The 144,179-nt window shown below is 42.8% G+C and overlaps 2 protein-coding genes across 5 annotated transcripts; one reads left to right on the top strand and one right to left on the bottom strand.

Annotated features, from left to right (window-relative positions):
* Nucleotides 1–70,752: 70,752 nt before the first annotated feature.
* LOC110533502 (galactosylgalactosylxylosylprotein 3-beta-glucuronosyltransferase 1) lies at nt 70,753–123,388 on the top strand. Of its 4 annotated transcripts, none has more exons than XM_021617769.2 (7): nt 70,757–71,192; nt 98,622–98,859; nt 118,220–118,362; nt 119,270–119,790; nt 120,132–120,428; nt 121,199–121,302; nt 122,090–123,388. In XM_021617769.2, the coding sequence occupies exons 3-6, from the start codon at nt 118,251–118,253 to the stop codon at nt 121,283–121,285; spliced, it is 1,017 nt and encodes a 338-aa protein (XP_021473444.1). In that variant the 5' UTR covers nt 70,757–71,192; nt 98,622–98,859; nt 118,220–118,250; the 3' UTR covers nt 121,286–121,302; nt 122,090–123,388. The 4 variants fall into 4 exon arrangements, with proteins under 4 accessions (XP_036845794.1, XP_021473444.1, XP_021473443.1 ...); XM_021617768.2 differs by having other exon boundaries at nt 122,021–123,388; XM_036989899.1 differs by having other exon boundaries at nt 70,753–71,192; nt 120,321–120,428; nt 121,199–123,388.
* A 69-nt stretch (nt 123,389–123,457) lies between these two features.
* On the bottom strand, nt 123,458–133,098 carry LOC110533501 (beta-galactosidase-1-like protein 2). Its single transcript, XM_021617767.2, has 19 exons — nt 132,804–133,098; nt 132,186–132,371; nt 131,422–131,490; nt 130,768–130,863; nt 130,159–130,267; nt 129,944–130,036; nt 129,670–129,751; nt 129,477–129,541; nt 129,216–129,300; nt 128,749–128,886; nt 128,469–128,549; nt 128,165–128,271; nt 127,768–127,914; nt 127,504–127,575; nt 127,296–127,374; nt 127,105–127,192; nt 126,759–126,870; nt 123,781–123,897; nt 123,458–123,588 (listed from the first exon to the last, which is right to left on the bottom strand). The coding sequence occupies exons 1-19, from the start codon at nt 132,893–132,895 to the stop codon at nt 123,502–123,504; spliced, it is 1,905 nt and encodes a 634-aa protein (XP_021473442.1). The 5' UTR covers nt 132,896–133,098; the 3' UTR covers nt 123,458–123,501.
* Nucleotides 133,099–144,179: the final 11,081 nt, after the last annotated feature.

Genomic DNA, 144,179 nt, shown 5'->3' with positions numbered 1-144,179 from the left:
ATTATGTTAGGTGAGTGCCTCGTCACAGAAAAACACAGCCATTTTTCCAGCCAAAGAGAGGAGTCACAAAAAGCAGAAATAGAGATAAACTAATCACTAACCTTTGATGATCTTCATCAGATGACACTCATAGGACTTCATGTTACACAATACATGTATGTTTTGTTCGATAAAGTTCGTATTTATATATTTATATATAAATCTCAGTATACATTGGCGTGTTATGTTCAGTAGTTCCAAAACATCCGGTGATTTTGCAGAGAGCCACATCAATTTACAGAAATACTCATAATAAACATTGATGAAAGATACAACTGTTATTCATGAAATTATAGATCCACTTCTCCTTAATGCAACCGCTGTGTGAGATTTCAAAAAAGTTTTACCCCAAAAGCACCCCATGCAATAATCTGAGTACAGCGCTCAGAGACCAAAACAACCCAAACAGATATCTGCCATGTTGTGTTTAGTCCAGTAATCCAAATTCATGACACTCGATCACTAGGTGCAGACGAAAAGTCAAAAAGTTCCGTTACAGTCCGTAGAAACATGTCAAACGATGTATAGAATCAATCTTTAGGATGTTTTTAACATAAATCTTCAATAATTTTCCAACCGGAGAATTCCTATGTCTGTAGAATTGCAATGGAACGCAAGCTAACTATCACGTGAATATGCGTGGTCAGCTCATACCTTAGATTTCCCACTTCCTGGTTGGATTTCTTCTCAGGTTTTTGCCTGCCATATGAGTTATGTTATACTCACAGACATCATTCAAACAGTTTTAGAAACTTCGGTGTGTTTTCTATCCAAATCTACTAATAATATGCGTATATTAGCAACTGGGCCTGAGTAGCAGACAGTTCTACTCTGGGCACCTTATTCATCCAAGCTACTCAATACTGCCCCCAGCCATAACAAGTTTAAGAGGCATTAGAAGAAGACAAACATGCATGTTACCAATTGAACGACACCTATTGCAGGATAAATCAATGTTAAAGTTTACATAGCTAGCCATATATGGATGTAAAATTTTACTTTATTGGTTGGTTGTGAAGGCTTCTTCTAACCCATTGCTTTTTACTATATACAGTGCCTTGCGAAAGTATTCGGCCCCCTTGAACTTTGCGACCTTTTGCCACATTTCAGGCTTCAAACATAAAGATATAAAACGGTAGTTTTTTGTGAAGAATCAACAACAAGTGGGACACAATCATGAAGTGGAACGACATTTATTGGATATTTCAAACTTTTTTAACAAATCAAAAACTGAAAAATTGGGCGTGCAAAATTATTCAGCCCCCTTAAATTAATACTTTGTAGTGCCACCTTTTGCTGCGATTACAGCTGTAAGTCGCTTGGGGTATGTCTCTATCAGTTTTGCACATCGAGAGACTGACATTTTTTCCCATTCCTCCTTGCAAAACAGCTCGAGCTCAGTGAGGTTGGATGGAGAGCATTTGTGAACAGCAGTTTTCAGTTCTTTCCACAGATTCTCGATTGGATTCAGGTCTGACTTTGACTTGGCCATTCTAACACCTGGATATGTTTATTTTTGAACCATTCCATTGTAGATTTTGCTTTATGTTTTGGATCATTGTCTTGTTGGAAGACAAATCTCCGTCCCAGTCTCAGGTCTTTTGCAGACTCCATCAGGTTTTCTTCCAGAATGGTCCTGTATTTGGCTCCATCCATCTTCCCATCAATTTTAACCATCTTCCCTGTCCCTGCTGAAGAAAAGCAGGCCCAAACCATGATGCTGCCACCACCATGTTGGGTGGTGGGGATGGTGTGTTCAGCTGTGTTGCTTTTACCCAAACATAACGTTTTGCATTGTTGCCAAAAAGTTCAATTTTGGTTTCATCTGACCAGAGCACCTTCTTCCACATGTTTGGTGTGCCCCAGGTGGCTTGTGGCAAACTTTAAACAACACTTTTTATGGATATCTTTAAGAAATGGCTTTCTTCTTGCCACTCTTCCATAAAGGCCAGATTTGTGCAATATACGACTGATTGTTGTCCTATGGACAGAGTCTCCCACCTCAGCTGTAGATCTCTGCAGTTCATCCAGAGTGATCATGGGCCTCTTGACTGCATCTCTGATCAGTCTTCTCCTTGTATGAGCTGAAAGTTTAGAGGGACGGCCAGGTCTTGGTAGATTTGCAGTGGTCTGATACTCCTTCCATTTCAATATTATCGCTTGCACAGTGCTCCTTGGGATGTTTAAAGCTTGGGAAATCTTTTTGTATCCAAATCCAGCTTTAAACTTCTTCACAACAGTATCTCAGACCTGCCTGGTGTGTTCCTTGTTCTTCATGATCCCCCTATCTGCATCGATGGGACAGCAGTGGAGAAGGTGGAAAGTTTTAAGTTCCTCTGGGTACACATCACAGACAAACTGAAATGGTCTACCCAAACAGACAGTGTGGTGAAGAAGGCGCAACAGCACCTCTTCAACCTCAGGAGGCTGAAGAAATTTGTCTTGTCACCTAAAACCCTCACAAACTTTTACAGATGCACAATTGAGAGCATACTGTCGGGCTGTATCACCGCCTGGTATGGCAACTGCACTGCCCACAACCACAAGGCTCTCCAGAGGGTGGTGCGGTCTGCACAATGCATCACCGGGGGCAAACTACCTGACCTCCAGGACATCTACAGCACCCGATGTCACAGGAAGGCCAAAAAGACCATCAAGGACAAAAACCAACCGAGCCATTGCCTGTTCACCCCGCTACAATCCAGAAGGCAAGGTCAGTACAGGTGCATCAAAGCTGGGACCGAGAGACTGAAAAACAGCTTCTATCTCAAGGCCATCAAACTGTCAAACAGCCATCACTAACACAGAGAGGCTGCTGACTACATACAGACTCGAAATCATTGGCCACTTTAATAAATGGATCACTAGTCACTTTAATAATGTTTACATATCTTACATACTCATCTCATATGTCTATACTATATTTTATATTATCTATTGCATCTTGCCTATGCCGCTCGGTCATCGCTCAGCCATATATTTATATGTATATATTCTTATTCCATCCCTTTAGATTTGTGTATATTAGGTAGTTGTTGCCGGAATTGTTTGAGTACTTGTTAGATAATACTGCACTGTCGGAACTAGAAGCACAAGCATTTCGCTACACTCGCATTAACGTCTGCTAACCATGTGTATTTGACCAATACAATATGATTTGGTTTTGAATAATATGATTCAATTCTATCTTTACATTATAAACCAAAGTCTATCTGAATTCCAGACATTGCAATAAATGTTATAGACCTTGGTCTTCAAGAATAGGACTTGGAAATATGCAAGTAGAGATTAGCCAAATTGTTTTACCTGAGCAAGACCACAAAACTAATGACTTATTAGCGAGCCCTATACTGTTGTTTATGATTTTGTTGTCATGGAAAACTGACTGGGCTCATTTATTCGACTTGAAAAATAAATGCTGCTCTCATGGAATGGCATGCTTTGAGCACTCCTGAAAAGTCCTATTTACATGTGAAAAATGAATGCCATATGCTGCATTTGCTATAGGCCTATTATTGACCTTTTTTGTTGGTGACACTTTGATAACTGTGGATTTGATAACCAAATCCACAGATGAAACAATAACAAAATGGACACCCTGCCTCTGTTTTGGTAAAAAGCTGTGGGATGGGCCAGAAGAAATGTACCACTCTCAGATTAATAGACAGAGCAATGGATGCAAGGACTGACCATCCATGATATAAAAATGATTGTTTTAACCATGTCATGAGGCTGTGTTTGTTTACATTTACAATGTTTAAAAAACATTGGAGTAAAACAAGTTCATATTTTGGGTTCTCATGGAGTGTGACAGTTGAACTAGAATCAATATATATAGATATATATCATTTATAAGTCCAAAAACTGATGTAGCAACTGGAGATTGCACCTTTTAAGTCTATCAAAAGTGTGCAAGTTTGTGTCCATTAGGCTTATGGATTTTATTTTATCATCATGAATTAGATTGAGCAATTAAAGCCCCACTTTTATTCCATAGTCTGGGATCCGCACTATGCAGCTATTGCAAGAGCGCATTTTTCACTGTATGTTCACAGGTTTCAAAAACAATGATTGATAGGCAGCTTAAACTTCTTGAATTCAACCAGTATTGGGTTGAAATACACATTTAGATTTGTGAGCAGCCAACCACAACAACCAACAATCCGTAAGGTGCAAATAACTAAATGAGAGAGCAGCAGTGTTATTCACATCAATGCGCTATGTAGATATCAATAATAAGTTATATTCATATCGCCATAGACTACACCACTGCTGTCATCCTGACCTCAAGCGTTTATTCAAATTGGATAATCTTTGCAAACATCCTTTCTGAATTTAAATGTAATCCTCAAAGTAATCATCTAGTTTTTCAAAAGTATCTGTCGACTGAATACAATACTTTAGCTGGTAACGTAATGGATTACAGTTAACGTTTTTGTAATCCCTTACATGTAATGGATTACATGTAATCTGTTACTCCCCAACCCTGCACACAGCCATATAGGCTACTATAAATATTTATATATTTTCATGTGTTGTAGCCTGGACTGGTCTACTTCTCTTGAATTAAAGTATTTGTGTAGCCAATGTGGAAGAGGAAGCTAGTTAGCTGTGCTAGTAGCGTCCATAGGTGACATCTGAATACTTTCCGACTGCACCATATATTTACCTCTACCACTAGGGGGAGACATTCGCAGCGCTACAACAAAAGGGGTTGTGAACTATCTTCCTCATACAAAGAAGCCATTCAAAAGCAGCTAAGTCTCAGTTGTCTTCATTTATCGTGTTTTCAGGTAGAATTATCATTGGTTATCCGTCTCTGGGTGGTAAAACGAAAGATGAGAAACAGGACATTTAGGTTCAATGTGTCATTTTGCCATACCTGTATACTGTAAGCCTGTACAGTGTAGCCTCGCGAGCCAGCCTGATCTCGCGAACTTACATAAATGGTTCACTACCACAAACCATTCATGTTAGCACACAAGATCAGGCTGGCTCGCGGGGCTAATGCAATGGACCTTCATACAGTTTTCAAAGGCAGCAAGCATGTTACACTCAGGGAGGAGGATATGGTGACCATTAAAATAGTCTGCATTGTTCAGTGTTTGTTATACATTTCTCTGTAGCTGACAATTACTTATGCACATTGTAATCTTGATTTTTCCATTAAATCTGCTACCAAGGCTACTGCTAGCAAGCTAGCTAGGCCATGGCCAAGTGTAATCATTTATATGTATAACAGCTTGTTCAAAATCCACACTTCCTCCCCACCATGGACCAGCTTGCCCCTTATTGGTAACCACACACCACAGTCAACACCATCAACCAAATCAAAACCACCTAGAAAAAGGCAGGACTATCCCTTTAAATGCCTCACACCTGCACTCATGAGCTCTCTTCCCACCAACCCAAACCATTATTAACAGAATCCAACAGATGTGTTTATTGACTGTGAGTATTGTATGAGTGTGGTGTGTGGCGGCCCAAAAAATGTAAATACAAAAAAATGTAATAATAAGAGACATTGGATGATATGATCACCTGCAGTAGGCTACATATTATACATTAAGTGCGAAACATTACATGAAGATTATACAGAGATGCAATCAATATGATGTGAGAGGAGATTCCCCATATAATCAATAAAGGGTTGCCAAATTCTGTAGAATTTCTCTCACTTATTTCTCATGCAGTAAGTAATTTTCTCCAGTGGGATACAACTATTAACTTCAGATAGCCACATGGCAATTGGCAGGGGATTTCCATTTCAAGGCAATACATTTCTTTAAAATCGCTAGCTAGCAACATTTCTGTTAGCTTTATAGTGTGTCTGTCTTTGCCTAAGATTGGAATTAGTAAAGTTACCCAGTAGACAGACCTCCGGGTCTACAGGGAATGCAGCCCCATGAATTGAGGATATGGTATTGCATACTCCTTGCCAGAAACGGTGTAGTTTTGAACACTGCCAAGTGGAATGTAGGAATGTTCCTTCATCTGAGCCACATCAGATGGCTCATTCATCACAAAACCAACTGATATTTCCAACTACTTTAATGATTTTTTCATTGGCAAGATTAGCAAATTTAGGCATGACATGCCAGCAACAAATGCTGACACTACACATCCAAGTATATTTGACCAAATTATGAAAGACAAGCATTGTAATTTTGAATTCCATAAAGTGAGTGTGGAAGAAAAAAATATTGTTGTCTATCAACAATGACAAGCCAACGGGGTCTGATAACTTGGATGGAAAATTACTGAGGATAATTGTGGATGATATTGTCACTCTGTCACGTTCTGACCTTTATTTCCTTTGTTTTGTATTTATTTAGTATGGTCAGGGTGTGAGTTGGGTGGGCAGTCTATGTTTGTTTTTCTAGGTTTTGGGTATTTCTATGTTTCGGCCTAGTATGGTTCTCAATCAGAGGCAAGTGTCATTAGTTGTCTCTGATTGAGAATCATACTTAGGTAGCCTGGGTTTCACTGTGTGTTTGTGGGTGATTGTTCGTGTCTCCGTGTTTGCACCAGATAGGGCTGTTTTAGGTTTTCACGTTTCTTGTTTTTGTTAGTTTATTCATGTGTAGTTCCTTTATTAAAGAACATGAATAACCACCACGCTGCATTTTGGTCCGCCTCTCCTTCACCACAAGAAGACCGTTACACACTCTTATTTGCCATATTTTCAATTTAAGCCTACTAGAATGTGTGTGCCCCCAGGCTTGGAGGGAAGCAAACGTCCCCTTTACTGGCTCAAATAGCCAACCAACCAGCCTGTTACCAACACTTAGCAAACTTTTGGAAAAAATTGTGTTTGACCAGATACAACGCTATATTACAGTAAACAAATTGACAACAAACTTTCAGCATGCTTATAGGGAAGGACATCAACAAGCACAGCATTTACACAAATGACTGATGATTGGCTGAGAGAAATTTATGATAAAAAGATTGTGGGGGCTGTTTTGTTAGACTTCAGTGTGGCTTTTGACATTATCGATCATAGTCTGATGCTGGAAAAAGTTATGTGTTATTGCTTTACACCCCCTGCTATATTATGGATAAAGAGTTACTTGTCGAACAACCTGTCCATCTTTACTAATGACATTGAGTAAAGCCAGAGTGTCTATGTATGTGGATGACTCAACACTATACATTTCAGCTACTACAGTGACTGAAATGACTGCAACACTTAACAAAGAGTTGCAGTTAGTTTTAGAGTGGGTGGCAAGGAATAAGTTAGTCCTAAATATTTCTAAAACTGAAAGCATTGTATTTGGGGTGTCAGGTAGCCTAGTGGTTAGAGTGTTGGACCAGTAACTGAAAGGTTGCAAGATTTAATCCCCGCGCTGACAAGGTAGAAATCTGTCATTCTGCCCCTGAACAAGGCAGTTAACCCACTGTTCTGAGGCTGTCATTGAAAATAAAATGTGTTCTTAACTGACATGCCGAGTTAAATAAAGGTAAAAAATAAATAAGATACTTTGGGTCACTCCATAGTTCCTCATCAAGACTAATACCCACATCTTTTCCCCATTAACTCAGGCAGTGGTAATCCTGACATAAGAGCATCATAAATATGAGAAATGGTCTTGATTAGTGGTTGGTCTGCATGGCAGAGTTGTTCAATAGGTGACATTTTAGGAAGGTTTCATTGGCCATTGAGATTCACCCTAATAAAATGTCGTAGTTGAAGGTAACTAAGGAAGTCCTTGTTAGAAAAGTGGTATTTATTTTTCAGCTGTTCAACGGACATCAGCATTCCCTCCTCAAATCAATTTTTCCAGAAGAGTGATACCCTTGTCAGACCATGGTCTAAAGTTACCATTCTGGAAAAACATAGGAATCAATCTATTGTTCCATAAAGGGGTTTTAGGGAAAATAAATCCCTCTCATCTGAACAGCTCATGCAGTTTGCACCATGCCAGGACAGAATGTATAGTTAAAGGGTTGTCTGTGATGGTTTTATAGATTTTATAGATGTCCCATTTATATAACAAATCTGCCCCAGTTTCCTCATATACCTCAAACTTTTCAATGTTCAACCATGAGGGGGAAGGACCATTGACAAACCAGGTTTAGGCCCCTTGACCAGTTTGTCCAAACTAACCCTAGGAGTTTTGCCGTGCCAGATAAACCGTCTGGTCAGCTTGTCGAGGGAGGAAAATAATGCCCCGACCCAGTAGAGTGACAGGCAAGTCCATTCATTTACACAGGTCACCCTCTACCTTTTGCAACAAACCGGACAGATTGAGTTTATAAAGGTTCTTCAGGATACCATCCACCATTATGCCCAAATCTGTGAAGCCCATAGGCAACCATCTAAAAGGAAACTTATGCTTGATGGTATGATGGTCAAAGACAGAGTATGATAAGATCCCACTTTTATCAAAATTGACCTTATATCAAGAGAAATAACTATAATGCTGTAATAGGTTCTGTAAGTGAGAGAGGGAATGTTCTGGGTTTATTAGAAATAAGATAAGGTAATCTGCAAAAAGTGATAATTTAGGAGTATCCCGGGGGCCCACCTGAAAGCCATGTATGTCAGGGCACGTTCTAATGGCCTCAGCCAACGGTTTGATGACGAGGGCTAAGAGGTGGGGGCTAATATGGCAATGCGGTCTGTTCCCCCTATAGAGAGGGAAAGAGGAGTAAGTAATCCTGTTGGTAGCAATCCTAGCTTTAGGACATTTGAAGGGTGATTTTCGCAAGTTTACAAATACGGTGTCAAACTTTTCCAAAACTTGAAAGAGATATGGCCATTCGACCCTATCAAAGGCCTTTTCAGCATCAAGGGAGACTGTGATACTAGGTAATTTATTTTTGTTAACAGGGTGAATTATATCAAAGAACCGTTTAAGATTATTGGAGGACAACCTATTAGTTGTGAAGCTGGTCTGATCTGGGTTGACCAGCAGAGGGAGCAATGACTCCAGTCTTTTAGATAGCATCATGGCGATCCGTTTACAGTCTGTATTAAGGAGATTGAGTGGTCTATAGGAGGTGCACTTTAGCAGGTTCTTCCCTTTCTTGTGAATTACTGTAATCACAGCTTTTGAGAGATACTCTGGAAAGCAGTTGTCCTCCCCAGCTTTTTTAAAGTACTTCCATAAGGTAGGGTACCAACAGGTCCTTTAAATTCTTTATAGAACTCTGGGGGGGAAGGCATCCTTCTCAGGAGATTTATTAGCAGGTAAAGATTTAATGGCCTCCAACAATTCAGGGACTGAGAATTGGTTGCTCCGGTGCTCTGTCTTCCTCTGACAGGCATGAGAGGTTGAGAGAGGAGAGAAAAGAGTCGATCTCTGATAGAGCATCGCTTGATTGGGAAGTTTAGAGGTCCTCATAGTATTTCTTAAAAGCATCATTCATTTCAGTACAGTCAAACTATATCTCATAAGTAAGAGTTTCTATAGCCTTAATTATCCTCTTATTTTCCTCTGCTTTCAGTTGCCATGCCAATACTTTGTGTGCTTTCTCTCCAAGTTTGTAATAACACTGTTTTGATCTAATAATGGCCCTCTCAGCTTGATAGAAAGCCTCTGGTAAGTTTTCTCTAGCTCAAAGATTTCAGATTCAAGGACATTCAGTTCAGCACCGTGTGGGTGTTAATGAAAAGAGTAGTCTCTATCCTGTGGGTGCATCTGTTTCCAGACGTCTAGTAAATTGAGATCCTTCATGAATGACATGGTGACCTTGGCGGCTTTGGTAAGAGGGGAGATTTTATCAGAGAACCGATCAAGAACTGTATCTAAACAGCTAATAGCCATCCTGGTGGTGCCTGAGCAACCTGAAGGAAGATATTATGAATAAACATACTGTATGGACATCGAAGTTAGGAGCATACATATTCAATACGGTCCAAGACTCCGAATACATATGCCCCTGCACCAACAAACAAACCTGCCTGAGGGATCAGATATGGTGTTGCTGATAAAAAAGGAGTTGTGTCTATTTATCAAAATTGCAGTTCCTCTTGCATTGGAGTTCAAAGACAACGGAAAAAGTTTTCCCACCCATTCCCTCTTTAATTTATTGTGTTCACTGGCTGTAAGATGTGTTTCTGGTACGAACACAATGTCAGCCTTTAATTTCTTAAGGTATGTATAGACTCTTTTCCTCTGAACCGGGCTGTTACGGCCTTTAATGTTGAATGTGACATATTTTAGTGGATTAAGCATGGGTTCGGTTTCAAATATATAACCGAATGGTAATTACTCATATGTAAATAGTCAGTTAATGTTTCAACTTTAGTTTGGACACTGAAGTGACCTACTGTACAGTGCATTTGAAAAGTATTCAAACCCCTTAACTTTTTCCAAATTTTGTTACATAACAGCCTTATTCTAAAATTGATTAAACCATGAGAAACAAGATTCTCTGGTCTGATGAAACCAAGATTGTACTCTTTGGCCTGAATGCCAAGCATCACTTCTGGTGGAAACCTGGAACCATCCCTAAGGTGAGCATGGTGGTGGCAGCATCATGCTGTGGGGAGGTTTTCAGGGGCAGGGACTGGGAGACTAATCAGGATCAAGGGAAAGATGAACGGAGAAAGTACAGAGAGATCCTTAATGAAAACCTGCTCCAGAGCGCTCAGGACCTCAGACTGGGGCGAAGGTTCAACTTCCAACAGAACAATGACCCTAAGCACACAGCCAAGACAACGCAGGAGTGGCTTTGGGACAAGTCTCTGAATGTCATCGAGTGGCCCAGCCAGAGGCCGGACCTGAACTTGATTGAAAATCTCTGAAGAGACCTGAAAATAGCTGTGCAGTGACACTCCGTTTATGTATTTTTTTAACCTGTTTTTGCTTAGTCATTATGAGGTATTGTGTGTAGATTGATGAGGGATATTTGTTAAAATTCAATTTTAGAATAAGGCTGTAATGTTCCAAAATGTGGAGGGGGGGGGGGGGGGGGGGGGGTACTGTCATGCCCTGACCATAGAGAGCCTTTTTATTCTCTATTTTGGTTAGGTTGGGGTGTGACTAGGGTCGGTAATCTAGGGTGTGTTACGGTGCGTGAATGAGGACCCAAAAGCGAATTAACTTAAACAGAGCTTCTTTAATTACCAAACATAGGTAGGCTCAGACGGACCGGCAGATTCCGACAGGACAAGACAAGGTTACAGCAAACATGACGACAGTCTGGTTCAGGCATGAAACACAACAAACAAGAATCCGACAAGGACAGGAACAAAAACAGAGAGAGATATAGGGGACTAATCAGAGGGAAAAGGGGAACAGGTGGGAGAAGGGGTGACGAGGTAGTCAAGAGGAGACAAGGAACAGCTGGGGGAAAGCGGGGGAGAAAAGGTAACCTAACAACGACCAGCAGAGGGAGACAGGGTGAAGGGAAAGTACAGAGACAAGACACAACATGACAGTACATGACAGTACCCCCCCACTCACCGAGCGCCTCCTGGCGCACTCGAGGAGGAAACCTGGCGGCAACGGAGGAAATCCTCGATCAGCGCACGGTCCAGCACGTCCCGAGAGGGAACCCAACTCCTCTCCTCAGGACCGTACCCCTCCCAATCTACGAGGTACTGGTGACCACGGCCCCGAGGACGCATGTCCAAAATTCTACGGACCCTGTAGATGGGTGCGCCCTCGACAAGGATGGGGGGGGGGGGGGAAGACGAGCGGGGGCGCGAAGGACGGGCTTGATGCAGGAGACATGGAAGACCGGGTGGACGCGACGAAGGTATCGCGGAAGAAGAAGTCGAACTGCGACAGGATTAATGACCCGAGAAATACGGAACGGGCCAATGAACCGCGGGGTCAACTTGCGAGAAGCCGTCTTAAGGGGAAGGTTCTGAGTGGAGAGCCAAACTCTCTGACCGCGACAATATCTAGGACTCTTAGTTCTACGCTTATTAGCAGCCCTCACAGTCTGCGTTCTATAACGGCAAAGTGCAGACCTGACCCTCTTCCAGGTGCGCTCGCAACGTTGGACAAAAGCCTGAGCGGAGGGGACGCTGGACTCGGCGAACTGAGATGAGAACAGCGGAGGCTGGTACCCGAGGCTACTCTGAAAAGGAGATAGCCCGGTCGCAGACGAAGGAAGCGAGTTGTGGGCGTATTCTGCCCAGGGGAGCTGTTCTGACCAAGACGCAGGGTTGCGAAAAGAAAGACTGCGTAAGATGCGACCAATAGTCTGATTGGCCCGTTCTGCTTGACCGTTAGACTGGGGGTGAAAGCCGGAAGAGAGACTGACGGAAGCCCCAATCAAACGGCAAAACTCCCTCCAAAATTGAGACGTGAATTGCGGACCTCTGTCCGAAACGACGTCTGACGGAAGGCCATGAATTCTGAAAACATTCTCGATGATGATTTGTGCCGTCTCTTTAGCAGAAGGAAGCTTAGCAAGGGGAATGAAATGAGCCGCCTTAGAGAACCTATCGACAACCGTAAGAATAACAGTCTTCCCCGCTGACGAAGGCAGTCCGGTGACAAAATCTAAGGCGATGTGAGACCACGGTCGAGAGGGAATAGGAAGCGGCCTGAGACGGCCGGCAGGAGGAGAGTTACCGGACTTAGTCTGCGCGCAGACCGAACAAGCAGCCACGAAACGACGCGTGTCATGCTCCCGGGTGGGCCACCAAAAACGCTGGCGAATGGAAGCAAGCGTACCCCGAACGCCAGGGTGGCCGGCTAACTTGGCAGAGTGAGCCCACTGAAGAACGGCCAGATGAGTAGGAACGGGAACGAAAAGAAGGTTCCTAGGACAAGCGCGCGGCGACGGAGTGTGAGTGAGCGCTTGTTTTACCTGCCTCTCAATTCCCCAGACAGTCAACCCGACAACACGCCCCTCAGGGAGAATCCCCTCGGGGTCAGTGGAGGCTACTGAAGAACTGAAGAGACGAGACAAAGCATCAGGCTTGGTGTTCTTAGAGCCCGGACGATAAGAAATCACGAACTCGAAACGAGCGAAAAACAGCGCCCAACGCGCCTGACGCGCATTAAGTCGTTTGGCAGAACGGATGTACTCAAGGTTCCTATGGTCAGTCCAAACGACAAAAGGAACGGTCGCCCCCTCCAACCACTGTCGCCATTCGCCTAGGGCTAACCGGATGGCGAGCAGTTCGCGGTTACCCACATCATAGTTACGTTCCGACGGCGACAGGCGATGAGAAAAATACGCGCATGGGTGGACCTTGTCGTCAGAGAGGGAGCGCTGAGAAAGAATGGCTCCCACGCCCACCTCTGACGCGTCAACCTCGACAACGAACTGTCTAGAGACGTCAGGTGTAACAAGGATAGGAGCGGATGTAAAACGATTCTTGAGGAGATCAAAAGCTCCCTGGGCGGAAACGGACCACTTAAAGCACGTCTTGACAGAAGTAAGGGCTGTGAGAGGAGCTGCCACCTGACCGAAATTACGGATGAAACGACGATAGAAGTTCGCGAAGCCGAGAAAGCGCTGCAGCTCGACGCGTGACTTAGGGACGGGCCAATCAATGACAGCTTGGACCTTAGCGGGATCCATCTTAATGCCTTCAGCGGAAATAACAGAACCGAGAAATGTGACGGAGGAGGCATGAAAAGTGCACTTCTCAGCCTTCACAAAAAGACAATTCTCTAAAAGGCGCTGGAGGACACGTCGAACGTGCTGAAGATGAATCTGGAGTGACGGTGAAAAAATCAGGATATCGTCAAGGTAAACGAAAACAAAGATGTTCAGCATGTCTCTCAGGACATCATTGACTAATGCCTGAAAGACAGCTGGAGCGTTAGCGAGGCCGAAAGGAAGAACCCGGTATTCAAAGTTCCCTAACGGAGTGTTAAACGCCGTCTTCCACTCGTCCCCCTCCCTGATGCGCACGAGATGGTAAGCGTTACGAAGGTCCAACTTAGTGAAAAACCTGGCTCCCTGCAGGATCTCGAAGGCTGAAGACATAAGAGGAAGCGGATAACGATTCTTCACTGTTATGTCATTCAGCCCTCGATAATCTATGCAGGGGCGCAGAGACCCGTCCTTCTTCTTGACAAAAAAAAACCCCGCTCCGGCGGGAGAGGAGGAGGGAACTATGGTACCGGCGTCAAGAGCTACAGACAAATAATCTTCGAGAGCCTTACGTTCGGGAGCCGACAGAGAGTATAGTCTACCCCGGGGGGGGGGTGGTTCCCGGAAGGAGATCAATACTACAATCATACGACCGGTGTGGAGGAAGAGAGGTGGCCCTGGACCGACTGAACACCGTGCGCAGATCGTGATATTCCTCCGGCACCCCTGTCAAATCACCAGGCTCCTCCTGTGAAGAAGAGACAGAGGAAACAGGAGGGATAGCAGACATTAAACATTTCACATGACAAGAGACGTTCCAGGAGAGGATAGAATTACTAGACCAATTAATGGAAGGATTATGACAAACTAGCCAGGGATGGCCCAAAACAACAGGTGTAAAAGGTGAACGAAAAATTAAAAAAGAAATGGTTTCACTATGATTACCAGAAACAGTGAGGGTTAAAGGTAGCGTCTCACGCTGAATCCTGGGGAGAGGACTACCATCCAGGGCGAACAAGGCCGTGGGCTCCTTTAACTGTCTGAGAGGAATGTCATGTTCCCGAGCCCAGGTCTCGTCCATAAAACAGCCCTCCGCCCCAGAGTCTATTAAGGCACTGCAGGAAGCTGACGAACCGGTCCAGCGTAGATGGACCGACAAGGTAGTGCAGGATCTTGAAGGAGAGACAGGAGTAGTAGCGCTCACCAGTAGCCCTCCGCTTACTGACGAGCTCTGGCCTTTTACTGGACATGAAGTGACAAAATGACCAGCGGATCCGCAATAGAGACAGAGGCGGTTGGTGATTCTCCGTTCCCTCTCCTTAGTCGAGATGCGGATACCTCCCAGCTGCATGGGCTCAGCACCCGAGCCGGCAGAGGAAGATGGTAGTGATGCGGAGAGGGGGGCGACGGAGAGCGCGAGCTCCTTTCCACGAGCTCGGTGACGAAGATCAACCCGTCGCTCAATGCGAATAGCAAGTTCAATCAAGGAATCCACGCTGGAAGGAACCTCCCGGGAGAGAATCTCATCCTTTACCTCTGCGCGGAGACCCTCCAGAAGACGAGCGAGCAAGGCCGGCTCGTTCCAGCCACTGGAGACAGCAAGAGTGCGAAACTCAATAGAGTAGTCTGTTATGGATCGATTGCCTTGACATAGGGAAGACAGGGCCCTGGAAGCCTCCTCCCCAAAAACAGATCGATCAAAAACCCGTATCATCTCCTCCTTAAAGTCCTGATACTGGTTAGTACACTCAGCCCTTGCCTCCCAGATTGCCGTGCCCCACTCACGAGCCCGTCCAATAAGGAGAGATATGACGTAGGCGACACGAGCAGTGCTCCTGGAGTAAGTGTTGGGCTGGAGAGAAAACACAATATCACACTGGGTGAGGAACGAGCGGCATTCAGTGGGCTCCCCAGAGTAACACGGCGGGTTATTGATTCTGGGCTCCGGAGATTCGAAAGCCCTGGAAGTGGCCGGTGGATCGAGGCGGAGATGGTGAACCTGTTCTGTGAGGTTGGAGACTTGGGTGGCCAGGGTCTCAACGGCATGTCGAGCAGCAGACACTTCCTGCTCGTGTCTGCCTAGCATCGCTCCCTGGATCCCGACGGCTGAGTGGAGAGGATCCGAAGTCGCTGGGTCCATTCTTGGTCGGATTCTTCTGTTACGGTGCGTGAATGAGGACCCAAAAGCAAATTAACTTAAACAGAGCTTCTTTAATTACCAAACATAGGTAGGCTCAGACGGACCGGCAGATTCCGACAGGACAAGACAAGGTTACAGCAAACATGACGACAGTCTGGTTCAGGCATGAAACACAACAAACAAGAATCCGACAAGGACAGGAACAAAAACAGAGAGAGATATAGGGGACTAATCAGAGGGAAAAGGGGAACAGGTGGGAGAAGGGGTGACGAGGTAGTCAAGAGGAGACAAGGAACAGCTGGGGGAAAGCGGGGGAGAAAAGGTAACCTAACAACGACCAGCAGAGGGAGACAGGGTGAAGGGAAAGGACAGAGACAAGACACAACATGACAGTACATGACAGGGTGTTTATTTCTATGTTGGCCTGGTATGGTTCCCAATCAGAGGTAGCTGTTTATCGTTGTCTCGTTGTCTCTGATTGGGGATCCTATTTAGGAAGCCATTCCCCCACTGTGTGTTGTGGGATCTTGTTTAAGTGTAGTTGCCTGTGAGCACTTCATTTTCTTCACGTTTCGTTCGTTCTTTATTGTTTTTGTGCGTTTCACTCGAAAAACATGTGGAACCAATGTCACGCTGCGCTTTGGTCCGAATGTTATTACGAAGATTGTGACAAGAAGAAAAAAAAAAAACATGAACCCCACCCACCCTGATTGTCAGACTAAAATCACAATCTCCAACAATCATACATGAAAACACTTGTAGAGACACATTGTTGCTGGCTCTCCATTTTGCTCTTACTAGCTAAAGTTTGGAATAAGCTAAAACCAAAACCTACAAAAAAAAAAAACTAAAATCTCTATATTGAAAACAAATGTTGTGAATAGACCTTTATGGCTGAACATTTTATTGTCAACAATAAGGGCTGATTGAGTCTCTTTTCAGGAGAAGAAGAGAAACATAAATGGGGGGAAAAGCAATGGGCCTGCTAATTTTCTTTGCCTAATGGATATTGTCAAAACCAAAACATACTCTCCTGTAAATGTAATAGAACTCACCACAGGAAAAATAACTGTTAGTTGAAAATGTCCAAATTATTTGTAGCGGTAAACAGATCCAAATTCCAAATGTTACCTTAGATTGTAAACTGTCATGGTCAAAACATATAGATTCAATGGTTGTAAAGATGGGGAGAGGTCTGTCTGTAATAACGAGAAGCTCTGCTTTGTTGACACCACACTCCAAAAAGCAAATCCTGCAGAATATATTTTTGTCTTATATTGATTATTGTCCAGTCGTGTGGTCGGGTGCTGCAAGGAAAGACCTAGTTTATCTGCAACTGGCCCAGAACAGAGCTGCATGTCTTGCTCTTCGTTGTAATCAGAGGGTTGATATAAATAAGTGTTTAGGAGAAACTGACTGCATCACTTCTTATTTTTGTAAGAAACATTAATGTGTTGAAAATCCCAAATTGTTTGCACAGTCAACTTACTCACAGCTCTGACACACACACTTACCCCACCAGACATGCCACCAAAACCCAGTATCTTTCCCTGTCCTGGAAACAGAAGAACCTGGTCAGGAAGTCCCGTGGGGGATTATCTGGTGTGGTTTTCGTGGTTAAGGTTCTGTGGGCATGTTCGATTTCCAATGGCTTTGTAAAGTTGGTTATGCCCAGAACATCAGGGATCCATTGATTGAAGAAAAGGACGGGATCACCGCCCTCGCTGTCCTCCTTCAATCCGACCACACGCTTATTGCTACATCTGCTCTGGTTCTCCATCTGGTCCAACTTGTTTGTGAGATAGGCATTGTCTTTTTGCAGCTGTTTGATAACCTGGTCATGTCAGTTGATGGTATCTTCAACCGTGTTAAATCACAAGTCAGCCTCAGAGGTTCTCAAAAGGAAGGCATTCAGGGAGGATTTCATTCCGTCAATGGAAGAATGTTCAACCAATTTCTTGTCAATTTCTTTGTTAACATCTTGAATCTCCCAGAGGAGAGTAGCAAGCATGCCAGAAGACTCGGAAGAGGCTGCTGAGAGGAACAGTGAGGCACTGTCATCTGAGTTATCTGGACTAATGCTAATCTTGCTAGCTGTGGAGTTATTATTATCTTGGGATTCAACTATGTTTTGGTCAACCTTCTTGCCTCTCGGCCGGAGGTCCATGGCTCTTTGAGAAGGTAAGTACTTAACAATTTATCAGCCGATGTTAGAATATTGTTTCAACATTTTTATTAAGGTAATACTAGGATAACTTTGAAGAGTTAAGTTTGTTAAAACTTCTTATGGATGCAGGGGCACTATTGAGTAGCTTGGATGAAAGGTGCCCACAGATGCCCAGAGTAAACGTTCTGCTTCTCAGTCTCAGTTGCTAATATATGCATATTATTATTAGTATTGGATAGAAAACACTCTGAAGTTTCTAAAAATGTTTGAATGATGTCTGTGAGTATAACATAACTCACATGGCAGGCAAAAACCTGAGAAGAAATCCAAACAGGAAGTGAGAAATCTGAGGTTGGTATATTTTCAACCCATTCTCTATTGAAATCAAATCAAATTTATTTATTTAGCCCTTCTTACATCAGCTGATATCGCAAAGTGCTGTACAGAAACCCAGCCTAAAACCCCAAACAGCAAGCAATGCAGGTGTAGAAGCACGGTGGCTAGGAAAAACTCCCTAGAAAGGCCAAAACCTAGGAAGAAACCTAGAGAGGAACCAGGCTATGAGGGGTGGCCAGTCCTCTTCTGGCTGTGCCGGGTGGAGATTATAACAGAACATGGCCAAGATGTTCAAATGTTCATACATGACCAGCATGGTCAAATAACAATAATCACAGTAGTTGTCGAGGGAGCAGCAAGTCAGCACCTCAAGAGTAAATGTCAGTTGGCAAATCCCATTGGGATATGAATGAAGATTCACTTTCTAGGGCTTCCACTAGATGTCAACCGTCTATAGAAATTTGAATGAGGCTTCTACAGTGTTGTGGGACTGAATAAGAGGGGAATGAGTCAGACAACTGGCAGTCAGCCATTTCCCGCTCACGCACATACCACAAGACACAAAGGAACTCTCCGGTTGGAACTTTATTTAAGATTTATTATAAAAACATCCTAATGATTGATTCTGTACTTAGTTTGAAATGTTTCTTCGACCTGTAATATAACCTTTTGAAGTTTTTGTCCGAAGATATGGTTGACCAGCACCAGCGTTTGGATAGGTGTACCAAACACACTAACAAAAGTAGCTAATTGGACATAAATAACAGACATTATCGAATAAATCAAGCATTTATTGTGGACCTGGGATTCCTGGGAGTGCATTCTGATGAAGATCATCAAAGGTACGGGAATATTTATCATGTAATTTTGGGTTTCTGTTGACTCCAACATGGCGGCTAATTTGACTGTTGTTCTGAGCGCCGTCTCAGATTATTGCATGGTTTGCTTTTTCTGTAAAGTTTTTTTGAAATCTGACACATTAAGGAGAGGTATATCTATAATTCCATGTGTATAACTTGTATTATCATCTACATTTATGATGAGTATTTCTGTTGAATCGATGTGGCTATGTAAAATCACTGGATGTTTTTGGAACTAGTGAACGTAACGCGCCAATGTAAACTCCCATTTTTTTTATATAAATATGAACTTTATCAAACAAAACATACATGTATTGTGTAACATGAAGTCCTATGAGTGTCATCTGATGAAGATCATCAAAGGTTAGTGATTCATTTTTATCTCTTTGTGCTTTTTGTGACTCCTATCTTTGACTGGAAAAATTGCTGTTTTTTTTCTGTGGCTTGGTGGTGACCTAACATAGTTTGTGGTGCTTTCGCTGAAAAGCATATTTGAAATCGGACACTGTGGTGGGATTGACAACAAGATTACCTTTAAAACGGTATAAGATACATGTATGTTTGATGTATTTCTGCTGTTTTGAATTTGGCGCCCTGCACTTTCACTGGCTGTTGTCATATCATCCCGTTAACGGGATTGCAGCCCAAAGAGATTTTACGCCTGCTCAACTCCTCGGCATCTACATCCATGTTAGTGAGCATTTCTCCTTTGCCAAGATAATCCGATTAAACAGCGTTACACCAGTGCATCTTGTGCTGAGGACAATAAAGGGCCACTCTAAAATGTGCAGTTTTGTTACACAACACAATGCCACAGATGTCTCAAGTTTTGAGGGAGCGTGCAATTGGCATGCTGACTGCAGAGATGTCCATCAGAGAATTGAATGTTAATTTTTCTACCAAGGCCATTTTAGAGAATAGGTCAGTACGACCAATCGGCCTCTGAACCGCAGTCCACGTGTAACCACACCAGCCCAGAACCTCCACATCCGGCTTCTTCACCTGCGGGATCGTCTGCGATCAGCCACCCGGAGAGCTGATGAAACTGAGGAGTATTTCTGTCTGCAGCAAAGCTCTTTTTGGGGTAAAAACTCATTCGGATTGCCTGGGCCTGGCTCCCCAGTGGCTGGCCCAGTCGTGAAATCCATAGATTAGGGCCTAATCAATTAATTTCAAATGACTGATTTCCTTATATGAACTGTAACTCAGTAAAATCATAGAAATTGTTGCAAGTTGCATTTATATTTTTGTTCAGTATAGATATACAGTATATAGTTTGCATGTAGCTAAGATTGTTTATTCAAATTGTAATTAATAACATTTTAAGCCTGTGTGTATTGCAACCACCTCAGTGTTATTGGACATTCATGTTCTAGTTGGAAGTGGGAAGTCCGACATGATTGTGTTCAAGTGCTTTTGAAGTCAGAGCAATTCTTCAACCAATGTGAGATTTTAACTAGCTAGATAAGCTAGCTATGAATAATTCCCTGCTACCTTTAGATTCCAGCTCAGCACCGGAGTCAGCGGTCACATACAGATACTACTTTACATCTTAATACTCTTCTGGCTACCTTAGCAATAAAGTGTTAACAGTGAATCACCGGCTTGCAGTGTCTTACTAACAGATGACACAGGGGCTAGATTTGTACTCCCAGCACATAATGCACATGCACTGGGAGTGCAATTCTAGCCCCTGTGTCTCACTGGCGTGATGTATGACACAAAAATAGAGGTCCTTGGCCACACACACCAGCAGTGTGGGTTTGGCCTTCAAAAGAACAATGCATATGTGTAAAAATAACTCGTCCCTGCTGTAAAATATGGTGGTGGATCTTTGATGTTAAGGGCCTATTTTACTTCCACTGGTCCTGGGCCCCTTGTTAAAGGTCAACAGCATAAACCTTACAAAGTACCAGGACATTTAAGCCAAAAACCTGGTTGCCTCTGCCAGGGAGGCTGAAACTTGGCCGCAAGTGACTCTTCCCACGAGACAATAACCCCAAGCACACATCAAAATTAACAAAGAAATGGTTAATTGACCAAAAAATGTACATTTTGCTATGGCCATCTCAGTCTCCCAATTGAAAACAAGTGGTTTGAATTGAAGAGGATATAAAGGATATCAAGGATCTAGAAAGATTCTGCATGAATTGTCTAAGATCCCTTCCATTGTGTTCTTCAATCTCATAAAACATTTTAGAAAAAGGCTGTGTTGTTATCATCGCAAGGGGAGGCTGCTGGAGTATTGAAAACCAGGGATACAATATATCTCTTTCTCTGAGCAATTGCATTAGTATAAATTAAGATGTATGAATTATTTGAGCGTACAATATAGCTTAGTATTTGTATTAGTTATTTATTTTTGCTCATCTTTATCAAGGGAGCCAATAATTGTGGACCCCGTGTATATTTCATGACGCCAAAACCCAGGAAGGTAGGTGGATGGTAGCCGGCTAAACGGCTACCCCTGCCAAACTGGCCAATCCAGCTGCTACCCCAGCCAATTTAGCAGCTACTCCAGCCAACGTGTCCAAGACAGCGGCTACCCCGGCCAATCAAGTGGCTAACCTGGCCAACCCGGCCAATCCAGTGGCTACCCAGTATCATGACGTTGGCCTCTTTGGGTATAGCAAGCCCATCCCCCTCTTCCTGCCTCCCCCTTGCCTCCTTCAACTAGGCTGCTGTGGTCAGAGGTCGTAAATTCCTGAGAAGACCTCATGGACACACAGTTATAGAGAGTAGTTTTTCATGGAGACAAAGGAAATCCTTCCACCTCACAGAACTTGAGGTACGAACAAATTTCATGTTCCGGAGAAAGTGTAAAAGATTGGTGAAAAATCCAGCTACGAACTGGTCTGTTTGTCACAACTTGGGAAGCTCATGGGAGGCGGTGTGGCCACATTATCATAACGTTGTTTTTATAATAGCCCCAGATATAAGGTTTACATCTAATTGTTGTATAAGATGAATGAGTGAGTATGATACTGTTTACACAATTTTACAATGTGATTTTGGACTGTTTAATGAAGGAAAACTCAAAAAGAGAATTGGATTTGAACTAAATCAGAGGACCGCCCCTGAGCCCAGTTAGGGTCAGACTTCCTGGGACAGCCCTTTTCTGCCATTCCGAATAAAACCCAACTTTGAGAAATTATCACCAGACCAAGCTTACCTCAATTACGAGATGGCTAAAGGTGTAGACCATTGCTGAATCCTTTTAACCATACCACGTGGTTAAACTCTTAGACTATCGATACCGACAGAATAAGAACAAGTCTTTGATATTGATTACTAGTCTGCAGCTAGGAATTCGGCATCATTGAACGCAAAGAACTACAACCACCGAAACATCCATTCAATAACGAATGTCACTCTGAACAATCCCCTCTAACCACAACCCGAGAGAGAGGGAGAGAGACGGACAATTCTACAAAAGAAATGAACTTTTCACCAGTGATCAAGACGACACACTGAGCGTAAATATATATATTGATTGCAATTGTTCCCGACTGAGTGAGTGTTCAGGTGTAAGGATTAGCATTTCAATTGTTATAGTTATCTTGTAGTGACTTCTTAGTCGACCCCCACTCCCCCTCTTGTCTAACAAGCCACCATGCCGGTTCAGCCCACTAGGACACATTCTCCTATCATTTCATGTAACCACATTTACCATGTTTGTTTGTTTGTTTATGCATTTCTGTGAATTACTTAGTTAGTAATAAATAAATGATTTAAGACAGTTGATGTATGGATGACTCATAGTGAAGACGGGGTTTGTGCAGATAACCAACAATTTATGACGTTTGGAATGAGACTAACGTGAGGTACAGTAAATAATTAATTAATTCGAAGACTAATTGATCAGATAAAATATCTGAAAAGTTATTTTAGGATATGATAACTCTTTAATCGTAATATTTTTCCTTGGTGCCCAGACTTCCTAGTTAATTAGTTGCGTGATTAATCAGTTGATCGCGCAGTAACTAATTACAGAGAATCTTTGATAAAAACTATCAGTCTTCAGTTAATGATAGTAAAGACACAACATTAGGCACCAGCTTAATAATTATGGCTGGGGGGCAGTATTGAGTAGCTTGGATGAATAAGGTGCCCAAAGTAAACGGCCTGCTCCTCAGTCTCAGTTGCTAATATATGCACATTATTAGTATTGGACAGAAAACCCTCTGAAGTTTCTAAAACTGTTTGAACGATATGTGAGTATAACAGAACTCATATGGCAGGCAAAAACCTGAGGAGAAATCAAAACAGGAAGTGAGAAATCTGAGGTTGGTATGTACTCAACACAGTTCCCATTGAATTCCCTTGAAATATTAATGATGTTGCACTTCCTAGGGCTTCCTCTAGATGTCAACCGTGTATAGACATTTGAATGAGGCTTCTACTGTGTTGTGGGACTGAATGACAGCAGAATGAATCAGGTATCTGGCAGTCAGCCATTTTCTGGTCATGCGCATTGCACATGATAGCGACCTGCATTCCATGGCTCCAGAAGACACAAAGGAATACTCCGGTTGGAACTTTATTGAAGATTAACGATAAAAACGTCCTAATGATTGATTCTGTACTTAGTTTGAAATGTTTCTTCGACCTGTAATATAACTTTTTGAAGTTTTTGTCCGACGTAACGCTGACCAGAGCAAGCGTTTGGATATGTATACCAAACACGCTAACACAAGTAGGTAATTGGACATAAATAACGGACATTATCGAACAAATCAAGCATTTTGTCACGCCCTGGTCTTAGTATTTTGTGTTTTCTTTCTTTATTTGGTCAGGCCAGGGTGTGACATGGGTTTTGTATGTGGTATGTTTTGTCTTATGGTTTTTCATACGTATTGGGATTGTGGCTTAGTGGGGTTTTCTAGGTAAGTCTATGGCTGTCTGGAGTGGTTCTCAATCAGAGGCAGGTGTTTATCGTTGTCTCTGATTGGGAACCATATTTAGGCAGCCATATTCTTTGAGTGTTTCGTGGGTGATTGTTCCTGTCTCTGTGTTTGTTGTCACCAGATAGGCTGTATAGGTTTTCACGTTACGGTTGTTGTTTTGTACTGTTCGTGGTTCATCATTATTAAACATGTATCAAGAATACTACGCTGCATTTTGGTCCGACTCTCTTTCACCCGAAGAAAACCGTAACACATTTATTGTGGACCTGTGATTCCATGGAGTGCATTGTGATGAAGATCATCAAAGGTAAGGGAATATTTAGCATGTCATTTATGGTTTATGTTGACTACAACCGAGGCTATTTTGACTTGATTGTTCTTAGCGCGGTCTCAGATCATTGCATTGTTTGCTTTTTCCGTAAGTTTTTTTGAAATCTGACACAGCAGTTGCATTAAGGACAGGTATATCTATAATTCCATGTGTATAACTTGTATTATCATCTACATTTATGATGTATTTCTGTTGAATCGATGTGGCTATGCAAAATCACTGGATGTTTTTGGAACTAGTGAACGTAACGCGCCAATGTAAACTCCCATTTTTTTTATATAAATATGAACTTTATAAAACAAAACATACATGTATTGTGTAACATGAAGTCCTATGAGTGTCATCTGATGAAGATCATCAAAGGTTAGTGATTCATTTTTATCTCTATTTGTGCTTTTTGTGACTCCTCTCTTTGGGCTGGGAAAATGGCTGTGTTTTTCTGTGGCTTGGTGGTGACCAAACATAATCGTTTGTGGTGCTTTCGCCGTAAATCCTATTTGAAATCGGACACTGTGGTGGGATTAACAACAAGACTACCTTTAAAACGGTATAAGATACATATATGTTTGAGGAATATTAATGATGAGATTTCTGTTTTGAATTTGGCGCCCTGCACTTTCACTGGCTGTTGTCATATCATCCCATTAATGGGATTGCAGCCCAAAGAGGTTTTAACCAGACTCCCTCAGTGACATGAGACAACAATTAATCCAAGAAACACCCACATCAAACCAATCCCCCAGACACAAACTTTGTCTTCTCAGTTGCCTTTCTTTATGAGGAGAAAAACCGAGGTGATATCAGTCAGTTCAGCACCACTTTAATTTAGAAAATTAAAACAAATGGCATTGGCAAAATTGTTGGAACCACGGAGCTAGTACTTGATTGCATAGCCTTTGGCCAAGATAGCTGCCGATAAACGCTTCTTGTAGCCATCAATGAGCTTGCTGCATTTTTCTACTGGCAATTTGGCCCACTCTTCAGCTGCAAACTGCTCCAATTCTTCAATGTTTGAGGGGTATCTTCCACAAACTGCAGTTTTCAGATCTCGCCTTAGGTTTTTAGATCTGGACTCATCACTGGCCACTCCAGAGCAGTCCCACAATTCCTTTTGAACCATTGGGTGATTTTTGATGCATTTGGGGTTGTTGTCTGGCTGGACAGCCCACAATCTTCAATGGACACAGTTTTTTTTTAACACTGGGTTAAACATTGCACTCCAAAACACTTGCACACATTCAAGGCCCCCAGTACCAAAGGCAGCCAAGCAACCCCACATAATTATTGTATCCTTCTCCGTGTTTGATTCTAGGAAGGGTGTTATTTTCTTTGAATGCTTAATTTGGTCATTGGTAAACATAGGAAGACCCCACTGCTGAAAGAGACACAAGAAAGCCTGACTGAACTTCCTGAAAACAAACCTAAATCCTGGGGGTGTGGACTGATTAAACAAAATTAGACCTCTTTGGAAATACAGATCAGCACTATGTTTATCGATGGCCAAATTAAGCATTTCAAAGAAAAGGACATCCCCTGAGCCATGAACTTATTTACTTAATCCTTGTAATTATTAAGTGAAACCTAAACCTTCCACGAGAGAGCGCCACTGCTGCCAATCTTCAGCCTGTTTGGGGATGGTTTTCCATGACAGGCCACAATTCTTCATCTCCTTCTGTACATCAATCATCAACATCAACATCAATGATTAGCTGATACCCCACCCTCTAGATCTTTTCCCGATGTCAAACATGTCTTTAGGAGGAAATGTAACTAGTTTGGTTACAATTTGTGATGAGTGAGTGTATTGCAGAAATAAATAGGCATATGCTAAACATTTTTTTTGTTTTTTTTCAAGGGGGGTGCCCTTTTTTCATTGTGAGCACCTGCCCCCTGAAACGTCTGTGCCTGTTAAAATGAATTAATAATGTTGTGAAACAGAGAACGATGTGACATGTGTACTTAGTACAAGGAGAGTTACTATACGGCACACAATCTCTCCAGTGAGTGTTTATAATGCAGTTGATCAGGTCTCTCTGACTTGAATGTCTGGTTTTCTGCATGGGTGGAATTAAGGTCAAAATAGGTCATAAGTCTCTTTTTCTCAGAATTAAATAGCGTGGTCATGAAAATAGTTTTCATCATGGAGCTGCTTTATTAGACATGTAGACGTTATTGGTGTCCTATATACTATTAAAATCACAAATGTGTGGGGAGGAAAATCTTGTCCATCTTGCTGTAGGTCTATTGTCTCTCAGTCTCATTTACTGTACCTAGATGTTTAAATACATGCTCAATAAATCATTTAACTAATGGTCTCCACATACTGTACTTTCTTTATGCAAGGTCCCCCTCACAACTCTATCAAGTTTTGTAGGACAATAGCAATGTCAGGAACCACATGAAACTGAAGGAATCAATGGGGTCTGGTCTGTGGCTGTATCATCACTTCTCTTCCTTCTTGACGAGTGTCACTTAGGCCTATCTAGATCCCAAAAATATTTTTAACACGCAAACATTAAATAGAAGAAAGTTATCTGCATGTTTGAATAAATGTAATTTTCATGTCAATTTGCTTTGGAAATCATAAAACACAAATTGATATTTCCTTTTTATGTCCCAATCGTTTTTTGTTTATTTTACACTAGTGTTTGTGAACTACCTTCGTCTGTTGACAAGTTAGCCCAACAAAAGAAACAGCAAAGGAAGGGTAGAAAGAAGGAACACATTCAACAGGTGATGTTTGTTATTATAAACTGGGTGATTCAAGCCCTGAATGTTGATTGCCTGACAGCCATGGTATATCAGACCATATACCACAGGTATGACAAAACCCTTATTTTTACTGCTCTAATTACATTGGTGACCAGTTCATAATAGCAATAAGGCCCAAGGAGGTGTGGAATATGGCCAATATATTATGGCTAAGGCCTGTGTCCAGGCACTCCGCGTTGCGTCGTGCATAAGAACATCCCTTGGCCTTGGTATCTTGGTCATATACCACACCTCCTCGAGCCTTATTGCTTAAACAGACACCATGATTGAGACATGGTCGTGCCCTTGTTCTCTTCTGCCTCTATCTGCCTAGACTAAGTAAAGGTCAGTTTTTAAAATAATACTATGCTATTTTATACCCTTCAGGTTGACAAGCATTGGTAGATCATTAAAGTGAATTAATATAGATTTCTCCCAACATAAGAAATAAGCAAACTGATTATTTACTGTACTGTCTGAAATTCTCAGTAAAGCTTGTTAGGAATGGTCATGTTTAGGTGACAGAACAGAACTTAATGAAATGTATTATTTTGGTCAGCAAGATACCATGTTGACTGTATATCAACCTGCACATATCAGAGCTAGAATTGGAGCCTCTGTAACTTTACACTGCCAATTCAACTACACTGGAAAAGGACCTGAAGCTATATTTAAGAAATTCAGCACCAACCAGGAAGGATGTCAATGGAACTGAAGATATCATCTGTGCAGATGCTGTTTCAGCAAAATACTTGCTAGTCTGTACAAACTCCCATACCATTAAGAGACTCTGACCCAAGCACAACCAGGTGTATTGTCATGTTGAAATGCCAAACCCTGTCAGGACAACCAGAATTCAAGGAAACGGAACCATGTTTCCCCCTACTGTAAGTAAAAATGAGAAGAGAAATAAGCCTAATGTCATGTATTTTAATCCAATGTGTTTCTGTTTTGTTCTCGTGCTTCTACACCTGCATTGCTTGCTGTTTGGGGTTTTAGGCTGGGTTTCTGTACAGCACTTTGAGATATCAGCTGATGTACGAAGGGCTATATAAATAGATTTGATTTGAGTTCCAGGAGTGAGATGGGAACTTGTCTGCACCACCTCCGGGTTCAACCCCGGAGACATACACATTCTCTGGTCCTGAGGTTATCACCATGTACCACCAGACAATGTTGCCACCAGCATAAACAGCAGTACAGACGGAACCTTCTCTCTGAACAGCCAACTCGGGTCCATCCCTGTGGCAGTGAACCAGGTCATTGAGTGCACCAGTGTGGTTTCTCATCTGCTCTGGCCACACAAGAAAAGTGCAAGCTACACAAATGGATGTGATTCTATACCAAAAAAGGAATGTGACTAGATCCCAGAAACAGTTTCAAATAGCAACAATCTAAGTTGAGATTGATGTATAGTACTGATATCATGCTGAAAAGAGCATCACGCTCAATATAAAATGTGAGTCTATGCCATTCCCTTGCAGATGGACCCAGCACTGTGACTGTGCGGAACCACTATGGGGCTGTGATACAGGGCTCCCTGTGCATGGCTATGGGATCGTCCCTGACTCTCCACTGAACTGCAGATTGGCGTCCCAGGCCACAGATATGGTGGCAGTGGGAAGGCAGTAGCAGCCACAACATCAGCCAGATTCTCCACAACCCTGCAATTCACTTACAGTCCAGTGGACAGTAGTGATCAAGCAGGCAGACAATAGGTAATATGCTATTGATATATTATTATATATGTTGTGTCTTTACTATCATTAAGTTAAGACTTTTAGTTTTTATCAAAGATTCTCTGTAATTAGCATTTTGTGATTACCTAATCAGGCAAATGTAATTAACTAGGAAGTCGGGGCACCAAGGAAAATATTCAGATTACAAAGTTATAATTTTCCTAATACAACGTTTCAGATATTTTAATATCTGATCAATTAGTCTTATTAATTAATGAATTATTTATTTTACCTCACGTTAGTCTCATTCCAAACGTCGTAAATTGTTGGTCATCTGCACAAACCCAGTCTTCACTATGAGTCATTCATACATCAATTGTATTAAATCATTTATTTACTAACTAAGTAATTCACAGAAATGCATAAACAAACAGTAGATAGTTACAAGGAAATGATAACGGAGTTTCCCTAGTGGGATAAACCGGTAACGCGGCTTGGTGGACTAAAAGGGAAGTGGGGGTCAACTGAGATGAGACACTACAAAGTTGATAATTATAACAATTTAAATGCTAATCCTTTGCACATGAACGCTCACTCATTTGGGAATAATTGCAATCAATATATATATTTACGCTCAGTGTGTCGTCGGGATCTCTGTTGAAAAGTTAGTTTCTGTTGGAGAGTCTGTCCGCCCTCTCTCTGTCGTGGTTAGAATGGTTAGTTCAGAGTGACATTCATTCGTCGTTATGGATAGATGTTTCGGCGGTTCTCGGTCTTCGCGTTCAACGATACCGAATTCCTAGCTGCAGACTAGTAATTAATATCAAAGACTTGTTCTTATTCTGTCGGTATCGATAGTCTAAGAGTTTAACCACGTGGGATGGTTAAAAGATTCAGCAGTCTGGTCTCAAACCTTGGCCCTCTTGTTATCGAGGTATGCTGGTCTGCAACCTTTGTCCTCTCGTCATTGAGAGAAACATGGTCTGTTGAGAAATTCTCAAGCTGGGTGTTTTATTCGGAAGAGCAGAAAATGGCCTGTCCCATGATGCCCGACCATAACTGTGCTCATGGGTGGTCCTCTGATTTAGTTAAACTCCAAAGGGAATTGTAGTTTCCTTCATTAAACAGTCCAAAATCACATTACACAATTTCACAAACAGTATCACCATCACTCATTCATCTTATACAACACTCATAACTGATGCTATTATATAAACAGTGTTATGGTAATGTGGCCGTATTCGCTCCCATGAGTTTCACAAAATTGTACCAAACGGAGTTCGTAGCTGGATTCTTCACCTATCTTTTATACCTTCTCCAGAACATAAATGTTGTTTGGACCTCAAGTTCTGTGAGGTGGAAGAAATTCCTTTGTTCTCTCTATGAAAACTCACTCTCTATATATACTGTGGCCATGAGGAGATAATCTCGTCCAGGAATTTACGACATGAGGTCACAGCAGCCTGAGTGTAGGAGACAGAGAGAGGGGGATGGTGCTCGCTGTACCCAAAGAGGGGAACGTCATGACATATAAGAATAATATTCTGTTATTATTATACTAATATCATATTATTATGGCAAATTTACACTAAGGACTTACCAAAAAGGCTCAGGCATTTTTGTTTCCACCTCCATGCCCCGGCCTCCGTGTCTAACAGGGCCATGGCCTCAGTGGACCTGCTATGACTTGCGGCCAAGGCATAGTCACTGGTACTTTTCATCTAGCATTTACCTAACAATGACTAACTGTGAACATAGGTTAACATCTTCCACGCTTCACACCTCAGAAAGCAACTGTCTTGATGATGTAGAGCTTGTTGATTCTGCTCTTCACAAATTCCCCCAAACTAACACTAAAGATACATTAACATAATCACTGGCGACACATTGGTGCTTTAATGGAAAATCCTATTAGTACATTATAACATCTGCATGCCATGATGTTCAGGTCCTGATAGGCCATGTCTCAAACTACTAGAGAGTAATCACTGTCTAACCACCAGTGTTATACGACTGATGATACCCACCAGTCTGTCATAGACCTAGGGCATACCTGTATGAGTCATTAAGTTTAACAATGGGTACCAGGACAGTTTTGTTATTGCCTAAACATTTTTGGATTCTTCTATTATTATAATTTCTAGGAGAGACACCAGGGGCCATACTGGTGTATTGCAAAGAATCCGTTTGGACAGACCAACAGCAGCATCATGCTACTGCTAACTGAAGAGGAAAAACCAAGAGGTGATTTTACTGATAATTTTGTTTGCCTGTTGGACAGGATACATGTAGAATGGCTCAGGGGTGACTGTAACTGAAAATGTGTGAGATACACATTAACCTCTCTGGGATCGTTCGGGACGCTAGCGTCCCACCTCGCCAACAGCCAGTGAAATTGCAGGGCGCCAAATTCAAAACAGAAATCTCATAATTAAAATTCCTGAATCATACAAGTCTTTTACACCATTTTAAAGATGCACTTCTCGTTAATCCAACCACAGTGTCCGATTTCAAAAAGGCTTTTCTGCGAAAGCAAAACATAGGTCAGCAACTAGTCACAGAAAGCATTCAGCCATTTTACAACCAAAGAGAGGTGTCTCACAAATCAGAAATATAGATAAAATGAATCACTAACCTTTGACGATCTTCATCCGATGACACTCCCAGAAATCAATGTTACACAATACATGTATGTTTTGTTCGATCAAGTTCATATTTATATCCAAAAACCTCAGTTTACATTGGCGCCATTATTCAGAAATGCCTCGATCATCCGGAGAAATTGCAGAGAGCCACATCAAATAACAGAAATACTCATCATAAACTTTGATGAAAGATACATGTTTAACATAGAATTAAAGATAAACTTGTTCATAATGCAACCGCTGTGTCAGATTTCAAAAAAGCTTTACGGCAAAAGCACAATATTCAATAATCTGAGAACAGCTTTCAGACACAAAAGCAAGCCATACAGTTACCCGCCAAATTGTGGAGTCAACAAAAGTCATAAAAGCATTAAATCTTCACTTAACTTTGCTGATCTTCGTCGGAATGCACTCCCAGGACTCTCAATTCCATAAGAAATTTTAGTTTTGTTCGATTACGTCCATATTTATGTCAAAATACCTCCGTTTTGTTTGCATTTAGTTCACTATTCCAAAGGCACAATGAGCAAGCGCAAAATCCAGACAAAGTCAAAAGAGTTCCATTACAGTTTGTAGAAACATGTCAAACGATGTTTACAATCAATCCTTAGGGTCTTTTTATGATAAATCTTGAATAATATTCCAACCGGACAATAGCGTGTTCATTACAGAGGAAAAAGAAGTAACAGCGCACCCGCGAGACTGCGCAGTAAACAACTGATTGGCCTCAGCCTAGTTCACTTGTTGAAACAGCTCTTATTCGACACCCTTCCACAATAGAAGCCTCAAACAACTTTCTAAAGACTGTTGACATCTGCTGGAAGCCTTGGGACGTGCAATCTGCCCCCATAGACACAGCATATTGGATAGGCAATCACTTAAATGAAACAACAAACCTCAGATTTCCCACTTCCTGGTTGGATTTGTCTCAGGTTTTCGCCTGCCATATGAGTTCTGTTATACTCACAGACATCATTCAAACAGTTTTAGAAACTTCAGAGTTCTCTATCCAATACTACTAATAATATGCATATATTAGCATCTGGGACAGAGTAGCAGGCAGTTTACTCTGGGCACCTTATTCATCCAAGCTCTACTGCCCCCCCCCCCTGTCACCAAGAAGTCAATGGAGTACGTTACCACTTTTTAACCTCATGTTAATTTTATCTAACACCATACCAGTGTCTCCGTAAAAATTTACATTTGCTATATTCTGTAGGTGTCCTGGAGTGCCGGTAGTTTTCCCCCGGTGATGCATTGTGCAGACCTCACTACCCTCTGGAGAGCCTTACAGTTGTCATACCAGGTGGTGATAGAGCCCGACAGGATGCTCTCAATTGTGCATCTCTAAAAGTTTGAGTGTTTTTGGTGACAAGCCAAATTTCTTCAGCCTCCTGAGGTTGAAGAGGCGCTGCTATGCCTTCTTCACCACGCTGTCTGTGTGCGTGTACCATTTCAGTTTGTCCGTGATGTGTACGCCTAGGAACTTAAAACTTTCCAACTTCTCCACTACTGTCCCATCAATGTGGATAGGGGGGTGCTCCCTCTGCTGTTTCCTGAAGTCCACGATCGTCTCTTTTGTTTTGTTGACATTGAGTGTGAGATTATTTTCCTGACACCACACTCTGAGGGCCCTCACCTCCTACCTGTAGGCCGGTCGTTGTTGGTAATCAAGCCTACCACTGCAGTGTCGTCTGCAAACTTGATGATTGAGTTGGAGGCGTGCATGGCCACGCAGTCATGGGTGAACGGGGAGTACAGGAGAGGGCTGAGAATGCACCATTTTGGGTCCCCAGTGTTGAGGATCAGCGGGCTGGAGATGTTGTTTCCTACCCTCACTACCTAGGGGCGGCCCGGCAGGAAGTCCAGGACCCAGTTGCACAGGGCGGGGTCGAGACCCAGGGTCTCGAGCTTAATGATGAATTTGAAGGGTACGATGGTGTTAAATGCTGAGCTGTAGTCGATGAACAGCATTCTTACATAGGTATTCCTCTTGTCCAGATGGGTTAGGGCAGTGTGCAGTGTGATTGCGATTGCGTCGTCTGTGGACCTATTGGGGCGGTAAGCAAATTGGAGTGGATCAGGTAGGGTGGAGGTGGTATGGTCTTTGACTAGTCTCTCAAAGCACTTCATGATGACGGAAGTGAGTGCTACGGGGCAATAGTCATTTAGCTCAGTTACCTTAGCTTTCTTGGGAACAGGAACAATGGGGGCCCTCTTGAAGCATGTGGGAACAGCAGACTGGGAAAAGGATTGATTGAATATGTCCGTAAACACACCAGCCAGCTGGTCTGCGCATGCTCTGAGGATGCAGCTAGGGATGTCGTCTGGGCCGGCAACCTTGTGAGGGTTAACACATTTAAATGTTTTACTCACGTTGACTGCAGTGAAGGAGAGCCCGCAGGTTTTGGTAGCGGGTCATGTCGGTGGCACTGTATTGTCTTCAAAGCGAGCAAAGAAGTTGTTTAGTTTGTCTGCGAGCAAGACATCGTGGTCCACGACGGGGCTGGTCTTCTTTTTGTAGTCCGTGATTGACTGTAGACCCTGCCATATACTTCTCGTGTCTGTGCCGTTGAATTGCGACTCAACTTTGTCTCTATACTGACGCTTAGCTTGTTTGATTGCCCTGCGAAGGGAATAGCTACTGTTTGTATTCGGTCATGTTTCTGGTCGCCTTGCCCTGATTAAAAGCAGTGGTTCAAGCTTTCAGTTTTGCGCAAATCAATCCACAGTTTCTGTTTGGGGAAGGTTTTAATTGTCGCTGTGGGTACAACATCACCAATGCCCTTGCTAATAAACTGGCGTTTCCTGTTTTAGTTTCTGTCTATAGGCTGGGAGCAACAAAATGGAGTGGTCAGATTTTCCGAAAGGAGGGCAGGGGAGGGCTTTGTATGCGTTGCGGAAGTTAGAGTAACAATGATCCAGGGTTTTGCCAGCCCGAGTCGCGCATTCGATATGATAATAAAATGTAGGTATCCTTGTTTTCTGTAGCCATCGTTGTTCTGATGGTGATATTTGTCTGCCTTATCAAGAAGAAGTTGTCAGTGCCAAAACCTGAATCTATTGAAAATGGGCATGAAGAACAACACTGTGGTACGCTAGTACTTTTTATTGATTCACACAATTGATTTGATGTTGAAGCTGCCCATAGTTTCAAGTAATGATTGTAGTTTTAATTACACTTGAAAATCAAATAAAACCAGTATGTGAATTTGATGAGCGTATTTGTCTCCCAGGAGACAGCAGCAAAGATGCAGGAGGATGGCATAATGGTTTCTGGCTCGGTACCTGTGTCTGCGGTGAACTGACGGGAGAAGGTGTCAGGCTTGGTATTCTTAGATCTGGAGCCAAAAAGGTTATACAACCTGCTACTGGGGAGGGGAGCTCCAGGCTGAAGGTCAATAGCACAGTCGTACAAGGGAGGAGGCGGCAGAGACTGGGTGGAGTGCTTACTGAACACAGGAGCTAAATTGTGATACTCTGGAGGAACAGAAGACAGGTCTGGGGGTTCTGGAATGGACTGGGGTACAGACAAGGCAGGTGGAAAGACAGAATGTAGACAATTGGAATGACAGAATGTACTCCAAGTAGTAACCCTGCTGCTGGTCCAGTCAATCTGTGGGTTGTGTAGTTTTAACCATGGATGGGGAAGATGGGCAGGCGATTTGACCCAATAGTATTTTCCCCATATCGCCCGAGCTTCTTACTGGACGCAGGGAACAAGTGGAAACCAGGTGACGAACCTGGCCACAGTATAGACAGCTCCTAGTATCGACACGCCGCTGCCTCTCCTCTGGAGATGAGCTGCATGGGTTCAGATTCAGAACATACCTGGGGTTGGGATACAATCTAAGGAAAAGAACAAGGCACTGAAGCAGATGTTAAAGAACTTGCAACCTACCCTCTCCCTCCGCCGCTCCCGGAGACGGTTGTCAATGCGGATAGTGAGAGAAATTAGTTCATCAAGATCATCAGGTTCCTTTCTGGACACCAACTCGTCCTTTAGTGTCTCAGTGAGTGCGTTCCGGAATGCTCCCTGAAGAGCCTCCTCCTCCCAGCCTCTCTCTGCGACGAGGGAGCGGAACTCACATGCCAGTTCAGCAACACTCTGGGAGCCTTGACAGAGGGACAGGAGTCATTTAGCAGCGTCCTTTCTGCAAACCGGGTGGTCAAAAACCTTCCCCATCTCCTCCGTGAGTCTACTATAGGAGAAGCAAATGGGACACTGTCTCTCCCACACAGCAGTGGCTCAGGAAAGCGCTGCTCCACAGAGGCAACCGATCAAAAACGAAATCTTGGCTCGTTCACTAGCATACGAGTAGGGCTGTTGCTCAAATACTAATGAACATTGTACCAAAAAGGCTCTGCAGTTTCCGAGATTACCATCGTAGCGCTCTGGAGTCGGAACAAATGGCGCCCGGGCAGAGAGGAGGGACTTGGGACAGGTTGTGAGCTTTGGGCAAATGTTTGACTCTGTAGGACAGACAGGTTCTGTGAAAACTCATTGATAGTCTCCAGAAGGGTTTTAAGAGGTTGGTCATGTTGATTGAGCAGGGAGCCTTGACCAATGAGCATTTGGTGGAAAGTATCCAAGGCTGCTGGGTTCATATCTTGGCCAGATCGTACTGTCATGTGGAGCAGCACAGGGGAACCCAAGAGCAGACTCAGACAAGGAAATGGAGATGAATGAACCAAGGTATTTATTGTAACACAGGGAGATATGGAGTGACAGCGACAAAAGGTGGAGACAGCTTGAACATCATTTCAGGGTCAGCTATGAGAAGTGGAAGGCTCTGGTAAATGAGGCAAAACTGTCACTGACAGGCTGTTGCTCTGAAGACCTACTACAAGACCTCCTAAACAAGTTAAGCCATACCTCTACAGATCTAAACCTTTGCCTATGAAAATTTGCATCAAATCGACATTCATGGCAATGATATACGCCACAGAGTTGATATTTGCGAAGCAGTTATAAGGTCTATTATAAAGACTGTAAGGTGTCATTTAGAAAGCAGGGAAGAAGGTCATGTATATACAGGGGGAAGATATGTATATACTGTACTCGATACCATCTACTGCATCTTGCCTATGCCGTTCTGTACCATCACTCATTCATATATCTTTATGTACATTTTCTTTATCCCTTTACACTTGTGTGTATAAAGTAGTAGTTTTGGAATTGTTAGGTTAGATTACCTGTTGGTTATTACTGCATTGTCGGAACTAGAAGCACAAGCATTTCGCTACACTCGCATTAACATCTGCTAACCATGTGTATGTGACAAATACATTTGATCTGATTTGATTTGACAATCATTCCAGTATGGGTGTCAACCACAAGTGAGCCAGATCATGTTCTCATGTATGCACTTCTTGACACCCAGAGCAAGACCACTTTTATCTTTGAAGAGACAACGAAATCTTTCAATACAAGTAAGGAGCCAGTACAACTGAAACTCTACAATGGCTTCAAGGTTTGCAGGTTAGAGGGTTTTATTTGGAGAAGAAAATCTCTCTGCCAATGACCTACTCGAGAGAGTTTATTCCTGCAAACAGAGATCCCACTCCAGAGACTGCAAGAGCATGGTCTCATCTTGAACACATTGCAGAGGAGATTTCTCCTCAACAGAGCTGTGATGTCAGCCTCTTAATTGGCTACAACTACTTCCAGGCTCTCCTCCCAAGAGAAATTGTCTGGTAAGGGAAGTCAGCCTTTTGCTCAGTGAACAGACCTTGGCTGGAGCATAGTTTGCTATGGAAACCCACGTATCGACAATGGCAACACTATTGGAGTGAGTCATCGGGTTATCATTAGACAGGTGATGCCAAGGCTTCAATCCTCTTCCAACCTCACAAATCAAGTACACTATTTTTGTAGAACACACGTAAAATAGGTAATCACAGCACTGGACATTATCAAGACACTTGAATCCGACTTCAACGAGAGAGCCGCAGAAGAGGACCTCATATCTCAAGAGGATATCCGGTTCCTGACAAAAATGAAAGCAGGCATCAGATGCAAGGACGATGGACATTACGAGATGCAGCTGCCATTTAACCTCTCAGCTAGGGGGCACTATTTTTATTTTTGGAAAAATAACGTTCCCAATGTAAACAGCCTATTTCTCAGGCCCATCTGCTAGAATTTGCATATAATTGACAGATTAGGACAGAAAACACTCTAAAGTTTCCAAAACTGTCAAAATATTGTCTGTGTATAACATAACTGATATTGCAGGCGAAACCTGAGGAAAATCAAACCAGGAAGTGGTTTCTATTTTGAAAGCTCCATGTTCCATAGTCTGCCTTCGCTCCATTTAAAGGGATATCAACTAGATTCCTTTTCCTATCGCTTCCTCAAGGTGTCAACAGTCTTTAGACATAGTTTCAGGCTTTTATTTTGAAAAATGAGCAAGAAAGATTGCGTCGGTGGATAGCTGGGTGTTCGCATGAGTTTTGCTTGCATAACACAGTGGGGCAGCCATTGACTCTCGCTCTCCTACTGAAAAAGAGACAGTGGCGGTTGCTATATTATCGATTATATATTTAAAAACAACCTGAGGATTGATTATAAAAAACATTTGACATGTTTCTGTGGACATTACGGATACTATTTGGAATTTTCGTCCGCGTTGTCGTGACCGCTCGAGCCTGTGGATTTCTGAACATAACGCTCCAAACAAACGGAGGTATTTTGGATATAAAAATAATCTTTATGGAACAAAAGGAACATTTATTGTGTAACTGGGAGTCTCGTGAGTGAAAAAATCCGAAGATCATCAAAGGTAAGCGATTCATTTAATTTTTTTTTCTGATTTTCATGACCAAGCTACTTTGATGCTAGGTGTTCATAATGTTTTGTCTAGTGATCGATAAACTTTCACAAACGCTTGGATTGCTTTCACTGTAAAGCATATTTTCAAAATCTGACACGACAGGTGGATTACCAAAATGCTAAGCTGTGTTTTGCTATATTGCATTTGTGATTTCATGAATATAAATCTTTTTAGTAATAATATTTGAATGTGGCGCTATGCAATTCAGCGGTTGTTGATGACAATTATCCCGCAAAAGGGATGGGTTGCGTCAAGAAGTTAAGGAAGAAAGATCCAACCTACTGAACAATAAGACATGTGCAGTTCACTGTCTCAAGTGCCTAGAAAGGAGGCTAAGGAGAGACAAGCAGTACTACAAGGACTAAACAGCCTTCATGGAAGAGACCATAGCTCGTGGAGATGCTGAAAAGGTCTCAGAGGAGGAAATGAACAAGCATCCAGCATGGTACATCCCGTATCATGGGGTTTATCCCCCACAAAAGCCTGGGAAGATACGAGTTGTCTTTGACTGCTCAGTGAAGTTTTGAGAGACGTCCTTGAATGACCATCTCCTTACCGGTCCAGAGTTGACAAACACATTGCTGGGTGTCCTTTGCCGTTTCCGTAAGGGTCCAGTCGCAATCATGTGTGACGTAGAGCGCATGTTCCACCAGTTTCAAGTGAAAGCAGAAGACCAAGATTATCTGCAGTTCCTTTGGTGGGAGAGCAAAGATCTAGAGTCTCAACCCTCAGTGTATTGTATGAAGGTCTACTTGTTTGGTGCAGCTTCATCTCCTGGTTGCGCCAACTATGGTCTCAAACATCTTGCTGCCGAATGACGCCGAAGCTTCAGCAAGGAGTCTATCCAGTTCATAGAAAGGAACTTTTATGTTGATGGGTTGATGAGCGTATCGTCTGAAGCTGAAGCGGCCCAGCTGGTGAAAGAAGCAAGGGAGCTTTGCAGCATTGGCAAACTTCGGTTTATCTCCAACAGCTAGGAAGTTATTGCCACAATTCCCAAGGAAGAATGTGCCGAGGGTGTCAAAGACAAAAAAAATACATCAAGACCAGAAAGACATCAAGACCAAAGATAAAGCAAGCAAGTTGCATAAATTGAGTCAATTTCTGGATGAGCAAAGTATCCTCAGGGTGGGAGGTCACTTGGCTCATGCAACTCTTCATTCCCATGTGAAGCATCCTACAATCATGCCAAGAAATAGCTACTTGTCAGTGATGCTCATCAAGCACCATCATGAAAGAGTACAACACCAAGGATGTGGAATGACGACCAATGAGCTGCGATCCAACCGAATATGGATCCTAGGATTCAGCAATGCAGTCTCCTCTCACATCTACAAATGTGTAAAATGCAGGAAATTCAGAAGATGTTGTCACAGGCCGGCTCATAGCCTGTGGCAAAAATGAGGGGACGCTAAAAACAACAGGTACTGGCCAATTAAAAAATGTTCTTTATTGTAAACAAAACTATTAACTTTAAACTAAGAAAATAGTTTGAGTATCATAATGTAAGGTGTATGTAAAGTGCATGGATGTGTGAATCTGTGTGTGTGAATGACTGAGTGAAAACTATGCAAAACTACAAAAGAACAAACAAAACAGGTTCATACCTGGAGGAGCGGAGAGAGAAAGAGAGGTGATTAGTGACAGTTTAAATACTTTGAGCCCAGGTGACTTCAATCACTAACGACCCTCCTCTGCCTGCAGGAGGAACCGCCCCTGCACTGTAGAGGAGGAGCCGTGACAATGTACAGAAGAGCCTCCCTTCACATATTGCGGGATGGACTGCTTTGGACCTTTCTATGCCAAGGACGGAAGAAGAGAGTTAAAGCGTTATGGGCTCCTACTCACTTGCATGGGTTCTCGAGCAGTTCACATTGAAATGTTTGACTTAGCCACCGATGTCTTTTATCAATGCCCTGCGTTCATTCATTGCCATACGTGGTAATGTTCGACAAATCAGATGTGATCAAGGCAGCAACTTCATTGGCGCAAGACATGACTTTGACGCCCTGAAAGAAACGGATCAAGTATGACTGAAGGAACTTGGATGCAAGTTTATCATGAATACCCCATCTTGAAGTCACATGGGTAGTGTTTGAGAAAGGCAAATCTGCACATCTACGAAGTGTCTTAACGTCCATTCTTGATCAGTCAGATGGAAGACTCGACAGAGCTTCTCTGCCTACTTTTCTCTATGAAGTCATGGCGATTATAATTTGTAGGCCCCTAACTTCTAAAATATCTGAATGATCCATTAGATCCAGTACCTCTCACACCAAATCACATCTTGACAATGAATTATCCAACCACCACATGGACAGTTCATCAAGGAAGATCTCTATCTCCGCAAGAGATGGCGCAGAGTACAATTCTTGGCCAACGAATTCTGGACAAGGTGCAAGAAAGAGTACCTCCTAAGCCTCCAACAGAGACAGAAATGGAATAAAGAAAGAAGCAACGCAAGTATTAATGACATTGTCATTTTGCAAGATGATACTGCACCACGCTGGCAAAGATTACAGAACTGTACCCGGGACAGGATGGCCGGGTGAGAAGATTCAAGTTACTGATCAGCAACTCAACCCTGGATGAGAGAAGTAAACACATCACCAAACCCACCTATCTGGAGAGGCCCATCCATAAGACAGTCACCCTCCTGAAAGCCGATCAAGAAAACTGCAAACCCCCTTCATAGAAATCACAGGTGATTGGTGGGTGTAACCAACAATTAACCTGTCAGTGGCTAAGAACTGTTGTAACGGGGATTATTATCATAGCAACACACTTTTGGAGTGAAGGCAGTCCCACGCTGTGTTAGCTAGGTTTTTCGTGTCTTCGGGTGTAGTTCGTAACGGTTGAAAGGTGTATGTTAGGATGGTAACGTTATAATAATTAAGGATGAAGCGTGAATTCTTGCTAGAAATAAGAAGTGTGAAGTTTTGGATTTCCTCCCTTCTGTAATAAGCAGCCAATGAGGTATTTTTCCTTTATTCATGTGTTTAATCTGATACTTTTTTATGTACAGTTGAAGTCGGAAGTTTACATACACCTTCGCCAAATACATTTCAACTCAGTTTTTACAGTTCCTGATATTTAATCTGAGTAAAAATGCCCTGTTTAGGCCAGTTAAAATAAAGTGGTGATCCTAAGAATGTGAAATGTCAGAATAATAGTAGAGAAGGATTTATTTCAGCTTTCATTTCTTTCATCACATTCCCAATGGGTCAGAAGTTTACATACACTCAATTAGTATTTGGTAGCAGTGCCTTTAATTTGTTTAATTTGGCTCAAACGTTTCGGGTAGCCTTCCACAAGCTTCCCACAATAAGTTGGGTGAATTTTGGCCCATTCCACCTGACAGAGCTGGTGGAACTGAGTCAGGTTTGCATGTACACACATTTTCAATTCTGCCCACAAAAGTTCTATAGGATTGAGGTCAGGGCTTTGTGATGGCCACTCCAATACCTTGACTTTGTGGTCCATAGGCCATTTTGCCACAACTTTGGAAGTATGCTTGGGGTCATTGTCCATTTGGAAGACCCATTTGCGACCAAGCTTTAACTTCCTGACTGATGTCTTGAGATGTTGCTTCAATATATCCAGTCCCTCTTGCAGCAAAGCACCCCCACAACATGATGCAGCCACCCCCCTGCTTCACGGTTGGGATGGTGTTCTTCGGCTTGCAAGCCACCCCCTTTTTCCTCCAAAAATAACGATGGTCATTATGGCCAAACAGTTCTATTTTTGTTTATTTAGACCAGTGGACATTTCTCTAAAAAGTACGATCTTTGTCCAGATGTGCAGTTGCAAACCTTAGTCTGGCTGTTTTATATCAGTTTTGGAGCAGTGTCTTCTTTCTTGCTGAACGGCCTGATACAGTGAATTATAAGTGAAGTAATCTGTCTGTAAACAATTGTTGGAAAAATGACTTGTGTCATGCACTGACCAACTTGCCAAAACTTTAGTTTGTCAACAAGACATTTTTGGAGTCATGGAAAATGAGTTTTAATGACTCCAACCTAAGAGTATGTAAACTTCCGACTTCAACTGTATGTAAAAGTTATATCAAGCTAATAAGTCACTCATAAGACAAGAAAGTTGTAAGAGTGTGCTTAACTGTATTTTCATTTACTTTACTGTATTTTCATTTATTTTCATTTACTGAGCCGTATAGGCCCTGGTCAAAAGTTGTCCAGTAGGGGAATAGGGTGCCATTTGGGATTTAGCCTAACAGGGCGTGCCCTTTTGCTTAGTTTGCTGGATACATTGTAAGAATAACCTCTATTGCAGACCCAAATCCAAACATGATGGTAGTCGAGGTACAGCTGTAAAGCTTGTTTCCGTTGACAGTTGTTCATAGCTTCTAGTGACTGGTTGAGAGAATGCCAAGAGTGTACAAAGCTGTCATCAAGGCAAAGGATGGCTACTTTGAAGAAACTCAAATCTAAAATATATTTTGATTTGTTTAACACTTTTTTGGTTACCTCATGATTCCATATGTGTTATTTCATAGTTTTGATGCCTTCACTATTATTCTCCAATGTAGAAAATAAAGAACTCCTTGAAGAGTAGGTTTGTCCAAATTCTTGACTGGTACGGTACATAAAGTGTTTTCATTTCTAAATGATAAAACAGATATGTATTAAAATTGAAATACACTCACATAAAAGCTTACATTCTGACAAATGAAAAATGCTGTAGTAAAGACATAAATTAAATAATTTAGCTTCATTTTCCAAATGCATTTGGAGGGGTGTGTCTAAGCAACACACCACAGTTCCCTGCAATTGAGGTAAACAATGACAAAGGGGTTTCTGAGATCACTGGATACTCGAGATTAGTTGTGTTTGTATCCTGTATTTTCTTTTTCATGTTGTTATCATTATGCAGAACAGCACCTTTAAACAAAATGCTGTAACTTGAGAAACATTTACACAGGTGTAAAATAATCTACATTGCCATAAACAAAATGTTGAATGAAGGCTGAAAAAGAAGATTGATAAAGCAAATGAAAAGATTTTACAGATGGGCTATGCATTCTTGCCCCCTTCTGAATATGCAGCGCTATATCACCAGATTTCTAATAACAGTGTAACTGTCACTCAAGAAGACTAGGATGGAAGCAATGAAATGCTTTGAATGCAGTTGTCTAAAGAATTTTAAGCGGCCTACTCTTAGCTTGACAGGATCAACTGCGTTAGTAGGGGTGAAGGACAGACAAACTTCAGTGATGTTCAGTGAGTGCGCAGATGTGTTTATGACCGAAAGTTATTTTTCCTCTCGAACCTTCTCAGATTGTAGGGTGGGGGATTTCCTCCCCTTTGGTGCACTGCTTCATCCTCCATTGGGTTGGTTGTGGCGTTGGTCCGGTGGCTTGGCCAAAAAACGCTGAGCATTTTCTTTCAACATTTTTCTGTTATTATGTGAGAGGGGGAAAAGAACCTCACATTTCCACCAATAGAGATTTGATTGAATCCGCAGGAAAAATAGAGAAAAATGTGTTGCAACACTGTCCATTTGATGAAGTCTCTGATAAGGTACTGTATGTAGGCTAATGCAGTCCTTGCAATGCCAGACCCGGGATTCAACCCACATTGAACAACACAACTGCAAAGCATAAAGCAGCATCCGTAAAGTTGGCTTATAAAAGTGAAGGCATCTACAGTATGTGTCTAAGGAGACAGTCTCAAGAGGGTGAAGTCAGGTCAAATGAAAATAAAGAAATCAACACTCCAAAGCTAGTTTATTGGTGGGTAGGCCTATAGTCCAAAATTTTACTGCCCATATACTCCAGCAGTCTATCAATACATTTTTGGCATATGGGTGTTAAAAATCAGGCACACGCTGTTGTCATGTCAGGTATCAAATTGTTCATTATTTCTCCTTCTCTCATCTCTAGCTCCCACCATGCATCTATAATAGCACTTGGCTCTCTAAGGATAGGCTAATTAAAATGGGACGACAACATTGCTAGCAGGTTGTGATCTGCTTTCTGTTAGCACCCAATCTGAAGTGCTGACTAATTGCGTCTGTCTTGATGTGAGGAGCTGAGGCGAGATTACTGCCAACTCTCATTATACCCCTGCTCACACACACTCTATAGCATGGCTGTATAGCATTACTACTACACTGAATAGCCTACTACTACACAGCTGATAGAATAGGGATATACAGTTGAAGTAGGAAGTTTACATACACCTTAGCGAAATACAGTTCAACTCAGTTTTTTCACAATTCCTGACATTTAATCTGTGTAAATGTCCCTGTTTTAGGTCAGTTAGTATCACCACTTTATTTTAAGAATGTGAAATGTCAGAATAATAGCATAGAGAATGATTTATTTCAGCTTTTATTTCTTTCATCACATTCCCAGTGGGTCAGAAGTTTACGTACACTCAATTAGTATTTGGTAGCATTGCCTTTAAATGGTTGAACTTGGGTCAAACTTTTCAGATAGCCTTCCATAAACTTCCCATAATAAGTTGGGTGAATTTAGGCCCATTCCTCCTGACAGCTGGTGTAACTGAGTCAGGTTTGTAGGCCTCTTGCTCGCACATGCTTTTTCAGTTCTGCCCACAAATGTTCTATAGGATTGAGGTCAGGGCTTTGTGATGGCCACTCCAATACCTTGACTTTGTGGTCCATTTTGCCACAACTTTGGAAGTATGCTTTAGGTAATTGTCCATTTGGAAGACCCATTTGCGACCAAGCTTTAACTTCCTGACTGATGTCTTGAGATGTAGCTTCAACATATCCACATAATCTTACTTCCTCATGATGCCATCTATTTAGTGAAGTGCACTAGTCCCTCTTGCAGCAAAGCACCCCCACAACATGATGCTGCCAACCTTGTGCTTCATGGTTTGGATGGTGTTCTTCGGCTTGCAAGCCGCCTCCTTTTTCCTCCAAACATTACAATGGTCATTATGGCCAAAAAGTGCTATTTTTGTTTCATCAGACCAGAGGACATTTCTCCAAAAAGGACAATCTTTGTCCCCATGTAAGTTGCAAACCGTAGTCTGGCTTTTTAATGGCGGTTTTGGAGAAGTGGCTTTTCCTTGCTAAGTGGCTTTTTCAGGTTATGTCGATATAGGACTCGTTTTACTGTGGACATAGATACTTTTGTACCGGTTTCCTCCAGCAACTTCACAAGGTCCTTGCTGTTGTTGTGGGATTGATTTGCACTATTCGCACAAAAATACGTTAATCTCTAGGAGACAGAACGTGTCTCCTTTCTGAGCGGTATGATGGCTGCGTGGTTCCATGGTGTTTATACTTGCATACTATTGTTTGTACAGATGAATGTGGTACCTTCAGGCATTTGGAAATTGCTCCAAGGAGGAACCAGACTTGTGGAGGTCTACAATTTTTTTTCTGAGGTCTTGACTGACGTCTTTTGAGTTTCCCTTGATATCAAGCAAAGAGGTAATGAGTTTGAAGATAGGCCATGGAATACAACCACAGGTACACCTCCAATTCACTCAAATTAAGTCAATTAGCCTATCAGAAGCTTCTAAAGCCATGACATCGTTTTCTTGAATTTTCCAAGCTGTTTAAAGGCACAGTCAACTTAGTGTACTGTATGTAAACTTCTGATCCACTGGAATTGTGATACCCTGAATTATAAGTGAATTAATCTGTCTGTAAACAATTGTTGGAAAAATTACTTGTGTCATGCACAAAGTAGATGTCCTAACCGACTTGCCAAAACCATAGTTTGTTTAACAAGAAATTTGTGGAGTGGTTGAAAAACGAGTTTTAATGACTCCAACCTAAGTGTATGTAAACTTCCGACTTCTACTATACATGTAAGCCTCTTGTCCAGGACATACTGTATTAACATCTAAAAGCATATACACTGCTCAAAAAAATAAAGGGAATACTAAAATAACACATCCTAGATCTGAATGAATGAAATATTAATTTTAAATACTTTTTTCTTTACATAGTTGAATGTGCTGACAACAAAATCACAGAAAAAATTATCAATGGAAATCAAATATATCAACCCATGGAGGTCTGGATTTGGAGTCACACTCAAAATTAAAGTGGAAAACCACACTACAGGCTGATCCAACTTTGATGTAATGTCCTTAAAACAAGTCAAAATGAGGCTCAGTAGTGTGTGTGGTCTCCACGTGCCTGTATGACCTCTCTACAACGCCTGGGCATGCTCCTGATGAGGTGGCGGATGGTCTGCTGAGGGATCTCCTCCCAGACCTGGACTAAAGCATCCTGGAGCGATGGAGCGAGACATGATGTCCCAGATGTGCTCAATTAGATTCAGGTCTGGGGAACGGGCGGGCCAGTCCATAGCATCAATGCCTTCCTCTTGCAGGAACTGCTGACACACTCCAGCCACATGAGGTCTAGCATTGTCTTGCATTAGGAGGAACCCAGGGCCAACCGCACCAGCATATGGTCTCACAAGGGGTCTGAGGATCTCATCTCGGTACCTAATGGCAGTCAGGCTACCTCTGGCGAGCACATGGAGGGCTGTGCGGCCCCCCAAAGAAATGCCACCCCACACCATGACTGACCCACCGTCAAACCGGTCATGCTGGAGGATGTTGCAGGCAGCAGAACGTTCTCCACGGCGTCTCCAGACTCTGTCACGTCTGTCACATGTGCTCAGTGTGAACCTGCTTTAATCTGTGAAGAGCACAGGGCGCCAGCGGCGAATTTGCCAAACGTCCTGCACGGTGTTGGGCTGTAAGCACAACCCCCACCTGTGGACGTCGGGCCCTCATACCACCCTCATGGAGTCTGTTTCTGACCGTTTGAGCAGACACATGCACATTTGTGGCCTGCTGGAGGTCATTTTGCAGGGCTCTGGCAGTGCTCCTCCTTGCACAAAGGCTGAGGTAGCGGTCCTACTGCTGGGTTGTTGACCTCCTACGGCCTCCTCCACGTCTCCTGATGTACTGGCCTGTCTCCTGGTAGCACCTCCATGCTCTGGACACTTACGCTGACAGACACAGCAAACCTCCTTGCCACAGCTCGCATTGATGTGCCATCCTGGATGAGCTGCACTACCTGAGTCACTTGTGTGGGTTGTAGACTCCGTCTCATGCTACCACTAGAGTGAAAGCACCGCCAGCATTCAAAGTGACCAAAACATCAGCCAGGAAGCATAGGAACTGAGAAGTGGTCTGTGGTCAACACCTGCAGAACCACTCCTTTATTGGGAGTGTCTTGCTAATTGCCTACAATTTCCACCTATTGTCTATTCCATTTGCACAACAGCATGTGACATTTATTGTCAATCAGTTTTGTTTCCTAAGTGGACAATTTGATTTCACAGAAGTGTGATTGACTTGGAGTTACATTGTGTTGTTTATGTGTTCCCTTTATTTTTTTGAGCAGTGTATATACTGTAGATCATTTAGTGCTGAAATGTGAATGTGGAGTTTAAGTTTAATAATACATTGATTCAAGCTTATTCTCAATCATATATTATTGTTGTACCTACAGTACATCACATACTGTACAAAAACCTGTGTAGATGTTCATGACAAGATATACTCTAGGCTAATGCAAGTTGCATTATCTGTGTAGGGTTGAAGTATCCATGCGTATATAGTTGTATAACTGACATACAGTTGGCTTAGTGGGCATATGACACCTGTCGTGAACGTCACCGACAGCTTGAATCGGTTTCCACGGATTTAACATGATTGTGTCACACGTGGTTAGTCAACCACCCCTTACAAGAGCCAGAATAAACCATCTGTTGAACAGAAAAGAGCCATGTCTAATTGTTCTACGTTAGAAATGTATACTGTTCAGTGTCTCCACGAGTTCACTTCTCAAGAGCCCTGACAGACATGGGCATGGATGGATAAAAGTGTACGAAATGGCGAAATATCTCTGCATCCTAGGGCCAGAGACATCTATCACAACCTCATTTGTCACTTGAGTGTGAGAATAATTCAACAAGATACCCTCTTAACGTCACTAAAGATAATTACAATTTAGTAGACAGCATCCGTGAAACTTACTCAGCAGGCAAAGGATGGAACATGACATCTTACGGTTACTGCAAGCTTCACTCCGTTGATCTACATGCGTGCGCATGGTTGGAATGTGATTTTTGGAGCAGTGGACACCTTTTGGTAACATGATATCCTCACTGGTCCCAATCCCATTCACAAGGGTGCTATAGCAATGTTTTTTTTGTCTTTTTATTTGGCGAAAGTAAGGAAGTGTCACCTTCCCTCGCTTGTAGTGTCTAGCTGTCAGCCTGGCTAACTGGCTTTAGCCTGGCTTAAAACATAGCAAGCTAGCCTTTTTAGCTTCCCACATCCCCATGTGAAATAATCTGATTTACAGTGCCTTCGGAAAGTATTCAGATCCCTTGACTTTTCCCACATTTTGTTACGTTACTTGTTCCCTTATTCTAAAATGTATTAAATAATTTTTTCTCCCTCAATCTACAAATAAAAACTTTTTCGTGATAATTTATTAAAAATAAAAACTTGAATATCACATTTACATAAGTATTCAGACCCTGTACTCAGTACCTTGTTGAAGCACCTTTGGCAGCGCTTACAACATTGAGTCTTTTTGGATATGACGCTACAAGCATTGCACACCTGTATTTGGGGAGTTTCTCTCATTCTTCTCTGCAGATCCTCTCAAGCTCGGTCAGGTTGGAAGGGGAGCGTTGCTGCACAGCTATTTTCAGGTCTCTCCAGAGATGTTTGATTGGGTTCAAGTCCAGGCTCTGGCTGGGACACTCAAGGACATTCAGAGACTTGTTCCGAAGCCACTCAGACATTGTTTTGGCTGTGCGGCAGGTCGTTGTCATGTTGGAAGGTGAACTTTCACCTCAGCCTGAAGGCCTGAGAGCTCTGGAGCAGGTTTTCATCAGGGATCTCTCTCTGCACTTTGCTCCATTCATCGTTGTCTCGATCCTGAATAGTCTCCTAGTCCCTGCCGCTGAAAAACATCTCTACAGCATGATGCTGCCACCATCATGCTCCACCATAGGGATGGTGCCAGGTTTCCTCCAGATGTGGAGTTGGTATTCAGGCCAAAGAGTTCAATCTTGGTTTCATCAGACCAGAGAACTTGTTTCTCATGGTCTGAGAGTCTTTCGGTGCCTTTTGGCAAACTCCAAGCGGGCTTTCATGTGCCTTTTACTGAGGAGTGGCTTCCGTCTGGCCAGTTGTTGAAGGAATTTAATTCCTCTGTTTTAATTCCCAATCAAAATTAAACACTCTGTCAATTCATAAGGATTTGTATGACCCTTATTTTATAGGAATGGACAGAGTCCCAGTCTTTATTCAAGAGAGTACTGAGTTCATACACATTTTACCACAGGTTATAAACTGAAAATGATGTCAGCGTTTTCTAAATGTTCCGTCTCTTCTTGACACTGGTAGAAAGGCCCTATAGCTCTCAAGCCTTCCCTCCTCGCCTAGAGCCAAGGTCAGTCAGTGTAGATATGCATTCTAGACAGTCTGGAGATAGTTCATTCATTTGTACCAAGGAACAGACGTCATTGTTCTAAACTCTTGACTACATCCACTACATTATCTTTATTCAATACTGGGATCAAGAGAGAAAATTCATACATGTACAGTAGCATAATAGTATTCTGATTAGTACATCCTGATTGAAATGTATACATAATTAGTCATTATAGACAAAAATTCCCTTAACACCAGTCTACCATAAAGGCATGATTGGTGGAGTGCTGCAGAGATGGTTGTCTCTCTGGAAAGTTCTCCCATCTCCACAGAGGAACTCTAGAGCTATGTCAGAGTGACCAACGGGTTCTTGGTCACCTCCCTGACCAAGGCCTTTAGCCCCAGATTGCTCAGTTTGGCCGTGTGGCCAGCTCTAGGAAGAGTCTTGGTGGTTCCAAACTTCTTCCATTTTAGAATGATTGAGGCCACCGTGTGCTTGGGGACCTTCAATGCTGCAGAAATACTTTGGTACCTTTCCCCAGATCTGCGCCTCGACACAATCCTGTCTCAGAGCTCTACAGAGCTCTAATTCCTTCGACCTCATGGCTTGGTTTTTGCTCTGACATGCACAGTCAACTGTGGGACCTTATAAAGACAGGTGTGTACCTTTCTAAATCATGTCCAATCAATTGAATTTACCACAGATGGACTCCAATCAAGTTGTAGAACCATCTCAAGGATGACCAATGGAAACAGGATGCACCTGAGCTCAATTTCGAGTCTCATAGCAAAGAGTCTGAATAATTATGTAAATAAGGGATTTCTGTTTTTTATTTTTAATAGATTTATTTATTTTCTTGTTTTTAAAAACGTTTTTCGCTATGTCATTATGGGGTATTGTGTGTAGATTTTTAAAATGTGTTTAATTCAATTTTCGAATAAGGCTGTAACATAACAAAATGTGGAAAAAGTCTAGGGGTCAGAATCTCTGGATTTGCATCCTTTCCGAATGCACTGTATAGAAGAAGAAAAAATATGCTCTGGCAAATATTCTTATAACTTATAACTTGCCTTTTAAATATAACTTGCCTTTGTAACCTAAAACATTATCACAGTTTGATTTGCTGCTTCTTGTATATTAATTCCCATATCAGCTAAAAATAGAATGTTAAGAGATAGATGGGACGGGTTGAATGGGTGGGACTAATAATAAAAATATAACCAATGTAAAACATACAGGGTCTGTAAAATGTATATAGGTTCAGAAATGTTGCAAAATTGTCACGATCGTTGGAATAAATGGACCAAGACGCAGCATGCGTAGAGTTCCACATGTTTATTAAATGAAACTCACAAAAACAATAAAGAGTAACGAAACGTGAAGCACAGGCACTACACAAAACAAGATCACACAAAAACCCAGTGGGAAAAGGCTGCCTAAATATGATCCCCTATAAGAGACAACGATAAACACCTGCCTCTGATTGGGAACCATACCAGGCCAACATAGACATATAATAACCTAGCTAACCCACCCTTGCCACACCCCGACCTAACAAACATAGAGAGTAAAAGGCTCTCTATGGTCAGGGCGTGACAGCTGGACTGGACGCCGTGCTCGGACTGGGCATCGGTGCAGAGGAAGGCTCCTGCCATGGAACAGGACTGGATGCCGTGCCTGGGCTGGGCATCGGCGCAGAGAAGTGCTCCTGCCATGGAGCTGGACTGGACACCGTGCTCGGACTGGGCATCGGCACAGAGGAAGGCTCCTGCCCTGGAGCTGGAGATTCCTGACAGTGGACCGTCGCAGGAGGTTCCGGACAGTGGACCGTCGCAGGAGATTGCGGACCGTGGACCGTCTCAGGAGGTTCTGGACTGTGAAACATCACCGGAAGCTCTGGACTGTGAAACGTCGCCGGAAGCTCTGGACTGGGAACTGTCGTCGGACCTCTGGACTGGGAACTGTAGCCAGAAGCTCTGGACTGGGAACTGTCGCCAGAAGCTCTGGACTGGGAACTGTCGCCGGAAGCTCTGGACTGGGAACTGTCGCCGGAAGCTCTGAACTGGGGATCGTCGCAGGAAGCCTGGTGCGTGGGGCCGGTACAGGTGGGTGCAGGGAGAAGGCATAGGACGGACCTGACTGGGAAGGCGCACTTGAAGGAGAGTGCGAGGAGCAGGCACAGGATGTACCTGACTGGGAACACACATTTCAGGGAGAGTGAGAAGAGGAGGCACAGGACGTACTGGGCCGTGGAGGCGCACTTGAGGGAGAGTGCGAGGAGCAGGCACAGGACGTACCAGACTGGGAACCGTCGCTGGAGGCTCCGGACTGGGAACCCTTGCTGGAGGCTCCGGACTGGGAACCCTTGCTGGAGGCTCAGGACTAGGAACCGTCGCTGGAGGCTCTGGACTGCAGACCGTCGCTGGAGGCTCTGGACTGCAGACCGTCGCTGGAGGCCTGGTGTGTGGAGCTGGCACGTGGCGTACCGGGCTGTGGAGGCGCCCTGGAGGTCTGGAGCGTAGAGCTGGCACAATGTGTCCTGGACAGATGACAACCTTCGCACTGCAAGTGCGGGGGGCTGGCACAGGACGCACTGGGCTGTGGAGATGCATTGGAGACACGGTGCGTAGAACCGGCACAGGACGTACTGGGCCGTGGAGGCGCACTGGAGGTCTGGAGCATAGAGCTGGCACATCGTGTCCTGGACAGATGACAACCTTCGCACGGCAAGTGCGGGGAGCTGGCACAGGACGTACCGGGCTGTGGAGGCGCACTGGAGACACGGTGCGTAGAACCGGCACACATTGTACCGGAACAATGACATTCTCCTCAAACGAGTGCGGAGAGCTGGCACAGGTAGCATTGGACGGCTAACACACGCCTCAGGGCGACTGTCTTACCTCTCCAGCCAAACCAACAGCTCTTCCGCTTCACTCTCTTCATATTTCGCCAACCACTCCTCGAAGGTCTCTATCTCACCCCTCCATTCACTCTCTCTCAATCTATCCAAAGCCTCCTCCATGGTCTCTGACTCACCCCTCAGCGTCGCCGACCACCCCGTGTGCCCCTCCCAAAACATATTTTGAGGCTGCTTCTTGGGCTTACGTTGTGGCCGTGAACCCCGGTGTCGTCGCTGTCCCTCTTTCGCTGCTTCCGCCTGCTTCCATGGCAGGCTTTTGTCTCCTGCCATTATTTCGTCCCAAGTCCAGGATGTCCTCCACTCCTGGCTTTCCTCCCAGGCCCAGGATCCCTGCTCCTCCTGGGTATGCTGCTTGGTCCGTGGGTGGTGGGATCTTCTGTCACGATCGTTGGAATAAATGTACCAAGGCGCAGCATGCGTAGAGTTCCACATGTTTATTAAATGAAACTCACAAACACAATAAAGAGTAACAAAACGTCACGCAAATGCAGTGCTCACAGGCACTGATCCCACAAAAGCACAGTGGGAAAAGGCTGCCTAAATATGATCCCCAATCAGAGACAATGATAAACAGCTTCCTCTGATTGGGAACCATACCAGGCCAACATAGACATATAATAACCTAGATAACCCACCCTAGTCACACCCCGACCTAACCAACTGTCCTTGTTTTTGAAAGAAAATCACATTTTTTGTCCATTAAAATGACATCAAATTGATCAGAAATACAGTGTAGACATTGTTAATGTTGTAAATGAGTATTGTAGCTGGAAACTGCACATTTTTTATGAAATATCTTCATAGGCGTACAGAGGCCCATTATCAGCAACCATCACTCCTGTGTTCCAATGGCATGTTGTGTTAGCTAATCCAAGTTTATCATTGTAAAAGGCTAATTGATCATTAGAAAACTATTATGTTAGCAACAGCTGAAAACTGTTGTTCTGATTAAAGAAGCAATAAAACTGTCCACCTTTAGACTAGTTGAGTATCTCGAGCGTCAGCATTTGTGGGTTTGATTACAGGCTCAAAATGGCCAGAAACAAATAAGTTTCTTCTGAAACTTGTCAGTCTGTTCTTGTTCTGAGAAATGAAGGCAATTCCATGCGAGAAATTGCGAAGAAACTGAAGATCTGGTATAATGCTGTGTACTACCCCCCTCACAGAACAGAGTAAACTGGCTCTAACCAGAATAGAAAGAGGAGTAATAGAAAACATTATAAATATAATGCAAATATTTAAATGTTGGCTAGCTAGTTGGCTACAGCAGGTTCTACCATTTCACAATAGCTTGGAATCACTAGTTATTTGTCACGGCCGTCAAAAGAAGTGGACCAAAGTGCAGCGTGGTGAGCGCACATTTTCCTTTTTTATTTAAAAATGTCGCCAACAAAACAACAAACAAAAGAAACAATTGTGAAGCTTACAGGGCATTAGTGCCACAACGAAAGGAGGGAAAAAGGGCTACCTAAGTATGGTTCCCAATCAGAGACAACGATAGACAGCTGTCCCTGAACAGCCAAAACATAGAAACACAAAATCATAGAAAACAAAACATAGAATGCCCACCCCAAATCGCACCCTGACCAAACCAAATAAAGGCATAAAAAGGCTCTCTAAGGTCAGGGCGTGACATTATTACTTCTAAACAAAAAAAAACATTTTTGGGTGGATTCTTGTTGCTTGGTTGACTCTTTGAGCAATCGCTGAAATTATAATTTGGTTTTAAATGCAAAATAGGTTACTTTGATGAATAGCCTATAGATCAGATCAAGGAACCAAGCGACAACACTGCTCCCATGGCTGCGGAAGGATGAGACAAGATAGTAGCTATTAAAAACAATTGGATACCATGAAATTGGTGCTTCTCAATTTTTTTATGAAAACAACATTGCAACTCTGTGTCTCCGTAGCGCTTCTAGTAAGCTTAAACCCTTATATTGTGTTCAAAAAGTCTATACACGGTTGATGTTCTGGGTATAATTTGACCCATAGAGTAAGTTAAGGAAAATTGTAAATACATATTTTAATTACATAATTTCTTGTTTGTAAACAGATTTTTTTTCTGGTTGGGAAGATGTCAAACCACTGGTCTCTGTTACAGTACAGTCACGTAACAACTTATTTTTCATGACAAAATCAAGACGTCATGGTAAAGGAGACATATTTTGGTTGTTATCTGCAACCAGATTAATAAGATGTATTTTTCTTCGATAAAGTAAAAAAAAAAAAAAAAAAACATCCTTACAACCAGTATACAACCTGTCCATGTTGTTATAAAATACAGCGCAGTGGTTAAGGGTGCTGTACTGCAGCGCCAGCTGTGCCATCAGAGACTCTGGATTCGCGCCCAGGCTCTGTCGTAACCGGCCACGACCGGGACGACGCACAATTGGCCTAGCATCGTCCGGGTTAGGGAGGGCTTGGCCGGTAGGGATGTCCTTGTCTCATCGCGCACCAGCGACTCCTGTGGCGGGCCGGGCGCAGTGCGCGCTAACCAAGGATGCCAAGTGAACGGTGTTTCCTCCGACACATTGGTGCGGCTGGCTTCCGGGTTGGATGCGTGCTGTGTTAAGAAGCAGTGCGGCTTGGTTGGGTTGTGTATCGGAGGACGCATGACTTTCAACCTTCGTCTCTCTCGAGCCCGTACGGGAGTTGTAGCGATGAGACAAGATAGTAGCTACTAAAAACAATTGGATACCATGAAATTGTGGAGAAAAAGGGGTAAAAAAAATAAAAATAATAATAATAATAAATGATGTTGAGGCAACCAATTTTTGTCTGCTGGGGTGGTGAGCCTGGTTTTGTAAATACCTCAACACTAATGAGACAAAAAATTGTTTCTCCTGAGAGGTGTTTTATATCCATCCGCATGATTCTTGAGTCGTGTTGCCAGGTAACCCGGTACTGCACAGCGGAGTGGTGGTGCAGTGGTTGGGAAGGAGCAGTGTGGTAGGTAGATAATTACCTATTACCTACTGCAACCTCCCTTCCCCTCTAACTGCTGTTTCACCATTGCCTGCCCCCATCAACTGACTGAGGTGATTATTGAGTTAACACTGGCAATTGTGACATGACATTATTAATAGCCTGCGGTCCTGTTAGTGTTTGTTGATCATGGTCATGCCTAAGAATGTATGTTGGGTTTGATAATGATAGTGGAGTTGGCTACAGCATACTGCATTAGACCAAGCTATGGTAATACAACTTGATGTTGCAATTAAAGACATGCTCTGACTGGAACTTAGTATATATTTTTTAACTCCTGCTTTGGGCTGGTTATGTCAATGTGTAGTTCATACATGCATAATCAATAAGCAGAATTACTGTCTTACCTCAATTAGCCACAAAATCCCTACTTTTTAAGTGACTGTTTCTCTGGAAGCTGTGCTACGCCATTTTTCCTACATTTTCCCCCACGTGGGCCAGCCCCGTAGCAATTAGAGTTCAACCAATGAGCTTCAGCCCCTCACCATATGAGTGACAGCTAGCAAGATGCACATGATGAACCCACAGCAGAGTGAGAGAGAGAGCAGATTCGTGGCTCACATATCTGCACATAGGCAATTTTCATGGGACACTTTTGGCTCGTGAGTGCTACTTTCAGAACTACTGGCTAAAAAGAATACAAATGTACTGTAGAATCTACTTACAAGTTCGAGCAAAACTGATGCTGCAAAGGTTTTATCAATGCGAAGAAAGAAGGAAATTAGTTGTCTGCTCCTGTAATGATAATGTGACTATATGCACGTGGTACCAGCATCGAGTCGATGTGCAGGGGTATTAGGTAATTGAGGTAGATAGTGCGTTCGGAAGTGTTCAGACCACTTCCCCTTTTCCAAATTTTGTTAGGTTACAGTCTTATTAAAAAATGTATTACATTTTTTTTTAAATCCTCATCGATCTACACACAATACCCCATAATGACAAAGCAAAATCAGGTTTTTAGACATTTTATTCAAAATAAAAAAAACAGAAATACCTTATTTACATACATTTTCAGACTCTTTGCTATGAGACTCAAAATTGAGCTCAGGTGAATCCTGCTCAGGTGCATTGATCATCCTTGAGATGTTTCTACGACTTGATTGGAGTCCACCTGTGGTAAATTCAATAGATTGGACATGATTTGGAAAGGCCCACACCTGTCTATATAAGGTCCCACAGTTGACCATGTATGTAAGAGCAAAAACAAAGCGATGAGGTTGAAGGAATTGTCCATAGAGCTTTGAGACAGGATTGTGTCTAGGCACAGATCTGATTTCTGCAGCATTGATGGTCCCCAAGAACACAATGGCCTCCATCATTCTTAAATGAACAAGATTCTCTGATCTGATGAAACCAAGATGAAGCTCTTCGGCCTGAATACCAAGAGTCACATCTGGAGGAAACCTGGCACCATCCCTACGGTGAAGCATGGTCAAATTAAAAAGCATGGTCAAATTAAATCAAATCAAATTGTATTTCTCACATGCGCCGAATACAACAGGTGGAGACCTTTCCGTGAAATGCTTACTTACAAGCCCTTAACCAACAATGCAGTTCAAGAAATAGATTTAAGAACATATTCACTAAATAAACTAAATTAAAAAAGGAATAAATAAGTACAATCTAAAAGTAACACAAGAACATTACATAACAATAACAAGGCTATATACAGGGGGTACCAGTACAGAGTCAATGTGCTGGGCTACAGGTTAGTCAAGGTCATTTGTAACGTGACTATGCATAGATAATAAACAGGGAGTAGCAGCAGTGTAAAAACAAAGGGGGGTGGGGGGTTCAATGTAAATTGTCGGGGGGCCATTTGATTAATTGTTCAGCAGTCTAATAGCTTGGGAGTGGAAGATGTTAAGGAGTCTTTTTTATTCTAGACTTGGCACTCCAGTACCACTTGCACTGCGGTAGCAGCGAGAACAGTCTATGACTTAGGTGATTGGAGTCTTTGACAACTTTTTGGACGTTCCTCTGACACTGCCTAGTATGTAGGTCCTGGATGTCAGGAAGCTTGGCCGTACGCACTACGCTCTGTAGCGCCTTAAGGTCAGATGATGAGCAGTTGCCATACCAAGTGATGATGCAACCGGTCAGGATGCTCTCGATGGTTCAGCTGTAAAACTTTTTGGGGGATTTGGGGACCCATGCCAAATCTTTTCAGTCTCCCGAGGGGGAGAAGGTCTTGTCGTGCCCTCTTCACAACTGTCTTGGTGTGTTTGGACCATGATAGTTTGTTGGTGATGTGGGCACCAAGGAACTTGAAACTCTCGACCTGCTTCACTTCAGCCCTGTTGATGTTAATGGGGTCCTGTTCGGCCCACCTTTTCCTATAGTCCACGATCAGCTCCTATGTCTTGCTCACATTGAGAGAGAGGTTGTTGTCCTGGCACCACATTGCCAGGTCTCTGACCTCCTCCCTATAGGCTGTCTCATCAATTGTCAGTGATCAGGCCTACCACTGTTGTGTTGTCAGCAAACTGAATGATGGTGTTGGAGTCGTGTTTGGCCACGCAGTAGTGGGTGAACAGGGAGTACATGAGGGGACTAAGCACACAGCCCTGAGGGGCCCCTGTGTTGAGGATCAGCGTGGATGAGGATCAGATGTGTTGTTGCCTACCCTTACCACCTGGGGGTGGCCCGTCAGGAAGTCCAGGATCCAGTTGCAGATGGCGGTGTTCAGTCCCAGGGTCCTTAGCTTAGTGATGTGCTTTGTGGGCACTATGGTGTTGAACGTTGAGCTGTAGTCAATGAACAGCATTCTTACATAGGTGTTCCTTTTGTCCAGGTTGAAAAGGGCAGTCTGGAGTGCGATTGAGATTCCATCATCTGTGGATTTGTTGGGGTGGTATGTGAATTGGAGTGGTTCAAGGGTTTCCAGCATGATGGTGAGCCATGACCAGCCTTTCAAAGCACTTCATGGCTACCGACGTGAGTGCTACGGGCCGGTAATCATTTAGGCAGGTTACCTTCGCCTTCTTAGGCAAAGGGACTACGGGGATCTGTTTGAAACATGTAGGTATTACAGACTCTGTCAGGGAGACATGTCAGTGAAGATGATTGCCATTTGGTCCGCGCATGCTTTGAGTACATGTCCTGGCAATCTGTCTGGCACTGCGGCTTTGTGAATATCGACCTGTTTAAAGATCTTGCTCTCATCAGCTACGGATAGCGTGATCACACAGTCGTAATCTCATGCATGCTTCAGTGTTCCTTGCCTCGAAGCGATCATTGTCACGCCCTGACCTTAGAGAGCCTTATGTCTCTATTTTGGTTTGGTCAGGGTGTGATTTGGGTGGGCATTCTATGTTTTCTTTATTTCTATGTGTTGGCCACGTATGGTTCTCAGTCAGCTGTCTATCGTTCTCTCTGATTGGGAATCATACTTAGGTAGCCCTTTTTCCCTCCTTTCAGTGTGGGTAGTTATCTTTGTTAGTGGCACTTAGCCCTGTAAGCTTCACGGTAGTATTGTATTGTTTATTGGTTTTGTTGGCGACATTCAAATAAAAAGGAAAATGTACGCTCACCACGCTGCGCTTTGGTCCACTTATTCCTTCCAGGAAGACGGTCGTGACAGAACTACCCACCACCAAAGGACCAAGCAGCGTGGCCAGGAGAGGCAGCCCCCCAAAAATGTGTGGGGGGGAGCCACACTGGAAGGTCGGAGCCGAGGATGGAACCAGAGCCAGTCGGGGTGAACTTGGAGGGGAGCGAAGGGAGCGAAGTAGAGACAGTGAAGGAGTTGATGGGGAGATTGGAGGAAAGAGCTATGAGAGATCTGCTGTGTTGGTGCATGAGGCACGACATTCGCCCTACGGAGGGTGTCCTCGGTTTGATGTCACTTGAGTCAGCTCTCCATACTCGTCCTGAGGTGCGTGCTAGCCATCTGGTGAAGACTGTGCCAGCCCCACACCAGGCCTCCTGTGCACCTCCCCAGCCCTACACGCCAGTGCGCATCCACAGCCCGGTGAGTCCTGCGCCGACTCTACGCACGGTTTCCCCAGTTCGCCAGGAGAACCCAGTGCGGCCTGTTCCAGCTCCCCGCACATGCCGGGCTAAAGTGGGCATGCAGCCAAGAGGAGCGGTGCAATTGCTAAGCACCAGAGCTCCAGTGCTCTCCCACAGCCCGGTTCGACCTGTGCCTGCGCTCTTAATTTGGGAAATAGAAACTCAATAAAAACTAGTTTTCCCATGGTGCCCCAGGTTAATGAGTTAATAATTGCTTGATTCAGTTAATCACGCAATTAGAAACTTTAATCATTCGATGAACAACAGTCGTCACATTAACTAATGCAACGTCACGACATTCTATAGCGTAGAGTGTTTGCCTTTCACGCCAGTGACGCGGGGATGCTTCCCTGCCGTGTAACGTAAGTGGGATGGAGGCCTTGAGGCATTTGGAATAAATTGCCAGCACAGCTCAGATGTGTTTGGGGGCTGATTTGGTCAATGCACAGGGACATGCCTTCTCGTTTGGCAGTGTAGCAATCCTCGCTAATATAAGCCACGTAAAAATTCTCACCAAGGGGATTAACCCTATTGGCACGATGCATAGTTGTTATTCTTTCACACCAGAGACCTAGGTTTGCTTCCCTGCCCTGTTGTTCACTTCAATACCATTTCAGTACAGGCCTGTATACAGTGCCTTGCGAAAGTATTCGGCCCCCTTGAACTTTGCGACCTTTTGCCACATTTCAGGCTTCAAACATAAAGATATAAAACGGTAGTTTTTTGTGAAGAATCAACAACAAGTGGGACACAATCATGAAGTGGAACAACATTCATTGGATATTTCAAACTTTTTTAACAAATCAAAAACTGAAAAATTGGGCGTGCAAAATTATTCAGCCCCCTTAAGTTAATACTTTGTAGTGCCACCTTTTGCTGTGATTACAGCTGTAAGTCGCTTGGGGTATGTCTCTATCAGTTTTGTACATCGAGAGACTGACATTTTTTTCCCATTCCTCCTTGCAAAACAGTTCAAGCTCAGTGAGGTTGGACGGAGAGCATTTGTGAACAGCAGTTTTCAGTTCTTTCCACAGATTCTCGATTGGATTCAGGTCTGGACTTTGACTTGGCCATTCTAACACCTGGATATGTTTATTTTTGAACCATTCCATGTCTTGTTGGAAGACAAATCTCCGTCCCAGTCTCAGGTCTTTTGCAGACTCCATCAGGTTTTCTTCCAGAATGGTCCTGTATTTGGCTCCATCCATCTTCCCATCAATTTTAACCATCTTCCCTGTCCCTGCTGAAGAAAAGCGGCCCAAACCATGATGCTGCCACCACCATGTTTGACAGTGGGGATGGTGTGTTCAGCTGTGTTGCTTTTACGCCAAACATAACGTTTTGCATTGTTGCCAAAAAGTTCAATTTTGGTTTCATCTGACCAGAGCACCTTCTTCCACATGTTTGGTGTGTCTCCCAGGTGGCCTGTGGCAAACTTTAAACAACACTTTTTATGGATATCTTTAAGAAATGGCTTTCTTCTTGCGACTCTTCCATAAAGGCCAGATTTGTGCAATATACGACTGATTGTTGTCCTATGGACAGAGTCTCCCACCTCAGCTGTAGATCTCTGCAGTTCATCCAGAGTGATCATGGGCCTCTTGGCTGCATCTCTGATCAGTCTTCTCCTTGTATGAGCTGAAAGTTTAGAGGGACGGCCAGGTCTTGGTAGATTTGGAGTGGTCTGATACTCCTTCCATTTCAATATTATCGCTTGCACAGTGCTCATTGGGATGTTTAAAGCTTGGGAAATCTTTTTGTATCCAAATCCGGCTTTAAACTTCTTCACAACAGTATCTCGGACCTGCCTGGTGTGTTCCTTGTTCTTCATGATGCTCTCTGCGCTTTTAACGGACCTCTGAGACTATCACAGTGCAGGTGCATTTATACGGAGACTTGATTACACACAGGTGGATTGTATTTATCATCATTAGTCATTTAGGTCAACATTGGATCATTCAGAGATCCTCACTGAACTTCTGGAGAGAGTTTGCTGCACTGAAAGTAAAGGGGCTGAATAATTTTGCACGCACAATTTTTCAGTTTTTGATTTGTTAAAAAAGTTTGAAATATCCAATAAATGTCGTTCCACTTCATGATTGTGTCCCACTTGTTTTTGATTCTTCACAAAAAAATACAGTTTTATATCTTTATGTTTGAAGCCTGAAATGTGGCAAAAGGTCGCAAAGTTCAAGGGGGACAATACTTTCGCAAGGCACTGTATATTAGCCCTCTGATTACAGTGAAGAGCAAGACGTTCCTCTCTGTTCTGGGCCAGCTGTAGTTCTTCTACGTCCTTCTTTGCAGCACTTGACCATATGACTGGGCAATAATCAAAATAAGATAAAAGGCTGCAGGACTTGCTTTGTGGAGTGTGGTGTCAAAAAAGCAAAGCCTCTCTTTATCACGGACAGATTTCTCCCCATCTTTACAAACATGAATATGCTTTGACCGTGACAGTTTACAATCCAAGTTAACACCAAGTAATTTAGTCTCCTCAACTTGCTCAGCCATATTATTCATTATCAGATATAGCTGAAGTCTAGAATTTAGGGAATGATTTGTACCAAATACAATGCTCTTAGTTTTAGAGATGTTCAGAACTAGTTTATTAGTGGCCACCCATTCTAAAACTGACTGTAACTCCTTGTTTAGAGTTGCAGTGATTTCACTAGTTGTGGTTGCTGACCCATATTGGGTTGAATCATCAGCATAGACACACAGGCTTTGTAGGAGGTCATTAGTCAAATTCTAAAATAGTACAGGGCCAAGAGAGCTGTGGTACACCACACTTTACATGTTTAGCATTAGAGAAGCTTCCACTTATTTAACTAGGCAAGTCTGTTAAGAACAAATTCTTATGTTCATTGACTACCTAGGAACAGTGGATTAACTGCCTTGTTCAGGGGCAGAACAACAGATGTTTACCTTGTCACCTCAGGTACTCGATCTTGCTACCTTTGGTTACGAGTCCAACGCTCTAACCACTAGGCTACCTGCCACCCCATTCTAGAAACCCCTCTGTGTTCTATTAAATAGATAGGTCTGAATATACGTCATGGCAGAGTTTGAAAAGCCATAACACATACGTTTTTTCAACAACAGGTTATTATCTTGAGATTCAGTATTTTATCATAACAGAAGTGCCGCAATGCCGGCTGAGTAGATGATGCTTGCACCAATTTCCTGCGATTACATTACATACATCTGTGTGTGTGTGTGTGCGTGTGTTGATTCTGTAGCCATGCAATGCTTTGAAAGGCTGGTCATGACACACATCTAAGCCATCATCCCACACACCGGACCCACTCCAATTCACATACCACCCAAAAAGAGCCACAGATGACGCATCCTGTAGCACAAACTCAAACAAGTTCTGGGACACTGTAAAGTCCATGGAGAATAAGAGCACCTTCTCCCAGCTGCCCACTGCACTGAGGCTAGGAAACACTGTCACCACTGATAAATTGAGAATTTCAATAAGCATTTTTTGAAGCTTGTCTGGAGTGGCACTCCAGCAGGTATATCTCACTGGTCACCCCCAAAGCCAATTCCTCCTTTGGCCGCCTTTCCTTCCAGTTCTCTGCTGCCAATGACTGGAACAAACTGCAAAAAGCACTGAAGCTGGAGACTCATATCTCCCTCACTACCTGTAAGCACCAGCTGTCAGAGCAGCTCATAGTTCACTTCACTTGAACATAACCCATCTGTAAACAGCCCATCCAACTACCTTATCCCCTTACTGTATTTATTTATTTATCTTGCTCCTTTGCACCCCAGTATCTCTACTTGCACATTCATCTTCTGCACATCAATCACTCCAGTGTTGAATTGGTATATTGTAATTACTTTGCCACTATGGCCTATTTATTGCCTTTCCTCCCTTATCTTACCTCATTTGCACACACTGTATATATACTTTTTGTACTGTATTAGTGACTGTATGTTTGTTTATTCCATGTGTAACTCTGTGTTGTTGCTTGTGTCGTTCTGCTTTGCTTTATCTTGGCCAGGTTGCAGTTGTAAATGAGAACTTGTTCTCAACTAGCCTACCTGGTTAAATAAAGGTGGAAAAAAATAATACTAATTCCAGGTGGTGTCAGAGGAAAGCCCTAAAAATTGCTGAGGACTCCAGCCACCCAAGTTATAGACGGTCCTCTCTGCTACAACATGACAGGCAGTACCTCATATGTGTGCTCGTTGTTCTCACAAGGGTCTTGACTTGACTGCAGTTCGGCGTTACATCCAACTTCAGTGGGAAAACGCTCACTTTCAATGGTCATTGGCACGCTGGAGAAGTGTGCTCTTCACAGATGAATCCCGGTTTCAACTTTTCCATGGCAGATGGAAAATTTGAATGCACAGAGATACCGTGATGAGATCCTGAGGCCCATTGTCGTGCCATTCATCTGCCACCATCACCCCATGTTTCAGCATGATAATGCATGGCCCCATGTTGCAAGGGCCTGTACACAATTCCTGGAAGCTGAAAATGTCCCAGGCCTGCATACTCATTAGAAATGTCACCCATTGAACATGTTTGGGATGCTCTGGATGGACGTGTATGACAGCATGTTTCCTTATATGGAACTGTAACTCAGAAAAATCTTTAAAATTGTTGCATATTGCGTTTATATTTTTGTTCAGTGTAGTTCGTTAAATAGTGAACCAAATAGCTACCAGGACTATCTGCATTGACCCTTTTTTGACCCATCACATACGCTGCTGCTTCTGTTTATTATCTGTCACTTTATTTGGAGTTATATGTACATACAGTGAGCTCCAAAAGTATTGGGACAGTGACACCTATTTTTTTTAGCTCTGTACTCCAACACTTTGGATTTGAAATGATACAACTATGAGGTTAATGTGAAGACTGTCAGCTTTAATTTAAGGGTATTTTCATCCATATCCAGTGAACCATTTAGAAATTACAGCACTTTTTGTACACACAGTGCATTTTGTTACAATACCCCATAATGACAAACCAATGTTTAGGGTCGTTGTCCTGTTGGTGATACCAATACTCAAGGAGAAAAAGGTAGATTCCTAGATTCACGCGCAGAGCGTGACAGATGTTTATTGAGCCTACGCAGAAGGCAGGAATCGTGGTCACAGGCAGGCAATGGTTAAACACAGGTAGGCAGTCAAAAACAAACAATACCTCACAACCATTCAAATAGAAATAACTAAATAGGGAGTTGATGAGACCAGGTGAGAAACGACCACAGGTGAAATCATGTGTATTTAGCCACGTTATTGTTACTCATTGTGTATTTATTATTACATGTATTATTATGTGTTTTACTTATGTTATTTCTCTATTTTCTTTCTAGCTGCATTGTTGGGAAAGGCCCGTAAGTAAGCATTTCACTGTTAGTCTCCACCTGTTGTTTACGAAGCATGAATACAATTTGATTCGATTGTATGTGTGTGTTCAAGTTCTCTCTTGTCCATTTTTACGACAAATAAGGCTGGAGAGTCACCCTCTGAGAATACCAATTGAGCTGGAAAAGCAATTTGTTGGCTGTCAGGGAGAGCCTTCCTTCAAGGCCTTTTGTGAAGGGTGAATTAACACAAACTTTAGGCTGCCCCCTGAGACACTCAGAGACAAAATACCGTAGCATTCAGCTTGGCTGAGCTTCTTATCCCTCTCATTGCAACGTACCCTGCCTTGATCTCTCTTCTATTCCTTTTCACTAACACTATTTTCACCAATCCTATGGTAACTGGGGAATGATATGGTATATGGTGGGTATCCAAAAGGAACATCGCTGAATTTGGACATGCTTTCGCATTGCAAAAACACTACCTGAAATACACAGTGGATACACAAATGAAAAGAATACACAACTCCCACCATAACTTCTGCTTTTTAGCCATTTGCTGATCGTAATCAAAGTTATAGGATTGAGAAGCCATTCTACCCTCACAATCCTGAGCTACTGTCCTGTACATTTCACAACCGTCGACAACAGCTATCAATAGTTGTTTACATGGTAGTTAGGTATTATCGCCCAAACCTAGTATTGTGTTTAATGTATGGTCCTGATTTTTGCTTTGCTGTCCAAGATAAAGATGTATTTTCTTCTGGACAATCTCACCGGGATGTCTAGCAAGGGAGAAAGGTTGAGTAAAAGTGAAACAAATAAAGCATCGCTAAAAGAGATGCCCTTATATACTGTAGTTGGTTCACATTTGATTTGGCCTGTGTGTTATAATAACTTCAGATGGAGACAGATATAATTTTGCACGCCCAATTTTTCAGTTTTTGATTTGTTAAAAAAGTTTGAAATATCCAATAAATGTCGTTCCACTTCATGATTGTGTCCCACTTGTTGTTGATTCTGCACAAAAAAATACAGTTTTATATCTTTATGTTTGAAGCCTGAAATGTGGCAAAAGGTCGCAAAGTTCAAGGGGGCCGAATACTTTCGCAAGGCACTGTAGTTTTGTGGCAACAAAAAAAAGGTTTAAATATGTGTCCAAAACACTTAAATATTTCCTGAACTTTCTTTTATCTCCCATTTTTAGGACAGACACTTCAAAACCTTATTCCTTATGATTTATTTGTTGATTTTTTTTGTTGCCATTTATGAATGGGCTATTCAATGCGTTTGTATGGGCTATAGTAGTAAAGGTAAGTAATCAGTAATCAATAGCAATGTAATACTAAAAATAATATAAGGTAGAACAAAAACACACAAGAAATACAAATAAGAAATAATACGAACAAGAGAAAGTAAGTAAGCATACTATATACAGGGTCAGTCAGTTCTAGTACCAAATGTACAATCTGCAGGGATACTGGAGTGATAGAAGTAGATATGTATAGAGATAAGGTGACCAGGCAACAGGATATATGATAAACAGAGTAGCAGCAGGGTATATGATGATTATATGTGAGTGGGTGTGCGTGTGTGTAGTCAGTATGAATGTATGTGCATATGTGTGTGTGAGCAAATTGTGAAGTGAGTGTCAGTGTGTGTGAGTGTGTAGGGCCCTGTGAGTTTGCATAAAATGCAAATAAAGGGGTAACTCAGATAGTCCTTGTAGCAATTTTGTTAGTTATATATATATAGTTAGCTGTTAAGCCATCTTATGTCTCTGGGATAGAAATGCTTCAGGAGGCTGTTGGTGTCAGACTTGATGCACCGGTACCGCTTGTCGTGCGGAAGCAGAGAGAACACTATGGCTTGGGTGACTATATCCCACCGCCTCATGTAGAGGGATGGCAGGGAGCCCGCGCCCCAGTGATGTACTGGGCTATCCGCACCACCCTCTGTAGTGCCATGTGATCGAGGGCGGTGCTATTGCCATACCAAGCAGTGATGCAGCCAGTCAAGATGCTCTTAATATTGACTCCCTTTATAAATACAGGTTAAATAAATACAAATAAGTGAAATGTAGAGCATGTTCATAGAACTTCAAATCAGCTTAAAACGGAAAAACACCCTGCCATCATCTGTGAAGCTCAAAATGTGAGAGATTTTAGATTAGACCATCACACAAGCTCAATATTTGAATACCTTGAACCAGTTTCCAATTCATATGAGTCTCTTGATGTATGGCCACTGCGCAGTATTTGTAAAGGTTAGGTTTGAATTTGTTAGACATTGTATTTCTTCTAAATGTCACCCCTGTCAAAAGTGGGCAGACAAATAAATAGGCTGTACATGAATGATTTTAAATGTGTGATATTTCAAAGGATAACTCAATGCTATACATGAAATAAATGCTTCACTTGCTGTATTGCTGTACGATATACTATAAGAACATAGAGTACAATGCAGAGCAGTATTAACCTAATCATAATACAGTTGAAGTCGGAAGATTGCATACACTTAGGTTGGAGTCTTTAAAATTCGTTTTTCAACCATTCCACAAATTTCTTGTTAAAACTATAGTTTAGGCAAGTCGGTTAGGACATCTACAGTGGGGCAAATTTTTTTATTTAGTCAGCCACCAATTGTGCAAGTTCTCCCACTTAAAAAGATGAGAGAGGCCTGTAATTTTCATCATAGGTACACATCAACTATGACAGACAAAATGAGAAAAAAATCCAGAAAATCACATTGTAGGATTTTTTATGAATTTATTTGCAAATTATGGTGGAAAATAAGTATTTCGTCAATAACAAAAGTTTCATTATTATTATTGGATAGAAAACCCTCTGAAGTTTCGAAAACTGGTTGAATGATGTCTGTGAGTATAACAGAACTCATATGGCAGGCAAAAACCTGAGAAAAAAATCCAAACAGGAAGTGGGAAATCTGAGGTTTGTAGTTTTTTAACTCAGCCCCTATCGAATTCACAGTAGGATATGGGTTATTTTGCACTTCCTAAGGCTTCCACTAGATGTCAACTGTGTTTCAGGCTTCTACAGCGAAGGGGGGCCGGATGAGAGCTGTTTGACTAAGCGGTCTGGCAGCAGCCTCGTTCTCAGTCACTCGCATTTCACATGAGAGGTAGCTCTCGTTCCATTGCTTTTCTACAGACAATGGAATTCTCCGGTTGGAACATTGAACATTTATGATAAAAACATCCTAAAGATTGATTCTATACTTAGTTTGACAAGTTTCTTCGACCTGTAATATAACTTTTTAACTTTTCGTCCTACTGGACCTGAACACGCTTTTGGATATGTTTACTAAACGCGCAAACAAAAGGAGGTGTTTGGACATAAATCATTAACTTTATCGAACAAATCAAACATTTATTGTGGAACTGGGATTCCTGGGAATGCATTCTGATGAAGATCATCAAAGGTAAGTGAATATTTATAATGCCATTTTTGACTAATGTTGACTGCGCAACATGGCAGATATTTCTTTTGGCCGGTTTGGGCTCTGAGCGCCGTACTCAGATTATGCTTTTTCCATAACGTTTTTTTGAAATCTGACACAGTGGTTGCATTAAGGAGAAGTGTATCTAAAGTTCCATGCATAACACTTGAATTTTCATCAACATTTATAATGAGTATTTCTGTGAATTCATGTGGCTCTCTGCACAATCACCGCATGTTTTAGAACTACTGAACGTAATGCACCAATGTAAAATGAGATTTTTTGATAGAAATATGAACTTTATAAAACAAAACATACATGTATTGTGTAACATTAAGTCCTATGAGTGTCATCTGATGAAGATCATCAAAGGTTAGTGATTCATTTTATCTCTATTTGTGCTTTTTGTGACTCCTATCTTTGGCTGGAGAAATGGCTGTGTTTTTCTGTGACTTGGTGGTGACCTAACATAATCGTTTGTGGAGCTTTCATTGTAAAGCATTTTTAAAATCAGACACTGTGGCTGGATGAGAATGTTATCTTTAAAATTGTGTAAAATACTTGTATGTTTGAGAAATTACATTTATGAGCTTTTTGTTGATTTGTATTTGGCGCCCTGCAATTTCATTGGCTGTTGGCGAGCGGAACGCCAGTCCTAGACAGGTTAAAGCTTGATCAGAAATGGGTCTTCCAAATGGACACTGACCCCAAGCATACTTCCAAAGTTGTGGCAAAATGGCTTAAGGACAACAAAGTCAAGTCAAGATATTGGAGTGACCATCACAAAGCCCTGACCGCAATCCCATAATGTGTAGGGAGAACTGAAAAAGCGTGTGCGAGCAAGGAGGCCTACAAACCCAACTCAGTTACACCAGCTCTGCCAGGAGGAATGGGCCAAAATTCAATCAACTTATTGTGGGAAGCTTGTGGAAGGCTACCCGAAACGTTTGAGCCAAATTAAACAATTTAAAGGCAATGCTACCAAATACCAATTGAGTGTATGTACACTTCTGACCCACTGGGAATGTGGTGAAAGAAATAAAAGCTGAAATAAATAATTCTCTCTACTATTATTCTGACATTTCACATCCTTAAAATAAAGTAGTGATCCTAACTGACCTAAGACAATGTTTACTAGGATTAAATGTCAGGAATTGTGAAAAACTGAGTTGAAATGTATTTAGCTAAGGTGTTTGTAAACTTCCGACTTCAATTGTATTGTGGCGAAATCCTGCACGGAGCCTTCACCGTGCGCTGCCACTTTAAGAGCACATCAGCAGTAAGGAAGGAGGAAATAAAGACAGCTCTTTCAGCTCTTTGCGGAGGAGCTCTTGGTTGGCGCGGCAGTTTGATTGTGTGTGCTATGCTGCAGATGCCCTTGTTTATTTTCAGCGTGTGTAGTTTATAAAGTATTTAACTCAATCATCGGTGTGACCGCTCTAGGTCGTGGTTGTTATCGTTTGGGACCACACCGGTTATGGATCGCATGGATTAGTAGCAACATTGATGCGAAGCTTTGACATACAAACCAACAAAACATCAGATGGTCAGACAGTACACCGGCAAGCCCCCTTTGTTGTCTGTGAACACCACCCACATTTATACCCTCTGCACTCCTCCACTGGAAGATAATTCAGATTATTGCAAATCCCCTGACTGGGTTCTTTCTTGTAAATTGTTTCTATGAAGTTGCTGTTCAATTGCGCTGCCATTATTATTATTATTATTATTATTATTATTATTATATTATTATAATAATAATATGAGGTATTCTGGTGGGGTTACCCCTGTGCTGTGATGTGGGTTTTATAGGGTGTGTAATTCCTTTTTCTCTCCACTGGCTATCTAGTAAACAGGCTACACTCTGGGCAGTCTCTTCTGCTAATGTGTGTGGGTCTGGTAGTGGTACTCCGCCTATTCTACTCTTTTCCTTTCGGCATAGTTAATGGCCTGGCGCCTGAACAAAATCTTTATCTTTACCCCTCTCTAATAAATACCGCTACAGTATATTATGTCTGTTTTAACACATTTTAAAACAGACACATATTACACAAGTGCTTCTGAAATTATTATTGAAACAAAAACCTGATGTCTGAGAGTCAAGAGAAACCTTATCTTTTTTATTTTTTTATTTCTCTTTTTTGCCAGGCCATCCAGCCACTTTGTGCGCCAGTAGTACATGCAATCAGCTAACTCATTTCTACAAGGTGTGGGGGGTGGTCTTTGCCTGGAAAGAGATACTCCGTTAGTCCCTTATAAACACACTCACAAATGTCTCACTCCAAGGTGTCTGCCTCTCTCTCTCTCTCTCCCTCTGCCAGATTCAGCTAAGCACCAGCACTAAGAGAGAAAGAGAGCGGGAGAGATGGACAGAGGGGAGAGAGCAAGCGAGAGAGAGACAGAGAGCTCCGAGAGAGCTGAGAGAGCAAGCAAGAGAGGGAAAGAGCTGAGAGAGAGCAAGCTAGAAAGGGAGAGAGCTGAGAGAGAGGAAAAGAGAGTAAGCAAGAGAGTGCGTACTGTATACTACAGGATGTGCTGCCTTATCTATTCCCATGTCTGTATGCGTGAACCGAAGCAAGGAGTGAGCATTGGGAGTATTTTCTGCTTCTCCTTTCAGCCAGAGTGAGCATTGGCAGTATTTTCTGCTTCTCCTTTCAGCCAGGTGTTTTTCGGGGTTGAACATTTCAATAGGAATGTCAGCTACAGTGTTGGCATGAAATGAAATGTGAAAAGGCTTTGAGTCTGTCTTGGAAGTGGAACAGAGCTTGGAAACATAGGAGAGTGAACTTGATTTCATGGACTGAATTGGATTCTACGCAGCAAGGGGAACGCTGTCAGACTGGAGTTACAATTAAGACTTAAAGTAAGTTCTAATCGTCTCTCTTTCTTCATTGATGCCTCCTTTGTCCAAGTCCTTTATCACTTGGAGATGCTAGAGGTTAATCTAGTCAGTCTTTCAGTCTTGTGTTCATTGAAGGGAGTGAACCATGTACAGGTGCTGAACTCCTCCATGTCTTCTGTGTTGTTTTGTTGCCGTCACCAAAGGACATGTTGAAGACAAAAATATTATGTGTCATGGGTCTACAGTTAGCATCCTGAGTGTCATGTTCTAAACAGAAGAAACTATTTCCCTACTGAAAATGTAGATTTTTTTCCTTCTAAATATTGTGTTCCTTTGTAATAACAATGCAAACACATTTAGAGCTAAACTTGTTTAAAATGCATTTTCAGTTTCAGCAAGTTTATTGCAAATAGATTGAAAATATAGATTGTGTTTTTAACAAACTCAGCAAAAAAAAGAAATGTCCTTTTTTTCAGGACCGTGTCTTTCAAAGACACAATTCGTAAAAATCAAATAACTTCACAGATCTTCATTTTAAAGGGTTTAAACACTGTTTCCCATACAATTAATGAACATGCACCTGTGGAACTGTCTTTAAGACACTAACAGTGTCCCAGACGTGCTCAATGGGGTAAGCAATTAAGGTCACAGTAAAGAAAACATAGGACACTAAAGAGGCCTTTCTACTGGCTCTGAAAAACACCAAAAGAAAGATGGCCAGGGTCCCTGCTCATCTGTGTGAACGCGCCTTAGGCATGCTGCAAGGAAGCATGAGGCCTGCAGATGTGGCCAGGGCAATAAATTGCAATGTCCGTACTGTGAGACACCTAAGACAGCGCTACGGACAGCTGATCGTCCTCGCTGTGGCAAACCACATGTAACAACACCTGCACAGGATTGGTACATCCGAACAACACACCTGCGGGACATGTGCAAGAAGACAACTGCCCGAGTTACACCAGGAACGCACAATCCCTCCGTCAGTGCTCAGACCTTCCGGAAAAAGGCTGAAAGAGGCTGGACTGAGGGCTTGTAGGCCTGTTGTAAGGCAGGTCCTCACCAGACATCACAGGCAACAACGTCGCCTATGGACCAGACAGGACTGGCAAAAAGTGCTCTTCACTGATGAGAGGTGGTTTTGTCTCACCACGGGTGATGGTTGGATTCATGTTTATCGACGAAGGATTGAGCGTTACACCGAGGCCTGTACTCTGGAGCGGAATCGATTTGGAGGTGGAGGGCCCGTCATAGTCTGGGGCGGTGTGTCACAGCATCATCGGACTGAGCTTGTTGTCATTGCAGGCAATCTCAATGCTGTACGTTACCGGGAAGACATCCTCCTCCCTCACGTGGTACCCTTCCTGCAGGCTCATCCTGACATGACCCTCCAGCATGACAATGCCACCCGCTATACTGCTCGGTCTGTGCGTGATTTCCTGCAAGACAGGAATGTCAGTGTTCTGCCATTGCCAGCGAAGAGCCCAGATCTCAATCCCATTGAGCACGTCTGGGACCTGAGGGCTAGGGCCGCCCCCCACCCCCCACCCCCCCAGAAATGTCTGGGAACTTGCAGGTGCCTTGGTGGAAGAGTGGGGTAACATCTCACAGCAAGAACTGGCAAATGGTGGCCACACCAGATACCGACTGTTACTTTTGATTTGGACCCCCCCCCCCCCCCTTTGTTCAGGGACACATTATTCCATTTCTGTTAGTCACATGTCTGTGGAACTTGTTCAGTTTGTCTCAGTTGTTGAATCTGGTTGTGTTCATACAAATATTTACACGTTAACTTTGCTAAAAATAAATGCAGTTGACAGTGAGAGGACATTTCTTTTTTTGCTGAGTTTATTAGAATTAATCTTTTGAAAGTATTTTTGTACAAAGTGTACCGACATTGTAGGATAGATTTGAAACCATATCAGCCTTCATTAAACCTGATTTCATGTTACTTTGATCAATATATTTACTGCTTGATAAGAGCTATGCGGAAACAGATTAGGATTAATGAGTTGTAGTAGCTGTGTAGACTGTAGTCAACAGAACGTATTTGCTTTGCTCAGGTGTAATTAATCATGTTGTTCTCGGTTATCTTGACATTCTAACCTGTAAGTCTACTCCAGGGAATGAATCTATAGTTATTACCAGAGCTAACTTGCTCTCATCAAGAGTTACAGCTAGCAATGCTTGGTGACTACTGGACAACAACCCCCTATAGTCAATTACTAGCATAATAAAAAAATCCCCATAAAAAAAATCTGTCTGTTTAGGCGAGAGATATATGCATGTTTTTTTTTATTGACTCTGCCGAAGTCAGCCTTCCGCCTCTGCGATGGAAGGTGGCAGAGCTACCGTGGAGTTTGTCAGACCGGGAGGCATCCCAGAAATCTGTCTTCTCACGAAAACATTTGTAGCGTCCGATTTAGGTTACAAACTCATATGAACCCACCATCGAAAGGTGGTACCAGTTTAAAAAAATATAGAATTTTATATGAAAGTATATTCGTTTTTAAAAAAGTGCTAAATATAAACTGTACCAGTCAAAAGATCGGACACAACTACTTATTCAAGGGTTTTTCTTTATTTGTACTATTTTCTACATTGTAGAATAATAGTGAAGACATCAAAACTATGCAATAACACATATGGAATCACGTAGTAACCAAAAAAGTGTTAAACAAATCCAAATATATTTTATATTTGAGGTTCTTCAAAGTAGCCATCTTTTGCCTTGATGACAGCTTTGCACACTCTTGGCATTCTCTAAACCAGCTTCACTTGGAATGCTTTTACAAAAGTCTTGAAGGAGTTCCCACATATGCTGAGCACTTGTTGGCTGCTTTTTCTTCACTCTGCAGTCCAACTCATCCCAAACCATCTCAATTGGGTTGACGTTGGGTGATTGTGGAGGCCAGGTCATCTGATGCAGCACTTCATCTCTCTCCTTCTTGGTCAAATATCTCTTACAGCCTGGAAGTGTGTTGAGTCATTGTCCTGATGAAACACAAATGATAGTCCCACTAAATGCAATCCAGATGGATGGCGTATCAGTGCAGAATGCTGTGGTAGCCATGCTTGTTAAGTGTGCCTTGAATTCTAACTACATTGCTGACAGTGTCACCATTAAAGCACCATCACACCTCCTCCAAGCTTCACTGTGGGAACCACACATGCAGATATCATTCGTTCACCTACTCTGCGTCTCACAGACACAGCAGTTGGAACCAAAAATCGCAAATTTGGAATCATCAGACCAAAGGACAGATTTCCACCAGTCTAATGTCCGTTGCTCATGTTTCTTGGCCCAAGCAAGTCTCTTCTTTTTATTGATGTCCTTTAGTAGTGGTTTCTTCGCCGCAATTTGACCATGAAGGCCTGATTCACGCAGTCTTCTCTGAACAGATGTGAGATATGTCTGTTACTTGAACTGTGTGAAGCATTTATTTGTGCTGCAGTCTGAGGTGCAGTTAACTCTAATGAACATATCCTCGCAGGCAGAGGTAACTCTGGGTCTTCCTTTCCAATGGCGGTCCTCATGAGAGCCAGTTTCATCATAGCGCTTGATGTTTTTTGCAACCTCACTTGAAGAAACATTCAAAGTTATTTAAATTTTCCCCATTGACTGACCTTCATGTCTTAAAGTAATGATGGACTGTTGTTTTTCTTTGCTTAATTGAGCTGTTCTTGTCATAATTTGAACTTGGTCATTTATCAAATAGGGCTATCTTCTGTATACCACCCATAACCTGTCACAACACAACGGAATTGCCCGCGCCTCGTGAGTTTCGATTTGTTTACTAAACGCGCAAACAAAAGGAGGTGTTTGGACATAAATTATGAACTTTATTCGAACAAATCAAACATTTATTGTGGAACTGGGATTCCTGGGAGTGCATTCTGATGAAGATCATCAAAGGTAAGTTAATATTTATAATGCTATTTCTGACTAATATTGACTCCAACATGGCGTATATCTGTTTGGCTTGATTTGTCGTCTGAGTGCCGTACTCAGATTATGCTTTTTCCGTAAAGTTTTTTTGAAATCTGACACAGCGGTTGCATTAAGGAGAAGTTTATCTAAAGTTCCTTGTATAATAGTTGTATCTATTATCAATGTTTATTATGAGTATTTCTGTGAATTCATGTGGCTCTCTGCAAAACCACTGCATGTTTTGGAACTACTGAACATAACACGCCAATGTAAAATGAGGTTTTTGGATATAAATATTCACTTTATCGAACAAAACATACATGTATTGTGTAACATGAAGTCCTATGTGTGTCATCTGATGAAGATCATCAAAGGTTAGTGATTCATTTTATCTATATTTCTGCTTTTTGTGACAACTCTCTTTGGCTGGAAATGTCGCTGTGTTTTTCTGTGACTTGGTGGTGACCTAACATAATCGTTTGTGGAGCTTTCGCTGTAAAGCCTTTTTGAAATCAGACACTGTGGCTGGATTAACGAGAATGATATCTTTAAAATTGTGCCTAATACTTGTATGTTTGAGAAATTTGATTTATGAGATTTCTGTTTTGAATTTGGCGCCCTGCAATTTCATTGGCTGTTGGCGAGGGATTCCACTCCCAGACAGATTAATTGAAATGCATTCCAGGTGACTACCTCATGAAGCTGGTTGCGAGCACGCCATGAGTGTGCAAAGCTTTCATCAAGGCAAGTGGTGGCTACTTTGAAGAATTTAAAATATAAATTACATTTTTATTTGTTTTAAAACTTTTTTGGTTACTACATGATTCCATATGTGTTTTTTCATATGTTAGCTTCGTAGAAACCCAGCCCGGGCCCTTAGTCAGTTAATAAGGTCTATCAGTTTATTTAAGTTCCTAACTTCTGATGGAACGGAATTGTTATGTTTTTCCTTCCCCAGTCAATTTTAAACTTTCTGTGGACCTTTTGTTAAGATGGATGAACATTATTTAAACCGAGCATCCATTTTTGTAAGGAACATCATAAGCCCTACAATCCTATATGCAAACGGAATGGTCTGTCTTGTTCAGGTGTTCCAGAAGCAGTTATCAGAATTTTGTATTGATGTCAATCCTCTGTAAAACTCTGCCTACTACACTCTTTGTAAAAAAGTTGCTAAGTAGAACCATATTGGGTTCTTCAGCTTGTCTCCATAGGGGAACCCTTTTTGGTGCTAGGTAGAACACTTTGCAGGTTGAACCTTTTTATAGTCACTTGTTTTGTAAATAAGAATATAATGTTTCTGAACAATTCTACATTAAAGTGGATGCTACCATGATTAGAGATAATCATAAATGAATTACGAGTTAGAAAGTTAGAGGCACAAAGATCGTACCCCTGTTACCAATAACAGGGAAGTAACATTGGGGGGTATGATATGTATGCCTCTAACTTTCTCACTCATCATTATTCACAATTCATTCATGATTATCCGTAATCATGGTAGCAATAACAAATACAATTAAAAAGCTTATTCAGATTCAGAAGGGATCTATGTAGAATCCTTCTTGCCTTCCAAAGAATCATCAAAGACCACTTTCTATCAAACTGTTCTTAGGATGAAAAAGCCTCTAGGTAGAACCTTTTGCCTTCAGATGAAAACGGTTCTTGGTAGAAACCTATCCCTCCGCAAGAATCTCCATTGAAAGTGCTTTTTAGTCCAGGACTAGGCTTAATCTGTGTCCAGGAAACCTCCCCATAGTGTTTTTGTCCCAGGCCTAACTAATGTATAGGCCAACATGCCATTGCACCAATGCTGGAGGGGTCTCAGAGTAATAGACTTGATAATGATATGCATTATCTGGTGTTCATTTGCAATGTCAACAAAAAGCAAAGCCAACAGATAATACATCATAAAGGGCTATTGGTAATGTAGCCGCAGGTAGTCCCTTTTTAAATCAACATAATTTACTGACAGCCAGCACAGTCACATTAAGATCATCAGATATGTGCATATGCAAACAGCTATGATCTAATATTTAAATATGCATTGACCTTAATCAGAGCCGAAGTTTGATGAACAGAAACTCTATTCTTTCCCACAAACACGTGTTCCCATATCTCCTCGTGCAAAAACTGTGTTTTAATGGAAGGTAAAATACTTTTGGAGGATAAGAAACTAGAACTTGGTTACACTATTGCTTTAGATTAGAAGCATCATGGACTTTCTAAACTCCTTCTCTCCAGGCTAGTGTAAGGCTACTGTACAATGAGCTATTGATGTGTGTTCAAAACAAGTGCTTTTGATTCTGTTCTACTGAGGTAGTGCTGCCTGAAATTCAAAGCCATCTTTCTGAGGATGATCAGAGAGGTATCTCCAGCCTTAAGCAGAGGGAATTCTGCATAAGCAATACACAGAGCAAGGGTTGTGCTTAGCTACTTTTGTCATACTACCACAGTAGCAAGTAGACTCTTAAATCTCTCTTTCTCTCACTCTCGCTCTCTCACCATCTTTCTCTGTGTAGTTTTTCACAGCCAAAACACAAATGGAATCCAACTGCATAAATCTATATTTAATTTGTGTTATCTACGTTAACCTGCCTTAAAACCACTGAGCAAATGTATAAGAAGTGACTACTATAAGTAAGGAAGTGCTCCTTATTTAGTCCTTCTCTCTTGTATTGGTTTTATTTTCCCAGTTAAAACACATTAAGTCTAGTCTTGGATTGAAACACCCTAAACAGTTATCCTTCAATGTCAGAAAGAAACATTCAACTGCAGGGGCTTCTGAACACAATGTAATCCCCTGTTAGAGACTGACAGGTTCCATGCTATGTTTACATTTATTGGAACTCTCCTGTGACTGGACTCTTTACACAGCAAGAGAGAGGCAGTACTGCATGCTGTGGATTAAAAACATGGGCTATGAAATGTCTACATACTCTTTATGTAGACAAATCAACCAGCCCCAGAATTTCCACTTCCTGTTTGGAAGTTTGCCTGCCCTATGAGTTCTGTTATACTCACAGACATAATTCAAACAGTTGTAGAAACTTCAGAGTGTTTTCTATCCAATAGTAATGATAATATGCATATATTAGCATCTGGGACAGAGTAGGAGGCAGTTCACTATGGGCACGCAATTCATCCAAAGTGAAAATGCTGCCCCCTATCCCTAAAAGGTTATTAATTGAAAGCAAATACATGGAATGAGTTTGACACTCCTGATATAAATCAACAGTCAGAACCTTGAAAGTTGCGGGGTGACCGGTAGCCTAGTGGTTGGAGCGTTGGACTAGTAACCAAAAGGGTTGCAAGTTCAAATCCCTGAGCTGACAAGGTAAAAATCTGTTGTTCTGAACAAGGCAGTTAATCCACTGTTCCTAGGCTGTCATTGAAAATAAGATTTATTTTCTTAACTGACTTGCCTAGTTAAATCAAAGGTGCATGGAGGTGTGGTTTGGAGCTTTGCTTCTCTTTTGAGAGAAAGGAGCAGAGACGCCCTTTCACTTTGACTCCGACTTTGAGGTCTAAGATTTGATGTTTTCATTGAAAATGTGGCTTTTGAAACTCTCCGACAGCTCAATTACAGAGTTGAAAATCCATATCTAATAATATCTTCCATGATGAACTCAAATTGTACTGAGATAATTAAATTCCCTGAGTTTATTTACTGTTTTAGTGACTAGTTCAATAATACATTATGATATGATTAGAAATGCATGATATCTGCCATAAACTCATGGTATTACACACCATTGTAGAGGTGAGGTGAGCTGTCATACTGCTCAAGCTTGACAATAATCAAATGTCTATGTGCTGTCATCTTCCTGCCTGGGTTTGCTGGCTCTTTTGTATGCTCCAAACCAAGTTAAACATGACTGATTTTAGTACAATTGCACACACTTCACTATCAATTTCAGGGGTATGTCAAGGCTGCACTGTTTTGACTTATTCATTCAGAATCCATCTGCCCAGGTGCTTATGTTTCTGAGCATCGGTGAAACACCGCTAATCCGCCACGCTGATCTGCTCATGAGAAAGAAAATGTTTGCTCAGATTGCACAAACACAATCATCCTATCTGCAGCCCTTTGCAGCTCCACCAATGTGGAATGTGGAAAATTTGTAGAATTAAAACAAGATATTTTCTCAACTCTGTGTAATTATTGTATTTTTTGGTTTTGGTGTTATGGATGGAATTGTGTTTGTTTTACTTTGGAAATTATTGTTCAATGACCTGTCCTGAGTCTGAAATGTACTATTTTGCTTTGTCTGTTATAAAGTGAAATAAGTAGGAGAGCGAAACACACATTAAAAATTATGCTAAACTGGTCCAGCTTGTTATCTACACATTTATTTTTTTCCTTATTTATCAAGCATAAACAGTAAGAGTAACAATAATAGTAACAGTAATAGTACAAACGGACATTATCACAGTTTTTGGAGTGGGTATAGGATTCAATGGTGATTGGCAGGGGAAATCGTTGTCTCCTGAATTGACGCTTTGTCACACACCTGAAGAATTATTCCAATCTTTTACATACTGTTGTTCAGGTTAGTTATCATTGTTTTAGTTTACAATGGAGCCCCTAGTTCCACTCTTCATACCCCTGATACCTCCTTTGTCCCACCTCCCACATATGCGGTGACCTCACCCATTACAACCAGCATGTCCAGAGATACACCTCTCTTATCATCACCCAGTGCCTGGGCTTACCTCCGCTGTACCCGCACCCCACCATACCTCTGTCTGCACATTATACCCTGAATATATTCTACCATGCCCAGAAATCTGCTCCTTTTATTCTTTGTCCCCAACGCTCTAGGCGACCAGTTTTGATAGCCTTTAGCCGCACCCTTATACTACTCCTCCTCTGTTCCGCGGGTGATGTGGAGGTAAACCCAGGCCCTGCATGTCTCCAGGCACCCTCATTTGTTGACTTCTGTGATCGAAAAAGCCTTGGTTTCATGCATGTCAACATCAGATGCCTCCTCCCTAAGTTTGTTTTACTCACTGCTTTAGCACACTCTGCTAACCCTGATGTCCTTGCCGTGTCTGAATCCTGGCTCAGGAAGGCCACCAAAAATTCTGGGATTTCCATAACCAACTATAACATTTTCCGTCAAGATAGAACTGCCAAAGGGGGAGGAGTTGCAGTCTACTGCAGAGATAGCCTGCAAAGTAATGTCATACTTTCCAGGTCCATACCCAAACAGTTCGAACTACTAATTTTAAAAATGACTCTCTCCAGAAATAAGTCGCTCACTGTTGCCGCCTGTTACCGACCCCCCTCAGCTCCCAGCTGTGCCCTGGACACCATTTGTGAATTGATCGCCCCCCATCTAGTTCCGGGGTTTGTTCTGTTAGGTGACCTAAACTGGGATATGCTTAACACCCCGGCAGTCCTACAATCTAAGCTAGATGCCCTCAATCTCACACAAATCATCAAGGAACCCACCAGGTACAACCCTAAATCTGTAAACAAGGGCACCCTCAGACATTATCCTGACCAACTGGCCCTCCAAATACACCTCCGCTGTCTTCAACCAGGATCTCAGCGATCACTGCCTCATTGCCTGTATCCGCTACGGATCCACAGTCAAACGACCACCCCTCATCACTGTCAAACGCTCCCTAAAACACTTCTGCGAGCAGGCCTTTCTAATAGACCTGGCCCGGGTATCCTGGAAGGATATTGACCTCATCCCGTCAGTTGAGGATGCCTGGTCATTCTTTAAAAGTAACTTTCTCACCATTTTAGATAAGCATGCTCCGTTCAAAAAATGCAGAACTAAGAACAGATATAGCCCTTGGTTCACTCCAGACCTGACTGCCCTCGACCAACACAAAAACATCCTGTGGCGGACTGCAATAGCATCGAATAGTCCCCGCGATATGCAACTGTTCAGGGAAGTCAGGAACCAATACACGCAGTCAGTCAGGAAAGCAAAGGCCAGCTTCTTCAGGCAGAAATTTGCATCCTGTAGCTCTAACTCCAAAAAGTTCTGGGACACTGTAAAGTCCATGGAGAACAAGAGCACCTCCTCCCAGCTGCCCACTGCACTGAGGCTAGGTAACACGGTCACCACCGATAAATCCATGATTATCAAAAACTTCAACAAGCATTTCTCAACGGCTGGCAATGCCTTCCTACTGGCTACTCCAACCTCGGCCAACAGTTCCGCCCCCCCCGCAGCTACTCGCCCAAGCCTCTCCAGGTTCTCCTTTACCCAAATCCAGATAGCAGATGTTCTGAAAGAGCTGCAAAACCTGGACCCGTACAAATCAGCTGGGCTTGACAATCTGGACCCTCTATTTCTGAAACTATCCGCCGCCATTGTCGCAACCCCTATTACCAGCCTTTTCAACCTCTCTTTCATATCGTCTGAGATCCCCAAGGATTGGAAAGCTGCCGCAGTCATCCCCCTCTTCAAAGGGGGAGACACTCTGGACCCAAACTGTTACAGACCTATATCCATCCTGCCCTGCCTATCTAAGGTCTTCGAAAGCCAAGTCAACAAACAGGTCACTGACCATCTCGAATCCCACCGTACCTTCTCCGCTGTGCAATCTGGCTTCCGAGCCGGTCATGGGTGCACCTCAGCCACGCTCAAGGTACTAAACGATATCGTAACCACCATCGATAAAAGACAGTACTGTGCAGCCGTCTTCATCGACCTTGCCAAGGCTTTCGACTCTGTCAATCACCATATTCTTATCGGCAGACTCAGTAGCCTCGGTTTTTCTAATGACTGCCTTGCCTGGTTCACCAACTACTTTGCAGACAGAGTTCAGTGTGTCAAATCAGAGGGCATGCTGTCCGGTCCTCTGGCAGTCTCTATGGGGGTGCCACAGGGTTCAATTCTCGGGCCGACTCTTTTCTCTGTATATATCAATGATGTTGCTCTTGCTGCGGGCGATTCCCTGATCCACCTCTACGCAGACGACACCATTCTGTATACTTCCGGCCCGTCCTTGGACACTGTGCTATCTAACCTCCAAACAAGCTTCAATGCCATACAACACTCCTTCCGTGGCCTCCAACTGCTCTTAAATGCTAGTAAAACCAAATGCATGCTTTTCAACCGTTCGCTGCCTGCACCCGCGCGCCCGACTAGCATCACCACCCTGGATGGTTCCGACCTAGAATATGTGGACATCTATAAGTACCTAGGTGTCTGGCTAGACTGTAAACTCTCCTTCCAGAGTCATATCAAACATCTCCAATCTAAAATCAAATCTAGAGTCGGCTTTCTAATCCGCAACAAAGCCTCCTTCACTCACACCGCCAAACTTACCCTAGTAAAACTGACTATCCTACCGATCCTCGACTTCGGCGTTGTCATCTACAAAATAGCTTCCAATACTCTACTTAGCAAACTGGATGCAGTTTATCACAGTGCCATCCGTTTTGTTACTAAAGCACCTTATACCACCCACCACTGCGACCAGTATGCTCTAGTCGGCTGGCCCTCGCTATATATTCATCGCCAGACCCACTGGCTCCAGGTCATCTACAAGTCCATGCCAGGTAAGGCTCCGCCTTATTTCAGTTCACTGGTCACGATGGCAACACCCACCCATAGCACGCGCTCCAGCAGGTGTATCTCACTGATCATCCCTAAAGCCAACACCTCATTTGGCCGCCTTTCGCTCCAGTTCTCTGCTGCCTGTGACTGGAACGAATTGCAAAAATCGCTGAAGTTGGAGACTTTTATCTCCCTCACCAACTTCAAACACCTGCTATCTGAGCAGCTAACCAATCCCTGCAGCTGTACATAGTCTATCGGTAAATAGCCCACCCAATTTTACCTACCTCATCCCCATACTGTTTATATTTATTTACTTTTCTGCTCTTTTGCACACCAGTATCTCTACCTGTACATGACCATCTGATCATTTATCACTCCAGTGTTAATCTGAAAAAAATTGTAATTATTCGCCTACCTCCTCATGCCTTTTGCACACAATGTATATAGACTCTTTTTTTTCTCCTGTGTTATTGACTTGTTAATTGTTTACCCCATGTGTAACTCTGTGTTGTCTGCTCACACTGCTATGCTTTATCTTGGCCAGGTCGCAGTTGCAAATGAGAACTTGTTCTCAACTAGCCTACTTGGTTAAATAAAGGTGAAATAAATCAAATAAATAAATAACACCCCTGGGCCAGACTACACTCAATCATAGGACCTACTGAATAAATACTTAAATGTCGAGACTGAGTCTACGTCTCGCACATGGATAGGCAGACCATTCCATAAAAATGGAGCTCTATAGGAGAAAGCCCTGCCTCCAGCTGTTTGTTTAGAAATTCTAGGGGCAATAAGGAGGCCTGCGTCTTGTGACAGAAGCGTACGTGTAGGTATGTACGGCAGGACCAACTCAGAAAGATAGGCGCAAGCCCATGTAATGCTTTGTAGGTTAGCAGTAAAACCTTGAAATCAAACCTAGCCTTAACAGGAAGCCAGTGTAGAGAGGCTAGCACTGGAGTAATATGATAAAAAAATTGGTTCTATTCAAGATTCTAGCAGCCATGTTTAGCACTAACTAAAGTTTATTTAGTGCTTTATACGGGTAGCCGGAAAGTAGAGCATTGCAGTAGTCTAATCTGGAAGTGACAAAAGCATGGATTCAAAACCAAGAACACGACACTAACATAAGACAGAACACCAATACACAGGAACAATACCAACTGGTGAGTGACCCTGGGAGAGTGACATATAAAAGGGAGGAAATTATGAAGGTAATGGAGTCCAGGTGTGAATCATAGGTGCGGGTAATGATGAGTGCCAGGAATGGTGGTTAGTAATCTGGCGACGTCGCACGCCGGAGGGGAGGAGCAGGAGCAGACGTGACAGACATCCCCAAGAGGTAAAATATATAGTGAAAACAAAACGGAACCTTGAGGAACACCGAAATTTACAGTTGATTTGTCAGAGGACAAAACATCCACAGAGACAAACTGATTTCTTTCCAACAGATAAGATCAAAACTAGGCCAGAACTTGTCCGTGTAGACCAATTTGGGTTTCCAATCTCTCCAAAGGAATGTGGTGATCGATGGTATCAAAAGCAGCACTAAGGTCTAGGAGCACGAGGACAGATGTAGAGCCTTGGTATGACGCCATTAAAATGTTATTTACCACCTTCACGAGTGGAGTCTCAGTGCTATGATGGGGTCTAAAACCAGACTGAAGTGTTTCGTATACATTGTTTGTCTTCAGGAAGGCAGTGAGTTGCTGTGCAATAGCTTTTTCTAAAAATGTTGACAGGAATGAGAGATTTGATATCGGCCGATAGTTTTTTATATTTTCTGGGTCAAGGTTTGGCTTTTTCAAGAGCGGCGTTTTTATTGCCACTTTTAGTGAGTTTGGTACACATCCGGTGGATAGAGAGGCTTTTATTATGTTCAACATAGGAGGGCCAAGTACAGGAAGCAGCTCTTTCAGTAGTTTAGTTGGAATAGGGTCCAGTATGCAGCTTGAAGATTTAGAAGCCATGACTATTTTCATCAATGTGTCAAGAGATATAGTATTAAAGAACTTGAGTGTCTCCCTTGATCCTAGGTCCAGACAGTGTTGTGCAGACTCAGGACAACTAAGCTTTGGAGAAATACGCAGATTTAAAGATGAGTCCGTAATTTGCTGTCTAATGATCATAATCTTTTCGTCAAAGAAGTTAATGAATTTCACTGCTGAAGTGTAAGCCATCCTCTCTTGGGGAATGCTGCTTTTTAGTTAGCTTTGCAGCAATATCAAAAATATATTTTGGATTGTTCTTATTCTCCTCAATTAAGTTGGAAAAATAGGATGATCAAGCTCTTCGATACTACACTGTACTGTCTTTCCAAGCTAGTCGGAAGACCTCCAGTTTGGTGAAGCACCATTTCCATTCCAGTTTTCTGGAAGCTTGCTTCAGGGCTCGGGTATTTTCTGTATACAAGGGAGCTAGTTTGTTATAACAAATGTTTTTTGTTTTTAGGGGTGCGGCTGCATCTGGAATATTATGCAAGTTTAAATTGAGTTCCTCAGTTAGGTGGTTATCTGATTGTTGTACTCTGACGTCCTTGGGTAGGTGGAGGGAGTCTTGAAGGGCATCTAGAAATCTTTGGGTTGTCTGAGAATTTATAGCACAGCTTTTGATGATCCTTGGATGAGGTCTGAGCAGATTATTTGTTGCAATTGCAAACGTAATAAAATGGTGGTCGGATAGTCCAGGATAATGAGGAAAAACTTTTAGATCCACAACATTTATTCAATGGGACAAAACTAGGTCCAGAGTATGACTGTGACAGTGAGTAGGTCCAGAGACATGTTGGACAAAACCCACTGAGTCGATGATGGTTCTAAAAGCCCTTTGGAGTGGGTCTGTGGACTTTTCCATGTGAATATTAAAGTCACCAAAAATTTGAATATTATCTGCCATGAATACGAGGTCCGATAGGAATTCAAGGAACTCGGTGAGGAACGCTGTATACGTCCCAGGAGACCAGTAAACAGTAGCTGTAAAAAGTGATTGAATAAGCTGCATAGATTTCTTGACTAGAAGCTCAATAGACGAAAAGTCTTTTTTTTCTTCTTTTTTTTTGTAAATTGAGTTCTTGATTCTTTTTAAGTCTAATACTGCGGTTAATGGAGTCGCCAATTACTAGAGTATTCAATTTGTCAGAGCTAATGGTGGGAAGCTTCAGCGTCTCAGACCCCATAACGGGTGGAGGAGAGACCAGAGAAGCCTCGGCCTCTGACTAGTTGCTTAATGGGGAGAACCGGTTGAAAGTTTCTGTCGGCTGAATGAGTGACACCGGTTGAGCATTCCTACAGCATTTCCTTCAAGAAGCCATGAGAAAGTTGTCCGGCTACGGGGACTGTGCGAGGGGATTTCTACTACTATCTGTACTTGTTTGTGGCACAGATGCCGTTTCATCCTTTCCTACACTTAAATTACCCTTGCCTAACGATTGCGTCTGAAGCTGGGCTTGTAGCATGGCTATAGGTGATCTTTCTCCTGTATATTATTGTAATGAGTATGATGGGAGACAGAGTGCTGGTTTCAAGCGCAGGGCGCAGCAGGTGATTATTAGTAAAATACCACAGGAGGAGGCAGGTAGCTGGGTCCAGGGACAGGGACAGGCAGAAGGTCATACATAGGGACTCCAAAAAGGTAACAGTACAGGCAGGGAAAAGGCTAATAATGTAGTCCAGGAGATCAGGCAAGAGGTTGACGACAGGAAATCTGATAGGCAAAAGTACTGGCAGGTAATAGGCAAAAAGGCGTCGTTAGTGAGGATGGCCAAAAACTACGATACATGGGAGGACTACTACTGAAATAAACAGCGCTCTGAATAGACCATGTATCAAAACAAATGGAACAATGGAATAGTCCCAAAAGTAAAAACCCCACACCCATCGTTCACTCCAGGCATGGTCAATCAAACAGTCAAAGTATTTGAAAGAAAACAAATAGGCTACTATTTGAACCCATGTGTGATCACAAATCAGACGTTACTTTTGAAACACAAAGGGAGGAGGAGCAGCAGGAGTTGGGAGCAGAGAGGAACACAACAAGCCGGTACCCAGAACCCCCACTCATTGCCTGGACCTGTGGTGCCTTTGTTGCCATAGCAACTGTCATTAAGTGTAATAGTGTGGTTTGTATTGGAGTCACAAGGGGGGTTTCAATCGACAAAGACAAGTCGGCTCCTTTGTCTGTCTGTGGCCTCTATCAATTCTTTGTCCTTCAATATACAGTGCTGTAATTAAGTACAGCAAGTTGGTATAAACATCCTCTGTGTCTGTGACTAAAACACTAACTCCTGAAGCATGATGTACGGAAAAAGGCACTTATTATTCATAAGTCAATGAAAAGGGCACATTCCTATCACGCCTCCAATAATAAGGACATCAGTTTGATTAATCATCACGTGGGTTTAGTTTTGCTTGATTTGATATTTTGAAAGACATACTGTATAATATACTGTGTACTATCCAGAGGGGTACAGAACAATCATGTTAATATGGGTTCGGGGACAACACATGCAGTTCATGTAAAGTCTGCTTCCAACTCGCACTCTCAAACATGTAGATCCCCTGAACGCAGCTCACTTTCCAGCTCACACTCTGAAACACATAGATCCCCTGACAGCAGCTCACTCTCCAGATTCCAATCACCTGAATTCTGATCACCTGTTCATACACCTGTATGTCATTATCACACACTATTTAGTTCAGTTCTTTGCAAGGTATTATTTGCTTGGTGACACACTTCTAGTCAGAGCTCTTTTGCCTGTAATTTAATCCTCCCGTATATGATAGTTTTTGCCTGCCCCACTAACAACACCTTTTGCCTATTCCCTGCCTGTACCTTAACCTATTGGATTTCCTGTAATCAACCGATTGCCTGATCTTCCAGATGATGTTACTAGCCTTTTCCCTGCCTGTACTGTGCCTTTTTGGACCCCCTGTGTATGAACTTCTGCCTGCCCCTGGACCCAGCTACCTGCCTCCTCCTGTGTATGAACTTCTGCCTGCCCCTGGACCCAGCTACCTGCCTCCTCCTGTGGTCCTTTACAAATAAACACCTGCTGCATCCTGCGCTTGAAACCAGCTCTCTGTCTCCCATCGTGTTGATTACAGTTTTGTGTTAATGCAACTTGTTACATCTGCACCAATTACTTGTGGAGTCCATTCCTAGGACCATGTAAATGTCCTCTGTTGAATCAACTTCTACTCGCCTCCCTCTGGTTCTCGGCTGCATCGTGACATCGTTTTATATCACTTCACTGCAGCGTTACATCAAAGGGGCAGTCCTTAGAAAGACATTTATCCAACTCGAATGCTTCATGGGACAGATATGGCAAAGCAATCACTGAATTTGTCTTGATCAGGAGGATCAATCGATTTTACTGTGTAAAAGTATTTGCCCCTATCTAATTTTCTTTACTTTTACATATTTTTCATACTGAATGTTATCAGATCTTCAACCAAAACTAATATTAGATAAAGGGAACCTGAGTGAAAAAATAACACAACAATTACGTACTAATTTAATTTATTTCATAAACAAAGTTATGAAACACCCAATACCCCTGTGTAAAAAAGTAATTGCCCTTAATAACTGGTTGTGCCACCTTTAGCTGCAATGACTCCAACCAAACACTTGCAGTTGTTGAGTATCTCACGTCACTGTGGAGGCAGCAAAGCATCCCTAAACCATCACCAAAATGCTTGACCGTTGGTATTAGGTTCTTACTGTGGAATGCAGTGATGGTTTTCGCCAAGCATAACTTATTTATTATTTAACAAGTCAGTTCAGAACAAATTCTTATTTACAATGACTGCCTACCCCAGCCAAACCCTAACGAGGACGATGCTGGGCGTATTGTCCGCCACGCTGTGGGACTCACAATCATGGCCGGTTGTGATATAGCCTGGAATCGAACCAGTGTCTGTAGTGACGCATTTAGCACTGAAATGCAGTACATTAGACCGCTGCGCCACTCGGGAGCACAAATATGGGACCCATGTCATCCAAAAAGTTATCCTTTTGACTAATCTGACCACAGAACATTCATAAAAGATTCTGGATGATCATCCAGATGCTTCCAGGAGTTTTTTTGGCAATCTTTAATCACTTTTTGGTTGAAAATGGTCCCATTATGTCTGGTGAAAACCTAACACTGTATTCCACTGTAAGAGCTATTCCATGCGAGAAATTGCCAGGAAACTGAAGATCGCGTACAACACTGTGTACTTTTCCCTTCACAGAACAGCGCAAACTGGCCCTAACCAGAATAGAAAGAGGAGTGTGAGGCCCCGGTGCACAACTGAGCAAGAGGACAAGTCATTTAGAGTGTCTGGTTTGAGAAACAGATTCCTCACAAGTTCTCAAGTGGAAGCTTCATTAACATAATTGCAAAAAGGTTTTCCAGTGATCAATTAGCCTTTTAAAATGATTGACTTGGATTAGCTAACACAACGTGCCATTGGAACACAGGAGTGATGGTTGCTGCTCGCCTATGCACGTAGATATTCCATAAAAAAATCTGCCGTTTCAAGCTACAGTAGTCATTTACAATGTCTACACTGTATTTCTGATCACTTTAATGTTATTTTCATAGACAAAAAATGTGCTTTTCTTTCAAAAACAAGGAAATTACCCCAAACTTTTGAACGGAAATGTATCTGCAAGGTCCCCGAGTTCAGCAGTGGATTTCAAACACAGACTCAACCACGAAGACCAGGGAGGTTATCCAAAGCCTTGCAAAGAAGGGCACCTACGGGTAGATGGGTAAAAATATTTTAAAAAGCAGACATTGAATATCCTTTTGAGCATGGTGAAGTTATTAATTACACTTTGGATGCAATACATCCAGTCACTACAAAGATGCAGGTGTCCTTCCTAACTCAGTTGCCGGAGAGGAAGGAAACAGTTCAGGGAATTCACCATGAGGCCAGTTATAGAGTTTAATGGCTGTGATAGGAGAGAAATTAGGATGGATCAACAACATTGTAGTTACTCCACAATATTAAACTTAATTGACAGAGTGAAAGGAAGAAAACCTGCACACAATATATATTCCAATGTATGCATCCTGTTTGCAACAAAGCACAAAAGTAATACCACAAAACATTTGGTAAATCCAATACAACACATTACTACAAAAAAAAATCTATGTCTGAAACACATGCTTCTAGCGAGGGCATTTTTGGGGCTTCACCATGTTTCATTGAAATGTACAGCTCTGTGTCATCCGCATAGCAGTGAAAGTTAACATTGTGTTTTCGAATGACATCCCCAAGAGGTAAAATATATAGTGAAAACAATAGGTGTCCTAAAACGGAACCTTGAGGAACACCGAAATGTACAGTTGATTTGTCAGAGGACATAGCTACACTGTTTTTATTCGGTCATGTTTCCGGGTCACCTTGCCCTGGTTAAAATCAATGGTTTGCACTTTCAGTTTCACGCGAATGCTGCCATCAATCCACGGTTTCTGGTTTGGGAATGTTTTAATCGTTGCTATGGGTACGTCATCGTCAATGCACTTTCTAATGAACTCGCTCACCGAATCAACGTATTTGTCAATGTTGTTGTTGTTGGACGCAATACGGAACATATCCCAATACACGTGATCGAAGCAGTTTTGAAGCGTGGAATCAGATTGGTCGGACCAGCGTTGAACAGACCTGAGCGCGAGAGCTTCTTGTTTTAGTTTCTGTCTGTAGGCAGAATCTCTCGAGTGAGCATCTCTCGAGTGAGCCATGTTTCCGTGAAGCAAAGAAAGTTACAGTCTCTGATGTCTTTCTGGAATGCTACCCATGCTCGGATTTCATCAACCTTGTTGTCAAGAGACCGGACATTGGCGAGTCATCAACTGTTCTGCCTGTGATTATTATTTTTTGACCATGCTGGTCATTAATGAACATTTGAACATCTTGGCCATGTTCTGTTATAATTTCCACCCGGCACAGCCAGAAGAGGACTGGCCACCCCACGTAGCCTGGTTCCTCTCTAGGTTTCTTCCTAGGTTTTGGCCTTTCTAGGGAGTTTTTCCTAGCCACCGTGCTTCTACACCTGCATTGCTTGCTGTTTGGGGTTTTAGGCTGGGTTTCTGTACAGCACTTTGAGATATCAGCTGATGTACAAAGGGCTATATAAATACATTTGATTTGATTTGACTACAGCTCTGCATTTAACACCATAGTACCCTCCAAACTCGTTATCAAGCTTGAGACCCTGGGTCTTGACCCCGCCCTGTGCAACTGGGTACTGGACTTCCTGACGGGCTGCCCCCAGGTGGTGAGGGTAGGTAACAACATCTCCACCCCATGGATCCTCAACACTGGGGCCCCACAAGGGTGTGTTCTGAGCCCTCTCCTGTACTCCCTGTCCACCCACGACTATGTGGCCATGCACGCCTCCAACTCAATCATCAAGTTTGCGGACGACACTACAGTAGTAGGCTTGATTACCAACAACGACGAGACGGCCTACGGGGAGGAGGTGAGGGCCCTCGGAGTGTGGTGTCAGGAAAATAACCTCACACTCAATGTCAACAAAACAAAGGAGATGATTGTGGACTTCAGGAAACAGTAGTGGGACAGTAGTGGAGAGGGTAGTAAGTTTTAAGTTCCTCTGCGTACACATCACGGACAAACTGAATTGGTCCACCCACACAGACAGCGTCGTGAAGAAGGCGCAGCAGCGCCTCTTCAACCTCAGGAGGCTGAAGAAATTTGGCTTGTCACCAAAAGCACTCACAAACGTTTACAGATGCACAATCGAGAGCATCCTGTCGGGCTGTATCACCGCCTGGTACGGCAACTGCTCCGCCCACAACCGGAAGGCTCTCCAGAGGGTAGTGAGGTCTGCACAACGCATCACCGGGGGCAAACTACCTGCCCTCCAGGACACCTACACCACCCGATGTCACAGGAAGGCCATAAAGATCATCAAGGACAACAACCACCCCAGCCACTGCCTGTTCACCCCGCTATCATCCAGAAGGCGAGGTCAGTACAGGTGCATCAAAGCAGGGACCGAGAGACTGAAAAACAGCTTCTATGTCAAGGCCATCAGACTGTTAAACAGCCACCACTAACATTGAGTGGCTGCTGCCAACACACTGACTCAACTACAGCCACTTTAATGATGGAAATTGATGTAAAATATATCATTAGCCACTTTAAACAATGCTACTTAATATAATGTTTACATACCCTACATTACTCATCTCATATGTTTATAATGTACTCGATACCATCTACTGCATCTTGCCTATGCCGTTCTGTACCATCACTCATTCATATCTTTATGTACATATTCTTTATCCCTTTACACTTTACCATCCTGAGACAAGGATATAGCCCACACAGATCTCCGCCACAGCACAACCCAAGGGGGGTGGCGCCAACCCAGACAGGAAGACCACGTCAGTGACTCACCCCTCCTAGGGACGGTCTAATGTCCATTGCTCGTGTTTCTAAACCCAATCAAGTCTCTTATTTTTATTGGTGTCCTTTAATAGTGGTTTCTTTGCAGCAATTCAACCATAAAGACCTGATTCACGCAGTCTCCTCTGAACAGTTGATGTTGAGATGTGTCTGTTACTTGAACTCTGAAGCATTTATTTGGGCTAAAAATTCTGAGGCTGGTAACTCTAATGAACTTAACCTCTGCAGCAGAGGTAACTCTGGGTCTTCTTTTCCTGTGGCGGTCCTCATGAGAGCCAATTTCATCATGGGGCTTGATGGTTTTTGCGACTGCGCTTGAAGAAACTTTAAAAGTTCTTAACATTTCAAGATTGACTGACGATGTCTTAAAGTAATGATGGACAGCTTATTTGAGCTGTTCTTACCATAATATGGACTTGGTCTTTTACCAAATAGCCCCACCACCACCTTGTCATAGTACCACTGATTGGCTCAAATGTACTAAGGAGGAAAGAAATTCCACAAATGAACTTTTAACAAGGCGAACCTGTTAATTGAAATGCATTCGAGGTGATTACCTCATGAAGTTGGTTGAGAGAATGCCAAGGGTTTGCAAAGCGGTGGTGGCTATTTTGAAGAATCTCAAATATAAAATATATACACTTCTCTCATATATATATATATATATACATATACATATACATATACATATATATATATATATACATATATATATATATATATATATGTATATATATATATATATATATATATATATATACACATATATATACATACACACACTTGTATGGTTACTACATGATTTGTGTTATTTCATAGTTTTGATGTCTTCACTGTTCCATTCTACAATGTAAAAATGAAGGAAAACCGTTGAATGAGTAGGTGTGTGTGTGTGTGTACATACATACATACATACATACATACATACATACATACATACATACACATATATATATATATATATATATATACAGTGCCTTGCGAAAGTATTCGGCCCCCTTGAACTTTGCGACCTTTTGCCACATTTCAGGCTTCAAACATAAAGATATAAAACTGTATTTTTTTGTGAAGAATCAACAACAAGTGGGACACAATCATGAAGTGGAACGACATTTATTGGATATTTCAAACTTTTTTAACAAATCAAAAATGGAAAAATTGGGCGTGCAAAATTATTCAGCCCCTTTACTTTCAGTGCAGTAAACTCTCTCCAGAAGTTCAGTGAGGATCTCTGAATGATCCAATGTTGACCTAAATGACTAATGATGATAAATACAATCCACCTGTGTGTAATCAAGTCTCCGTATAAATGCACCTGCACTGTGATAGTCTCAGAGGTCCGTTAAAAGTGCAGAGAGCATCATGAAGAACAAGGAACACACCAGGCAGGTCCAAGATACTGTTGTGAAGGAGTTTAAAGCCGGATTTGGATACAAAAAGATTTCCCAAGCTTTAAACATCCCAAGGAGCACTGTGCAAGCGATAATATTGAAATGGAAGGAGTATCAGACCACTGCAAATCTACCAAGACCTGGCCGTCCCTCTAAACTTTCAGCTCATACAAGGAGAAGACTGATCAGAGATGCAGCCAAGAGGCCCATGATCACTCTGGATGAACTGCAGAGATCTACAGCTGAGGTGGGAGACTCTGTCCATAGGACAACAATCAGTCGTATATTGCACAAATCTGGCCTTTATGGAAGAGTGGCAAGAAGAAAGCCATTTCTTAAAGACATCGTTTAAAGTTTGCCACAAGCCACCTGGGAGACACACCAAACATGTGGAAGAAGGTGCTCTGGTTAGATGAAACCAAAATTGAACTTTTTGGCAACAATGCAAAACGTTATGTTTGGCGTAAAAGCAACACAGCTGAACACACCATCCCCACTGTCAAACATGGTGGTGGCAGCATCATGGTTTGGGCCTGCTTTTCTTCAGCAGGGACAGGGAAGATGGTTAAAATTGATGGGAAGATGGATGGAGCCAAATACAGCACCATTCTGGAAGAAAACCTGATGGAGTCTGCAAAAGACCTGAGACTGGGACGGAGATTTGTTCTCCAACAAGACAATGATCCAAAACATAAAGCAAAATCTACAATGGAATGGTTCAAAAATAAACATATCCAGGTGTTAGAATGGCCAAGTCAAAGTCCAGACCTGAATCCAATCGAGAATCTGTGGAAAGAACTGAAAACTGCTGTTCACAAATGCTCTCCATCCAACCTCACTGAGCTCGAGCTGTTTTGCAAGGAGGAATGGGGGAAAAATTCAGTCTCTCGATGTGCAAAACTGATAGAGACATACCCCAAGCGACTTACAGCTGTAATCGCAGCAAAAGGTGGCACTACAAAGTATTAACTTAAGGGGGCTGAAAAATTTTGCACGCCCAATTTTTCAGTTTTTGATTTGTTAAAAAAGTTTGAAATATCCAATAAATGTCGTTCCACTTCATGATTGTGTCCCACTTGTTGTTGATTCTTCACAAAAAAATACAGTTTTATATCTTTATGTTTGAAGCCTGAAATGTGGCAAAAGGTCGCAAAGTTCAAGGGGGCCGAATACTTTCGCAAGGCACTGTATATACACACACACACACACAAAATGGGGAGAACGAGTGTTTGATACACTGCCGATTTTGCAGGTTTCCCCACTTACAAAGCATTTAGAGGTCTGTAATTTTTATCATAGGTACACCTCAACTGTGAGAGACGGAATCTAAAACAAAAATCCAGAAAATCACATTGTATGATTTTTAAGTAATTCATTTGCATTTTGTTGCATGACATAAGTATTTTATACATCAGAAAAGCAGAACTTAATATTTGGTACAGAAACCTTTGTTTGCAATTACAGAGATCATATGTTTCCTGTAATTCTTGACCAGGTTTGCATACACTGCAGCAGGGATTTTGGCCCACTCCTCCATACAGACCTTCTCCAGATCCTTCAGGTTTCGGGGCTGTCGCTGGGCAATACGGACTTTCAGCTCCCTCCAAAGATTTTCTATTGGGTTCTGGTCTGGAGACTGGCTAGGCCACTCCAGGACCTTGAGATGCTTCTTACTCCTTAGTTGCCCTGGCAGTGTGTTTCGGGTCGTTGTCATGCTGGAAGACCCAGCCACGACCCATCTTCAATGCTCTTACTGAGGGAAGGAGGTTGTTGGCCAAGATCTCGCGATACATGGCCCCATCCATCCTCCCCTCAATACGGTGCAGTCGTCCTGTCCCCTTTGCAGAAAAGCATCCCCAAAGAATGATGTTTCCACCTCCATGCTTCACGGTTGGGATGGTGTTCTTGGGGTCGTACTCATCCTTCTTCTTCCTCCAAACACGGCGAGTGGAGGTTAGACCAAAAAGCTCTATTTTTGTCTCATCAGACCACATGACCTTCTCCCATTCCTCCTCTGGATCATCCAGATGGTCATTGGCAAACTTCAGACTGGCCTGGACATGCGCTGGCTTGAGCAGGGGGACCTTGCGTGCGCTGCAGGATTTTAATCCATGACTGCGTAATGTGTTACTAATGTTTTTTTTTTAGCCTGTGGTCCCAGCTCTCTTCAATTCATTGACCAGGTCCTGCCGTTTAGTTCTGGGCTGATCCCTCACCTTCCTCATGATCATTGATGCCCCACGAGGTGAGATCTTGCATGGAGCCCCAGACCGAGGGTGATTGACCGTCATCTTGAACTTCTTCCATTTTCTAATAATTGCGCCAACAATTGTTGCCTTCAAACCAAGCTGCTTGCCGATTGTCCTGTAGCCCATCCCAGCCTTGTGCAGGTCTACAATTTTATCTATGATGTCCTTACACGGCTCTCTGGTCTTGGCCATTGTGGAGAGGTTGGAGTCTGTTTGATTGAGTGTGTGGACAGGTGTCTTTTATACAGGTAACGAGTTCAAAAAGGTGCAGTTAATACAGGTGGAGAACAGGAGGGCTTCTTAAAGAAAAACTAACATGTATGTGAGAGCCGGAATTCTTACTGGTTGGTAGGTGATCAAATAATTATGTCATGCAATCAAATGCAAATTATTTACTTAAAAATCATACAACTTGATTTTCTGGATTTTTGTTTTAGATTCCGTCTCTCACAGTTGAAGTGTACCTATGATAAAAATTACAGATCTCTACATATTTTGTAAGTCGGAAAACCTGCAAAATCTACATAAAGGGAACACTTAAACAACACAATGTAAGTCCAAGTCAATCACACTTCTGTAAAATCAACCTGTCCACTTAGGAAGCAACACTGATTGACAATACATTTTACATGCTGTTGTGCAAATGGAATAGACAACAGGTGGAAATTATAGGCAATTAGCAAGACACCCCCAATAAAGGAGTGGTTCTGCAGGTGTTGACCACAGACCACTTCTCAGTTCCTATGCTTCCTGGCTGATGTTTTGGTCACTTTTGAATACTGGCGGTGCTTTCACTCTAGTGGTAGCATGAGACGGAGTCTACAACCCACACAAGTGACTCAGGTAGTGCAGCTCATCCAGGATGGCACATCAATGCGAGCTGTGGCAAGAAGGTTTGCTGTGTCTGTCAGTGTAGTGTCCAAAGCATGGAGGCGCTACCAGGAGACAGGCCAGTACATCAGGAGACATGGAGGAGGCCATAGGAGGGCAGCAACCCAGCAGCAGGACCACTACCTCCTCCTTTGTGCAAGGAGGAGCACTGCCAGAGCCCAGCAAAATGACCTCCAGCAGGCCACAAATGTGCATGTGTCTGCTCAAACGGTCAGAAACAGACTCCATGATGGTGGTATGAGGGCCCGATGTCCACAGGTGGGTGTTGTGCTTACAGCCCAGATGAAAGCAGGTTCACACTGAGCACATGTGACAGACGTGACAGAGTCTGGAGACGCCGTGGAGAACGTTCTGCTGCCTGCAACATCCTCCAGCATGACCGGTTTGGCGGTGGGTCAGTCATGGTGTGGGGTGGCATTTCTTTGGGGGGCCGCACAGTAACTAAAGTTACTTAGAAAAAGTGTGTCTGATTATCATAATACAAAGGTAAGAAACATGACTGCAAGAACACATCACTCTCTGGAGTCAGATGATAACAGTGCAGTGAGATCTGTATAACAGTCAGAGTGAGTGCATCAAGTTAGTCCAGTGGTCAGGGAGAGAGAAACATATTTTTACCATGTCAAATTTGCCAAATATGTACTACACCAAATGGCAAACAAGTTGTGAACTACTGCAAAACACTACAAAGATTTAAATTTAGTTAAACTACCACCAAGCTACTGCAAAATAGAGTTAAATTGCTAGTTGAATTACACTTAGGAAATGACTCCCCAACACTGGTTGGAATATAAAGCATCATTCAAGAGAAGACTTTTCTCGCACAATGAGGTTAACAGAGCCTTTTTTTTTAATAAAATGAAATGATAACATTTGTCAATGATTTTATTATCTTTTTGGATTAGGAAATAAGACAGACTTGTCAGTCAACAGGAGCCAACTGCCAGAATCAGATTTGAGTTTTTCAAGGATACCCTTCTCTCTGTCATCCTGTAATCTTATTTTGTGAGCTGCCTTCCATCGTCTTCTGTCATGGCCCTTAAAGTAAAATACCCTAACAAATATCTTCTTCAAAAAAGGAGACAGACGGGGTGCATGCCTTTTCAAGAACTGTCTGTCTCACCTGTCTGGTACTAAAGAATAAATGGGTTGTGAGATTTCAAACATGTCATCAGTTGTTGTTGGGGTTTTTTGTGACAAATTCTGAAGAAATCTGACAAATGTTTTCTTTGCTGAAGAGGTTATCGAGTCCAAAGCATATACAGAATTTGATACATCATTCAATATAATATTATATTACTTCACTGATGAACAATTTATCTTAAAATGACTAATTCACTCATTCTGAGTACTCTTTTATTTCACATTGCCATTTTAATACAGTAGCTTTGATCTCGACTGGTCTAGTCTGTCACAGGGCAGGGAGTTCACAGACAGTTCCTCCTCATCCAAAACACCTGCTGCATGCACTCCTCAGAGAAACAACAGTATTCTATTCCCCATGCCAAAAGTATTTAGCTAATTTCCAGCTAAATTACCACTATCAGCATGTTCTTCAATCCAATCTTGATCCAATTTAGAAATGTCTCCCTGTACTGCCTCTCGTATAGTCGGTTTTCTTTTTTACCATCTGTGAAATTCCTTCGATTAGAGGATTATTTTTACCATGTCAAATATGTGGCAGTTTGGGGGCTTTAGGAATTCTGCTCAGAATGTGGCCCTTTCATAACGCTAGTCAGGAAATTAATGCGAATGAAAAGAAATGACACAACTGTCTGTCTGACTGCCCATGTGACTGCTGCTTGTACTGCAGATGAAAGACCTGAATGGTATGCATCACTCGCTTTGTTTTTCAATGCCTCATCCCATAAAATTCCGTTCAGAGGGCTGTGACATTTTTTACGTGATTTATTCCATTGTCCCACCATTGCCCCCCCCCCCCCCCCCTTCTCCTTCCGTCAGCTTTCAACAATCACAGCCTTTGTTTTAGGAATGAGAAGCAGCATTCTTCCAGAGGGATGACCTCTTCTGTCTCCACAGGGGCTGGCATTGAGGAAGAGTACCCTGCTGCCGGTGGATCGAATACTCCCGCCCGAACGCACTGCCCGGATCAGCCTGCTCAGACTCATAGCTTCTCAGTGGGGCAAATCACTTTGTCTAGTTTACTGGAGAGAGAGGAGGAAGCTGACTTAATGGGTCCCGTCTGACACACTATAGCACCATCACCAGACACTACAGGATTTGCCTCCCTGAGAAGAGCAGCAGATCCAATGTCCTTGTGAGTATGACGAGTCATTCATGTTTGAGTTGCTGTGGCATTTGATTTCCCTCTTATTTTGGAATCAGTCCCAATCTCAACCACAGGAAAATAATGACCACCATCATAGAGTGTTGACACACATGGGGATGTCTGTTCTAGAGATTCTATTTCTATGATCTCAATAAGTCAAGAATGTTTAACCTGCTGTCCAGGTTCAGGGACTGATCCAATTGGATTGACCTGAGAACTACATGTCATGTAGGTCTGTGGCACAAATAGGTAGTATTTATAATGATGATTCGATAACTGCTTGGATGCCCATGCAGACCACTCATGGGAACACAAAGATTGGTTCCTACTGACCAGTGCAGTCAAAAATGTGATTTTCCTGTGTTCTATTTATATTTCCATACTATGAGGTTGAAATGATACTGTGAAATTGTGATGCCCGTTTAGTGTAAGAGCTGTTTGAAAAGACTGCCTGAAATTGAGCCTGTTTTTGTGGGATGGAGTTTTGGCCTTCCATGGCGACATCACCATGCAGTAAATTAGTTAATGTAACAATAAGAAAGAGAGTTCCAAATCTTTTGTCTAATAACAGAAGTTTTCAGTTTCCCCTCCCCACTCAGACCATTCCCAAACAGTCCTATCAAAATTCTTGCTTGAGAAATTGCTCTTTGAAAGCATCTATTTTTGTTTCTTTTTGACAATTTTAATTGAAAACAATCACCGTAATTATTGCATTTTATAATTGGCACTGATAACACTCCATGATGCTGTGTCATGCTGTATGCATGCAAAAAATGTCTGCATCTGTATGTGCACTTCACATATTAAAACCAATACATTAGTCTACTTTCTCTTTAACATTTAAAATGGACAACAATCCACTGTATTCCACGCTGACATATTTATAACCTTAACCTAAAGCATCTTTCCTGTCCTACTCCCACCTTGTGACGGTCGTTAATGCCGACAACATTGTGGATTTCCCCACTGAGACTGGGATTTAACACAAAAAGACCCCGGTCTGAGTGTTTTGATATCAGAAGTAGAAAGTTTACATGCACTTAGGTTGGAGTCATTAAAACTAGTTTTTCAACCACTCCACAAATTTCTTGTTAACAACCTAGAATTTTGCAAGTCTGTTAGGACATCGACTTTGTGCATGACACACGTAAAGTTCCCAACAATTGTTTACAGACAGATTATTTCACTTATAATTCACTGTATCACAAATGCAGTGGGTCAGATGTTTACATACACTATGTTGATTGTGCCTTTAAACAGCTTGGAACATTCCAGAAAATGATGTAATGGCTTTAGAAGAATGTACATATTTTGGGTCCATTGGAGGTGTACCTGTGGATGTACAGTGCCTTGCGAAAGTATTCGGCCCCCTTGAACTTTGCGACCTTTTGCCACATTTCAGGCTTCAAACATAAAGATATAAAACTGTATTTTTTTGTGAAGAATCAACGACAAGTGGGACACAATCATGAAGTGGAACGACATTTATTGGATATTTCAAACTTTTTTAACAAATCAAAAACTGAAAAATTGGGCGTGCAAAATTATTCAGCCCCCTTAAGTTAATACTTTGTAGTGCCACCTTTTGCTGCGATTACAGCTGTAAGTCGCTTGGGGTATGTCTCTATCAGTTTTGCACATCGAGAGACTGACATTTTTTCCCATTCCTTCTTGCAAAACAGCTCGAGCTCAGTGAGGTTGGATGGAGAGCATTTGTGAACAGCAGTTTTCAGTTCTTTCCACAGATTCTCGATTGGATTCAGGTCTGGACTTTGACTTGGCCATTCTAACACCTGGATATGTTTATTTTTGAACCATTCCATTGTAGATTTTGCTTTATGTTTTGGATCATTGTCTTGTTGGAAGACAAATCTCCGTCCCAGTCTCAGGTCTTTTGCAGACTCCATCAGGTTTTCTTCCAGAATGGTCCTGTATTTGGCTCCATCCATCTTCCCATCAATTTTAACCATCTTCCCTGTCCCTGCTGAAGAAAAGCAGGCCCAAACCATGATGCTGCCACCACCATGTTTGACATTGGACATGATGTGTTCAGGGTGATGAGCTGTGTTGCTTTTACGCCGAACGTAACGTTTTGCATTGTTGCCAAAAAGTTCAATTTTGGTTTCATCTGACCAGAGCACCTTCTTCCACATGTTTGGTGTGTCTCCCAGGTGGCTTGTGGCAAACTTTAAACGAGACTTTTTATGGATATCTTTAAGAAATGGCTATCTTTTTGCCACTCTTCCATAAAGGCCAGATTTGTGCAATATACGACTGATTGTTGTCCTATGGACAGAGTCTCCCACCTCAGCTGTAGATCTCTGTAGTTCATCCAGAGTGATCATGGGCCTCTTGGCTGCATCTCTGATCAGTCTTCTCCTTGTATGAGCTGAAAGTTTAGAGGGACGGCCAGGTCTTGGTAGATTTGCAGTGGTCTGATACTCCTTCCATTTCAATATTATCGCTTGCACAGTGCTCCTTGGGATGTTTAAAGCGTGGGAAATCTTTTTGTATAAAAATACGGCTTTAAACTTCTTCACAACAGTATCTCGGACCTGCCTGGTGTGTTCCTTGTTCTTCATGATGCTCTCTGCGCTTTTAACGGACCTCTGAGACTATCACGGTGCAGGTGCATTTATACAGAGACTTGATTACACACAGGTGGATTGTATTTATCATCATTAGTCATTTAGGTCAACATTGGATCATTCAGAGATCTTCACTGAACTTCTGGAGAGAGTTTGCTGCACTGAAAGTAAAGGGGCTGAATAATTTTGCACGCCCAATTTTTCAGTTTTTGATTTGTTAAAAAAGTTTGAAATATCCAATAAATGTCGTTCCACTTCATGATTGTGTCCCACTTGTTGTTGATTCTTCACAAAAAAATACAGTTTTATATCTTTATGTTTGAAGCCTGAAATGTGGCAAAAGGTCGCAAAGTTCAAGGGGGCCGAATACTTTCGCAAGGCACTGTATGTCAAGGCCTACCTTTGCTTGACATCATGGAAAAATCAAAATAAATCAGCCAAGACCTCAGAAAAAAAATGTAGACCTCCACAAGTCTTGGGATCAATTTCCAAACGCCTAAATGTACCACGTTCATCTGTAGAAACAATAGTACGCAAGTATAAACACCATGGGACCACGCAGCCGTCATACCACTCAGGAAGGAGATGTGTTCTGTCTCCTAGAGATGAACATACTTTGGTGCGAAAAGTGCAAATCAATCTCAGAACAACATCAAAGGATCTTGTGAAGATGCTGGAGGAAACGGGTACAAAATTATCTATATCCAAATAACCTGAAATGCCGCTCAGCAAGGAAGAAGCCACTGATCCAAAACCACCATAAAAAAGCCAGACTACGGTTTGCAACTGCACATGGGGACAAAGATCGTACTTTTTGGAGAAATGTCCTCTGGTCTGATGAAACAAAAATAGAGCTGTTTGGCTATAATGACCATCGTTATGTTTGGAGGAAAAAGGGGAAGCTTGCAAGTTGAAGAACACCATCCCAACCGTGAAGTACGGGGGCCGCAGCATCATGTTGTGGGGGTGCTTTGCTGCAGGAGGGACTAGTGCACTTCACAAAATAGATTGCATCATGAGGAAGTAAAATTATGTGGATATATTGAAGCAGCATCTCAAGACATCAGCCAGGAAGTTAATGCTTGGTCGCAAATGGGTCTTCCAAATGAACAATGACCCCAAGCATACTTCCAAAGTTGTGGCAAAATGGCTTAAGGACAACAAAGTCAAGGTATTGGAGTGGCCATCACAAAGCCCTGACCTCAATCCTATAGAAAAGTTGTGGGCAGAACTGAAAAGGCATGTGTGAGCAAGGAGGCCTACAAACCTGACTCAGTTACACCAGCTCTGTCAGGAGGAATGGGCCAAAATTCACCCAACTTATTGTAGGAAGCTTGTGGAAGGCTACCCAAAATGTTTGACTCAAGTTCAACAATTTAAAGGCAACGCTATCAAATACTAATTGAGTGTATGTAAACTTCTGACCCACTGGGAATGTGATGAAAGAAATAAAAGCTGAAAGAAATAATTCTCTCTACTATTATTCTGACATTTCACATTCTTAAAATAAAGTGGTGATCCTAACTGACCTAAAACAGGGATTTTTACTAGGATTAAATGTCAGGAATTGTGAAAAACTGAGTTGAAATGTATTTGACTAAGGTGTATGTAAACTTCCGACTTTAACTGTATATATAGTTTGGGTGAACTGGTGCTGTTCATTAAATAGATGACAAGGAGCTTTCAATCTTATTAAGTGCTAAATTAACCCCCTTTCCTTTCCCTCCTGTTAAACATTGAATAGACAAAATTGTGCATTTTATGCTGCCAGAGTACATCTGTACTTTGTCTTGACTTGATGGATTGGCTCTATTTCAATTTGAAGCTTTAAAAAAAATGGTTGAGGTCCTATCTTGGCTTCTTGATTTTTTTTTTTACATATAACAATATTGTTGTAGTCTAGACTTCAAGTTGATGAGATTGAGCTGCACAACATGAATGCATTCATGATCAGGATGCATTCATCAGCAAAATGACCCTTTTGGTTCCTCAATCTGCAATCCACAACAGGAGGTTGGTGGCATCTTAAATGGGGAGAACAGGCTCGTGGTATTGACTGGAGCGGAATAACTGAATGGTATCAAATAAATCAAACACAGTTTCCAGGTGTTTGATTCCATTCCATTTGCTCCGTTCCGCCCATTATTATGAGCCGTTCTCCCCTCAGCAGTCTCCTGTGCAATCCACCCATATTGTATACCGGTAATATACATGAACTCAAGGTTGTGGGGAATGTCTCCATTAATGATATGGTAAAGGTTTATTCATATTTAATGAATGAGCATTTTTTTTGCCCGGTGTCCTATTGTCCTACTGCCAGGTGTCCTACTGTACCACAACCATTGTCGATGGCAATTTGACTTTACAGCCATCCCATTGACTTTGTGGCTGAGAGCCTGTATAGTATTGCAACAAGCAGCTCACAGCAGAGGCAATATGGCTGCCTTGATAAGTGTTGGCATTTGATTATTAAAAGACCCGCAAATGTTTCGCCGACTGAACCACCCGCATGGTCCAACCAGAGTTTATGGGTGGCCTGCTTACAGTTACCAGGCCATTCCCACATGTAACAAGGCCAACCCCAGTGGTTTCCATTAGTAAGGATCCCTGCTTCTTCCAGTGTGGTTTATGGTTTGGTCCTTGTCCAGCTCCTTCACTGAGTGTGAGTGTGTGTGTGTGTGTGTGGACACGCACGCGAGGCTCTTCGTGATGTCTCTGTCACCATGGAGCATGCAGTGAGACTTGCTGTCAGTCCCCCAAATCTATGGCATTCAGAGGACAAACTCCAGAGCTGCCAAGCATTTGAAAAAGTGGCTGTTATATCTACAGTACCTATCAGTTAGATTCAGTTTGCACATCTACTATATCTAGGCATCACAAAGCTGAAAAATATGTAACTATTAATTGGCGTCACTAGTAAGCACATAAGAGGTAGTGAGCATTTACAAACATCAATACAGTAAGTGAAACGAGGGAGGAACAATGAAAAAAGCTGGTTTGTTGTCAGATAAATCAGATACTGTAAGTGTTGTGTGTTGGGGGGTTTTCTCATTCCATCATTCCAATGTCCTCGGGGGGGGGGGGGGTTGTATTGTGTGATGTGCTTTGATATAATTCTCTCACTCAGAAAAGCTTTGCATGTAAAACAAGCTGAGTTCACATCATGAATATAAACATTTAATATATCTATACTGGGTTGGCTTTGCTTGTCTGGCTTTTTAAGCTCAAGATTTTTAATACAAGTTTGTTTGCAGATTTGAATAATACCCCTATTATGACCTGTGGCTATATTATTCCAGTATGATACACTTTACAGTCCACTCACGTCTTAAAATACTGACACAAGAGAAAACACCATTGTTGTTCCTCTTTTCATCACTGTTTAGTGAGGAAGAACAAGGTCATGGTTTTGTCTTGACTCAGTCCAATCACATAATGACATCCATGGTATGTGCTTTGCTTACCACGCAAAATGGAGTCTGTAAACAAAAATAAAAAAATAGAATCGCCCTGCACCTCTTCTGAGGTCAGGCAGACAGGCAGCTTTTCTAGATGTAGCAGATGTGAAGTTACAGAACAGGGTCCTCATTTACAAGATGAGTGTACATGTTGTTACTAATTGTACAGTGGAAGCTGGACCAGGTAGGAAGTGAAAAATTGGCCTCCCTTGTAAATTTGTGGAAATTATAATGATTCAATCCTCCTAGTAAATAAAACTAGACTTAATATACTATCATCAAATAACTGCCTGTTGACGGGTGAGGGTTCCCTTTTGGGAACGACCCCTCCCACGTTCAGCTGGAACGTGGCGCATGGAACGCAAAAATATTCGTAGAAATATTTAACCTCCACACATTAACAAGTCCAATACCTCAAATGAAAGATAAACACATTGTTCATCTACCCAGCATGTCAGATTTTTTAAATGTTTTACGGCGAAAACACACCACATATTTATATTAGACCACCACCGAAATGAAGACAAGAGGCAGCCATTTTGTCCCAGAAAATATAAAATTCTAAAAGCAGGATTAAAAAATAAATAATTCACTAACCTTTTGAAAATCTTCATCAGATGACAGTAATAGGACATGTTACACAGTACATTTTTTTTTCAATAATATGCCATTTATATCCATAAATGTCCATTTACATTGAATTCATGTTCAGAAAATACTGAAAAATGTCCGCAGAAAATATAGATAGCGCCGCAAGATAACGTAAATAGACATCATAAACTTTGACTAAATATACATGTTCTACGTATAGTTAGAAAGATACACTGCATCTTAATGCAATCGCTTTGTTACATTTCTTTTTAACGTTACAGAAATCGCTCACTATTCAATATTCTGAGACGGCGCTCAGACATAAGCAATATTTCTCCGCTATGTTGGAGTCAACAGAAACACACAATTTCAGCATAAATATTCCCTTACCTTTGATGGTCTTCGTTCAGAATGTACTGGAAGGGTTCATACTTACCCAAAACATTGTTTGGTTTCAAGTCTTGTGTCTTTGTATTAGCATCTGCTAACAATATCAGCTGAAATGCACCCAAAATTTCCTCTGGTCCCGAAAAGTTGCGCATCAAAACTTCAAAATTACATATTATATGTCGACTAAACAGGTCAAACTAAGTGCAGAATCAAGCTTTAGGATGTTCTAAACGTACAAAACAATTTTCAATTCAACCGGTCATTGTTAGTTCTCCTCCGGAGTGCTGGAACAAAGGAATGAATGGGACCAATTCGCGCCCTAACGCACAGGTATTTTCTCGCGACACGCACTCAATTCACTCCCATAGGGCCAAAACTCACGGGATTTGAATGATTAAACACTCTCCTGAATGAGGACATCTAGTGGAAGAAATAGAAAGTGTCCCCAGATCCATAGCTGGTTGGGAAGGGTGGGGGCGATCACGTCAAAGTTGCCCCAACTTTCATGATCCCAAAACTAGTTTGGAAGAATGCCTGCCCTGTGAGTTCTGCTATACTTACAGACATAATTCCAACGGTTTTAGAAGCTTTAGAGTGTTTTCTATCCAATAATAATTATTATATGCATATATTAGCAATTTTGGACAGATTTTTTTTCAGTTTACTATGGGCACGCAATTCCTCCAAAGGGGGCAGTATTCTGCCTTGCCCTAAGATTAAAACAGTAACATCTTATATTTTATGTTCATAGTCTGTTTTTAACTCTACCTATTTATATTTGCCAAACACAAAACATACACAGATCTTAGAAATGAGGCTAATGACAAATAGCAACACATTTTACTAACCTTCACCTGCTCATAGTTGTTTAATATCACATGATGCACACCAGATGATGTCATCAGTGTCACCGGATTATGTAATCGGAAACTCTTTGCTTTCTATTTTTTTTACTAGAAAACATAGCAACCTGCCATTTTCACAATTTGATATTGGGGTGGTGCTGAAGATATTGAATTTAATGTTGAAAAAGGGTGGAATTTTCCGTTAACAATGAATATAGATATTAGTCATGGTTGCTCTAATACCACATCAAACTGATTACATAATTATAATGCATAGTGTGTCAGCTTTAGGCTTGCCATGTAGTGCCATGTTGGAGCAATGCTGGACGTGTTCCCTTTCTAATGAGCCCCAGCCTCTAGCTAGGCTTGGTGTGGGCTAGCCTGTGCTAGGCTTGGTGTGGGCTAACCCTTGCTGGGCTTGGTGTGGGCTAGCCCTTGCTGGGCTTGGTGTGGGCTAGCCCTTGCTGGGCTTGGTGTGGGCTAGCCCTTTCTGGGCTTGGTGTGGGCTAGCCCTTGCTGGGCTTGATGTGGGCTAGCCCGTGCTGGGCTTGATGTGGGCTAGTCCATGCTGGGCTTGGTATGGGCTGGCCTGTGTTGGATTGGTGTGGGCTAGTCTGTGCTAGGCTTGGTGTGGGCTAACCCTTGCTGGGCTTGGTGTGGGCTAGCCCTTGCTGGGCTTGGTGTGGGCTAGCCCTTGCTGGGCTTGGTGTGGGCTAGCCCTTGCTGGGCTTGGTGTGGGCTAGCCCTTGCTGGGCTTGATGTGGGCTAGCCCGTGCTGGGCTTGATGTGGGCTAGCCCTTGCTGGGCTTGGTGTGGGCTAGCCCTTGCTGGGCTTGGTGTGGGCTAGCCCTTTCTGGGCTTGGTGTGGGCTAGCCCTTGCTGGGCTTGATGTGGGCTAGCCCGTGCTGGGCTTGATGTGGGCTAGTCCATGCTGGGCTTGGTATGGGCTGGCCTGTGTTGGATTGGTGTGGGCTAGTCTGTGTTGGGCTGTTTTAGGCTAGCTCGTGTTGGGCTGGTGTGGGCTAGCACATGTTGGTCTGGCGTGGACTTGGTGTAGACTAGCACGTGTTGGTCTGGCGTGGACTTGGTGTGGGCTAGCACGTGTTGAGCTTGGAGTGGTCCTGTTGGGTTGGTGTGGGCTTGGTGTGGTCGTGTTGTGCTGGTGTTGGCTTGGTATGGTCGTGTTGGGTTGGTGTGGGCCTGGGGCTGGTGTGGTCGTGTTGGGCTGGTGTGGGCTTGGTGTGGTTGTGTTGGGCTGGTGTGGGCTTGGTGTGGTTGTGTTGGGCTAGTGTGGGTTTGGTGTGGTTGTGTTTAGCTGGTATGGGTTTGGTGTGGTCGTGTTGGGTTGGGTTGGTGTGGACCTGGTGTGGTTGTGTTGGGTTGGTGTGGGCCTGGTGTGGTCGTGTTGGGCTGGTGTGTGCTTGGTGTGGTCATGTTGGGCTGGTGGGGGCTTGGTATGGTCTAGCCTGTGTTAGGTTTTTGTTCGCTAGCACATGATGGGCTGATGTGGGATTGTTGTGGGCTAACCTTGCCCACTGAATACCCACATGGGGTCAATGGGGTCATGTTGGCTGGGTTTACATTAACATAACTGTTATCATACAATCAACCAGTTGAACATGGTGGTTTGGTGTTAGGATTGCAGGCCAATTCTCTTTCCACAGGTTGGCCATAATATGACATTGTGCTGATACTGTCCTAATGGGTAATGTAGGCTATAATGATGTTGCATTAGGGCTCAGAGCTTTCATAAGGTTTGATTTAAAGTAATGTTTGTGTCTCAGACAGAAGTTTCTAATTTTCAAGTAATTTTTTCCAAGTTTTCGAAGTTGATTTCCAGGATACTCTGTAATACTCTGTACTCTGTCAATTGCCCTCCGGATATTAATTATACCTAATTAACAAAGAGACCCCCAACACAACTTGCCTAGCTCGAAAATTAGATACTGTGTCCCTTTGATCTCCCAGACTGAGGTTTATCCTCTTTAATCAAGGATTAATTACATCTAAAGAGCTGTGACTAACAAGCCTATCTGTCTTGTTCACACAGCGAAGGTGAGGAGAATGAAAAGAGGGTGGGTGGCTATTTTTTGTGCCTTATTTATCCCTCCTGTTTTGGTTGGAGATAGGTGGTAACTTAAAGAGGAGTATTTGATTTATGGAATACATATATCCTACCTGGCCGAATAGACAGTCTCTGAGCCCAATACACTATCTCTCTGTTTCCTTTTATGTTGATGCATTTAAATGTGTTTAGTTGTGAAATGTGTTAATCATGCTTTTGGGGAGCCAAGAGATCAGCGTTTGTGTTTGTCATCCTTTCAACCAAAACAGTCAGTCAGTTGGTTTGCACGTGAGTAGCTCTGGACAGAATGAGACAGAATCATTTCCTTAAACCCACAGAAATGATTTTAAGTCAAACATACTTGTGGATTTAAAAGGGATAGTTCACCCAAATTACAAATTACTGTTGTTTTCTTACATAATCTATCCCTTTAATTTGAAACAAACCCGATTATACTACTAGATTGAAGTCAGAGAGTAATACCTTAAGCCGACAGTACTGTAAAGTTTGCTAAAATGAGATCTCCCCGCAGATTTCACATCATGATCTAAGAAACACCTGGCATTTCTATGCTTACAGCTCTGTATAATTTCTCATTTTCAGATTTTGGGTTTACTGTCCTCCCCATTTATCCTTCCACCAGCTGCCAATAGTATAAGTAGTCAATTGAAACTAGATAATCTGCACAGAGAGGGAAGTACTAATGCTTTGAACCTGCACAATAACGATTTAAACATCAGATGTCATTCAAAAACCTAGGAATACAACCCATTTATGCTTTCTCAGATCATTAGCAGTAGGAGCTATTCTTTATATGTAGTGTTCCAGCTTGCCTTTTTTATGAGGCAGAAAGAAATGAAAGCTTGCAGCCGTCTCTGACATATTTTCTAGGGGTGCAATGGCTTTGAAGGGGCAGCAGGTTCCTTTGCAAATGCTTTATCTCTGCAGAACACGTCTGGGAGCTATAGCAGAACCTCAATGGAGGGTTAGCATGTGGTGAATTCAGACAGATTTAACATTGCCGCAATGGTCGCCCGTTAGATGGCAGCTAGCTCCAACATGGGTCAACCCATCCATCTATGAACTGGATAAATCTAGCCCGTTTGAAAAGTGGAGAATTACTGTCACTGATTCTTTAGGTTCAACGCTTTATAATGAAGCCATGGTTCAGAAAGGTGTCTGCTAGCCCACACCAGCACAACACAAGCTAGCCCACAGCAATCCCACATCAGCCCTACACAGGCTAGCCCAGCAAAGGCACATTGGCCCAATGTTGGCAGCCTACTTGGGGACAACATTTGTGCCAATGTGGGCATGTTTTCTGGGAAGCAAAATTATGGGGCTGCCATTGGGCTAAAACACAAGTTCAGGATTGTGGCTTTAATCTAAAAACAATCCATATTCAGAGCTTAGATCATTTGTATTTTAATTCAGTCTGCAATGTAAATGGTTAAAAAAAAAAAAAAAAAACTTATTGTTACGTTACTGTCATGTATTGTCATATTATGTCTTGTTCCTGTTCTTTCTCTTCACTCCGTCTCCCTCTGCTGGTCGTATTAGGTTACCTTCTCTTCCTCTCCTTCCCCCAGCTGTTCCTCATCTTCTCTAACTACCTCGTTCACCCTTTTCCCACCTGTTCCTTTTTTCCCTCTGATTAGGTCTCTATTTCTCTCTCTGTTCCTGCTTCTGTCTTTGTCAGATTCTCGTTTGAGTTTCTCATGCCAGAACCAAACTATCGTCTTGTTTGCTTCACCCTTGTCCTGTCCTGTCGGAATCTGCCTGTTCATCTGATGCTACGTGTGATCAGGTACCTCTGTCCTCTACGACCCGCGCCTACCCAGAGAGACCAGCAGTCTGTCGCCGCTAACCCAGCTATTCTCCTCTGCTGCTAAGAAGGGGACTCTAACCCAGCTATTCTCCTCTGCTGCTAAGAAGGGGGACTCTTCTGTAAATATCAGAAGGACTTTATGATTCATTTGTCGCCCTCTCTGCGGGTTGTCTATTCTGCCATTATATACATCTGAAGAGGATCTATGTCTTCCCTGTGTTTTGACATTAAAGGACTCTGTTTTTGTTAAACCGCTTTTGGGTCCTCACTCACGTGCATAACAGTTACAGCCTTATTCTCAAATTAATTAAATAGTATTCTTCTACACACAATATCCCATAATGACGAAGCAAAACTGGTTTTTAGACATTTTTGAATATCACATTTACATAAGTATTCAGACCCTTTACTCTACTCGGTAATTTTTTAGAAACACCTTTGGATGTGATTACAGCATAGAGTCTTCTTGGCACATCTGTATTTGGGGAGTTTCTCCCATTCTTCTTTGCAGATCCTCTCAAGCTTTGTCAGGTTGGATGGGGAGCGTTGCTGCACAGCTATTTTCAGGTCTCTCTAAAGAGATGTTCGATCGGGTTCAAGACTGTGCTCTGGCTGGGCCATTCAAGGACAGTCAGAGACTTGTCCCGAAGCCACTCCTGCATTGTCTTGGCTGTGTGCTTAGGGTCATTGTCCTGTTGAAAGGTGAACCTTCGCCCCAGTCTGAGGTCCTGAGAGCTCTGGAGCAGGTTTTCATCAAGGATCTCTCTGTATTTTGCTCCGTTCATCTTTGCCTCGATCCGGACTAGTCTCCCAGTTCCTGAAAACCATCCCCACAGCATGATGCTGCCACCACCATGCTTCACCATAGGGATGGTGCCAAGTTTCCTCCAGACGTGATGCTTGGTATTCAGGCCAAAGAGTTTAATCTTGGTTTCATCAGACCAGACAATCTTGTTTCTCATAGTCTGAGAATCTTTAGGTGCCTTTTGGCAAACTCCTAGCAGGCTGTCATGTGCCTTTTACTGAGAAGTGGCTTCCGTCTGGCCACCCTACCATAAAGGCTTGATTAGTGGAGTGCTGCAGAGACTGTTGTCCTTCTGGAAGGTTCTCCCATGTCCACAGAGGAACTCTAGAGCTCTGTCAGAGTGACCATCGGGTCTTGGTCACCTCCCCGACCAAGACCCTTCTCCCCCAATTGCTCAGTTTAGAAATAGTTTTGGTGGTTACAAACCTGTTCCATTTAAGAATGATTGAGAGGGCTCCTGGGTGGCGCAGTGTTTAAGGGCGCTGTACTGCAGCGCCAGCTGTGCCGCCAGAGACTCGCTCAGTTCGCGCCCAGTCTCGTAACTGGCTGCGACCGGGAGGTCCATGGGGCGACGCACAATTGGCATAGCGTTGTCCGGGTTAGGGAGGGCTTGGCCGGTAGGGATATCCTTGTCTCATCGCGCACCAGCGACTCCTGTGGCGGGCCGGGCGCTGTGCACGCTAACCAAGGTTGCCAGGTGCACGTTGTTTCCTCCGACACATTGGTGCGGCTGGCTTCCGGGTTGGATGCGCGCTGTGTTAAGAAGTGCTGCTTGGTTGGGTTGTGTATCGGAGGACGCATGACTTTCAACCTTCGTCTCTCCCAAGCCAGTACGGGAGCTGTAGCGATGAGACAAGATAGTAGCTACTAACAATTGGATACCACGAAATTGGGGAGAAAAAAGGGGGTAAAATTTTTTTTTTAAACACACAAAAAAATAATGATTGAGGCCACTGTGTTCTTGGAGGAACTGTAGACATTTTTTTGTACCCTTCCCCAGATCTGTGCCTCAACACAATCCTGTCTCGGAGCTCTACGGACAGTTCCTTCGACCTCATGGCTTGGTTTTTGCTCAGACACGCACTGTCAACTGTGGGACCTTAAATAGACAAGTGTGTGCCTTTCCAAATCATGTCTAATTTATAGATTTTACCACAGGTGGACTTCATTAAAGTTGTAGAAATACCTCAAGGATGTTCAATGGAAACAAAATGCACCTGAGCTCAATTTCAGGTCTCATAGCAAAGGATCTGAATACTTACGAAAATAAAGTATATCTGTTTTAAATTTTTAATACAATTGCAAAAATGTCTAAAAAGCTGTTTTTTCTTTGTCATTATGGGGTATTGTGTGTAGATTGCTGAGGATTTTTTTTCAATTAATCAATGTTATAATAAGGCTGAAACGTAACTCTCGTTTCAGCCTTTCAGCCTTATATATATATATATATATACACACACTGCTCAAAAAAATAAAGGGAACACTAAAATAACACATCCTAGATCTGAATGAATTAAATATTCTTATTAAATACTTTTTTCTTTACATAGTTGAATGTGCTGACAACAAAATCACACAAAAATAATCAATGGAAATCAAATTTATCAACACATGGAGGTCTGGATTTGGAATCACACTCAAAATTAAAGTGGAAAACCACACTACAGGCTGATCCAACTTTGATTTAATGGCCTTAAAACAAGTCAAAATGAGGCTCAGTAGTGTGTGTGGCCTCCACGTGCCTGTATGACCTCCCTACAACGCCTGGGCATGCTCCTGATGAGGTGGCGGATGGTCTCCTAAGGGATCTCCTCCCAGACCTGGACTAAAGCATCCACCAACTCCTGGACAGTCTGTGGTGCAATGTGGCATTGGTGGATGGAGCGAGACATGATGTCCCAGATGTGCTCAATTGGATTCATGTCTGGGGAACGGGCGGTCCATAGCATCAATGCCTTCCTCTTGCAGGAACTGCTGACACACTCCAGCCACATGAGGTCTAGCATTGTCTTGCATTAGGAGGAACCCAGGGCCAACCGCACCAGCATATGGTCTCATAAGGGGTCTGAGGATCTCATCTCGGTACCTAATGGCAGTCAGGCTTCCTCTGGCGAGCACAAAGAAATGCCACCCCACACCATGACTGACTCACCGCCAAACCGGTCATGCTGGAGGATGTTGCAGGCAGCAGAACGTTCTCCACGGCGTCTCCAGACTGTCACGTCTGTCACATGTGCTCCGTGTGAACCTGCTTTCATCTGTGAAAAGCACAGGGTGCCAGTGGCGAATTTGCCAATCTTGGTGTTCTCTGGCAAATACCAAACGTCCTGCACGGTGTTGGGCTGTAAGCACAACCCCCACCTGTGGATGTCGGGCCCTCATACCACCCTCATAGAGTCTGTTTCTGACCGTTTGAGCAGACACATGCACATTTGTGGCCTGCTGGAGGTCATTTTGCAAGGCTCTGGTAGTGCTCCTCCTGCTCCTCCTTGCACAAAGGCGGAGGTAGCGGTCCTGCTGCTGGGTTGTTGCCCTCCTACGGCCTCCTCCACGTCTCCTTATGTAATGGCCTGTCTCCTGGTAGCGCCTCAATGCTCTGGAAACTACGCTGACAGACACAGCAAACCTTCTTGCCACAGCTCGCATTGATGTGCCATCCTGGATGAGCTGCACTACCTGAGCCGCTTGTTTGTTTTGTAGACTCCGTCTCATGCTACCACTAGAGTGAAAGCACCGCCAGCATTCAAAAGTGACCAAAACATCAGCCAGGAAGCATAGGAACTGAGAAGTGGTCTGTGGTCACCACCTGCAGAACCACTCCTTTATTGGGGGTGTCTTGCTAATTGCCTATAATTTCCACCTGTTGTCTATTCCATTTGCACAACAGTATGTGAAATTTATTGTCAATCAGTGTTGCTTCCTAAGTGGACAGTTTGATTTCACAGAAGTGTGATTGACTTGGAGTTACATTATGTTGTTTAAGTGTTCCCTTTATTTTTTTGAGCAGTGTATATATAAACTCAGCAAAAAAAGAAACACCCCTTTTTCAGGACCCTGTATTTCAAAGATAATTCGTAAAAATCCAAATAACTTCACAGACCTTCATTTGGGCTAGACAATCTGGACCCTCTCTTTCTAAGATTATCCGTCGCCATTGTTGCAACCCCAATTACTAGCCTGTTCTACCTCTCTTTTGTATCATCCAAGATTCCTAAAGATTGGAAAACTGCCGCGGACATCCCCCTCTTCAAAGGGGGTGACACTAGACCCAAACTGTTACAGACCTATACCCATCCTGCCCTGCTTTTCTAAAGTCTTCAAAAGCCAAGTTAACAAACAGATTACTGACCATTTCGAATCCCATCGTACCTTCTCTGCTGTGCATTCCGGTTTCTGAGCTGGTCACGGGTGTACCTCAGCCACGTTTAAGGTACTAAACGATATCTTAACCGCCATCGATAAAAGACAGTGTTGTGCAGCCGTCTTTATCGACCTGGCCAAGGCTTTTGACTCTGTTAATTATGTCTGTAATCCCGTTAACGGGAGCCAGTGAAAGTGCAGGGCGCCAATTTCAAAACGTCAAAAATCTAAAAATTTAAATTCCTCAAACATACATGTACAGTGGGGCAAAAAAGTATTTAGTCAGCCACCAATTGTGCAAGTTCTCCCACTTAAAAAGATGAGAGAGGCCTGTAATTTTCATCATAGGTACACTTCAACTATGACAGACAAAATTAGAGAAAAAAAATCTGAAAATCCCATTGTAGGATTTTTTATGAATTTATTTGCAAATTATAATATAAATTATACACATGGGATTATAGATTATAGATATGCCTCTCCTTAATGCAACCGCTGTGTCAGATTTCAAAAAAACTTTATGGAAAAAGAAAACCATGCAATAATCTGAGACGGCGCTCAGAAGTAAAAGTCAATAGCCCCAATGATGGCGTCAACATAAACAAGAAATGACATGATAAATATTCCCTTACCTTTGATCTACATCAGAAAGCACTCCAGGAATCCCAGGTGCACAATAAATGTTTGTTTTGTTTTTATAATGTCCGTTATTTATGTCCAAATACCTTCTTTTATTAGCGCGTTTGGTATACATATCCAAACGCTCATTCTGGTCAGCGTTGCGTCGGACAAAAACTTCCAAAAGTCATATTACAGGTCGAAGAAACATTTCAAACTAAGTGCAAAATCAATCATTAGGATGTTTTTAACATATAGCTTCAATAAAATTCCAACCGGAGTATTCCTTTGTGTCTTCATGAGCAATGAAACGCAAGTGGATACCATGAGGAATAAGCGTAATCAGAAAATGGCTGACTGCCAGACACCTGATAGATTCTGCTCTCATTCACTCCCACAACACAGGAGAAGTCTCATTCAAATTTCTATAGATGGTTGACATCTAGTGGAACCCCTAGGCAGTGCAACATCATTAATATCTCAAGGGATTTCATTGGGGACTGTGGTGAATACATACAAAGCTCAGATTTCTCACTTCCTGTTTTGATTTCTCCTCAGGATTTTGCCTGCCATATGAGTTCTGTTATAATCACAGACATCATCACAAACAGTTTTAGAAATTTTAGAATGTTTTCTATCCAATACTAATAATATGCATATATTAGCAACTGAGCCTGAGGAGCAGGCCGTTTACTTTGGGCAACTTATTCATCCAAGCTACTCAATACTGACCCCCAGCCATAAGAAGTTATTAATCACCGTATTCTTGACGGCAGACTCAACAGCCTTGGTTTCTCAAATGACTGCCTCGCCTGGTTCACCAACTACTTCTCAGGTAGAGTTCAGTGTGTCAAATCGGAGGGCCTGTTGTCCGGACCTCTGGCAGTCCCTATGGGGGTGCCACAGGGTTCAATTCTCGGGGCTGACTCTTTTCTCTGTATATATCAACGATGTCGCTCTTGCTGCTGGTGATTCCTTGATCCACCTCTACACAGACGACACCATTCTGTGTACATCTGGCTCTTCTATGGACACTGTGTTAACAAACCTCCAAACAAGCTTCAGTGCCATACAACACTCCTTCCGTGGCCTCCAACTGCTCTTAAACGCTAGTAAAATTAAATGCGTGCTTTTGAACCAATCGCTGTCCGCACCCGCCCGCCCGACTAGCATCACTACTCTGGACGGTTCTGACTTAGAATATGTGGACAACTACATATACCTAGGTGTCTGGCTAGACTGTAAACTATCCTTCCAGACTCATACTAAGCATCTCCAATCCAAAATTACATTTAGAATAAGCTTCCTATTTCGCAACAAAGCCTCCTTCACTCACGCTGCCAAATATACCCTCATAAAACTGACTATCCTACCGATCCTCGACTTCGGCGATGTAATTTACAAAATACCCTTCAACAATCTATTCAGCAAACTATATGCAGTCTATCATAGTGCCATCTGTTTTGTCACCAAAGCCCCATATACCACCCACCACTGCGACCTGTATGCTCTCATCGACTGGCCCTCGCTACATATTCGTCACCAGACCCACGGGCTCCAGGTCATCTATAAGTCTTTGCTAGGTAATGCTCCACCTTATCTCAGCCCACTGGTCACCATAACAACACCCACCCATAGCACGCCTCCAGCAGGTATATCTCACTGGTCATCCCCAAAGCCAACACCTACTTTGGCCGCCTTTCCTTACAGTTTTCTGCTGCCAATGACTGGAACGAATTACAAAAATCATTGAAGTTGGAGACTTATATCTCCCTCACTAACTTTAAGAATCAGCTATCTGAGCAGCTTATCGATCGCTGCATCTGTACACAGCCCATCTGTAAATAGCCCATCCAACTAACTACCTCATCCCCAAATTGTTTTTTTATTTACTTTTTTTTGCTCTTTTGCACACCAGTTTTTCTACTTGCACATCATCATCTGCATATCTATCACTCCAGTCTTAATTTGCTCAATTGTAATTACTTCGCTACTATGGCTTATTTATTGCTTTACCTCCTTACGCCATTTGACCACACTGTATTTAGATTTTTCTATTGTGTTATTGACTGTACTTTTGTTTAACCCACGTGTAACACTGTGTTGTTTTTTGTCGCACTGCTTTGCTGTATCTTGGCCAGGTTGCAGTTGTAAATGAGAACTTGTTCTCAACTGGCCTACCTGATTAAATAAAGGTGAAATAAAAATGTTTAAAAAATAATAATAAAAAATGACAATGCCACCAGCCATACTGCTCGTTTTGTGCGCGATTTCCTGCAAGACAGGAATGTCAGTGTCTGCCATGGCCAGTTAAGAGCCGAGATCTTAATCCCATTGAGCACTTCTGGGACCTGTTGGATCAGAGGGTGAGGTCTCACAGAACTGGCAAATCTGGTGCAGTCCATGAGGAGGAGATGCACTGCAGTTCTTAATGCAGCTGGTGGCCACACCAGATACTGACTGTTACTTTTGATTTTGACCCCCCCCCCCCCCCCCTTTGTTCAGGGACACATTATTACATTTCTGTTAGTCACATGTCTGTGGAACTTGTTCAGTTTATGTCTCGGTTGTTGAATCTTGTAATGTTCATACAAATATATACACAAAATAAACGCAGTTGACAGTGAGAGGACATTTATTTTTTCAATTGGCTAACAATAATCATTGCATGTCAAAACAGAGGAAAACGACATGTTAACATGTCTGTAAGTAGATTGTTAATGTGTTGCCAATATCAAAACGATATTTCCAGAGGGAACTGTAAAAGTGTAAAGGAGACTAAGCAGGTAATGTGTTGCAGGTAATGACGTGGCTCAGGTTTGACCTCGGAGATGCCGAAGAGACGAGACATTCTGGCCATCGTGTTGATCGTGTTGCCTTGGACGCTACTCATCACTGTTTGGCATCAGGGTGCCATCAACCCCTTGCTAGCTGCTCGAAAGGGTAAAAGTCGTTCCTGCATTTACCTAGGGGGGTTTCATGGTTAGTCTCTCTAGTAAAGGAAACCATTTTTGTTTATTTTGGGATACTCCTCTTTATATAGTACACTTTAGAGACATGATTAAAAATAACAACGTCTACACATGTCCCTGATTTTACAGCTGATTTTTTGGGGCATTTTCCCCCACTTAACATTTTAAGTATCTCCATAGACAAACATTATCAATAGAATGGCCTTACTGAACAGCCCCACCATGGCACCATCATAGGATGCCACCTTTCCAATAAGTCAGTTCGTCAAATTTCTGCCCTGCTAGAGCTGCCCCGGTCAACTGTAAGTACTGTTATTGTGAAGTGGAAAAATCTAAGAGCGACAGCGGCTCAGCCGCGAAGTGGTATGCCACACAAGCTCACAGAATGGGAGTGCATACAAATCTGTCCTTGGTTACAATACAAGGCCTAATCGCCCAAAATCAGTGCCAACCTCACTAATGCGCTTGTGGCTGAATTTGAAGCAAATCCCGCAGTAAATGTTCCAACATCTATTGGAAAGCCTTCCCCAAGAGTAGAGGCTGTTATAGCAGCAAGGGGATTCACACCTTAAACTAACTCATATTAGTCTGACAACTACTTCATTCCTTTATAAATTAGTGATGAGTATATTATATTTATCACAAGGAGAATACATGTCTCACAAAAGAGCATGGCATTAGATTTCAGAATGATACGTTTGTTCAAAAAAATTCTCCATAACATATGGGTAAGTCCAACTATACAACTGTATAACTATGCACAACTATTTGCATGACTAGATCTTGCCTTACTCTCTACGAAGGCCATCTTTCTGGAAACATACAGTCTATAATAGTTTATTATACCAACAATACCAGCTTTCTTTCCCTTCTCCTAGATGACAGACATGAGAGTCGACGAGACTCCCGGAACACCTTCACCCTCAAGAAGCCCTGCTCCTCTGAGAACAACAAGGACATTGTGGAGGTGGTACACACCGAATACGTCTACAGCCGCCCGCCGCCCTGGTCTGATGTCCTCCCCACCCTCCACGTCGTCACCCCAACCTACAGCCGGCCGGTCCAGAAGGCAGAGCTGACACGTCTGGCCAACACCTTCCTCCACGTGCCTAACCTGCACTGGATCCTGGTGGAGGACTCTCCGAGACGAACCCCGCTGGTCACCAGGCTTCTCCGGGAAACAAGCCTGAACTACACTCACCTCAACGTGGAGACACCCAGGAACTATAAGCTGCGTGGGGACACGAGGGACCCCAGGATACCCCGGGGAACCATGCAGAGGAACCTGGCCCTGCGCTGGCTCCGAGAGACGTTCAGATCCAATAATAGACACAGCCAGCCAGGTATCGTCTACTTTGCAGATGATGACAACACCTACAGTCTGGAGCTGTTTGAGGAGGTGAGTGGAACAGGGAGAGATGTTGTGCAGTACAGAGTTGTTTCCTCTTGAGTTACCAAAATAGGCTACATTTTTGGCTTCAGTGCACACTAACTGTGTAATGACATAAAGAACATGAATCCTTACAGTATTCCATTAGGTAAATGCACAGCCTAAAAACAGAGGCATCACTTGACACCTGCCTATTTGCGCATGATAAAATACATTTATATAATATACTGGAAAATCAATACTTATTGATCACATGGTAATCCTTCTCCAACCAATGACTCAACCATATACTTACATGTAGATTACAAATCTCTATGGGAACAACCCTCTCTCTCCTTCATCTTGTGTAGATGCGTTCAACGAGGAAGGTGTCGGTGTGGCCTGTAGCCTTTGTGGGCGGCCTGCGCTACGAGTCCCCTAAGGTCAACACCCTTGGCAAGGTGTATGGATGGAAGACTGTGTTTGACCCCCACCGACCCTTTGCCATAGACATGGCAGGGTTTGCGGTGAACCTCCGCCTCATTCTCTTTAAACCTCAGGCCTACTTCAAGCTGCGGGGAGTCAAGGGAGGATACCAGGAGAGCAGCTTACTGCGGGAGTTGGTCACCCTCAATGACCTGGAGCCCAAGGCTGCTAATTGCACTAAGGTGAGGAACTGATAGTTGTTCTGTGTGGCTCAGTTGATAGAGCATGGTGCTTGCAACGCTATGGTTGTGGGTTTGATTCCACCCATAAAAAAATATATGCACTCACTACTGTATGTTTCTTTGGATAAAAGTGTCTGCTAAATGGCTAATACTATCATTATATTAAAGAGGTGTGTTGTGACTGTTGACCATTACAAGACAAGCTGATATTACACTGACATTATAATCTTGTTTTAGTGACTTAATTTCAACTAGTTTGGTGCTCTGAAAATGTGGTCATAACAAATAGTGGTATGCACAGCACAGGAAGTCACTGAAGCAAACTTGTCTTTTAGTTGTTCTTTTCCACTGTAAATGGAGGAGAATAATGCTCTTACTGTATGGATTTCAATAGGCTTTCAGTTGCTAAGGCCTTTATTCCTCAAACATTTTTACATTTTGCCTCATGAAATGTACTTCCGATCAAATGCTTTAGAAAATGCATGTTGTTTCATAAACCCATGTGTTTTAGACCCCTTGCATCTCACCTGTGTTCACACACTCGCACACACAGTTCCGCACTCCATATACCTTCAGCAAATGTTGACCATGTTTGAATATCAGTGCGAATCTAGCAAGTGAATCATACTTCCGCTCTCTACAACAATACAAACATCTTCAAAAACACAATAAAAAAGGTGCACAAAGATTTGTGGATCTTTGAACTGGTACAAACATGCTTTCAGCTGTACCTTCTCCACCCTTTTAACTTGAACCCCCCCACCCACCAGGTACTTGTATGGCACACTAGGACAGAGAAGCCTGTTCTGGTGAATGAGGGAAAGAAAGGATTTACCGACTCCAACGTGGAGATATGAAACTTCTTCCAACACAGGTAATAAGAAAGCTTTACATTGACTGGGATTATGTACCTTTCCCAAAGTTCCCAGGTTTTTCAAACGGAATTTTGCAACCTTATGTCTGAGGGCCAACCTGTCTATCTGAGCCTCTGTGAGCTTATTAATATTATATTAAAACATGTCATATTATTTTATTGTTCACAGAGTAAAGCTTTGCCGAATCTGTCTGAATTTGTATAACAGGGATGTTATGATTTCATAAAATAAAAACTTGACGAGTGATCCATACTAAAAAGCTATTTTTATGGTGTAATGTCTATGAACCCCTCTTCAAAACCAGTTGCCTAAACAATTCTCTCAATGTTTGGTATTAATGAAAATGTAACTCTGAAATTATTTCTTAATTCTGTATTTTCTTTATCTCCTAAGCCCATATACTTTACACCATTGAGTTATTAATAAATATGACTCATTCCAAATGGACTGACAAAAGACAAGGCAGGCAGGATTGGAGTTTAATATGTATTTACAGTAATAGTACTATACAGGGAGTCAGACAGCCACCTTGTCTACTACAAGTAGCACATAGCCACGTATCAATACAGGCGTAGAATATCAAAGCATAGCTTCAAAGATGGTGATACTGTATCTAGCTAAGCGTTTTACTGATGCATTGATGGAAGCTGTACACGAGGAGCTAGCCAGTCGCCAAAGTGCAGCTTAAGACAAAAGACTGTCGGTGGTTCCTTACAGTGGCCAATAAGAAGCATTGTCAACCCAGCCGACACAAACCAACTGTCCAATCAACATCCTTAAAACTAGGTACTGGACCAAACCGGACCAATCAGGGGACCCGAATGGCCCTTGTTTGCTGGTGATTGGGCTCCCTTTGTCGTAGAGCGGACTGTTCTTGGGGTGTGGAGCAGACCTGGATAAAGGGGTCCTTGTCTGACTCGAGTCAGCATTGACTGAAAGACTGATCTGGAGAGGACATGAACCCTTCCCACATTCCACTGTAAAACACTGAACAGACACAGACAGCTACACTCCCTCAAATAACTAATTAGGACACGTCTCATACACATACACAGATAGGCGTGCACAGTGTACAGACATACAAATGCGTGTGCACAGACACACACATACATACATGCGGGTGCGCATGCATGACGCACATGCACACAGACTTTTGGTTGTTTGTTTTTTGTCCATTTGCACATGTTTTACTGATCACATAACACTACTGATTGTATCAGCACTTTAAGATCAGGCTCTGCTGCATATGTTCATTTTGGTGTGAAATGCTGTTTCACCTCCAACAGAAAATAGGTGAGGACGTTTGCCAGTGAAATCGTTTTATTTTAAAAATAAAAAATACATGTTATAATGCTAGTCAATGCAATATTATTATTTCACAACACATACTACAGTCACAGGATACATGCCAGTAATAGTCTTCCCTTGATACAGTATGTCATTTTCTGACCAGTCTGGACCCCAAACGCCACTTATTGACCTTTGATTTGATAATCAAAGGTAAACAGAAGGAATACTTCTGCATTGTAAACTGCCACTGTAATATTTATATGTAAATACGATCAAAAAAATGTACTTAGTATGTCAGCATCTCTTTGCTTTCCTTGTTTGACGTGGTTTATTATTCTTGTTGATATTGTCATTTCTGTTCAAAATCATAGCATTGGTTTAATTTTGTATTAATTAGTCCTATACAGTCCTGGTCTCAGGGAAGATACATTATTGAAGTGCCAAGCACATACAGCACACTAACTCATATTTGCCAATTTGATGCATGATGAATACTAAAATAAAACTGCTGAAGCTCTTGTAGTCTATCAATCAGTGGTCAGATGATACAGGTATAACATTTTGTTTGGAAGCAAGGGTCACCAGAATGCTATCATTAACATGACATGCCATTTGTTATAACCAAAATACTTGTCATCATGACACATACAGACGTTGATGACTTGTTTAGCCAACACAATGATTCTAGTTGAAAATATCTTTGTTTTTAGGCTGTGATATTTTGTTCTCATTACTAGATTCAATAAAAATCCAGTTTGGATGATATTTACGTCAATAAAATGATGAACAATATTGTATGGTGAGTTATCCCCATACAATGTACAGCATTTTGGGTCCCAGAGAAAAATGTAAAATAAGATCCATCCAGTATTATTGTTTATTAAAAGTACAGTAGCTTGGGAATGCAGTTACTGAATGTCCACAGCCATGCCCAGATCAGGAGTCTCTTCAAACGTGATTTTATAATCAGCTTCCTGCTCTTCAAACACAATGACCTGCATGATGATGATGATTATGATGTTGATGAAAATGAAGATGATGAAGAAACACATGAGGGTAACTGAACGAGACTGTAAGTAAACACAACTTTGTGAACCTAAGACTAAGAACCTAAGAGCATGTATGATCTCTTTTAATGTCTTATTTTATCATAATGTTGCTGACTAAGTGCTTGTAGTGAGTCCTACCTGGTTTACTCCACTGTTGAGAAAAGGTCCTGGGAGGTAGAGTGTTTGCTGGGGGCCGATATACCAGTGGCGCCCCAGGTTCAAACCATTGATGAAGACCACCCCTTTGCCCCAGCCCTGCAAAGATTATTATAGGCATTACAAAATTATCAACATCATAACTTTACTGTCATCCCCTTTAGTTTACGCCTCATAAATAATTAATGTGCTTGCTGAAAGCCACCTCAAACATAATACTTCAATACCATAAATACCATCAACACATTTTTTTCAAGGGATTTTCTAGTTCATTCTTAGAAAATGTATCTATTTACAATTCACTTAGGAGGAATTCAGATTTGAGCTATGGGACTTTATTCCCTTTTTATGCACTTTTATCTTTATGCGTATTTTGACCTTGAACTTGTGTGTGAGAAAACGCGTGTGACAGCCAGCTATTGGTTTGTGGTGGAGATCATAGAAATGTATGGAGGAGGTGAGTATACAGATACGCCGTATTCTGCCATGATTTAATACCCTCATAATTTCACCACCTTTACGCATGAGGAAACCATGAATAAGGCCGCGCAGGTCGGTTCCAAGTGGAAAAACATCTGCTATAGAAATAACACCATTCTCCATGCGCTATAATGTAGAAATTGATAAGAGCTAGGTAATTGAGTTTGGAGAAGGGGATTGTAATTACAAATAGCAATTATTTTAGATGATATGATATTTACTTATGATCGCTGGAGACAAATGGGAAACCAGTCATATGAAAGCAAACATTTCAACATGATATGTACAGTGCATTCAGAAAGTATTTAGACCCCTTGACTTTTTCAACATTTTGTTGCATTACAGCCTTATTCTAAAATTGATTAAATTGTTTCACCCCCCCCCCCCCCCCCCCCCCTCATCAGTCTACAAAGCTAAAACTGTTAAAAAAATAATAATAATAATGAAAAATGACATTTATATACAATACCAATCAAAAGTTTGGACACACCTACTCATTCCAAGGGTTTTCTTTATTTTTTACTATTTTATACGTTGTAGAATAATAGTGAAGACATCAAAACTATAATAACATATAGAATCAAGTAGAAACCAAAAATGTGTTAAACAAATTAAAATATATTTTATATTCTTCAAAGTAGCCACCCTTTACCTTGATGACAGCTTTGCACACTCTTGGCATTCTCTCAACCAGCTTTACCTGGAATGCTTTCCCAAAAGTCTTGAAGGAGTTTCCACATATGCTGAGCACTTGTTGGCTGTTTTTCCTTCACCCTGCAGTCCAACTCATCCCAAACCATGTTAATTGAGTTGAGGTCAGGTGATTGTGGAGGGTGACAGGTCATTTGATGCAGCACTCCATCACTCTCCTTGGTCAAATAGCCCTTACACAGCCTGGAGGTGTGTTTTGGGCATTGTCCTGAAGAAAAACAAATAATAGTCCCACTAAGAGCAAAACAGATGGAATGGCGTATCGCTGCAGAATGCTGTGGTAGCCATACTGGTGAAGTGTGCCTTGAATTCTAAATAAATCACTGACAGTGTCACCAGCAAAGCAACCCCACACCATCACACCTCCTCCTCCATGGTTCACGATGGGAACCACACATGTGAAGATCATCCGTTCACCTACTCTGCGTCTCACAAAGACATGGCGGTTGAAACCAAAAATCTCAAATTTGAACTAATCAGACCAAAGGACAGATTTCCACCAGTCTAATGTCCATTGCTCGTGTTTCTTGGCCAAAGCAAGTCTCTTCTTATTATTGATATCCTTTAGTAGTGGTTTGTTTGCAGAAATTCGAACATGAAGGCCTGATTCACGCAGTCTCTGAACAGTTGATGTTAAGATGTGTCTGTTACTTGAACTCTGTGAACTCTGTGAAGCATTAATTTGGGCTGCAATTTCTGAGGTGGGGTAACTCTAATGAACTTATCCTCTGCAGCAGAGGTAACTCTTGGTCTTTCTTTCCTGTAGCGGTCCTCACGAGAGACAGTTTCATCATAGCGATGGTTTTTTGCAACTGCACTTGAAGAAACTGTCAAAGATCTTGAAATGTTCCTGATGTCTTAAAGTTAAAAAATGTTGTTTCTCTTTGCTTATTTGAGCTGTTCTTGCCATAATATGGACTTGGTCTTTTACCAAAAAGACTACCTCATGAAGCTGGTTGAGTGAATGCCAAGAGTGTGCGAAGCTGTCATCAAGGCAAAGGGTGGCTACTTTGAAGAATCTTAAATATAAAATATATTTAGATTTGTTTAACACATTTTTTGGTTACTACATGGTTCCATATGTGTTATTTCGTAGTGTTGATGTCTTGACTATTATTCTACAATGTAGAAAATAGTAAAATAAAGAAAACCCCTGGAATGAGTAGGTGTGTCCAAACTTTTGACTAGTACTGTAAGTATTTAGACCCATTACTCAGTACTTTGTTGAAGCACTTTTGGCAGCGATTACAGCCTCGAGTCTTCTTGGGTATGACGCTACAAGCTTGGCACACCCGTATTTGAGGAGTTTCTACCATTCTTCTCTGCAGATCCTCTCAAGCTCTGACTATGCATATGTTTAGATGGCTTTCTTTCATTGATCCCTAATATTCTGAACCCGTTAGTTATCTCAATATATTATATTGAGTCTATAAAAAAAGTATCATTAATGGTACACCGTATTTAAAGGGATGGCTTTAGATAACTGTACTGAAAACACCATTGAATGAAAACTCCATGAGGAAATCTACTTGCCAGCAAGTGGGAGGTTTTTCAGCGGTTTAATTCAATATATTCAGTCCGCATAAGGGAGACACTCCCAAAGAGCTCATTGTGCATTTCCTAAGTCTGAAAATCAGGCCCTTAATCACAAGACTTCCCTGCTCCACTTCCACGATAACAAACATACAATAGCATCAGAGAGAAGCACGCACACCATAACAAGTGTCACAGCCAAAGTATCACACTATAATATGACTGTATTTACTCACTGGTAGCTTGACGAAGGTGTCACTTGGATAGCCGTAGGTAAACATTCTTCCCAGGAAGAATCCAGGGAAACTGGGAACGTGCGGAAGGGACATCCAAGGCGCCTGGTTGAGGCTGAAATAGATATTACTCAAGGTATAGTCACAAATATATTAATGCCACACTGTTTAATATGTACATGCATACCATCAAAGAGTGGGCCACCAACAGAAATGTGTTCCATGAAATGTTCACACGCAAACATTGGTTTACTTGATTGGTATCTGTAGTGCTCAAGCTCATAAAAATGACTTTTTATGAACTTGATTGTTTACAAGTACTACAAGTTGAAAATTAAAATATACAAACCTATCAATAAAGCTGGTTTTCATATCCAGACTGTATATCGTGAAGTCCCTCAAAGGACTGTTGTTCAATAGAATGTCACCTACGAGACCTAAAATACAACACAGACAATAAAAAGGCATCAAAGCTGAAAATAAGGACATTGTTATCGGTTTCTGCTACAGTAGAATAATATAGGCAAAATAGGTGTGCACCTTTGCGCTGTTTATCTAGAGCTTTCCCATAGTGAACTCGTCCACAGTTCTCAACCAGTAAGCTCAATGTCCGTTTCTCCTGTAGTTAGAATATTAAATCATTATTTGGCTCCATACTTTTTGTTGTTGACAATTATGAAAGTTTGAAAAGCTTGTAGGTACTATTTGGAAGTAGCTTCCAGTAGGCCTCGTGTTCATCTTGCAGTACCTTTCCATCAGGCACCGCTAGCTCCAGATTCTGATGCTTGAAAATGCCAATGTAGTGTCTGTCCACAAACACCTAAAAACAAACTTCACATCTGTCAAATAAATGCTTTCAAACATGACTGTATTTTCCCATCTTCTTTATCATAAGAGAATCATAATAGATTTCCACATTAACAGGACCATTTGAATAAAAAAATGTGATAGAACTGTGTCATAAACTCTATATTTTAACAAGACATCGTGTCTATAGGATGTGTAGACTCACCAGGGCTCTGTCCCGTACATTGTCTCCAGACTTGAGGGAGCCTCCACTGGTTATAATGGTCTCATAGAGGGTATAGCCATAGGACTGGCCATTCCCACTGTTCACTGGGAGATTCTCCATGTTGACTGGGGTTGGTGATTTAAATGGCTAGAGAGACATAAAGAGCCACACACACACACACACAGTCGTGAAGCGTAAGTTTGGTGTAGATCTGACCCATGCATACGCAGACACACGCATACAGTACATACACACATACGCACATATGCACACAGAGGCACAAACAGACCCACACCCACACACAGACCGACCTACACATGGACCAGCACACACACACACACACACACACACACACACACACACACACACACACACACACACATATGCACACGCATACCTCCTCAGCGAAGGTCAAGGCGTCCCACAGAGAGAGGTGCTGGTACATGATGGCTGGCTCATACGTCTCCTTCCAACGCAGGGCTGGCATATCAGGGAGCTTCTCACCTCCGACACACAAGGACAAGGGAGTCATCAGATAGTGAGGTCACACACAGTCTTCCAGACTCAGATTACAGTAAAACTAACCCTGGATTTGAACACATTTTCAATGGGGATTCTCTATTGGTCTGGGAAACCAGCCCTTAAAGTTGACAAAAGTCAGGCTGTTTAATTATTATTTTTACGTTTAGTGATCAACTTACTGTGGTACTGACTGAATAGATCCCTGAGAAGGTGATACTTTGGCGTGTATTCTCCCGATTCGGACAGAGGTGCATCATAATCTGGATAACAGCAATCATCAGTCAGGACAGGGAAGATCTCTTATGACATGTTGGTACACACTGCCACTCCCTGGTGGCAATGTGTAATACAAGATAATACAATACAAAACTAAATTGTGAGAGGAAACTTCAAAACACATTGCCACTAGTGTAAATTGGAATGCTGCTAAAACCTGTAATAACTATCTGGATAAGATACCATAGCTTGTGATTAGTGCCTTGTAGATTGGGTTTGTCAGTGCTCCACTCATGAAGCCAAAGTTAGTCCCTCCGTGGAACATGTACAGGTTGATGGACATGCCGCGTCTCAGAATCTCCCGTACAGCAGAAACCATATCTGACGAACAAAGAGATCATTCATGTTCATCGCAGATATCAAACAATTTAATAACTGACATTTTGTAGAAGCATGTTAATGTGGAAATGACAGGCACAAGAATATGTTCATGAATAGCAGCTTCAGAAAAACTCCACAGTCTGAAAAACTACAGAATAAGCTAAAGGAATATTAGTCATTTCACTGACTGCTACTTTTAAATCATTGCTGAATCCTGCATATACTGGAAAGATGAAGGTAAACACATGGAAAGAGGTTCAGGATAGGGAGAAATGGAGGGACCACGACAAAGCCTAAGTAAGTAAGTAAGCTTAAAAATACAACCCTACCCTCTTGAGCGAGGACATGGTGGAGGTCTCCCCATGCATCAAACCAGCCTGTCCAGCACTCCATCACCATCATGGGGCTATTGGGCTGCCATGCATAAATACACAGTCCACAACATACACATGATCAATACAGACTTGTGTCATTTTAAAATGTGGCCAATGTATAAATACTTTGCTGATCTTCCTAGTAACCTTTGATAATCATTTGTTGAAAATGTTCTAATATGAAGATGAGGAGCAAGTGGAGTGGATGAGACGTACCTGAATAGCATTCAAATACTTGATGTCCCCCTGATTTAGTTTCTGTAGATTCACTGTTCTGATTACTATAAGATAGGTTGGAATGAAAGGAATATACTGTAAAATGACAGCAGAACTTTGATCAGTGAATGTGGACACAAGGACGGTGTAAAATAAGGACTCTAAGTGTGTCTACTGTAATGATAAACTGTACCTCCCGTCACACCCCCTTCTTTTAATCCCTCATGGTTATCTGACGTCAGTAAGAGCTCATTGATTCCTCTGGACTGTAGAGCCTATGAAGAAACACAGTAGTGAGTACCAATACTGGACATGACCCACACATTATAAAACCTAATTGGATAATGCCATACATACCGTAATTACATTGTGTGTGTGTGTGTGTGTGTGTGTGTGTGTGTGTGTGTGTGTGTGTGTGTGTGTGTGTGTGTGTGTGTGTGTGTGTGTGTGTGTGTGTGTATGATTACCTCCTTGATGAAAGGCATGTAAGTGTTATCCATTGCAAATGATCCATATTCATTTTCCAACTGTACAGCAATGATGGGCCCTCCTTTCTTGAACTGAAAAAAACAAAAATACATTTTCAAATGATATAGGACAATTATACCGCTAATATATTCCCTAGCTATAGCTTTAGTTTGGCTACAGCCAGGTTCTATTCGAATAGGAACCAAGTAATGACCTGTAGAGGAACCACTTTTGGAATGAGCTTGTCAAAGAACGTATTGACTGCCTCAGCAAATCCTGGGTGAGTAGTCCTCAACCTCATACTCTCGTCACGAAGAAGCCAACTTAACCGAGGGAAGAAAAGAGAGTGGAAAAGTATTATTAGATCTGCCAGGGAGAAAGATAATTGGGGGTGTTGTAGTCAGTGAAACTCACTGTTCATGAACTGTTGAGTCATATTCCCAGGAGGACAGAAAGGTAGAAGACAGCCAATCCACTCCTCCCTGGGGTATAGCATAAATTGTTTACCCTGGTTCCCATGGTCGCATATTACAATCAAAATGGTACCTTGTGTTGCTAGATCAAGTGCCTCTGTGCAAAACACATTTACGCGCTCCGACTTCCTTATTACATTTACTGAGGAATGTTGCCTCAGAAATGTCCTGGCTCTTAAGAGTAGACAATTCAACAGTAAAGTAGTGTAGGACAGAGTCTCCTATTCAAAATGGATGGCTCCGTTGGCCTCAATTTCACCAAACTCCAAATGCAGTGGTTTAAAAATGGAAGGTCAGACAGACAGATAGACAGGCAAACATACAAATAGATAAACCGACAGCTGACTGACCTCGGCAGCCCTCCTAGGTCGAGCTCAGAGCAAATGTATGGCCCTGGACGCAGGATCACCCAGAGTCCTACCTCAGCAGCCAAGTTAATGTAGGCTCTGGGAAAACAAGACACGATGAAGAGTTGTGATCAGTCAGGTACACCAGTTACGTCACCTCAACACCAGTGGAAAAAACAGGGACATCACTCTGTACCAAAGATTGTCTTTTCTTTTCAGATATGAAAATAAGTCCACTTCTGGACTGAGGTCTGATTTTGGAGTGTAGTTTCACTTGAGCATCAGATTTGCATATATTCTGTGAACTATAGACATATGAAATTGGTGTGAACCCAAGTCCCCTGGAAACATGGGAATCATGTGACCTGACCTCAGTGCCATTAATTGCACAGCAAGCGCTGTTGTTGTGGAGATGCATTGGATGTTGTCAGGATAGTGCATCTGCTACTCACTCCCATGAGCATGGCAGCTCGAGTAATAACAACACCTGATGCCAAAAGATGTAGAATGAAATTGCCAATACATTTCAGTCGTTTGAGTATTAATGCCAGGGGGGATAAATAAGATGAAAGGCAATTGTTTGTGTTTGTATAGAGCAATGGAAAGCTGCAAACGTTCAACTGTAAATGGAGAAGAGGAGGAACAGGGGGTCCTTACTCTAAATCCAACTCTGTTTGGAAGTGGAAAACCCCTCTCTCTGGCTGATGTAAGCTCCATGGTACATATCTGCAAGATAAACAGAATGCTCCAGAATGCTCCATTATCGCCCAACAAATGACCAGTCATGAACTATTACAACAAACACACACACACACACACACACATAACATGCGCACACATGTATACTGATGCCACAGGCACACTGAACACACACACACATGCATACTGATGCTACACACACACACACTCACACAAACACTTTCACACTCACCACATATACTGCAGTTACTGTCTATTATCTATCCTGTTGCCTAGTCACTTTACCCCTACCTACTGTATATATTCATAGCTACATAAACAACCTTGTACCCCTGCACATCGACTCGGTACTGGTACTCCCTGTGTACAGCCAAAGTTTTTTTTACTCATTATTGTTATTCGTTATTCAATTCCTCGGTTTACTATTTCAAATGTATTTATTTTTATCTTTAATTCTGCATTGTTTGAAAAGGACCCGTAAGTAAGCATTTCACTGTTAGTCTACACATGTTGTTTACAAAGCGTGTGACAAATAAAATTATATTTTATTTTATTAGTAACTATTGTACTGTAGGCTTAAGTCACGACCAAATTGGAACCCTATTTAGTATAGTGCACTACTCGGACCCATAGGACTCTAGTCAAAAGTAGTGCTCCATGAATAGCATGCCATTTCAGATGGTCAAAGGTAGTGATTGCCTTAGTGATTGTATGCTACCTACGTAGTGAGGGTGTTGATGCCACAAGCCTTCATTTTCATCAGGCGGTCTCTCCAGTAGGCTCTAGGGACCCGGAAGTAGTGGACGGATCCCCCCAGAATACGGAATGTTTCTCCCTCCAAGGTGAACTGGGACGAGTTGGCACTCAAACCTACTCTCCTGCTCATTCTCCTGCCTCCGGGCGCAGTACTAGGCAAGAATTGTCCGTGTCACATTGATTTGGGTCAATAAATATTGAACAATACAGGTCACACAAGTAGCACTCCTTTCTAGGCTACTCCAATTCATAGCCTTGTGCTTGGAGATTTTTTTATTTTTAGACCCCAAGTTTGCTGAAGTTCCAGATGGGACATAGTCCTCCAATCATATAAATAGATAATATGGATAAAATAAGGTACTTTTGTGTTATCCACTATCAAGAAATGATATGCATGAAACCACACACAGTTGTATTCATCCTTTTTACATACTGGATAGAAAAGGGCACTGTGCGAAAGTCCAATACTTCAGAGTAGGGCTAATCATTGAAGTGAAGACAAAAAAAAATTTCAGTCTATCAATTCATGCTCATAAAACATGCCATAGAATGAATAATAAGTCAAATATTATTATCTTACTTACCCCAGGTACCGGTACATGATGAAGCCAACAATGCTCAAACATAGAAGTGCATAACGTCTTTTGTGGGCTTTCCTTATTCGTAGAACAACCATCTGTTAATAGTAAATATATATGTTAATCTGTTATCTGTTGATAGACAGTACTTACTGTATAGAAATGAAACCCTTTCCAATGACAAACACATCTAATCTGCTCGGATCTGCTGGGGAAAATGTAGCTAGGAGGATCACTGCAACTCCCTCAGGATAGATAAGAGTATAGCCTATTAAGCATTGCACCGCCCAGAAAGGGTGTGTTTGTGCGATGGTGTGAGAGAGAGACTCTTTGAGACAAAATAAATACATTGAGACATTTCCACGTCATAAATCGATAGCCTATCAAAGCAAAATGCTGAAGAATTTTATTAAAGTATTTATGGGACATTATTATTTCCATATTAGAACCATGGTTGGGGTAATGTAGTCAGTCGTCGGTGTGGTAAATGTTTGTAAGGTGAAGGAAGCATGGAGAGGTCAGCGATAGCCATTAGTGGGCTAATTAACAGAAGTTGGGTTTGGAGGAACGCCATCAGTGCGTGCTCTACAAGCAATGTAGTGGATGAAGGTGCAGCAAGAGCGTGGTGTTAGATGTGTTTATAGATAGCGAGGAAGATGAAGAGCCAAGTGTAATTGGGAAGATGAATGTTTAGGAAGCATCAGACATGATAAAGAAGAATCTGGACCAGTAGGAGTTACATTTTTGGAGAAAGTGGACCCTTGCCTTTTGGCTGATCTATTTGTGGTTTCAGGGTGGGTGAGAAAGGAGTTGGGGGCAGTTGAAACAGTGAAGGTAGCCTGCAGTGGATATTTGTTTGTTTATTTGTTTGTGTTTCTTCTGAACAGAGGGAACAGGCTTGGGTTACGTAACTTGGGTCAATATCTGTTTCTTGCTTTGCTCTTAGGAACAAGGCATCATGGAAAGGAGTAGTGTTAAGTTTGGAGGTGGAGCAATTTAAGTTGAAATTCCTGGTGTTTGTGATGCCTGCCGTTTGGTGCGACGTAGAACCGGTGGGGAGCGTAGTAAAACAGACAAGTCATTGTCAGCCCTTTAGAGTTTTACTACGCTCCCCACCTCCAAACTTAACACTACTCCTTTCCATGATGCCCTGTTCCGAAGAGCAAAGCAAGAAACCCAAGTTACGTAACCAAAGCCTGTCAGAGCCTCTACCAGACAAAGTCATGTTAGGATATATCAGTTATCCTGTTAGAGTTTCATGGTCATGTTGCAGCAGTGTGTAGGAAGGAGATTCCAAGATGTGTGAATTGTGCAGGAGGGCATGGGACAGAGGATTGTATAGTTTGGGTGGATAAAGTTGTGTGTCAATGGTAGGGGTGCTCATCTTGCCGGCGGATCGGCGGTGTAAGGTGCGAGAGAGGCAGGTTGATGTGGCCAGAGTCAGAATAGTGCAGAGGGTGTATGCTGAGGTAATGAAGAAAGTGGAGGAGGATGGGTCAAGGGTGAGGGATAGTAGTAGATTTGTGCCAGCACAGAGGGTTAGTGTTGGTATAATTTCATTATTCCAATATGTTTTCATTAATTTAATTAACTTAGTCTATTTTATGAGAATTTGTAAGATTCTTATTTGCATAAAATAGACGGAGACCAGTCTTATGAAAAATAGATAATAGTATTTATTCTCGGGGCGCGCTGCCATGTAACCACGAACAACAATTTATACACAAAATATGACGTCATTGGTTCTAGAATGAATCTCCTCCTCTCGACCAAGACAAGGCAGGTCTAAAAGTTCATTCCGACCTACTAGCGCACACACATGACACACAATATAACTGAATTAACTCTTGACTCCTCACCATTATCCATCACCACTTAGCTGACAGTTCCAGTTAACGGAAAACATGGGAAAGCACTCACTGCCTTATCTAAACCTTCCAGAGCTAAGTTGCGTCGGTTCAACCATAGGTTAATGACCTTTTCTGCTTACTTAAAAACCCCAACTTCCAATCTTCTCCAACCTGGCTGGAATGGTATTTATTTTATTTAATTACCCCCTGTTTCAGGCTCCACAGTCCCTCACTTATGAATTCATATTGTTAATCAGATATAATAAAACAGAGTATACGTTTACTTGGTTACAGTTCTATTTATAATGGGAATATTGTTTAGTAATTTATTCATAAAAGTCCTAACAGTTAGGGCAACAAGTGAGTTATGCTTCTGTAAGGTTGGCTTCTTAGCGTTCATAGCAATGGTTATTACTTAACTGTACCGCAGAAATGGAACGTAAACCATAGAGAATAGATGTTGTGGTGGCAGCTGCAGAGAAGTATTTGGGTATACGAGATTTGACTTCAGAATGGTTACAGGGTGTGTTGAGGGGTGGTGTCAGGTCCTCCCAGGCCGTTGGCATAGAGCAGGAGCTAATAGGGTCAAAGTAGTGGAATGGGTTGGTGGGGTTTTCATGAGTTTAGGTGGCAGCTGCAGAGAAGTACCTGGGTGTATGCAATTTTAGGATTATAGGGTTAGGGTAAATGGGGTGGTGATTTAAATTTTGATGAAATAGTGGTATATAGGTGTAGGGTTAGTTGGTGGTGCATGTTTTTCCTTTTAGAAACAGGAATAATGAAGAGAATTTAATGTAGGTCAGCCGTGACTGGCCTCACACTTTAGTACAGAAGGTGGCGGTGTATGAACCTTTAAGTCAGATGCGATCCACCAACCCAATCCCGAAGAAGAAGAAGAAGAAGAAGAAGAAGAAGAAGAAGAAGAAGCAGGGTTCGATAATGGTTGGGAAAAGATGGATGAAGAGTTTGAATCAAGCAGAGCGTTGAGCAAAGTTGGTGAAGATTAATGTTCTGAAAGGACAACAGTAGTTTTGAAAACTGGGAAAAAAAGGAAATTGTCTAAAATTGGAGTGGATGATACTTGTATGAATTATAATTAATCACTTCTTGTTGGGATGTGTTTATTGAGTAGGGGTGCATATGTGGAAGACCCATTTTAGGTGTCGAAAATGGTGAAGTACGCATTGGGAAAAGTGGAGTCTGTCAGAGTGACCAGGAGGGGTCTTATTTTGATTAATTGTATTTCTGAAGAACAGAGGAAGATTGCAGTGAGCCTCAAAAGAATCCGTACAAAATAAGTTTTGTGGTTTTAACTTCGCAGTAGAGCACCGGTCAAAGGAGTCATCTCAGGGGTGACGACGGATGTTCAGGTTAACTCCCTGAAGAGAATTCCTGGTGTGGTTGGTGCCCGGCGTCTGACTCACTGGTTAAATGGAGAAAGAGAAGAAATGCTGTATGTCCTGTTTTTTTTTTATAAAGAGCAAGTACCTACGCATGTGAAGCTTGGTTATGCAAGATACACTGTAAGAGCTTTTGTCCCCAAACCATTGCAGTTGTAGAATTGTAAAGGATTTGGCCATGTTTCAAGTGTGTGCAGACAGACAGAGTATATTGAAGAATGGTGTGTAGAAGGACGACGGTGTTGCAATTGTGGTGGGGATCATGATCCCAATTACCTGAAGTGCCCTGTAAGCGTGACGGAGATTGAGGTGGCAAAAGTTAGAGCGGTCAATCGAATCTCCTATGTGGAGGCGATTAAAAGAATTGAGAAAACAATTGATGCTAGTAAAGACATGGTGGTGGACACACCACAGCCTGCAGTAAATGTTTGATATCCTGGGTGTTAAAAAGGTGGCCCGCCCTCCCAGGTTCCCTTTGAGCCTGTGTAGGGATCAGATTTGTGTTTTATTTTTTTATTTTTTTAAAAAGTTGTTTGATTTAGTTTATTTATTTATATTGTGGTAGTTTGGTATTTTTTGTTTTATTTTCTTCCATATTTTGGAATCATGTTTCCCATCACACACAGTAGGTGGCGGAATGCATATTAAATTGTGTGATCGCCAATATAGCATAGAAGAAGAAGAAGAAGAAGAAGAAGAAGAAGAAGAAGAACCAGCTGTTGGAACCTGGAGAGGCCACAATGTGGAAAGGTGGCGGAAGCGGACGCTGAAGTGGATTGTGAATCTAATGGTGGTAGAATGAAGGAGAATTGGAGTATTGTCCAAAAGAATGGAAAACAGAGCAAAGTATTGTACAGTGCTGAGAATGTCTCTTCATATCTTGTAGGAGTGTGGTTTGTTAATGAGGCGCAGCTGATCGAAATACCAATCTTGAAGAATCCATTTGAGCTATCCACACTGGTGGAGTGTGTTGTGGGTAAAGTGAAGGCTGTGAGGATCACAAGAGGCGGGCTTGTTTAGATTTTTTTGTACTTCTGCGGATCAGAAGGAACGTGTGCTGCGTTTCAACCGATTTGATAAGTTTGACGTGTTGTGTGTGTCTCTTTGGAACAGGGCACCCTTAAAGATGGTAATATCTGACATTACGTTGAAAGTCAATGTTGAAGAGATATTCCTGGAGTGACTGATGCACATCGGATGAATCGTGTGGTGAATGATGATGAAGTGAAGAGCTTTTCTGTTCTTTCGTTTTTTGATTTGAAGTTTCTCCCTACTAAAATGCAGTTGGGGTATATAAACTACAAAGTCAGAGCATTTATCCCAAGACCAATGCATTGGGATCACTGTAAAGCTTTTGGTCATTATTTCAAGTGTTTGCAGACGGGAGAAACCGAGATATTCAAGTTGTGGAAAACATCACGTGTTATAAAAGTGCTGAAAATGTGACATGTTGCGATTGTGGTGGGAACCATGAAGCCACGTCATTTCAATGCCCGACAAGGGTGAAAGAAAATTAGGTGGCCAAAGTTAGGCTTGTCCAGAGCATTTCATATGCAGCAGTTGTTTAAAGTGTTGAGGGTTTGAATGGTGCTCCTGAAAAGTCCATGCTGGTGGATAGGCTTCACTACATGGGTTTGCCTTTCACTAGCAGGACCTTGATATTTTTAAGAAGGTGGCCTTTATAGCTATGGTGATCATTGCCAGAAGGTGCAGGAAAAAATATATTATTGTGGATGCGGCGGAGCATTTCCTGGGAGTGAAAGATTTGTCGGCGGAGGAACAGGGAATATTGTCACAAGCCGTACTCTCAGGCCCTAGAGCCTGAGAAGGAGATATGGAGAAGTGGGAGTTTTGTTTTGTTTTTGCAAATTTACTATTTTTATTTGGGTGGATTAAGTTAGTTTCCCTATCATGTATGGATTAGATTTTGTACCTTTTTTTTTTCAACCCGTCCAGTTGGTGGCGGCAATACACCTTTTGGGGTTGTAGTCCGCTATAAAACCCACAGAAGAAGAAGAAGAACAACAACAACAACAACAAGAACAAGAACGTTGGCTACGACGATGGTGGCTAGAAGAGAGCGCTTGTTTGAAATGAAAAAGCTTTGGGGTATCTTTTGATAAAGAATAACATCAAGATGAAGCAGCTGCTTTACAAGTGGGATGCACTGTTGAGCACTACATCCCGAGGGGTTCGTGCTGATTGTACGGAGATTGTGACAATCGGTTAAATGGCGTCCATTTGTCACGTTCTGACCTTAGTTCCTTTGATTTGTCTTTGTTTTAGTATGGTCAGGGCGTGAGTTGGGTGGGTGGTCTATGTTCCGTTTTCTATGTTGTGTTTGCGTTTGGCCTGGTTTGTTTCTCAATCAGAGGCAGGTGTCATTAGTTGTCTCTGCTTGAGAATCATACTTAGGTAGCCTTTTTCCACTTGTGTTTCGTGGGTGTTTATTTTCTGTTCTGTGTTTGTATTTCACCGTTCAGGACTGTTTTCATTTCGTTCTCGTGTTTTGTTGTTTTCGTTCGAGTATTCGTTTTCATTAAAAGAGAATATGAACACCTACCACGCTGCACCTTGGTCCTCCTCTCTATCTCCCAACGACGAGCGTTACAGAAACACCCACCACTAAAGGACCAAGCAGCGTGGTAACGGGCAGCAACAGCAGCAGCAGCGGCCGAAATCTCAGGACTCCTGGACATGGGAGAAGATTTTGAACGGAGAAGGACCCTGGGCTCAGGCTGGAGAATATCGCCGCCCCAAAGCAGAGCTGGAGGCAGCGAGAGCTGAGCGGCGGTGGTATGAGGAGGCAGCACGGCAGCGCGGTTGGAAGCCCGAGAGGCAGCCCCAAAAATGTCTTGGGGGGGCACATGGGGAGTGTGGCGAAGTCAGGTAGGAGACCTGCACCAAGTCCCCGTGCTTACCGTGGAGAGAGAGGGACTGGGCAGGCAACGTGCTATGCCGTGAGGCGCACAGTGTCCCCGGTGTGCAGGCATAGCCCGGTGCGGTACATAGCAGCGCCTCGTATCGGCCGGGCTTGGTTGGGCATCGAGAAAGGTGCCATGAAGCTGGCTCAGCGCATCTGGTCTCCAGTGCGTCTCCTCGGGCCGGGGTACACGGCACCAGCCCTACGCATGGTGTCCCCGGTTCGCCAGCACAACCCAGGGCACCAGCCCTCCGGTGGCAGCCCCCCGCACCAGGCTGTCTCTCCGTCTCCTCCCTACAGGTGCTCCCGTCTGTCCTGAGCTGCCAGAGTCGCCCGTCTGTCCTGAGCTGCCAGAGTCTCCCGTCTGTCCTGAGCTGCCAGAGTCTCCCGTCTGTCCTGAGCTGCCAGAGTCTCCCGTCTGTCCCGAGCTGCCAGAGTCTCCCGTCTGTCCTGAGCTGCCAGAGTCGCCCGTCTGTCCTGAGCTGCCAGAGCCATCCGTCAGCCAGGAGCTGCCAGAGCCGTCCGTCAGCCAGGAGCTGCCAGAGCCGTCCGTCAGCCAGGAGCTGCAAGAGCCGTCCGTCAGCCAGGAGCTGCCGGAATCGCCGGTCACTCCGGTGCTGCCGGAGTCGTCCTTCACTCCGGCACAGCCGGAGTCTCCCGCCTGTCCGGTGCTGCCGGAATCTCCTGTCCATTCGGGACCCATTGCTAGGGTCCCCAGTCTGAGGTCGGCGGCGAGGGTCGCCGCTCGAAAGAGGCCACGGAGGCGGTTGAGGAGGCAGACAAAGACTATGGTGGAGTGGGGTCCACATCCCGCGCCAGAGCCTATGGTGGAGTGGGGGGGGGGGGGGGGGGGGGGAATACTGTCACGGTCTGACCTTAGTTCCTTTGTTTTGTCTTTGTTTTAGTATGATCAGGGCGTGAGTTGGGTGAGTGGTCTATGTTCCGTTTTCTATGTTGTGTTTGCGTTTGGCCTGGTATGGTTCTCAATCAGAGGCAGGCGTCGTTAGTTGTCTCTGATTGAGAATCATACTTTTCCCACTTGTGGTTCGTGGGTGTTTATTTTCTGTTCTGTGTTTGTATTTCACCGTTCAGGACTGTTTTCGTTTCCTTCTCGTGTTTTGTTGTTTTCGTTCGAGTATTCGTTTTCATTAAAAGAGAATATGAATTCTTACCACGCTGCACCTTGGTCCTCCTCTCTATCTCCCAACGACGAGCGTTACACCCTTGTAAAGAGACCGTTCAAAAGTTTTAGAAGACCTACTCATTCAAGGGTTTTTCTTTTATTTTTACTATTTTCTACATTATAGAATAATAGTGAAGACATCAAACCTATGAAATAACACATATTGAATCATGTAGTAACCAAAACAGTGTTAAACAAATTCAAATATTTTATCAAAATATTTTACCAAATATCAAATCAAAATCAAATCAAATGTATTTATGTATCTTCTTACATCAGCTGATATATCAAAGTGCTGTACAGAAACCCAGCCTAAAACCCCAAACAGCAAGCAAAGCAGGTGTAGAAGCACGGTGGCTATGCCAAAACCTAGGAAGAAACCTAGAGAGGAACCAGGCTATGAGGGGTGGCCAGTCCTCTTCTGTCTGTGCCGGGTGAAGATTATAACAGAACATGACCAAGAAGTTTAAATGTTCATAAATGACCAGCATGGTCAAATAATAGTAATCACAGTGAACAGGTCAGGGTTCCATAGCTGCAGGCAGAACAGTTGAAACTGGAGCAGCAGCACGGCCAGGTGGACTGGGGACAACAAGGAGTCATCATGCAAGGTATTCCTGAGGCATGGTCCTAGGGCTCAGGTCCTCCGAGAGAGAGAAAGAAAGAGAGAGAATTAGAGAGAGCATACTTAAATTTACACAAGACACCGAATAAGACAGGAGAAATACTCCAGATATAACAGACTGACCCTAGCCCCCGACACATAAACTACTGCAGCATAAATACTGGAGGCTGAGACAGGAGGGGTCAGGAGACACTGTGGGCCCATCCGATGATACCCCCGGAGAGGGCCAAACATGCAGGATATAACCCCACCCACTTTGCCATGGCACAGCCCCCACACCACTAGAGGGATATCTTTAACCATCAACTTACCATCCTGAGACAAGGCCGAGTATAGCCTACACAGATCTCAGCCACAGCACACCCAAGGGGGGGGGGGGGGGTGCCAACCCAGACAGGAAGACCACGTCAGTAACTCAACCCACTCAAGTGACGCACCCCTCCTAGGGACGGCATGGAAGAGCACCAGAAGCTAGACACTCAGCCCCTGTAATAAGATAGAGGCAGAGAATCCCAGTGGAGAGAAGGGAACCAGCCAGGCAGAGACAGCAAAGGCGGTTCATTGCTCCAGTGCCTTTCCGTTCACCTTCACACTCCTGGGCCAGACTACACTCAATCATAGGACCTACTGAAGAGATGAGTCTTCAATAAAGACTTAAAACCTGTTACGGCTAGACGTTCTGCTAGCGGAACTCCTCGATAACATCCGGTGAAATGGCAGAATTACTATAAATATTAAACTTTCATGAAATCACACATGCAATACACCAAATTAAAGCTACACTTGTTGTTAATCCAGCCAACGTGTCAGATTTCAAAAAGGCTTTACGGCAAAAGCAAACTATATGATTATCTGAGGATAGCACCCCACCAAACAAACACATGACATTAATATTTAAACCAGTCAGGCGTGACACAAAACTCAGAAATAACGATATAATTCATGCCTGTTACGGTGCGTGAATGAGGACCCAAAAGCGAATTAACGTAAACAGAGCTTCTTTAATAACTAGGACTCTTAGTTCTACGCTTATTAGCAGCCCTCACAGTCTGCGCCCTATAACGGCAAAGTGCAGACCTGACCCTCTTCCAGGTGCGCTCGCAACGTTGGACAAAAGCCTGAGCGGAGGGGACGCTGGACTCGGCGAACTGAGATGAGAACAGCGGAGGCTGGTACCCGAGGCTACTCTGAAAAGGAGATAGCCCGGTCGCAGACGAAGGAAGCGAGTTGTGGGCGTATTCTGCCCAGGGGAGCTGTTCTGACCAAGACGCAGGGTTGCGAAAAGAAAGACTGCGTAAGATGCGACCAATAGTCTGATTGGCCCGTTCTGCTTGACCGTTAGACTGGGGGTGAAAGCCGGAAGAGAGACTGACGGAAGCCCCAATCAAACGGCAAAACTCCCTCCAAAATTGAGACGTGAATTGCGGACCTCTGTCCGAAACGACGTCTGACGGAAGGCCATGAATTCTGAAAACATTCTCGATGATGATTTGTGCCGTCTCTTTAGCAGAAGGAAGCTTAGCAAGGGGAATAAAATGAGCCGCCTTAGAGAACCTGTCGACAACCGTAAGAATAACAGTCTTCCCCGCTGACGAAGGCAGTCCGGTGACAAAATCTAAGGCGATGTGAGACCACGGTCGAGAGGGAATGGGAAGCGGCCTGAGACAGCCGGCAGGAGGAGAGTTACCGGACTTAGTCTGCGCGCAGACCGAACAAGCAGCCACGAAGCGACGCGTGTCATGCTCCCGGGTGGGCCACCAAAAGCGCTGGCGAATGGAAGCAAGCGTACCCCGAACGCCAGGGTGGCCGGCTAACTTGGCAGAGTGAGCCCACTGAAGAACGGCCAGACGAGTAGGAACGGGAACGAAAAGAAGGTTCCTGGGACAAGCGCGCGGTGACGGAGTTTGAGTGAGTGCTTGCTTTACCTGCCTCTCAATTCCCCAGACAGTCAACCCGACAACACGCCCCTCAGGGAGAATCCCCTCGGGGTCAGTGGAGGCTACTGAAGAACTGAAGAGACGAGATAAAGCATCAGGCTTGGTGTTCTTAGAGCCCGGACGATAAGAAATCACAAACTCGAAACGAGCGAAAAACAGCGCCCAGCGCGCCTGACGCGCATTAAGTCGTTTGGCAGAACGGATGTACTCAAGGTTCCTATGGTCAGTCCAAACGACAAAAGGAACGGTCGCCCCCTCCAACCACTGTCGCCATTCGCCTAGGGCTAAGCGGATGGCGAGCAGTTCGCGGTTTCCCACATCATAGTTACGTTCCGACGGCGACAGGCGATGAGAAAAATACGCGCAAGGGTGGACCTTGTCGTCAGAGAAGGAGCGCTGAGAAAGAATGGCTCCCACGCCCACCTCTGACGCGTCAACCTCGACAATGAACTGTCTAGAGACGTCAGGTGTAACAAGGATAGGTGCGGATGTAAAACGATTCTTGAGGAGATCAAAAGCTCCCTGGGCGGAAACGGACCACTTAAAGCACGTCTTGACAGAAGTAAGGGCTGTGAGAGGGGCTGCCACCTGACCGAAATTACGGATGAAACGACGATAGAAGTTCGCGAAGCCGAGAAAGCGCTGCAACTCGACGCGTGACTTAGGGACGGGCCAATCAATGACAGCTTGGACCTTAGCGGGATCCATCTTAATGCCTTCAGCGGAAATAACAGAACCGAGAAATGTGACGGAGGAGGCATGAAAAGAGCACTTCTCAACCTTCACAAAAAGACAATTCTCTAAAAGGCGCTGGAGGACACGTCGAACGTGCTGAACATGAATCTGGAGTGACGGTGAAAAAATCAGGATATCGTCAAGGTAAACGAAAACAAAGATGTTTAGCATGTCTCTCAGGACATCATTGACTAATGCCTGAAAGACAGCTGGAGCGTTAGCGAGGCCGAAAGGAAGAACCCGGTATTCAAAGTGCCCTAACGGAGTGTTAAACGCCGTCTTCCACTCGTCCCCCTCCCTGATGCGCACGAGATGGTAAGCGTTACGAAGGTCCAACTTAGTGAAAAACCTGGCTCCCTGCAGGATCTCGAAGGCTGAAGACATAAGAGGAAGCGGATAACGATTCTTCACTGTTATGTCATTCAGCCCTCGATAATCTATGCAGGGGCGCAGGGACCCGTCCTTCTTCTTAACAAAAAAAAACCCCGCTCCGGCGGGAGAGGAGGAGGGGACTATGGTACCGGCGGCAAGAGCTACAGACAAATAATCTTCGAGAGCCTTACGTTCGGGAGCCGACAGAGAGTATAGTCTACCCCGGGGGGGAGTGGTTCCCGGAAGGAGATCAATACTACAATCATACGACCGGTGTGGAGGAAGAGAGGTGGCCCTGGACCGACTGAACACCGTGCGCAGATCGTGATATTCCTCCGGCACCCCTGTCAAATCACC

Source organism: Oncorhynchus mykiss, chromosome 10 (assembly GCF_013265735.2).
Source record: "Oncorhynchus mykiss isolate Arlee chromosome 10, USDA_OmykA_1.1, whole genome shotgun sequence".
Lineage (NCBI taxonomy): Eukaryota > Metazoa > Chordata > Actinopteri > Salmoniformes > Salmonidae > Oncorhynchus > Oncorhynchus mykiss.
This window is presented reverse-complemented; position numbering and strand designations above follow the sequence as displayed.

What these genes read in the sequence shown, in the direction of transcription:
- LOC110533502 (XM_021617769.2), top strand. Translation starts at nt 118,251, where the DNA reads ATGCCGAAGAGACGAGACATTCTGGCCATCGTGTTGATCGTGTTGCCT. An exon ending in CTTGCTAGCTGCTCGAAAGG is followed by an intron (nt 118,363 to 119,269) that starts GTAAAAGTCGTT and finishes CCCTTCTCCTAG; the next exon opens with ATGACAGACATGAGAGTCGA. An exon ending in GTCTGGAGCTGTTTGAGGAG is followed by an intron (nt 119,791 to 120,131) that starts GTGAGTGGAACA and finishes CATCTTGTGTAG; the next exon opens with ATGCGTTCAACGAGGAAGGT.
- LOC110533501 (XM_021617767.2), bottom strand. Translation starts at nt 132,895, where the DNA reads ATGGTTGTTCTACGAATAAGGAAAGCCCACAAAAGACGTTATGCACTT. An exon ending in GGCATCAACACCCTCACTAC is followed by an intron (nt 131,491 to 132,185) that starts GTAGGTAGCATA and finishes TTTATCTTGCAG; the next exon opens with ATATGTACCATGGAGCTTAC. An exon ending in TCTATTCAGTCAGTACCACA is followed by an intron (nt 128,272 to 128,468) that starts GTAAGTTGATCA and finishes TGTGTGTCGGAG; the next exon opens with GTGAGAAGCTCCCTGATATG.